Genomic DNA, 123,002 nt, shown 5'->3' with positions numbered 1-123,002 from the left:
ATTTGGGAGACACAGCAAAAATTCATCCCTAGGAAGAAGCATACTAAAGGGAGGACGAGGCAACCATGGCTGACAAGGGAAGTCAGGGACAGCATAAAAGCTAAAGAGAAAGCATACAATGCGGCGAAGAGCAGTGGGAAACCAGGGGATTGGGAAGCCTACAAAGACCAACAGAGGACAACTAAAAAAAGAAATAAGGAGGGAGAAGATTAAATATGAGGGTAAACTAGCCAGTAATATAAAAGAAGATTGCAAGAGTTTTTTTTAGATATATAAAGGGTAAGAGAGAGGCAAAAGTGGACATTGGGCCACTGGAAAATGATGCTGGAGAAGTAGTAGTGGGGAACAAAGAAATGGCAGAGGAACTGAATAGGTACTTTGCGTCAGTCTTCACGGTGGAAGACACGAGTAACATCCCCAAAGTTCAAGAGAGTCAGGGGGCAGAGGTGAGTATGATGGCAATTACCAAGGAGAAGGTGCTAGGAAAACTGAACGGTCTGAAGGTGGATAAATCACCTGGACCAAATGGATTACACCCCAGAATTCTGAAGGAGATAGCTGAAGAGATAGTGGAGGCGTTAGTGGTGATCTTTCAGGAATCACTGGAGTCCGGGAGGGTCCCAGAGGACTGGAAAATCGTTAATGTAACCCCCATGTTTAAGAAGGGAGTGAGGCAAAAGATGAGAAATTACAGGCCGATTAGCCTGACCTCGGTCGTTGGTAAGATTTTAGAGTCCATTATTAAGGATGAGATTTCAGAATACTTGGAAGTGCATGGTAAAATCGGGCAAAGTCAGCATGGTTTCATCAAGGGGAGGTCATGCCTGACAAATCTGTTGGAATTCTTTGAGGAGGTAACAAGCAGGTTAGACAAAGGAGAGCCAATGGATGTTATCTGCTTGTGCTTCCAGAAGGCCTATGACAAGGTGCCGCACAGGAGGCTGCTCAGCAAGATAAGAGCCCATGGTGTTAGAGGCAAGGTACTAGCATGGATAGAAGATTGGCTGTCTGGCAGGAGGCAGAGAGTGGGAATAAGGAGGTCTTTCTCAGGATGGCGGCCGGTGACTAGTGGAGTTCCGCAGGGGTCAGTGTTGGGACCACAACTTTTCACTTTATACATTAATGATCTAGATGAAGGAACTGAGGGCATTCTGGCTAAGTTTGCAGATGATACAAAGATAGGTGGAGGGACAGGTAGTATTGAGGAGGCGGGGAGGCTGCAAAAGGACTTTAACAGGTTAGGAGAATGGGCAAAGAAGTGGCAGATGGAATACAACGTGGGCAAGTGTGAGGTCATACACTTTGGTAGGAAGAATAGAGGCGTAGACTATTTTCTAAATGAGGAGAGAATTCAGAAATCTGGAGTGCAAAGGGACTTGGGAGTCCTAGTCCAGGATTCTCTTAAGGTTAACTTGTAGGTTGAGTCGGCAGTTAGGAAGGCAAATGCAATGTTGGCATTTATTTCGAGAGGACTAGAATATAAAAGCAGGGATGTGCTGCTGAGGCTTTATAAGGCTCTGGTCAGACCACATTTAGAATATTGTGAACAATTTTGGGCCCTGTATCTTAGGAACAATGTGCTGGCCCTGGAGACGGTTCAGAGGAGGTTCACTAGAATGATCCCAGAAATGAAAGGCTTAACATATGAGGAACGTTTGAGGACTCTGGGTCTTTACTCGATGGAGTTTAGAAGGATGAGGGGGGATCTGATTGAAACTTACAGAATACTGAAAGGCCTGGATAGAGTGGACATGGGGAAGATGTTGCCATTAGTAGGAGAGACTAGGACCCGAGGCCACAGCCTCAGAGTAAAGGGAAGACCTTTTAGAACAGAGATGAGGAGAAACTTCTTTAGCCAGAGAGTGGTGAATCTATGGAATTTATTGCCACAGAAGGATATGGAGGCTAGGTCATTGAGTGTATTTAAGACCAAGATAGATAGGTTCTTGATTGGTAAGGGGATCAAAGGTTATGGGGAGAAGGCGGGAGAATGGTATTGAGAAACATATAGGCTGTGATTGAATGGCGGAGCAGACTCGATGGGCCGAAAGGCTTAATTTCTGCTCCTATGTCTTATGGTCTAAACCCATGCATCTGGAATCTGCCAGTTGTCCCTAATCAGGTGGCAAATTTAAGATTACGCCAGCAGACACATTGCTGCACCAAATGGGGTGGGGACTTGGAAGTAGTCCTGGCGCTCAAAACTTTACCAAGTACAGAAGATTCCAGCCAATGAATCCTTCAGTGAATCTGGATAAATGCACCTGAAATTTAGTTGGAATCCTACAAGCCAGGAAAGTGGACCTGTGCCACCTGTATTATCTTAGTGGAACCTTGGCTGCAAAGAGATCTTGCCTAACTTCCCCCTCAGAGGGTAGCTCATTAGTACCAACAGTACATGTTAGGACTGTTACTCGGTGGTAAGCAAGTGCTAGGAACCTCTTACAAGCAACACGGCTCATCATAGATGTGTGGTTGCAATGTCATCATTCTACTGACTATAGCATGAATGATGTGCCTCACTGAATGGTGATTCTGCTGATTGGAACCTAGAACTTCAGCAGCAGTGGCTGACCTCTCAGTGACCCAATTACAATGGCCATCAAACCTAGGACATATAGCTGTCTCCTAACTGCCCACTGAATAATGTCTTACAACAACGGATTGATTTGTAGAGTATATGTGGCATGCTTTACAGTTGAATATCCTATCACTCACTGTATTTAGATTCATATTTGTAGCTCCCAATGGCTCAGTAAATGAATGTCCTGCATAGCATGACACACACCAGAAGGTTCAGGGTTCACTAATTCAGTCAGGACAAAATAGAAACTATATGCATGGCCTTGGTGCCCTGGTCTAAGAAAACAAGGAGAGGGTGATTGTGGGTGGAGTTGGGGTTGTTGGAATTGATCTTCTGCCCCTGAGTGCAATGCAGTGATCCTGGTTGGAAAGAAGTAGACATGGGAATATTTGGGGAGGACAGACTCAAGATTGGTTATAATGTTCCAATGCTCAAATAACCTGAGCACACTCACTTTAGGTCTATGAATGAGGAATGTCCGCTTGGTTAAGATACAAGAAAGCTGGCAGTTACTATGGAGCTGTAGCCTAATGTCATTTAGAGCCTCAGATGAGTAGTGAAAACATTTGAGGAACCTTTCTTTTTTTAGAAAGAATATGGCCACCAAGATGAAAAATTTGGATGGCCAGGGAACCCCAGCCTTCCATGAATTACTGCTTCATGGGATGAACAGATGCTTGGAAAAGATACCAACAAGAGTTCCTGTTCATGCAGTACTGTCCCAGCAGAAATCAATTACTTCAGAAGATGAGGAGGAGAGAAAAAAGTCTTGTTTAGACATCTGAAGATGTTGCATAACAAAGTAAATAATTCATGTTAGGAATAGTTGTTGTATTCCATGCAGTGCCATATGTAGCAGATATACTAGCCCTTGTATTTGATGGGGATTTGCACAAAGCTGATGATCTGGTGTTTCGCTTCAGGATCATGCGAACATTATGTAAAAACTGTGCCAGTCTTTCTCACCACCTCTCTTACTAGGAGAATATAACGGAAGAAAACCCTTCAGCAGTAATCTATCACACATTCTACAAGTTCCCTGATAAAACTATGTGGACTTACTGTTTTAATAATGTACTTTCATTTGGCATCGGATGCTGGGATAGCTGTACACCCATAATGTGAGCAAACCATTGATAAATCTTGCTACCAGGAAGGCCATGAACAAAGGGAATAATAAAGAGAAAGACAAAGAAAAGTATAAAAGAGCAAAGGAAAGGTTAAAAACTTTGCAGGAGAGAAATGACCATTAATCAGTTGAATCTCCCCTGCAGCCTGTGTGTGTGATGGATACAGCAGCTACTTTTTAACCACAAAAGCACTAGCTTCAGTCTAATATCTGAAAGTCTGCACCTCAGGTTTGTTCAATGTTGACAGCTCTGATATGTGTGTGTTTTTCCCTCGGTGTAGAGAAATAAATTTAAATAAAGGGTCATGCTTAAGTGACACTGAGAAGATATCCTCCGCAGCTTTATCGGAAATAGAAATGGAAGATCAAATAATCTCAGGCTTTCCTTTACATATCACTTAGTTGCCCCTGGTAATGTTTCCTTGCACATGGTACCTATCACTCACCTAAATGCTATCCTCAGATTTAATTACAGTCTGTCACCAAAGAACTCTGGCATTTTCAGACAGGGGCAATTCCTTTTATATGCCACAGTTTTCTATTGCACCCATGACCTTTCAAAACAACATGACATTACTACACCGCTGGAAAATTATATTTTTTCACACCTTTAGTTTTTAAGCCCAAAGTAGCTGATGTACAAGTAGGCTCACATTAACTTCTTCTGTGCCATGATGAAGTGCAATTTTGTGAGTTACAACTTGCATGCTTAAAATCTGCCTGCTGGGCAATAACGAATGAATTTAAATCAAAGATCCTGAGTCAAAGTCAGATTTGACAAAATGTCTAAAACTTTGCTTTTTAACCAGTCCCTCAGGATATTGTGGTAGTCAGGTCTTCTTAAATAATATGCATGCTCTGACCTCTCATAGAATTCAAAGTTAGTCACATAGTCCACGCAGCTGTTCGATTTATTTGGCTCACCAACCTGTACTTTAAATAGTCTGGCCAGGCTGCCTCCGCTCATAACTTCACCAACTCTACCGTGAAAGAGAAAGAAATTCAGCCACAATGTCGGATCAGTCGCCTTTCGATACCGATGTCCAAACAATGACCCGATTTGTCATGGAACAAGGAAGGAAAGCCAAAGGGACGGGGGAATTCACTCAGCTCCTAAATTCCCTGTTAACTGCAATCAAGGCTATCTCCTGCGCAGTGAGAAAAGCAGGCCTGGCCCATTTGTGAGTCCATGACCTTTATTAGCTTCACAAATGCTGTGTGCCGCAAAGTAAGCAATTGCATGCAATTTGTTTTATGCAAGATTGGAGAGTGGGTTTTGCTTTACAAATGGATAAAACTTATTTTAACAAGCTTTCTAGCATTTCTTTATTATTCATGACATTTGAGTTTATTTGAAATTCTCCTTGAAGTTTTTTGAGTTAAAAATCTTAACCACAAATTTCTACTGTGTAATGTGTTGTGTATCAACCTGAAATTTTCCATGCAGGCCCCCCACAAAAAGTCAGCTCATTTAAGTTACTGGGCTTGTGCATCTATGCAGAAAAGTTTAAAGGGAATGCATACTTCAGCAAATTGCTTGGGCACGCCAAAATATATTAGAGGGTATATTGATAATATGTAGGTTTCTACTGACCTATAGTAATCCTATTAAAAATAGAAACTTTGAATATGCTTTGAACAAACGTGCTCTCTTCACCAACACAAACTTTTTGCCCTGGCTGCTTGCCCACGTACCTTCCACCCATTCCTTAGATAATAAATGCAAAGATCTCCTGCACGTTATTCTATTTAAGCTTGAAGTCATTTGTACTGCTGGATCTGCCTCAACTGGCCTCTCCTACCCAACTTTACTTTTGTTCTGCAGCTTCTCCCTTTAGCCCTCAACAGACTGGATGGAATTTTAATGCTCCCCCTTGGAAGAGAGTTGAGAGGTGTTTGGGGGGGCATGTATCATCGGGCAGGAAGGTGCAGGGTGGAAACCCCATCACTTTCCTGACCACCCCACCCTGATTAAGTGTGGGGTGGGAAGGGTTGAGGACGGCCTTCATGGCCGGACGCCAATCTATCCAAGCCACTGAATATATTTAAGAAGGAAATAGACAGATTTCAGATCTCTAAAGGTGTCAGGGAGTATGGGGAGAGAGCGGGAATATGGTGTTGAGATAGAGGATCAGCCATGATCATATTGAATGGTGGGGCAGGTTCGAAGGGCCAAATGTCCTACTCCTGCTCCTGTTTTCTATGTTTCTAAATACTTTATGTGAACGCTTAAAGGACCACATCCTGCAGCTGTTGGTATTGAACTAGCAGTGGACGGGGGTCACAGAATGTGGACAGCCCGCCCGCCTGCATGCAGCCTGGTGGGGGTATCCTTCCTACTTGGACAGCCCGTGCCCAACGAAGAGACCTGTCAACAGCAAGGGCAACCTCCACCTGCCCTAAATATTGACACCCCTTTCTCACTCCACAGGGCTTCTGTGACTGGCCTCGGTGAGCCTCCATCACCCATCTTCACTCCAGGGATGATCCTGCAACCAGGAGCTCCTGCAGTACTGGTAGTGGCCACCGCTCCCATTTCACATTCCCATCAGCTCCTTTTTGAACTCCACTGGCTCCATGTACTCTCGTAATTTGAAGCAAGATCTTTGTCTTGCTTATTTCAAACCTATTGCCACTTTGCTCAACTGTACTTCAATGATCCTGTTTGTCAATACCTCCACACTAGCATTGTACAATAGACCAAATTATGCTCCACCATCAATGATTTATCTTTCAGTTGCTATGTCCCTGTCCTCTGGTAGCCTCTTACAGTCACTAAGCATCACTGCCCGCTCCATGCTTTCATAAACTTAATCTCAACCTTTCTATTTGATGCTGTCATTGGACTTTCCCCACTTTCCCCCTTATTTTTCTTGCTTAGTCTTCATCTTTAAGTACTTTGGGGTTTTATTTCCCTCCAGAGAATGCTATAGAAATGTAAGTTGTTGTGAGCACAGAATACCTTCCACTCTGGTAGCTGTATCTCACAGTTGGTCCTATTAGCAGAAAAAAATGCAAATTTACTTTTGGTTTTAGTGTGAATTGTTATTGTAATGTAAGGTAGCAAAAGTGAATTTTCCATTTTAAGGCACTATCACTGTGATTTGTCATCTTAGCTAGTTCTGTATCAACTACATATTAATTGCAGAAAGTGAAGTATATCTTGGCTGCTCTATGATTAGTAATTTACAGGAGTTTTACTGAGTTGTTCTGCCAAGTTTAGCTAAGCTTATTAAGTTTTTGGAAATCTTGGTGTTGACCTTGTTTTGAATTTACTCAGCTCCTCTGAACCTTGTTTGTAGGGTCTCGTACCTGTGGGAGCTTTTATAACTGTCAAGACTTAGAGTATTTTTTTGTCAGGGATTAGGGCCCATGGTGGAATTTAATTAATTCATCCCTCAACCCTGGGACACGGAAACTATCAAAATGTTTGTCAAGCTGTTTGTGGTAATATGGTACAGAGTGCATTTGTGATGTGTGCGTATGAAGCACCAGGCATGGAAAAGTACAATATTACCTTGACACACTTAAAGTACGGGTCCATTATTCCAAGCAAACTGCATCCTGCCAAAGTTTGCTTGTTGGCATCCTGCTTGCTGCTCAGCATAGATGACACATTAATTTATCTGACTACTAAGATGTTGGCTGGGATTTTCCGTGCCTGCCAGCGTCGGGTGCGTTCGATGGCGTGAGTGGACAATATGGTGCGATTGGTTTCACAATGGCTTTAAACCAATTTGCAATCGTCCACTCAGCCCGTTGATAGCAGGCCGCGTTTCCCACCATTGGGCGTCGGGAACCTCATTGTAATACATCAGCGTATCATTATAAGGCCAGCCCGCCAGACTCATCCCCACCTGGATTGATGCTGGATTGTCCGCCAGCATCAGCAGGAAAACACACCGACGTGTTGCACAACAGCACATAAGCGACGTGCACCTGGCGGGCTGCACTTCATTCGGGACTTCAAGGTTTGTTTGCCTACCTTGCTTCAGTCAGCACTCGCAGTCATCAGTGCCAGGCTTCACAGACAGCACCGCATCACTTTCAGAGGACTCACGGGTAGGTCTCTACTTACCAGATCAGCCATATGTGGATGGCTTTTCAATGGCTGCAGGGGAAGGGGGAGAAGTGGCTTCAGGCGAGGGAAGAGGCTGCAGGATGAGGGCTGTACCGGGGAAGGAGGGTAACCCAGGGTGTGTGTGGGGGCACATATTAATCTGTGCAAGTGGCCTCAAGATGGTGAGGGCTGAGGAGGCAGTCTCCAGAGGAGATGAGGCCAGGTGGACATGTGAGGGTATGTGTGTGAGAATGGGTGGTGATGTCAGTGAATGTGTGATGGGCTTGAGTGTGTTAGTTTAGAGTGATGAGATGGTTGCCTTAACCTGGCTGCACGGATGAGATCATTCATCCTCTATGTGCATTGGATGGCCAACCTCTTCTGTGCAGCATTGGCCCTGACCACCACTGCCATCACCTGCCATGCTCGATTGGTGATGCCACTGCATGTTCTGCGGCCAGAGTGGGGGTAGAGGACATCGCAGCGGGCCTCCACAGCGTCCAAATGGCATTCCAGTGATGCATCAATAAACCTGGGGACTGCAGTCTTTTTGTCTTTCGTGGATGTCTTCCCTGCAGTAGTCATGGGCTGGAAGCACTGAGATATGTAAGCGTGACTGGACTTTAAACATGGCGCCAGGCATGATGAAGTGGCAAGATGATGGTGGGCGGGCAAATGAGAGCCCGCCCACCATCAAAATGATACATTTCCCAGGAATGCATAAATAATGTGGCAGGTTCAGGACGATACGGCGTGAAAAGCCGCCATCGCTGCCGGCAGGTAAAACCTCATTTTACCCACTCACTACTGCAATTACTGCAAATCTGGGATGATTCCACCCGTTGTCTTTCTAATTCCCGCTCCTTGTCAGTGAGGCTCCTTTCCTTCCTACCCTCGATCCAAATACCTTCCACTCTGGCAGTTGTTTCTCACAGTTGGTTCTATTTGCAGAAAAAATGCAAATTTACACTTGGTTTTAGTGTGAATGCAATCACTGATTCAGCTCCCCGCCATGTGCATGTTAATGCACACATAGAAAAAGCTAATAGCAAAAAGAGCATTAAAAAAAACAAGTAATAAAGAAAAAACAACAAAACCTAAACGAAATGGATAGCAGAAATGATCTGAAAAGTGATCGACAATAAAAGATAAATGAGCAGGAAAAGTGTCACTCAGAAAATTTGCTTAGCCATCCAGCAGATGGCAGCAATGTGCAATTAAATTACTGAAACAAAAACTAAAATACTTGGAAAAACTCAGCAGGTCTGACAGCATCTGTGGAGAGGAACACAGTTAACGTTTCGAGTCCGTATGACTCTTCAACAGAACTAAGGAAAAATAGAAAAGAGGTGAAATATAAGCTGGTTTAAGAGGGAGTGGGACAGGTAGAGCTGGATAGAGGGCCAGTGATAGGAGAAAATTGCCAAAAGATGTCATAGACAAAAGGATAAAGAGGTGTTGACGGTGGTGATATTAGCTAAGAAATGTGCTAATGGTGACATTAAGGGTAGAAAGCAGGACGAGCAAGGTACAGATAGCCCTAGTGAGGGTGGGGTGGGGGGAAGGGATCGAAATAGGCTAAAAGGTAGAGATAAAACAATGGATGGAAATACATTTAAAAATAATGGAAATAGGTGGGAAAAGAAAAACCTATATAAATTATTGGAAAAAGGGGGATCGGAAAGGGGGTGGGGATGGAGGAGAGAGTTCATGATCTAACATTGTTGAACTCAATATTCAGACCGGAAGGCTGTAAAGTGCCTAGTCGGAAGATGAGGTGCTGTTCCTCCAGTTTGCGATGAGTTTCACTGGAACATTGCAGCAGACCAAGGACGGACATGTGGGCATGAGAGCAGGGTGGTGTGTTGAAATGGCAAGCGACAAGGAGGTCTGGGTCATGCTTGTGGACAGACCGAAGGTGTTCCGCAAAGCGGTCACCTGGTCTGTGTTTGGTCTCTCCAATGCAGAGGAGACTGCATTGGGAGCAGCAAATGCAGTAGACTAAATTGAGGGAAGTGCAAGTGAAATACTGCTTCACTTGAAAGGAGTGTTTGGGCCCTTGGACGGTGAGGAGGGGGGAAGTAAAGGGGCAGGTGTTGCACCTTCTGCGGTTGCATGGGAAGGTGCCGTGGGAGGGGGTTGAGGTGTAGGGGGTAATTAAATTACTGAAGTTTGAAATCTGTTTTACTCCAGAGAAAGACCAACTGCCCTTGCCCCTCCCTATCTCTGTAATCTCCTCCTGCTACACAAACCTTCAAGATATCCACATTGCCCTAATTTTGGCCTCTTCTGCATTCCCAATTATAATTGCTACACCATTAGTGGCCATGCCTTCAGTTGCTTTGGCCCAAGCTTTGGAATCCCTACCCTCTCTCCGCCTCTCTACCTTGCTTTCTTCCTTTAAGACACTCCTTAAAACCTTCCTCTTTGGCCAAGCTTTTGGTCATCTGACCTATCTCCTTGTGTGGCTTGGTGCCATGCTTTGCTTCATAGTGCTCTTGTGAACCACTTTGGGACTTTTCTTTACATTAAAGGCACTATATGGATAAAAGTTGTATCTGTAGAAAGTGGAATAAGTTTTCTTCATGCATTGCCCAATGTGATGTTGTGTTATACAAACTAGGAAGGCCCCGGGGGTTCAATAACTTACTTCTGTTGAATAGTGGTTCTCAGTGGTGGGATTGCAGAAACTGACTTCAGTTGTCTGGTCTGGGAATCAGCCAGGGTTCCTGAGTGTGATGAGAATCACCTGTTAGGAAACATTTGTCTGTGGCAGTGGGCTGAGGATAGAATCAGGTTTGACTATTACGCTTCCAGTGGTGAGATAACCATGTGCCTCCCAGGAATAAAACTGTAGTTCCTGTTGACCGAGTGGATTTCAGCCAGGGTAAAGGTGCTACAATTGGCCACAGCAACCTCAGGTAGGAAGGGAAGAAAATCACCCACCATTCCTCCTCCTGATGTTAAATCCATGCACCTTTAGGGATTAACTGTAAGGTCCAACTGTCACACAACTTACCAAAGCTTACTCACTGTAATACCCACATATCAAGGATAACATTTGGGTAGGCAATCAGCTAGTTTCTTGTGCCCATGGAGCCAGGTGCAGCATTAATTACAGGAGAGATGGGGATAAAATTGGCAGGGAATAAGTTTTCCTGTCCTAGACCTTGAGCTGAGGTGAATTTGGACCCAGCCAATTAAGAGGCAGCAAGAGGTGATTATCACATCAGAGTTCTGGAGGAAACCCCTCTTCCAAGGTGATCTCTGACCAACAGTTTTGAAGCATAAAACGATGTAATAACGAAGCTTTGATTATTGGGAAATGTTAGGAGTGATATTTATAAAGCTGGCTGCAAGCATTTTTAATTGGTGAAGTTTCAAAATGTGATACTTTAGAGCAGATCACATTTTAAAACTGAATTGAATAAGCCTCACTCTAGGTGATAATGCAGACAAAAGAGGCACTGTTATGTGTACAGACTTCAATTTTAACATATTAATTTTAGGGCAATTCAGCAGAATGATATCCTCTTTAATGAAATTCACCTTCAAATTAATGAGTTAGAATACTAGTTCTTAAGCCATTCTCATATTTTTAAATAGGGAGACTTCTTTAAAAAGAAATGAGAACACAGGTAACAAAGAAAATGGAATCAAGTAGAATAAATGCTACTGTCAGGTTTTCTATGGTGTTGTTTGCAGTGATGTGAAGAATATGTTGCTTTATGCAATTTAATGACAAAAGCTGCAAGACTACAAGACTTTTAATTTAATATAGATATAGAACGCTTTCTTTAATTCACTAACTCCCACTTGCTCAGTACTGTTGAGCTATCACGCTAAGTCCCTCCTAACAATGAAATCTCCCTGACTAAAACCATATTTATTTACCACAACAAATTTAACATTTTAATGTAAAGATTTTGTTATAAATCTTTGGTTACTGTTCACAAAGGTTATTTCCAAATACATGTGGAATCCAAGCAGCCAAATCTTCATTAAACAACGGAGGATAACTTTATACCAGCCATTCAAATCTGCACCATTATGTCGATCAATGAGCTGAGTCACTGAGGAGACCAGTGGAAGGCTCCCAGCTTCTAAACTTCTCACCAATTACTGAACAAGTGGGAATTAGTGAGTTGTAGCAAGTTTTCCATTTTTAATAATACATTCAAAATCTAATAATCATGCATTTTTGCCACGTAAAGCAGCAGACCCTCTGTATCATTGTAAACAACTTAAAAACTTTGCAGAAGAGGGAGAAGTGAGAACTATCGCTGTAAAGAAAAATTTTGGAGGAGAGTTTGAACCATAAATCATGGCCATTTAAAAGGGCTGTGTGGTCAAACTACAAAATAGCTCCTAACTCAATGGTTAAAATCTAGTGTTATGCTATGTATTTAAGTGGATTATTTTTGATAAATGCTCAGATGTTATTTTTTTCAGGTATGGACTTGCAGGGACTGTGAATGTGACTGGAGATGAAGTCAAGAAATTGGATGTCCTGTCTAACGACCTCATGATTAATCTGCTAAAATCATCCTACGGCACTTCTGTGCTAGTGACAGAGGAGAATAAAGAAGCTATAATTGTGGAGCCTGAGAAAAGTGTGAGTGTGTAACAAACGTGACCCATGGGTGGCTCCAAAATGCACTCCCTGTGGGCCTCTGCTGGCTCTGTCAATATCCATGATGATGATGATTACTTATAAACATAAATTATGAATTATGGGGTTAGTGTTAGTGGCTGAGGTACCTCGCCAGTAATGCAAAGGTGAAAACATAATCCTACAATGTCTAGGAGCATGAAGTGCTGGACAAACACAAATCAGCATCTGTAAAATAATTTAGTTGAATCAATAGTTTGGGTATAACACTTGATTAAAACACACATTCTATTTGTAAAGATCTATTTGTGAGGCAATTTCTCTAAAAAGACAGATTCAGGATGCAGCAGATTTATTGCATGGATTGTATGGGTGGGGGAGGGGTGAGTCAGGAATGACGGGGGTGGGGGGGGTGGAGAGAGGGTGAGGTTGCACATGGTGGCTGTTGTTTAGCAGTACTGAGGGTGGCAGGAGTGTGAAGACCCTCCTCTTGATTTAACAGGCTATGCTCCTGGAGCAGGCTTTCCTCTTGCTAGGATCAGTGCGAATGGCCTCAATCTTATCAGGATCAGAATCCCTATTTTTGACAAAGATTAGAAAAAAAAAATCCACACCTACCTCTGATCCTTTTGGCCAATTTTCCAATGGAGGATCCTTCCAAACTGACTCAGCGCAGGGAATCTCGGCGACATCAGTTAGGGGAATCTGTGCTGAAGCCAAGTCCCTTTTTTGCAGAACTAGCTACCATATTCTGCTAAGTAAAGAGTTTAAATGTTCCAAAGTTTCTTTGAAGAACTTTGGAGAGAAAGTAAGTGGGTAGGGAGATAAAGTGGGTAAGGGGGTAGGGTGGGTGAGGGGTAAGGCTGGCAGCTGGGTAGGGTGGTGAGGTTGGGTCAGGTCAGGACACGGGGGAGTCAGGAGGCCAGGGGAGAGTCGGGTGGTGAGGTCAGGTCAGATGGGGTCAGAGGGAGTAGGGGGGTGTCAAGTGTGAGTTGGGGATCTGGGAGGTATCAGGTGGTAAGGTCGGGTGAGAGGGAGTCAGGGGTTAAGGGGTGCAGTCGGGGGGCAGGGTGGGAGTCAGGTAGTGAGGTTGGGTCAGGAGGGAGTCAGGGGGGTCAGATGTCAGGGGTATAGTCAGGGTTTGAGGGGGTGAGTCAGATGGTGAGGTCGGGTCAGTGGAGTTGGGGGTCACTGGGGGAGTTGTGGTTGAGGAGAGGGTGTGGGGTGGAACAGTTGTGTAGTTACCCAGGAGTTAGACTAGGGTTTTTCTGTCTAGCATTTCCTGGGTAGCTATCCAGGTAAGTCAGTTGTAACCGGCTCTAACTCAGAGTTAGAAACTTTTTTGGAGTGTTCCAGGGAGCAGGGGAATAGCCCATTGGATGTTCAAACTTCCCGGGCAATTCCCACAGAGTCAGTACGTTGGGACTTCCAACGGGTCCCATAGCGCATCTTGGGGTATACGTTTACATGGAGACCAGAAGATTTGGGCCTTTAAATCAGAGTAGGTAAGTTCTGGGTAAACATCCGAAGCTTACCCGCAGAGAGGTTTCGGCAGGACTATCAGTGCGCACTCCCACAGAGACATTTCTGGCCAATCTGAAATTTGGGTTTCCAGTGTAAGTCAGCTGCCCAGAACTTCCGATTCTGTTGCGGCCCTCGACAGCAGCAAATGTGTCAGCGTTTGGGGCTAGTGGGATGGAAAATCTGGCCCGTTATATATATATTTTTAATTTTTATATGCATTGCAAAGAAGAAGGAAAATTCCCCATAATTCCCTGTCATTAATTAATCATTAGTTTCATCTGTCACAAGTGTGAGGGGAAATAGAACATTACAATCCAGCAATAAATTACTCCTTCTGCATGGGCTGTAATGTCTTTCAAAGTGCCTAACATTAGAAGAATAAAACAACGGACACCATTAAGCTGGAGGGTCAAAAATGTAGAGGAGTAGGGAGGGGAAAGCCAAAGGCATGGTTGAAAAGAAGGATTTTCAATGGCTTTTTAAACGGATTTTACATACACATAGATATTAGCCAGTTTAATTTATATTTGTTTCTTTTCAGGGTAAATATGTGGTTTGTTTTGATCCATTGGACGGTTCTTCTAACATCGACTGCTTGGTGTCTATCGGAACTATTTTTGGCATTTTCAGGAACGTAAGTGTTCCTCTTTATTATAGGAAATTAAATCCGGTTCATTTAGTGACCTGCAGCTGGAACAGATCAAGATTGTGATTTAATTATAATTGTTTTACTTTTTAAAAACAACTAGAGGGTATATATCTTCTCTTTCCTTTTTGGATTAGTGTTCTCGTTCTCAACCTCCACCAATGCCACTCTCTAACACGGGAGTGGTCTGTACTGATTCCCTTCTCTTAACCCCCATCCCCTGTCTTACAGCACCTCCCTACTGTAACTAGTTCAGATTTCTAACACTGAGGAAATAAATTATCAGTGAGACCCTTATCTGGCCACTGTAAGATGAAATATGTTCATATGCTAGTGCCCTTCACTGAGTTTCCCCGAGAAGAACTTCCTCCATTTTCGTCTCCCCTTATCCATTCTCTTTCAAAAGCTGAGGTATAATTTCAGAGTTTATTGACTGACCTGAAGCTGAGGCCTGGATTTTTCGCCCCCACTCACGACAGGATTGGAAAATCTCGCAAGAAGGTCACATTTCCCAGCGACATAAATCCAGGGCATGATTGTCCCCTCCCCCCCGTCAAAGCGGGCTGCGTTTCCCGCCGTCAAATGTTGGGAACTTAATTGTAGTAAATTTGCATCTAATTATTATAGCCACACGCCAGAACCATCATGTCAAATTTAAATCCCACATCGTCGTGATCTCTCGACAGAGTGATTTAGAACTGCCTTTAAAAGGCGTGAACCTGGCCTCAACTTTTGAGGTGAGTGCACACAACTTTGCGCAGCACTTGTGATAATCCCAGCGGCTCCACAGATTCACAGGAGGGGCACAGGCAAGACTCCTTGGTGGCTTCTTCATGGCTGGCTTGTGGTGCTGGGGCAAGGGTGACAGTGCAAAGGGAGAAGGGGGAGAATGCAAACTCGGGGTAAGGGTGACAATGTTGGGGGGTGGTCACAGCAGCACGGACAGAAGTTTGAGCACAAAAACATGAAAGGGTGGGATGGGAGTAGCAAACGGCTGGGCTAATGGCAGAACATATCAAAGATGAGCACTCCATTGCAGCTGAGAGGGTTTAGCTTTGACCTCAATTGATATGCTTGGAATCAGCCTAATCAAGCAATTGTGCCTACTCGAGCAGCATTAATTCCTCACAGTGCCAATGGTTGCTCCTCTACTGTTAACCTCTCACGTGCACACTTCAAACTCGAATGAGTGCTGTGGTGCTGCAGAAACATTGCGCGACTGGACAAACCTGAGGATCCAGTTGGGAAAGTTGGCCATCGAACACTGAGGGAAGGCTGCACTCCTAGTCCCTTGCATTATGTTTCAGTTGACATTGAAAAGTTATCCTCATAGTACAAGCAAACCATGGAGTCCAGGTTAGGAAAATGCCCGCGCCTGTGATGAGAGTTCAGGATGCAATCGAGTGGCTGAAGCTGCGTCACTCGGTCATGTGGTGTAGGGTGGTGCTGGGTGTGGGCATGGTGAGCCATCAGGCGCATTAAACACTGGGCATCCATCTGGTGGCCTGGACTCTCCGGCATGCGTTAAGGGACCTTGAGAGGCAGCCGCAGGTGAAGACTGGACCAAGAGTGGTCGTTAGAAGACAATTGCTGACCCTTGCTTCTCTCTCTCTTTGATACTGCAGAGAGGAGACCATCAGGAGCATGGAGTCTGGTGATCTTGCTGTTTGCCTGATTGCATATAGACAGGAGAGAAGAAGTAGAAGAATGCGCTGGAGACGCTTGGCTCGCTGAAGGGAGGAGCAGAACCCTGGGGCAGGATTTTATGTTCCATGGGTGGGCGCATGTCCAAACCGATCGGGTGTAAAATAATGCTCAATGACATTGTGCGAGCATCCCGATGTTATCGCACACTTTCGCGATATTTAGGTTGACGGGCGTGTGCGAGAGTTGGTAGCGCGCCCGCCGACAATCAAGAAGCCTATTAAGGCCCTTAGTCAATTAATTTAAACATATTTTTCGCTGCCCATCCAACCTCACGGTTGGCGGGCAGTTAATTGGCCAGGCGGCCTTTTGATTTTTTAGTAAACCTGATCCATGGTCAGGATGAGGTTTCCACAATTAAATAAAAAATAAATATACATTTTTGGGCAGAGTTTTTATTCTGTTCATGTAATTGTGAGTGAGTCCCAAGTGGGGACAGTTTTTTCAGATTTAAAAAATATTTATTTTTGATTTTAAACTTCTTCATCCCCCTGAGGCAGCTCTCTGCCTTCAGGGAGCTTTCAGTGTGCGCTCCCCCACACATGCACAGGCTTTTGCGCTCGCACTCCTCCCGCCCCCACCCCAGCAGCACCTTTCAGTGTACCTTTCAACCTGGCTGTTAATTGGCCAGCCAGCGTGAAATCGCGGTCAGGGGCCAATCACGGACAGTGGACCGTTTCCCGGCCGTCCCCGGGCCCACCTGCCCGACAACCTGAAAATTCTGCCCCTGAAATTGAAGGGACGACATGGCCCCCTCTGCACGCAGAGGATGAACCCCACAGAGCCGTTGTTTGTAGGTGCATCACTAGACCCAGGGTCTACAGACGGCGGATGTGCTACCTGCAGAGGAGCGAGAGCCAATGCCGCCAATGCCTGCGCATGTCAAGGGAACTGGTCACACGCATATGCCACCTTCTGAGGGATTTGGCGCCATGGCAGCTAAAGTTACCACTGCACACAATTTCTACGGCAGTGGTTCCTTCCAGGGCTCCACTGGGAACTTTTGCGGGATCTCACAAGCCTCCACCCACAAATATATCCAGGAGGTCACAGGCACCCTTTTTGCCAAGGCCCGCACGTTTGTCAATTTGGACAGGGATCAGGCAAGCCAGGAAGCAAGAGTGCTGGGATTTGCTCAGATTTCCGGATTCCCACAGGTGTAGGGTGTCATTGACTGCACCCATATGGTTATTAAATCTCCATGGCAACAAGCAGTCCAGTATGTGAACCACAAAGGCTTCCACTCTCTCAATGTTCAGCTGGTCTGCGACCATAGCAAACGGATCATGCAAATGTGTGCAAGAAAACCCAGAAGCGTCTACGACTCGTACATCCTCAGCAGGTCTCAGATCCCTGACATCTTCTAGGAAGCATACAGGATGCAGGGTTGGCTCCTCAGGGCTTATGCCGCAACCCAGAATTTGGTTGAGCACACCATTGGCATCCTGAAAATGAAGTTCTGGCTTCCTGCTCAGGTCTGGCGGAGCACTGCAGTACACTCCCCAGAGGGTGGCATAAGCGTAGTGGCTTGCTGCGTGATACACAACCTGGAGGTGCAAAGTGGGGGAGGAGCTGGATGATGAGGAGATGCAAGAGCTGCATGTCTCCTCCGATGAGGAGGAAGTCAAAGGGGTTGAGGGTGATGAGGTCCTGGAAGGCGAGGGTGCAGGCGATGAGGCCATTGCATTGGCCAGACAAGGCAGGCATTGTCGTGAGGCCTTCATTGCCACAAAGTTCCAGGAGGATGATGATGAGATGCACTGAGGAAATTTCTGAGATCTCCATATTGCATCTGGGAATGTCTGACGCCTGTCTGGCTGAGGGCAGCACACATATGCTCTGTGAAGAGGCTCATATCAGCAAGACACTGCTGAGATACAGTGGCCACATGGACTTTAAGACAACTTGGTTCTTTGGCAGGCTTCATCACCTGTTCCCTTCAGCACCACACCTTCACCTGTCAGGAATGGTGTCGAGGTGGGGGGGGCTGCCTCACCTCTAAGATGCTGAGGGAACACAGAGAACATCATGGAACCCAGTGACACATGGGTATGAGATTTGTGCAGCAAACACAAGCCACATGGAGGTGCACGCAACACTAACTCGGACAGTGACTTTGAAGCCGGACAATCACTGTGCTAAGAAGGTTACACACTGCACAGTGGAAAGGCCCTGTCAGCGACAGTAACCTTTGTTTTGTGCGGGAAACAAGATTTCACATCTGATTGACACAAACACTGCTCAACATAACCAGGAGCCATGGACAAGGAGACATTATTGGGAGTGTATTTACAATGGTCAACATTAAGTACAAGTGATTCATGCCTGTGCCTACATTGTGCTACTAAATTTTCTTGACCTTTCTAACCCTGCCGCTACATCTTAGTGCTCCCCCAACATCCACAGTGGAGGTGGCCTGCTGACTGCTACGTCTGGTTGTCTGTGATGACCCTGACAGGTGTCCTCTGGAGGACAGAGACCTGGAGGGCCCCGGCCTGCTTCCAGTGTCCTGCTGGGTGGCAGTGGCACCCTCCTCTGCCTGTGGAGCTGGAGCTGCTGGGGTCACAGGAAGAGGGGATTCAGATGGACTGGACACTCCCGGAGTCACCTGGATGGATGGCATCGGGATGTGCACCTGCTGATCCTCCTCCCTATGGGTGCCTGAGAGACCCTGGCTGTCTCCTTGAGAGGAAGGGGCAGCTGGAGTGAGCTCTAGATTCCTCGCCTCCCCCCTCCCCCGCCCCTTGCATTGACACTGATGGATGCCTGCAAGTGTCTCAGCAATGGAATGCAGCTCCTGCAGCAGTGCAGGACCAATGTCATGGACCAAAATCTCCATGGCAGCCGCCATCCTACAAGTGTTGACCTTGATGCTTTGACATGCCGGTGCTATTACCTCATGGACTCCTCCATTGTGCCTTGCAGTATGAGGAGTGCAGTGGACATTCTTTCCTGATGTTCCTGAGCTTATCTTTGCAGCTCCAGCAACTGAGGTATGACCGAGCACAAAGGCTCCTCATCTGACTGGGACTCAGCAAATTTCTGGCCTCCAGCAGTCCTCCAAGTGCCAGAAACCTGGGAAGTCTCCTGCCTCCACCTGCTGTGGATCAGACAGTGCGATGTGCTCACCAGATTGTGATCCTGAGCCTACTCTAGAACCAAATCCCACCGAGGTGTGTGTCTCTGCGCTGGTGGAGAGTGTGGGTGAGCACTGTGACGGGTCTTCAATTAGGACGTCATTAGATTCCTCTTCCGAGGTTTCTTGGAGGCTTGAATCAAGGGCCTGGCACGTGGACCCCCTCAGCTGCTTCCTAGATGTGCCTGTGAAAGCAGGGAGAGATAATTAGTGCACGGCAGGGGATTGCAGAACAGGGGAAGTGACTCACAGCATGGTTGTCTGATGGATGTTGCACTGCTGGATCTTCACTTGGTAGAGCGCCGCTGACCTCACCGTCAGCACAGGAACGGTCCAGATCGTCGTCAGTCAGCTGGATGGTTCTATTTTTAATGTCTGTGAGGACCTCGATGTTGGGCATTCCTCCATCAGTCTGTGACATCTCCCTTTTGTTGTGTGCCATCTTGTCTTGCATGAATAAGGATGGAGAAAGTATAAGCAGGACGCCTGCCAGGCCAGATGATAAGGATGTCTGGTATGTGTGGGTGGTGAGTGGTGCCACGGATGGAATGAGGGCACTATCCGCAGGGCAGATCAAGGTGCATGTGAGAGAGTGAATGGTGATGTCCATTGAACTGGCAGTGAGTGAGATCCCTTTGGATGTGTATTGGGTTTTTGAGTGTGTGAGTTGAGAGTGATGAGAAGAGTGACTTACCCTGGAACGGAGGAGATCATTCCTCCTCTTTTGGCACTGGGTGGCTGTCCTCTTTTGCAGGGTATTGGCGCTGACCACCGCTGCCACCGCCTCCCATGCTGGACTGGTGACCTTGCTTGCTCGCCTTCGCCCAAGGAGGGTAGAGGACTTTGCAGCGGTCCTCCACTGCATCCAGTAGGCATTCAAGGGAGGTGTCGCTAAATTTGGGGGCAGCACATTTTCTCTTTTTGGCAACCATGACTTTGCAGCAGCTTTTGTTCCCTTAGTGAGTGCTAGCTCTGCGTAGGGGTGCCCTTTATATATGGCGCCCAGTTTACTGAAAGCCTGTGATGACAGTGGGGCGGGCAAATCAGAGGTTGCCCCACCATCGATCCGATGTGAAACCTGTGCCTCTGCTTTTTTGAAACAAAGTGCAGCACAATACAACAGAAAAAGCCGCCATTGCCGTCAACAGGTCAAACACCACTTTCCCTGCCTGATATCAGACTTTGCTGATTTTTGGGATGATTCTGCCCTGATTGAACAGGAGAGGATTAGATCTGACCCCCAATCATATAATCACCAGATTTTCAAACGCATTGCTAAGTCTGCACATACTAACCAATGAAGTTTTAATATAAACTCCTCTGATGGCTCAAGGTTGTTCAGAGAAGGTTTACTAGACTAATACCAGGAATGGGTGGGTTGTCTTATGAGGAAAGGTTGGACAGGTTAGGCTCATATCCACTGGAGTTTATAAGAGATGACTTGATTGAAACCTTTGAGATCCTGAGAGAACTTTCCAGGGTGGATGTGGAGAGGATGTTTCCTCTTGTGGGAGAATCTAGCACTAGGGGTCACTGTTTAAAAATAAGGGGTCACTCATTTAAGAAAGATAAGGAGAAATTTTTTTCCCCAGAGGGTAGTGAGTCTTTGGAACTCTCTTCCTCAAAAGGCGGTGAAGGTGGAGTCTTTGAGTATTTTTAAAGCAGAGCTAGATAGATTCTTGATTAACAAGGGGATAAATGGTGATCGAGGGTGGGCAGGAATATGGGGTTGAGGTTAGAATCAGATCAACCATGATTGTCTTCAATGGCAGAGCAGGCTGGAGGGGCAGAGTGGGCTACTCCTGTTCCTAATTCATATGTTCGTATGTATGTTTGTATAAAGCCAGACCAGAAAGTTTCAGATTTAATTCCTGGTTATATTCTTCTGAACTTTGGTCCAGTTCGCAGGCCACAGTTTCGAGAATAGATTTCATTTTGAAAATAAATACTACATGGTACAATATATTAAATGTAGTTTATACCCATGTTACAAGGATCTTTTTTTAAAAAATGGCTCTGAAATGACTAGCCAATTGAAATTTAGAGTGCAGTACATGTAGTGTGGCACTAAATACGAATACATTTTATGAGCGAAAGTTCTATCAGGCACTTATTTCTTTCAAGGCTTGACAGTTATTTCAACTTTTGCAGTTAGACTTTCACCATACACTGTTTTGCTGAAGTCACTGCATATTTTCTGGCATGGAGCTCAACCCATGGTTTAGCAAAGAGTTTGTGCTCTTGTTTTGTGCTTGATCCATTTATTATATTAAGCTGCATGAGGCTATGCTTCATGTCATTCATGAATATCAATGGTCCCAAAAAATGTTTCAACCATCGTGGGATCAGCACAAATGTCACTAAGGGTAAAATTTTTAGCTCAGCAAACAGGCGCACGCCCAACCCGCTCGAGCGTAAAATGACACGCATTAGAGTCGGGCGAGCATCCCGACATCAAGCGCAGTCGCGCGATATTTCGTTTGGCGGGGCTGCGCTGAAGTTGGCAGCGCGCCCGCCGACAATTAAAAGGCCTGTTAAGGCCATTAAATAATCAATTAAGTTGAAATTTTCACTGCCCGTTCTACCTTACGGTTCGGGGAGGCTAAAAGACAAAGCAGCCTTTGGACCTTTTAGGAAACCTCATCTACGGGCAAGATGAGATTTCCTAAAGCAAATAAAACTTAAATAAAAATTTTAAAACTTAATTAATAACATGTCCCTGCTCATGTGACAGAGTTACATGAGGGGACATGTTTCATTACGTTTTTATTTTCTTTTTTTTTATATAATACTCCATCTCCCTGAGGCAGCTCTGTGCCTCAGAGAGATTATGAAGTGCGCATTCATGCGCATGCACAAAGGTCGCGCTCACCCAGCACGCACTCCTCCCCCTGCCCCCCCCCCCCCCCCCACCACCCCATCCCCCACACAGGCAGTGCTGAGCGCTGCCACTTGCGTATCACATTGGGCGGGCCTTAGTTGACCCACCAGTGTGAAATTGCCTTCCGGCCCCGATCGCAGGCAGTGGTCAACCAAGTCCGTCTGACACGGGTGAAATTCTGCCCTAAGTTTCTAATTGCTGCAGGGCCACTGATATTTGTTCATGTATATGGGATAGAATTTTGTCACTAAAAAATACCTCAAGAGATATCAGGGTGGAAATAGTTTTGTGCAGCCCATGTAAAATAGAGAGACCACTTCCCAAGCAATGGAGGAACAAGCAGATTATTTTTACAAGAATAAAGCACATAAGCTATTTGGCACAGATTTTTCTGAAGACGTATTTTAAAATTAAGTAATCACACACATGCCTATCATGATTTGGGAAGTTTGACTATTTGATAGAAGGAATTTTGTACAAAGATGTTATTATTAAGTTAAATTTAACTTAAGTGATGGCGATGTCAAATTTGATCTCATTGCTTCTGAGTTACAAAAGGGAAAATCTGCTGGAAAGAACGAACTATTAGATGATGTTTATGAGTGACCACAAGTTGGTTCTTTAAAGCCTTATTAAAATAACAGTTGCTTTTCAGATAAGTTAGGAGTAAATACTCTGAAACTGTGCTCCTGGCATGGAGCCTTGTTTACTGGGAGCTCACATCAAAATCTGAATGTACACCCAACATCCATTATAAGATTACCTATGCTATTTTTGTGTTGTGTATATTTGAAAAAGTTATTCCATTTTAAATGGAGTTTTTGGCACTGTGGTGGCTATTTGAGTAAGATATAGAGAAACTGATTGATTTGATTTTGGCGCATGATGCAGGAACAGAAGTGACTCTTATGGTCCTTAAATGGTAGAACCGAGAGGTCCCAAGAAATAATCATTCATTTTATCAGTGCAGTTTTAAGCAATGCTGTGGAGCTCTCTGATGGGTGTGAAGGTACGTGCATTTATAACTGGAAGAATTTGTGTATAATTACACAATATTATGATTGCTTGAGACTCAATACATTTGCCTGTTACTCACTGCTTTGTAAAGTTCTTCGTGACTGAACAAAGGATTATAATGCCAAAATGAAACATCGTTTCACAAGAACCTAAGCACAATAATATTAATTATTGATTTAAAAGCAGTGGACTGCATCCAGTGTTTCATTACTTTAAGCAGGAATAAAAAGGCACTAAAATCCAATCTAAGAAACTGTAATAGTAGCAAAAGTAGAAATGAAACCCCACCCATAACTGCTATAAATAAACATATAACATTGTTTATCTAAAAAAAAGCATTCCCATGCTTCAGTTCTTACCAGCTAAGTAAACTGTAAATTTCCCTGCTTCAACTGTTCTTTTGCACAACAGCTTTCCAGTTTTTTCCTCTGCCTTTTTTAAGCTACCGACAAATGTTGGGTACAGTCGACAGCTGTAACCCTCCACTATCTTGTGCAAATGACCATGCCTAATGTGTGAATTGAGATAGTGAGCGTTTGGCTAGTTTAAAAAAAGAATGAAGAAGAGCTTACAGTTCTTTCACTGCCTCAGGGCATTGAAAATTCCTCTGCAGCCAACTGAGTGCTTTTGAAATGTATTCACTGTTATAAAATAGGAAATGTGGCAGCCAATCTGCAAACAGCAAGCTCCCACAAATAGCAACATAATAATGACTAGATCAGCTTTTGGGTGTTGGTTGAGGGATAAATATTGGCCAGGACACTGGGGTGATTTCCCTTGCTCTTCTTAGAAACAGTGCCTTGGGATCTTTTACATTGACTTAAGGAAGTAGGCAGGGCCTTGATTTAATGCCTCATCAACGACAATAATCTGTTTGGATGAAAGTTCATCGCAGATGAGCCCACTCTTGGCCTGGTCTGTTACCCACACACATGGGCTGGATTTTCCACTCCCCCATTGGTGGGTTTGATAGTGGGGTGGGAGCTCAAAAAAACCCAGCAGGCAACCTGGCTACTGCCTACCCACCCAGCCCTGACCTGTCTGAAATTTTACAGGGGGTGGGGGAGGTGTCAGGCATCCCGCCCACCTTTGGGCCCATGGAGACCTTATAAGTGGCAACCACCACTGGCATTTTATCTGCAGCAGTGGGGAGGCCCATGCCTTGCGGAAAGCCCGGCAGCTTTAGCTGTGTGGGCAGGGCTATGACCTCCTTTGCTTGATCAGGTTATTGCCCCCTTTAACCCACCCTCCCTAACCTCTTGAACCCAACCCCCCACCTCCTTCAACTCCCTCGTCGAGATCCCCGACCCTGGACTTACCTGGGCTCCTCTGCATGATAGGACTGTCCATAAACCCAGCAGTGGCCACCGCGTCTATCTAGTGCAGCAGGGGCAACAGAACTGTTGGCCACCTGATTGTCCAGCAGCTCTCTAGGGCGGGACTTCCAAGTTGGGGTTGAAGTCCCACTTTAAAGCAACGAACATTGCTCCCAGTGTTCAATTGCTGCAGGATCGTGGGCTCCACCTAACTTTTTGGCCAGAGGTTGGGCACCACAGTACCCTATAAAATCCAGCCCATGGATTTTCCAGATGAGGACATTGAATAAAAATCAGGAATTAAATCCCTAAGAAACAAGTATAAAATACAAGAACAGAAAATATTGGAAACACTCAGGAGATCAGGCAGCAGTTGTGGAGAGAAAGTAGGAGTTAATGTTTCAGGTCGATGATCTTTAATCAGAATTGATCAGCAAAGTCGCTGCCTGATTTTCCCTTCTAGGCCCAGTGATGCTGAGGCCAGATGTTGCTCAACTTCTGACAGCCTAGCTGAGATCACCTGACAAATTGGGGATCAGACCTGAGACTTTCTGATATTACACTGGGGCATGATTTTATTCGCTAACCCACATTGGAGAGATTTGGGTTTTAATTTGATCGTTGGGATTTGTTCTGAATATTCTATGCAAAACGCCAGTGAGCTCAGTGTCCCTTCTGCATGTTTATTTCGAATACCACCATAGAAAAGATAATGTCAGCAAAACTCACTCACAATAAGGCAAACTGAGACATTATTAAATTACTTAAAAGAAATTCATTGCAAAAGATTTATTTTTCACATATTTTTGTTTCTCTTGATCTGGTTAAATAAAGCCCTCTTGTGTTCTGGGCCACTTAGTATATGAACAGAAGTCAGTCCTGCTCTTTATAATTAGTTTTAAGAAAAGTGCTGCAGTTCTTTTTATATAAGTAGAAAATCTGTTTAGTCAGACAAGCCTTTCTCAGTGTCCTGCTTTCCTCTCCTTTCCCATTATAAATGCATCATCAGGTGAACAACTAATCTATGTAGGCCAGGAGGGTCTACAGTGTGCGCTGAGTTCAGTTATTTTTATATTGCTGCACTGTTATGTTGGTGCCATCATTTCAAAAATCATGGGTCTTATGTAGTTGGTGGCAATCCAAAGATAAACTTTTTTTGAGCTCGACCCTCCCAGCTGCTGGCCTCAGCGAATTGAGTTTGAGAGCAATCTCACTGGGGCATGCATCCTGTGGCCATATACTTTTGGGTAGGCAAATTCTGTTAAAGTTTTGCTTTGGCAATCTTCCCAAGACCTGAAAGCCTTTTCCTTTTATGCTCTGATGGGCATGGGAAATTGCACTCACTTGTTTTTTTTTGTAAAAATATACTTTATTCATAAAATATCTTCAATCACATTCCAAACCATTTCAAAAACAACATTACAAGGGTACAATCCAGGTTACACTTTTACAAGATGTATCACCAGGTGCATCAGTACAAACAATATTACAATCATTTACAGCCTTTCATTTTGATCTGTACAGCCCGAGGGGCTCTAAACAGTTCCCAGTCTCTCGGTGCGCTGTGGTAGAAAGGTCTTAGACAGCGACCCTTCCCCATTGCGCCTTTGCGGCAGCTGCCCCAAGCTTTAGTGCGTCCCTCAGCACGTAGTCCTGGACTTTGGATTGTGCCAGTCCGCAACAATCGGTCGGGGACAACTCTTTGTGCTGGAAGACCAACAAGTTTCGGGCAGACCAAAGCGCGTCTTTCACCGAGTTGATGATCCTCCAGCTGCAGTTGATGTTTGTCTCGGTGTGTGTCCCTGGGAACAGCCCGTAGAGCACAGAGTCCTGTGTCACAGAACTGCTCGGGATGAACCTCGACAGCAACCACTGCATCTCTCTCCAGACTTTCTTTGCAAAGGCACAATCCACAAGGAGGTGAACAACGGTCTCTTCCCCACCACAGCCACCTCGAGGGCAACGTGCAGAGGGGGTGAGCCTCCTGGCGTGTAGGAAGGATCTGACGGGGAGGGCCTTTCTCACCACCAGCCAAGCTACGTCTTGGTGCTTGTTGGAAAGTTCTGGCGATGAGGCATTCTGCCAAATGACTTTGACAGTCTGCTCGGGGAACCATCCCACAGGGTCCACCCTCTCCTTTTCCCTCAGGGCCTCTAGGACGTTACGTGTTGACCACTGCCTGATGGACTTGTGGTCAAAGGTGTTTTTCTGCATAAATTTTTCCACCAGGGACAGGTGGTACGGCACGGTCCAACTACTTGGAGCGTTCCGCGGCAGCGTGGCCAGACCCATCCTTCGCAACACCGGGGACAGGTAGAACCTCAGCACGTAGTGACACTTGGTGTTTGCGTACTGAGGGTCTACGCACCGCTTGATGCAGCCACACACAAAGGTGGCCATCAGTATGAGGGCGATGTTGGGCACGTTTTTTCCCCCTTTATCTAGAGGCTTGTACATCGCGTCCCTGCGGACACGATCCATTTTCGACCTCCAGATAAAGCGGAAGATGGCTCGAGTGATCGCCATCGCGCAGGAGTGTGGAATGGGCCAGACCTGCGCCACGTACAGCAACAGCGAGAGTACCTCACACCTGATGACCAGGTTCTTACCCGCAATGGAGAGGGAGCGTCGCTCCCACATGCCCAGTTTCCTTTTCACCGTAGCCACTCGCTCCTTCCAGTTTCTAACGCATGCCCCGGTCCCTCCGAACCATATCCCCAGCACCTTCAGGCCGTCAGCCCTGACAGTGAAGGGGACAAAGGATCGGTCAGCCCAGTTCCCAAAGAACATGGAAATTGCACTCACTTGTTCCACCACTGCAATCCAGACATTCCGGAGACTGACCCTGACAGGGGGAAACCCCTCCGCTTTGACCTCTTTTGCTGCAACTCCTAAGCATCTTCAAATGGGGCAGCATTCTGTCCCTTCATTAGTCAATGGATGAATGCTGTTCCACAGGACACCTCCCCTTTAACTGAGGGCAGCAGTCCCGCAGGCGGAGCTGCTCCTGTGAACTCCCTCTGCCTGAGGCAACTGTGTGGAGAGTACGTGAGGTTAATAACATGGTCTCATGCACTCAAACAAGATCAAGTTTCCAGATAATATGCTGAGGCCCACAATATATTTTTCTCACTTTTGATTTCTTGTGATTTTTTTTCTGTCAGCCCTACACATTAATCAAGGTAATTATGAAGTAAACAGCTGCAGGGAAGTGAAAAATATTGGAATGGATTGGTAACAATCATTTTGATAAGCAGTGGGTTTTGGGTTTTGCCTTCGTAGCAGGCCAGGCAGCATTTATAGAGAGAAAAACAGAGTTAACATTTTGAGTGAAGCATGATTCTTTTTCGGAACTGAAGAGTCATTTTGGACTCAAAACGTTAACTCTGTTTCTCTCTCCACAGATGCTGCCAGACAGGCTGCATTTTCCAGCACTTTCTGTTTTTATTTCAGGTTTCTGGCATCTGCAGAATTGTGCTTTTATTACACCTTTCTTCTTCTTACATGAGGAAGATGGTCCCTATGGACCTCTCGGAGTGTGTTGGGTCTTGGTTAGTTCAGAGTTGTGAACTCACCAGGATTAGTTTAGTTTATAGAAGATTAGGTGTTCTCAAATGTATACACAAAACCAAAGCCCAAGTTCTGATTAATAAACTAACCGGAATATAAACATATGAATGAGACTGGACGTCTGAAACTCATCTTGATTCTTAGCTTGTGTTTGACACTGTGACCATTTTACTTGGTGCCGTGTACCTCCTAACAGTTTTGTCCTGCAATATATAATATTTACACTTTAATAGACATTTCAGAGCCATGTTTAAAGCCGCAAGGTTTAGGCAATGTGTTTTACTGCTAACTTAATTCAAATGTTTAGAACTTCTGTTTTGTCACGCAAATGGATCTACATTTCATTCACTCATATATGCACATGCAGTGATGTGAAGGGAGATCACAATGTTCAAACAGCTTCATCTATTGATGAATATTTACCAGACAGTATCATCCAGAAGCTAAAAGGAAAACAAGCTTGTTCCGACATTACTCATCTGCTGTAGTAATTCCATGAGTGACAGAAATAAACCAAGTAATGCCTGCATAAACCAAAAATAAACCAATCTAGTCCAAAACTTAAATGAGGTGAAAACATAACTGCGGCCTTTTGTGTGAGAGAGTAATGGAATTCCATTGTTCTGTTACCCATGATGATGTTTTCAGCTGGGCAATGTTCGCTTGGCTAGATTTTTATTTTATTTCTTTCCTTACTATTTTCCACATGATAGCTTTTCCTTATGCAAGATTTCCCTTGATTCATACCAACCTAACTGAGAGCTTGAGCTGTAGCCTCTTCCCAAAGTTGCTTTTTAAAATTTATTTGTTCATGGGATGTGAACTTTGCTGGCTAGACCAACATCTATTGCCCATCCCTAATTGCACTTGAGAAGGTGGTGGTGAGCTGCCACCTTGAACTGCTGCAATGTATGTGGTGCACTACACCTACAGTGCGGTTAGGGAGGGAATGCCAGGATTTTAAAGGAGCAGTGACATAGGACAGAATTTTCCCGTCGGCGATTTGGGGGCGGGGCCCGCTCACCAACGGGGAAATGACGCGGGATGACATCGGGAGGAACCCACAACGTCATCCCGGTCCCTTTAAATTTTTAGGAAACTCTTTCGAGTTACCAACAGTCACAGATTGCAACTCTTTCGAGTACAATCACAGTTCTTGGTTTCCGGGAGTGGGACATGAACCCACAACCCTCTGATTCAAAGGCAAGGGTGCTATGAACTGAGCCACAGCTGACACCTCCTAAATTTTTTGGAAGGCGGACGGACAGCGAAATCAGCTGTCCGCCCACCGACCTGTCAATGGCCAATTGAGGCCATTGACAGGCTAATTAAGATCATTAAAGACCTGCCCGTCCAACCTCAAGGCTGACGGGCAGGCCAGGAGCCCCAATGAGCTTCTGATAAAACATGAAACCTCATCCAGTGGTGGGATGAGGTTTCATGTCCGTTTTTAAAAAGTGTAATAAAGTTTATGTCATTTTTATTAAAATGTCCCATCTCGTGTGACATTGTCACATGAGGGGGACATGTTAATAATATTTTTATTTTTCTGTTTTTTAACTTTTGTGCACTGTCAGTAATCTCCCTGAGACAGCACTTAGGGAGCAGAGCGTACTTTGACAGCTGGGGATTCCCTACCGCCCCCCGCCCCGGCATAGGAAGAGCATAGCGCTTCCTGTCGGGTAGGCTGCTGGGCGGGCCTTAGTTGGCCCGCTTACTCAAAATGGCTGCGGGCCCCGTTTTGGCGGCAGGGGTCAGCTGTCCACCCACCGTTGAGCCAGTGGGGCCCGCATGCCCACCAAGGGCAAAATTCTGTCCATAGTATCAAGTCAGGATGTGCATGGAGGGGAGCTTTCAGGTGGTGGTGTTCCCATTCATCTGCTGCCTTTGTCCTTCTAGGTGGTAGAGTTTGCTAGTTTGGAAGGTGTTGTCGAAGGTACCTTAATGAGTTGCTGCAGTGCATCTTGTAGCTGGTACACACTGCTGCCACTGTGCATCGGTGGTGGAGGGAGTGAATGTTTAAGGTGGTGGAGGATGCCAATCAAGTCGGCTGCTTTGTCCTAGATAATGTTGAGCTTCTTGAGTGTTGTTGGAGCTGCACTCATCCAGGCAAGTTGGATAAGTCCAGCAGTTGGATAAGTGTTCATAAAAAAGCCCAGATTTTGTGAGTATTTATGGCAAAATTGTCATTCCTCCAAAGAAACTGACAGCAACTTCTGGAGTCCACACATGCACAGTTAAACATAGAGATCCAGATGTTGTTGTCAGTGATTCCACGCTTCTCCAGAGGGAGAGCTGTTGAAGTACCCCCTCCCCCCAGACTGCAATCAATTAGGGATTACTGAACTGATGAGAACTTCGACAGTGAGTGCCATTGTTTCACTGCTGACCTCAAAACCTAGTTCAATGTTTGCCAAATCACATATTTGTAACAAGCAACCATAGCATCTCATCAATTTTATCTGGTGAGTAACTAAACATTAAAAGCTGGAAAGGAATTTGGTTCAATCCTAGAGCTCTGTAGAGTTGGCCGATTTCACTATTTTTTGGCCTCAGCACCCCTCGTTTCATGAGGGGAAGAAATCATCCAGGGTTCCTGTCAACAATGATCAGAAACTCTGCTTTAGAATGCACTTCTGTGAATTTTGGTGGGAATTGGATTGTCTTGTAAAGCCCCTCACTTCCCCAAATAGTCTACTGGCAAGAAGATAACAGCCCCATTTGGTGAGGCACCAGAGGGCGGTGTTTACGAAACTGTAATCCAGCAAGCCATTGTCTTCAGGGGAGTGGTAAACACATGACAGGAGGAGAAAAAATGATGAGGAAAGAGCTCTGAGTCAGCACAAGCTAATGACAGGAAGCAGCAGTCAAGGTCAGAACAACTGGATGACTTCAACATGGACAATCAGCTGTGCACTTTGGCTGAACATTTCTATTGCTTTATAATCATATGAGGGCTGATGTAAGCTGTGTCATTAGAGGGAGGAAGTTTGCAGAAGTTAGGCACAGTAGATGAGAGAATATGGTAGGATTAATGTTGCCTTATGCCACTTCTGCAAGTCCCTTACCAACTGATTGAAGAATGGCAATAGCAGAAGCCTGAAAGCTGGTTTGCTTCTGTCTTCTCACCATGGGAGAAGTTGTGGCTTGAATTTTACCTTTGGCGGGCGCGCGCAATTGGTAGGTCTGGGAGCAGTCGGGAAACATACCACCGACCGTGATCGGCCCCCGGCTGCAATTTCATGCTGGCTGGCCAATTAAAGGCCAGCTAGCATGAAACGTGCGCTGAAATGCTCAGCTCTGCCGGGGATGGGGCAGGAAGAGGGAGGGCGACGTTTCACCATGGACGCGGGTGAGCGCTGCAAGAAAGCTCCCTGAAGGCAGACAGCTGCCTCAGGGAGCTGCAGACCTGAAAATGCCCAAATAAAAGTTTCAAAAGCTGAAAAAAAGTGTCCATCACAATCACAATCACAATCAATCACCTGAAAATATGACTGATAAAAAGGCTGCCCACAGATATTTATTTTTATTTTATTTCATAATGGAAATTTCATCCCGCCCTCGGATGAGATTTGATGAAAAAATTGGCCAATTCGCCTGTCCACCAACCGTAAGGTTGGACAGGCCACAAAATCGGAGACAGTTGCACCGTTAATGTGCTTGATTGGCCTCTTAATTGTCAGTGGGCGCACTTCTGACTTTTTTGCACGCTGGCCGAGCGAACTATCGCACGAGTGCACGATGGCATGGGACGCTCGCCTGTCATCTTCTCGCGCAATTTAATGCCTGATCGGGTCGGGCACACGCCCACCCACAGGGTGTAAAATTCTGCCCTTTGTTCGAAATGGCAAATCCTAAACAGATAAAAAGCTTAAAGAAATGGTATACAATTATAAAATCCAGAAGAATTTATCAGTGGACTCCTGAAGTTAGTGCCTTTCCCCCAAATAGGGCCTCATGGAAAAGACTGTCCTGTAGTGACACTCAGTGAAATAGTTTTGGGTTCTGAAAGGGATGTGGAACTGTACAGGACATCATAAGGTTTGGTTCAATGCGAACACAATAATACAGTAAAAACAGCAGACCCTAATGAAAAGACTTGCTGCAAAATCAGCAAGAATATAATGAGGGCAGCAAAGATCTGCAAACATGGAAGACTGCGGAGATCAGCAAAAATGTAAGATTGAGTAAAGATCAAGGACTAAGAATTAAATCTCGGATTTAGCCGAGTGAACAGAAGTCCGTTTCCAATATTTATTTAAAATAATAATACATGATAAAGTAAATGAATTTACAATTCATTCAATGTAATCCATGTGCAGATCTATGTTATGATTCCTCCAATCAGCTTTCTCCCCTGCTACAGCACCAAAACAGCTCTTGTCAAAGTCACTGTTATGGCACACCATGTTATGGTAAATGCTGAGTTGGTTAAATCCCAAAGGGAAACTTGAAACAACTTGTTTTGCAATTTGTATAAATTTTGAGATGTGTGTCTCGAATTCAGTTGTAATAAGACCACCAATTCTTATAGGTTTTTACAAAACTAGATTAAACATTTATCAACAATAAAAATTATTGTTAAGAACATACGTATGTCTACAAATTACTGTTGTAATAACTTCTAAATCCCCTACTTAATCTGACTCCCAGTTACATTTTCATTAAAGCAACAGTAAGATACATGGGCCTGAATTTTTCCTGTGTTGGGTGGGCTCGGCAGGAGTGGGCGGGGGTGGTCGCTGAGCCAAGTGCCGCCCGCGATTGGCTCTGCACTGCCATTTTACGCGGGCGGGCCAATTAAGGTCCGCCCAGCATAATATGCAAGCGGTAGCGCTCAGCGCTACCTGTGCAGGCAGGGGGAGGAGGGAGAGTCGGTGTCAGCGTGCATGTGCGCGAAAGAGCGCTTCAATCTCCCTGAGGCACAAAGCGATTTAAAAATTTTTTTTACAAACATTAAAAATTTAATGAAACTTGTTCCCTCGTGTGACTATGTCACATGAGACCGGACATGTTTTTATTTTTCATCTAAACTTTTTATTTAAGTAGTAAAAGCTTTAGGAAACCTCATCCCACTCGTGCTGAGGTTTCCAAAAAAACATAAAGGCTGCTTGGCCTTTTTGCCTGCCAACCGTAAGGTTGGACGGGCAGCGTAAACTTTACATTAATTGCTTTGTTAATGGCCTTAATAGGCCTATAAATTATCGGTGGGCGTGCAGCCTTCTCCGGCGCGCGCCCGCCGAATGAAACATCACGAGACAGTGCAATGACATTGGGACGCATGCCCAACATCATCATACGTTATTTTACACGCCGGCATGAAAAATCCTGGCCACAAATTTTAAAAGACCCAGGCAAGGTGACACACAATACCCTGAACCAGTCGAATTCAAAGTGAGTTTTCTTAACTTTAGTTCTTTGCAGAGAGTAGCTTGCGGCATAGATGCTGAAGGCTTTTCACACTTGTTAGATCTTAAAAATGTCGACCCTTACACACAGACTTCGCTCCTTTTTACATATTTTCCCCTTTGAATGCAAATTCCCATTGTTTCATTATGTTTTTGGACTTTCTGACAATAAAATTTTCTCATAGCCCTAAGTTTTACCAGTAATCTTTAGGAAAAATAAACACAATGGGCAGAATTTTCTGCCTGCCGGGCAGGTGGGCCCGACCCAATCTCCGGCGGGCGGGGAGCTGATCCCCGCTGGAGAAGCGGGCCCCACTGCCATTTTACATGGACGGGCCAATTAAGGCCCAGCCCAGCGTGACGCCCGGTGGGAAGCGCTATGCGCTTCCTGTGTGGGCGGGGGGATTCCCCAAAAGCGAGAGTGCGCTCTTTCGCGCATGCGCACAGAAGAGTGCACATTTCCCTGAGGCTAAGTGCTGCCTCAGGGAGATCGCTTCCATATTGAAAAGTATTAAAAATAGAAAAAAAAAATTCCCTAAAATGTCCCCCCCATGTGACATGTTCAGAATTTACATAATAACTTTATTAAAATTTTTGAAATCCTGTATGAAACCTCATCCCGCCGCTGGATGAGGTTTCATGTTTTATCTATTTGCCGCCAGGGCTCCTGGCCTGCCCGCCAACCTTAAGGTTGGACGGGCAGGTCCTTTAATTGTATAAATGATCCCGTCAATGGCCTCAATTGGCCATTGACAGGTCGGCGGGCCTGCAGCTGATTTTGCTGTGCCCCCACCTTCCTGAAAATTTAAATGGGGCGGGATGACATCATTCCACGTCATTTTACGTGTCAGTGAGCAGGCCCCGCCCCCTGCTCGCCGACAGCAAAATCCTGCCCAATGTGTCTAAACATCACCACCTCCTTTGAAAACAATTTAGTCTAGTTTATTTAAAAATGCAAATGTACTTTTACACCTTACTTTCTAAACTTACCCCTTGTCTACCATGTTTACATCAAAGTCTTCAAACCAGCTGCCTTTAATCCAATTAAGGCTCACACAGACACACAGAGACACATATAGGCACAGATACTACTATTTTACGATAAATTCCAATAACGTTATGAGAATTATTATATCTTCCTGATAGTCAAAGATGACTATGTAACTGTGACAAAGGTAAACTTTACTTCCTTGCACTTCTGGACCTGTTTGCAGCCTTTGATAGGGTTGATCATACCATCCTCCTCTAGCAGCTCTCCACTGTTGTCCAGCTTGGTGGGGCTGCTCTCACCTGGTTCCATTCTTGTATATCTAATTGTAACGAGAGAATCACTTGCGATACCTTCTCTTCCTGCTCTCTCACTGTTATCTTTGGTGCCCACCAAGGGTCGATCCTTGGTGCCTCCTATTTCTCATCTACTGCTGCCCTCTGGCGACATTATCTAAAGACACAACATCAGTTTTCACATGTACACAGAGCACACCCACCGGTACTTCATCACCACTTCTCTTGACTCCTCCACTGTTGCTAAATCATCAGATTGCTTATCTGACTCCAGTACTGGATTACCTGAAATTCCCTCCAATTAAATATGGGTAAGACTGAAGCCATTGTTTTTAGATCCACTCCAAACTCTGTTCCCTAGCTACCAACTTTATTATCCCTCTCCCTGGCAATAGTTTGAAATTAAGACAGTCTGTTTTCAACCTTGGTGTCACATTTGATCCCAAGATGAGCTTCTGACCTCATAATTGTGCCATCACTATGACTAGCTATTTCCATCTTCATAACATCCCTGACTTTGCCCCCGTCTCAGCTCATCTGCTGCTGAAACCCTTGCTCCTGTCTTCATTACTTCTAGACTTGACTATTCCAATGTACACCTGACTGGTCTCCCACCTTCTACCCTCTGTAAACTTGAGCTCATCCAAACCTCTGATGCCTGTGTCTTAACTTGCACCAGGTCCCATTCCCCTGTCACCCCTGTGCTTGCTGACCTCCAGAGGCTCCCAGTCATGCAACCTTTTGATTTTAAAATTCTTTGTCTTCAAATCCTCCATGGCCTCACCCATCCTGATCTCTGTCATCTCCTCCAGCCTCATAAGCCTCTAAGATATCTGCGTTCCTCTAAATCTGGTCTTTTGTGCATCCCCAATTTTAATTTCTCCAGCATTGGTGGCCATGCCTTCAGTTGCCTAGGCCCCAAGCCCTGGAATTCCCTCCATACACCCCTTTACCTCACTCTCCTCCTTTAAGACAGTCCTTAAAACTTACCTCCTTGACTAAGTTTCCAGTCATCTGACCTAATATCTCCTTATGAGGCTAAGTGTCATACTTTGTTTTCTAATACTCCTGTGAAGCAACTTGCTGTTGTCATTTCAGCAAGCAAAAATAAGAAGTATTCATCATTTACCGAGCCAGAAAATTCCACTGTGTGGAACCAGAGTCTGTTAAACAATAGTTTTACCTCAACTCCTTAATTCCTTAAAAGTGGTTCACCGCAGTGGATGAAATAAACATTCCCTGAGTCCTTGCCTTGCGCAACTTTCCTTTAAAACCCTTAAACAGGAGAAGGGAGGTCTTGTGGCACAGTGGTAACTTCCCTACCTCTGGGTTTGAATCCCACTCCAGGAGCTAATGGCATGATGGCCATGGAAGGTGTGTTTATAATATGGCAAAACAGGTTGATTATCCTTCCAATACACCTGATATAGTGGTATACTTTTTTTTTGAAAAATATACTTTATTCATAAAATATCTGGAAGAACATTACAAAACATTTCCAAATCGCCATCACAAAATGTACAATCAGATTCAATTTTTGCACATGGATCATGAGGTGCTTCAATACAATCAATGAATATTACAGGCATTTCAATATGGTCATTACAGACAGTCAGACAGTGCAATGGTATTGGAGTTATCAACATACATCATGTTGCACTCTGAGGTGCTTCAATACAATTATAATACAATTAGTATTCACTACATACAATCATTGTGAGCCGTACAGCCCGAGGGGTCCATACAATTCCCATCCCCCTGGTGCACTATGGCAGAAAGGTCTTAGACAGTGACCTTTCCCCATTGCGCCTTTACGGCGGCTGTTTTTTTTTTGTAAAAATATACTTTATTCATAAAAAATCTTCAATCACATTCAAAACCATTTCAAAAACAACATTACAAGGGTACAATCCAGGTTAAACTTTTACAAAATGTATCACCAGGTGCATCAGTACAGACAATATTACAATCATTTACAGCCTTTCATTTTGATCTGTACAGCCCGAGGGGCTCTAAACAGTTCCCAGTCTCTCGGTGCGCTGTGGTAGAAAGGTCTTAGACAGCGACCCTTCCCCATTGCGCCTTTGCGGCAGCTGCCCCAAGCTTTAGTGCGTCCCTCAGCACGTAGTCCTGGACTTTGGATTGTGCCAGTCCGCAACAATCGGTCGGGGACAACTCTTTGTGCTGGAAGACCAACAAGTTTCGGGCAGACCAAAGCGCGTCTTTCACCGAGTTGATGATCCTCCAGCTGCAGTTGATGTTTGTCTCGGTGTGTGTCCCTGGGAACAGCCCGTAGAGCACAGAGTCCTGTGTCACAGAACTGCTCGGGATGAACCTCGACAGCAACCACTGCATCTCTCTCCAGACTTTCTTTGCAAAGGCACAATCCACAAGGAGGTGAACAACGGTCTCTTCCCCACCACAGCCACCTCGAGGGCAACGTGCAGAGGGGGTGAGCCTCCTGGCGTGTAGGAAGGATCTGACGGGGAGGGCCTTTCTCACCACCAGCCAAGCTACGTCTTGGTGCTTGTTGGAAAGTTCTGGCGATGAGGCATTCTGCCAAATGACTTTGACAGTCTGCTCGGGGAACCATCCCACAGGGTCCACCCTCTCCTTTTCCCTCAGGGCCTCTAGGACGTTACGTGTTGACCACTGCCTGATGGACTTGTGGTCAAAGGTGTTTTTCTGCATAAATTTTTCCACCAGGGACAGGTGGTACGGCACGGTCCAACTACTTGGAGCGTTCCGCGGCAGCGTGGCCAGACCCATCCTTCGCAACACCGGGGACAGGTAGAACCTCAGCACGTAGTGACACTTGGTGTTTGCGTACTGAGGGTCTACGCACCGCTTGATGCAGCCACACACAAAGGTGGCCATCAGTATGAGGGCGATGTTGGGCACGTTTTTTCCCCCTTTATCTAGAGGCTTGTACATCGCGTCCCTGCAGACACGATCCATTTTCGACCTCCAGATAAAGCGGAAGATGGCTCGAGTGATCGCCATCGCGCAGGAGTGTGGAATGGGCCAGACCTGCGCCACGTACAGCAACAGCGAGAGTACCTCACACCTGATGACCAGGTTCTTACCCGCAATGGAGAGGGAGCGTCGCTCCCACATGCCCAGTTTCCTTTTCACCGTAGCCACTCGCTCCTTCCAGTTTCTAACGCATGCCCCGGTCCCTCCGAACCATATCCCCAGCACCTTCAGGCTGTCAGCCCTGACAGTGAAGGGGACAAAGGATCGGTCAGCCCAGTTCCCAAAGAACATGGCCTCGCTCTTCCCACGATTTACCTTGGCTCCCGAGGCCAGTTCGAACTGGTCGCAGACGTGCATCAGTCTGCGCACCGACAGCGGATCCGAGCAGAAAACGGCGACGTCGTCCATGTACAGGGAGGCTTTTACCTGAGTGCCTCCACTGCCTGGGATCGTCACTCCTCTTATGCCCGGATCCTTCCTGATGGACTCGGCAAAGGGTTCTATGCAGCACACGAAAAGGACAGGCGAGAGAGGACAGCCCTGCCTGACTCCAGATTTAATCGGAAAGCTATCTGTTTCCCACCCATTGATTGAGACTGCGCTACTGATGTTAGTGTAGAGCAGTTGGATCCAATTTCGAATTCCCTCCCCAAAGCCCATTTTGGAGAGCACATCCCCCATGTAGGTGTGCGATATTCTGTCAAAGGCCTTCTCCTGATCCAAGCTGATGAGGCAGGTATCCACACCCCTGTCCTGTACATAGGCAATCGTATCCCTGAGCAGCGCCAGGCTGTCAGAGATCTTCCTGCCTGGCACAGAGCAGGTCTGGTCAGGGTGAATCACCAATTCCAGAGCGGATTTGACCCGGTTGGCGATGACCTTGGACAGAATCTTATAGTCCACATTCAACAGTGAAATGGGTCGCCAATTTCTAATTTCCTCCCTTTCCCCCTTGTGCTTGTAGATGAGGGTGATGATGCCTTTCCTCATGGATTCTGACATGCTGCCGGCCAGGAGCATACTCTCGTACACTTCTAGCAGGTCTGGGCCGATCAAGTCCCACAGAGCCGAATACAACTCCGCCGGCAGGCCGTCGCTTCCGGGGGTTTTACTCTTCTCGAAGGACTCGAGGGCCTTAGTCAGTTCGTCAGGAGTTAGCGGTTTGTCTAGGCTCTCCCGCGTACTGTGGTCTAAGACCTCCGTGATAGAGGACAGGAAGGACTGGGAGGCCGTGCTGTCCGTGGGCTTCACGTCATACAGTCCGGCATAAAAGGATTTGCTGATCCTCAGAATGTCGGACCGTGATGACTTTACTGAGCCGTCTTCTTCCTTCAGGCTGCTGATCACAGAGCGTTCTCTGTGTACCTTTTGGAAGAAGAAACGTGAGCACGTCTCATCCTGCTCCACGGAGCGGACTCTGGAACGGAAGATGATCTTGGAGGCCTCCGAGGCAAAGTGCGAGGCTTGCTGGCCCTTCACCTCTTGGAGCTCCTCCTTGACATCGACCCCCATCGACTGCAGCCGGAGCAGATTCTGCATCTTTTCCTGGAGTCGGGACATTTCCCTCTGTTCCTTTCTAGCTTTCTGGGTGCCTTTGCGGATGAAAAACCTCTTGATGCTTCCCTTGATCACTTCCCACCAGTGTGTCAGGGACTCAAAGAGGGGTTTCACGGTTCTCCACGGCGGCTGTTGCCATACTGCAGAAGGCAATGGCAAGCCACTGCAGTACTTTGCCAAGCATAATCATGGACCAACCTAACGGAAGTCCATGTTTAGGGCATGGTACCCGGAGGAGGAGGAGGAAAAAAGGAGAAAGGAATCAACCAGAATGGGCAATTGTTTCAACTCTTTCAGTACATGTATGGAACTTCAAATGACAAAATTCAGAGAATCTCTGAGGAAGTTTGGAGAACTGGCACAAATTTCCTCTGTTAAATCAACATGAAATCACAACAAACTGGGTGGGCAGGGACTGAAGTTGGAGTGATCCCAATTATTCTGGGTCCCTGCTCCTTCTCACCTATCAAAATTTCTATTTATTATGGGGAGTAGGATAGGATAACAATATGCAGATAAAGAAAATACATCACCCTCCCAAACAATGCTGGGGGAAATAGCTGTTTATTTGTCCATGGTTTCCATTGTTGCTCAGGGCCTTGGGGGCAAGGATATGTAAAATTTTGAAGGTTTTATTTCCTCCAGCAGTTGATTGTAAAGTGAGTGATTGCACAATGGATCCTGGTCTATTAAAAAATAAGACACTTCATAAAAATCCTCAGCTGGACAAAGTATCCACTTGCACTATGGGAAAGAGCCAGTGAGCATTCTACTCGCATCTGAGCTTGATGTTCCTGCCACGCCCTGAATGATACAGACAGTTGTCTGAAATATGTAAATAGCCCTGATCCCTGAAAACGTGACTGGGTTAAGGAGCAACTTGTGAATGGATGAATATCCCATCTGCTGACCAGAGGAAAGTTAAGGCCAGAAATTCAGGATATACTTCCGAATCTCTCTTTTTAATACAGTAGCTGGACAATGTTGGCATGGCCTCACTGTTAATACAAAAATGACACAGAAAGGCAAATAATTCTGTGTAAGAATTATTAGTCATGATTACTCAGTCACTGCACCTCATCCTTAGTTAATTGGTTTTCTGGAAAATGATCACTTGTAGAGTCAATAGATTACACTGTAACTGACCATTGTTTTGCCTTTGATAGGATGCTGGCGAGCAGCCTACTGAAAATCTTGCTCTTCGACCAGGGAGAGAATTGGTAGCTGCTGGGTATGCACTCTATGGCAGCGCTACTCTAGTAGCGCTCTCCACGGGACAAGGTGTCAACTTCTTCATGTTGGACCCAGTAAGTAGCTGATATTACCCATAGAATTATTACCATTTCTGATCTGATGCACTACCTGCAAGTACTTGTGCCAGTAGAATGATCCAAAATGAAATATTGCACCATAATTGTCTTTGCATCATTCTGAGAATGGGGTTTAGGGTAAGTATTGTCATGACCAGCCCCTGGTCGAGGTTCCCCCAATTTGTTATGACCCTGGATGAGGTACCCCAAATTGTTATGCTTCTGAGTGAGGAGGAATGAACTGGCTCCCTTTCTTTATTCAGCCCCCTCTGTTGGCCGCAGCAAGGTTAATTTAAAAAAAGATCCCTTCTCTCATGGATGACCTTTCCCAGTCCAAATGTATTTATGTTTTAAAAGGAGCCAATTTAACCAGGCTGTCTTCAACACCTGCCCCTTCACTTCCCCTCTCCTCACCGTCCAAGGGCCCAAACACTCCTTTCAAGTGAAGCAGCATTTCACTTGCACTTCCCCCAATTTAGTCTACTGCATTCGCTGCTCCCAATGCGGTTTCCTCTACATTGGAGAGACCAAACGCAGACTGGGTGACCGCTTTGCAGGACACCTTCGGTCTGTCTGGAAGCATTACCCAGACCTCCCTGTCGCTTGCCATTTCAACACTCCACCCTGCTCTCATGCCCACATGTCCATCCTTGGCCTGCTGCATTGTTCTAGTGAAGCTCAACGCAAACTGGAGGAACAGCACCTCGTCTTCCGACTAGGCACTTTACAGCCTTCCGGACTGAATATTGAGTTCAACAATTTTAGATCATGAATTCTCTCCTCCATCCCCACCCCCTTTCCGATCCCCCCTTTTTCTTTCCAATAATTTATATAGATTTTTCTTTTCCCACCTATTTCCATTATTTTTAAATGTATTTCCATCCATTGTTTTATCTCTACCTTTAACCTTTTTTGATTCCTTCACCCCACCCCACCCCCTCTAGGGCTATCTGTACCTTGTCCTGCTTTCTACCCTTAATTAGCACATTCCTTAGATAATATCACCACCTTCAACACCTCTTTATCCTTTTGTTTGTGACATCTTTTGGTTATCTCCACCTATCATTGGCTCTACTTGTCCCTCCCCCCCCCCCCCCCCCCCACCCCCCCGTCTCCCCCCCCCCCACCCCCCGCCCACCTTTAAACCAGCTTATATTTCACCTCTCTTCTATTTTTACTTATTTCTGTTGAAGGGTCATTTGGACTCGAAAAGTTAACTGTGTTCCTCTCCGCAGATGCTGCCATTCTTGCTGAGTTTTTCCAGGTATTTTTGTTTTTGTTTTGGATTTCCAGCATCCGCAGTTTTTTGCTTTTATCTTAGTGTTTAATTGACTGCCACTACTCTTCAAGGAATGCCTACCTTGAAGAAGTATTGCTCTTCTCTCCGACAGGATTTTCGTATCTCTCTTTTGCCTTGTTCACCTTCATTGCTTTCCATTTCTCTCCTGGTGTTTGACAAGATGTTTACTGAAACCCGCTTTCACAACCATATTTCCTTCCTCAGTAACTGTCTCCATCTCCAACTTACCCCACGTGGATTTCAACTGAAGTTCCATCCCTCATGTTTCGAGCCCACCCAGGATTACAGGTATCTCCGGGACATACAATGCTCCTCGGACTGCTGTTCTCGTCGCATTCTGAGATCCACACTCAGTGCCATGCGCCGCCATATGAACACACTCGACCTCTCCCTCCAGCAACACCGCCGCACCCTTTCTCGAAGCTGCGCGTGCCCCCAGTTTCATTTTATTCTTCATCTCATTTGACGCCTCAACAAGAAACTTTGTCTCTTTCTTTCAGGTGCAAAGGAACGCAAGCTCCAACAACTCATCGACACCAACACCCATCCAGGACCCTCCACCCCTGCCTGTCCCTCTGTCCCCATCCCGTCTTCCAATCCCAGCCCCAGCCGTATATTCACCATACACCCTAACCTTCCCCTCTCCGACGCTGAACGTTCAGTGCTCAGCAAAGGACTTAGTTTCATACCCTTACGCCCTCATCTCAATGAATTTCGGGCTCAGCACGATGCTGAACTCTTCTTCCGCTGCCGTCGTCTCCATGCTCACTTCTTTGGGCAGGAGTCCTCTCCCCGTTTAACGGATCCTTTTACCCCCCTCCAATATTCTCCCTCCACCTGGACCCCTCCCTCTGGATTCTTACCTTCTCTTGATCTTTTCATTGAGAACTGTCAGCATGACATTTGTCGTCTCAATTTCTCTGCTCCTCTCACCCACTCTAACCTGTCTCTCTCTGAACTTGCTGCACTCCGTTCTCTCAGGTCCAACCCTGACATTGTCATCAAACCCGCTGACAAGGGTGGTGCTGTTGTTTGTTGTCTGGCGCACTGACCTCTACCTCGCAGAGGCTGAGGGTCAACTCGCAGACACTTCCTCCTTCCTCCCCCTGGACCATGACCCCACCACTGAATATCAAGCCATTGTTTCCAGGACTGTTACTTACCTCATCTCCTCTGGAGATCTTCCTTCCACAGCTTCCAATCTGATAGTCTCCCAACCTCGGACAGCCCGCTTCGACCTCCTACCCAAAATCCACAAACAGAACTGTCCCGGCTGACTGATCGTGTCAGCCTGTTCCTGCCCCACGTAACTCATTTCTTGCTATCTTGACTCCATTCTCTCTCCCCTTGTCCAGTCCCTTCCCACCTACATCCGTGATTCCTCTGACACCTTACATCATATCAACAATTTCCAGTTCCCTGGCCCCAACAGCCTCCTCTTCACCATAGACGTCCAATCCCTCTACACCTCCATCCCCCACCGGGATGGTCAGATGTCTCTCCGCTTCTTCCTCGAACAGAGGCCCGAACAATTCCCGTCCACCACTACTCTCCTCCGTCTGGCTGAACTTGTTCTCACACTGAACAATTTCTCCTTAAATTCCTCTCACTTCCTCCAAATAAAAGGTGTGGCTATGGGTACCCGCTATGCCTGTCTCTTTATGGGGTATGTGGAAAATTCCTTGTTCCAGTCCTACTCCGGCCCCCTCCCACAACTCTTTCTCCGGTACATCGATAATTACTTCGGTGCTGCTTCATGCGCTTGTCTGGACCTGGAAAAATTTATTAATTTTGCTTCCAATTTCCACCCCTCCATCATTTTCACATGGTCCATCTCTGACACTTCCCTTCCCTTCCTTGACCTCTCTGTCTCAATTTCTGGTGATAGACTGTCCACCAATATCCATTACAAGCCACCGACTCGCACAACTACCTCGACTACGGCTCCTCACACCCCGCTTCCTGTAAGGACTCCATCCCATTCTCTCAGTTCCTTCGCCTCCATCACATCTGTTCTGATGATGCCGCTTTCAAAAACGGTTCCTCTGACATGTCTTCCTTCTTCCTTAACCGAGGTTTTCCACCCACGGTGGTTGACAGGGCCCTCAACCGTGTCCGGCCCATCTCCCGTGCATCCGCCCTCACACCTTCCTCTCCCTCCCAGAAACATGATAGGGTCCTCCTTGTCCTCACTTATCACCCCACCAGCCTCCGCATTCAAAGGATCATCCTCCGCCATTTCCTCCAACTCCAGCATGATGCCACCACCAAATACATCTTCCCTTCACCCCCCCCTGGCGGAATTCCACAGGGATCGTTCCCTCCAGGACACCCTGGTCCACTCCTCCATCACCCCCTACACCTCAACCCCCTCCCATGGCACCTTCCCATGCAACCGCAGAAGGTGCAACACCTGCCCCTTCACTTCCTCTCTCCTCACCGTCCAAGGACCCAAACACTCCTTTCATGTGAAGCAGCATTTCACTTGCACTTCCCTCAATTTAGTCTACTGCATTCGTTGCTCCCAATGCGGTTTCCTCCACATTGGAGAGACCAAACGCAGACTGGGTGACCGCTTTGCGGAACACCTTCGGTCTGTCCGCAAGCATGACCCAGACCTCCCTGTCGCTTGCCATTTCAACACTCCACCCTGCTCTCATGCCCACATGTCCGTCCTTGGCCTGCTGCATTGTTCTAGTGAAGCTCAAAGCAAACTGGAGAAACAGCACCTCATCTTCCGACTAGGCACGTTACAGCCTTCCGGACTGAATATTGAGTTCAACAGTTTTAGATCATGAACTCTCTCCTCCATCCCCATCCCCTTTCCAAACCCCCCCTTTTTTTTCCAATAATTTGTATAGATTTTTCTTTTCCCACCTATTTCCATTATTTTTAAATGTATTTCCATCCATTGTTTTATCTCTACCTTTTAGCCTTTTTTGATTCCTTCACCCCACCCCACCCCCACTAGGCTATCTGTACCTTGTCCTGCTTTCTACCCTTAATTAGCACATTCCTCAGATAATATCACCACGTTCAACACCTCTTTATCCTTTTGTCTGTGACATCTTTTGGTTATCTCCACCTATCACTGGCTCTACTTGTCCCACCACCACCCCCCCACCCCCACCCCACCCCACCACCCCCCTTTAAGCCAGTTTATATTTCGCCTCTCTTATATTTTTACTTATTTCTGTTGAAGGGTCATTCGGACTCGAAACGTTAACTGTGTTCCTCTCTGCAGATGCTGCCATTCTTGCTGAGTTTTTCCAGGTATTTTTGTTTTTGTTTTGGATTTCCAGCATCCGCAGTTGTTTGCTTTTGTCTTCAACAGGAGGTGGTTTCAACTGAGCTAGTAATCCTTTTCCATTATCTCCACAACCACAGGAGATTACAGCTCAGTTTGCATTGTATCTTTTCCTTTGAAGTACCTCTGTCAGAAGTAGACCTTGTCACACCTTTTTAGGTGTGACATTCCGTTCTCTGGACTAGTTTGTCAAGTAATCTACATAGGAATTTTCCAGCAAGTGGCTACTTTATAGTCTCAGCCAACTTTTGCTTGTAGGTCTTTTTTAAAAAAACACACCTTACTTAAAATTTCAATATGTTCATAAGTAATTTGGAGATAGGATCCGTGGTTATGACAGTATATATGAATGTAAGTTATTTGTGTGATTAAGACTTCAGCTTAGGTCATAACAGAACTTTAAGAACAAATTTAATGGAAGAATATAGCCTTTTTGTGAGGTGGGGGAGGATGCTGGTGGCATGGGGCCACTAGAAGCATGAAATAACACTTGGACCTTAAATCATCCATTCAACCATTAACTGAAACAGTACCAACAAAATAAGGCATTCTTGGTTAAACCAGGATTTCTTTTTTCTGTTTCATTCCCTTTTAAAGAAGCAAATGCGATATGAGAAAAGCAAGAGGTTAAAGTCTGGAATGCACTGCCTGAGAGTGTGGTGGAGGCAGGTTCAATTGAAGCATTCAGAAGGGAATTAGATTGTAATCTGAAAAGGAAGAATGCTCAGCATTACGGGAAGAAGGCGGGAGAATGGCCTTGCTCCTTCAGAGAACCGGTGTAGACATGATGGGCTGAATGACCTCCTTCTCCACTTTAACAATTTTGTGATTCTGTGGACTCTAACATGCTTCCCTTGCTGATTCCCCCACCATGCACTTTCTGCTGCCAAAAATACAGCCTGCATTGCTATTACCTGGCCACCAGCAGGCACATAAGAAGGTACTAGGAAACCTCCAGCTGATTTTCTCTCTTCTGTATGGGTGGAGTTGAGCATGTGACTGGATGCAAACTATCGCCTCCCCAGATAATTGATTGAGATTGGGAACACATTAGAGTGCTTGTCGTGGGATACACTGGCATAACGTTATTCTGTTTAGGCACTATGCCTCCTTCTCTGTGTTTCTTAAGTTTATTAGGGTGGACCAAAACCCTCACTGAGTATTCATTTGCCATTATTTCTAAACTACTTACAGCATACTTCTTATTGAAATAGACTGCAGTGAGATTATTGGGAATGGTGGGGGAAGGGTGCCTGGTATCATGTGGAAAACCCTGAAGTCAAGGTTTCCTTGAATGCTGTGGTGTTTTGTGAGTCTGACATCAATGATGGTTCCTTGCTAAGGAGTCACCCTTAAAACTCAGCTCAGAGTTAAATTTATAATCATACATAAATGTGAGGCATGCAGTCTCATTATAATATTTAAATTGCCGACCTGCTTCCTGGGAATGGGTTAGCTGCCTGCCCATTCACCAAACACCAACCAGTCTCTGTTAAACCAGAAGTGGTTGGGTTTATGTTGGGATTTTGGATCTTCCATCCAATCCAAAACTGTCTGTTTTTGAGTTAAATTTCCCCCATACATATCCCCTTGCCCCACACTTCCCACACTCACTATCTCCTTGGGCAAATAGCCAAAACTCATTGTGAAAGGCTCAAACATGAACAGTGAGCATTTGACAAGGCACCAGACGATGCAGGTGCCCAAGGAATGGTATTACAATAAGAAGTCAACACCTCTGGGAAAGAAAAGGGAAAATAAGTGAGATAAAGAGTATTAAATTTTAATAAATACTTCGCACTCTGTAAATATGTGGTTTTCTTTTTCAGCATTCTGACACCACACCTTCATTATCATCTCTTATTCTTGATATTGCATATCTTTTCAAACTGAATCCTAGAAATAATAGTTATTAAAATATATAAATTATTTAAAGTAATTAGAATTTGTTGATTTTCATGTGACAATTATTAGTTCTCTAAACTGTAAAATGAAGTGCTTTTCAGATTAATTACAGTTACTTAAATCCAAATTAACAACAGAAACCTTAATCATAGCAAATACCACAAGCTCAAGGACTAACGTTCTAATAATCTATAATTTATATTGCTTGACCACTGTTATGATTCTCTTCCTTTATTTAGGCTTTAGGTGAATTTATTCTTGTGGAAAAGGATGTGAAAATAAAGAAGAAGGGAAGTATATACAGTCTGAATGAGGGTTATGCCAAATACTTCGATCCTGCACTCACAGAATATATCCAAAAGAAAAAATTCCCTGAGGTATGAACTTCTTGTTACATAATATTTTATTATAACAAAATTTCAGTAATTTTATCAAAATGCAAGCCTGGGCAGTGATTTGCATCAACAGTCACTGCCCTGGGCAAAGGATTTTTTAAAAAAAAATCATTCATGGGATGCAGGCATCACTGGCTCAGCCAGCATTTATTGCCCATAAGCATTTAAGAATTAACCACATTGCTGTGGGCTTGGAGTCACATGTAGGCCAGACCAGGAAAGAATGGCAGATTTCAGGTCATTAGTGAACCAGGTGGGTTTTTATGACAATCAGCAATGGTTTCATAGTCATCATTAGACTTTTAATTCCAGATTTTTATTAGATTCAAATTCCACCATCTGCCATGGTGTGATTTGAACCTGGGTCCCCAGAGTATTACCCCTGGGTTTTCAGGTCCAGTGACAATACCATATGCCACCGCATCCCCTCAGTGTCTCATAGCCCTCAGGATGTGTCATGTAAGTTTGAAAACAACTCTATGCGAGTCAGGTATATCATGGTTAGATTCAGAGATTCCCTTTATTCTGAAAGGAAAAATACTACAAGGTTGACTTTCACCTTTAGTACTCCCAACATATAGCTTGGCGTGTCAGGTGTGCATATTGGGAACATGCGTACACACCCCACAATTTTCTGTCATCAATGATAAATCCCAGTATGTGCTGCCAGTGTACAAAGCTCTGTGTTCGGAAAGCTAAGGGGAAAATTTATCTCCCTGGTGCCAAATCGAGGGCATTAATATACAATTGTCAGAACTCACTGGGGATAGTGCACTGTAATCTCAAGCCGCACTGCTCCCCGAGCCGCAACAAATGTGAAAAGTTTGACCAAATCACCAGATTGCCCCAATTCTGCCTCACTATTTAATTTAGGTTAACAGAATATGAGCACCAGGTTTGTAAACTTAATAAGTAAGTAACTGTTTATTGAAAAACTGTCGTTAACCAGTGGTAAAAGAAAGAAATATGAACTGCTAATTTCTAACTCTATAACCTAAACTCTACCTCTTCTGAAATCCCTATACACACATATACAAGGCACATAAAACACACAAAAATATGGATTTTAAGGGTGGGATAAAACAGTTCAATAGCACCAATGTCAGAGTAGAGGATTTGATGGGTTGATTTCGATCGATGTCTTCCAAATTTCTTTCTGTTCTTGTTGATGACACAAGGTGGTCTTCCAGCACGTTCAGTATTTAGTTCATTGGTTGAGCTCTTGCCTTTCAATGTCTCTAACAGTGATTTTCCCCTTTGCCTCTCGACGGGGGGTTTTCAGAGAGAGAGCAAGTTATAGAAATATGAGGAGGGAAAAACCCAGCTAGCTATTATTGTAGGATTACTGGAATCTTACACACTAAGGAGAGAGAGGTTTTAGGTCTTTTTCCTTTCAATCTAGGAGCTATTCTGGTGCACTGCTCTCACACAAACCCTGGTCACCTGGTCAGATGCCAATTAAAACATTGTAGCCAGGCAGCTCCCTTGGTCCAGGACTCCTTTCCACCACCAACCTGTCTTTCATGGCACACTCTGTTGCAGGACTGCAACATTGTATATATCGCTCATCCTGTTCCAGTGGACATGTCCTACAAACTGCAGCCATTGTAATTTTAATCCACAATCCAATGGAAAATAAAAAGATATGTTCTTTACAACTGTGCAACAGAAATAAAAACATGTGTTCTTTACATGCCTCCACCCTTAAAAAAGATGAAACGCCATTTCAAAAATGTATTCCATCACAAGGTATGTGACACATGGACAACAAAACATGAGACTTACTTCCATTCATCCTTCCTCCACCTTATACAGTCTTATACAATCTTCAGCATTTCTTACCCCTTTAACTTATTTTAGTGTTTTACACCCAGGACAATGCCTCCGCGATTACATTGGGCAGAATTTTTCCGTCGGCGAGCTGGGAGCGGGGCCCACTTGTTGACGCAAAAATGACGCGGGATGACGTCGGGGGGAACCCCTGACATCATCCTGCCCCATTTAAATATTCAGGAAGGCGGGCGGACAGCGAAATCAGCTGTCTGCCCGCTGACCTGTCAATGGCCAATTGAGGCCATTGACAGGATAATTAAGCCATATAGAGGCCCTGCCCATCCAACCTTAAGGCTGGCGGGCAGGCCAGGAGCCCCAGCGGGCTTCTGAAAAAACACGAAACCTCATCCACCGGCGGGATGAGGTTTCATGTCTGTTTTAAAAAACTTTAATAAAGTTTATGTGATATTTATTAACATGTCCCATCCCGTGTGACATTGTCACATGAGGGGGATATGTTAATAATTTTTTAATTTTTCTATTTTTCAACTTTCAAAAACTGTCAGCGCTCTCCCTGAGGCAGCACTTAGTCTCAGGGAGATGTGTGCTCTTTCGCGCGCATGCGTGCGAAAGACCGCACTCTGACAGTTGGGGAATCCCTCCCCCCCCCCCCCGCACAGGAAGCGCAAAAGCGCTCGCCATCGGGCGACCTGCCCACTCAAAATGGCGGTGGGGCCCGTTTCGGCGGCGGCGATTGGCTACCTGCCCACCGCCGAGCTGGTGAGGCCCACCCGCCCATCAAGGGCAAAATTCTGCCCATTATCTTCGCTGGCAATATGAACAATCTTTACATTGAATGGTTGAAACAATAGACTCCATCTAAACAGTCTCGCATTTCGAGTTTTTAAACTTCTCAATGAACGCCAGTGGATTGTGGTCAATGTAGATTAGTGTTTCTTTGTTATTGTGTCAGACATAAACGTCAAATGTTGAAGAGACAACAACAATGCTAGAGTTTCTTTTTCTACTGTAGAGTACTTCCTCTGATATTGATTTAGTTTCTTCTAAAAGTACCCCACCGATTTCTCTAGCCCTAATTTATCGTCTTGTCACAGGACTGCACCTACCCCCAAGTCACTAGCATCAATTGCCATTTTAAAAGGTTTGGTAAAGCCAGGGACGGCCAACACTGGTTCATTTATTAAGATTGCCTTCAGCTTATCAAAGGCTGCTTGACATTCTGCTGACCATAATACTTCTGCCTGTTTTCTTAACAAATTGGTGAGAGGTACAGCTATTGTGCTGATGTTAGGCACAAACTTCCTATTAAACCCACACATTCCCAAAAATCTCAGGATTTCTCATTTAGTTTTAGGAATGGGAAATTCTATTAGAGTGTCCACATTTGCTGTTCTTGGCAACACTTGTCCTTGTCCTACGATGTGACCTAGGTAAGTTACTCTTGCTTTTGCAAATTCGCTTTTGGCCAGGCTTATGACTAAGACAGCCAACTGCAATTGCTTAAATAAGCCCTCTAATTGCTTTACATGTTCTTCCTATGTGTTACTATATATTAGACATCATCTAGATTAACCACACAGTTAGGCACTTCGGCTATGACTTGATTCATAAGTCTCTGGAATGTAGCTGGAGTTTTTTTAAACCCAAAAGGCATGACTAGACATTGATACAATCCACTTGGTGTAACAGAGGTGAATATTTCTCTAGCCCTTGATGTTAATGGCACTTGCCAGTACTCCTTCAATAGATCAATTTTAGAAAGAAATGAGGCACTGCCAACCCTACCCATACAATCTTCTAACTGAGGAATTGGGTACGAATCTGTCCTCATTACTACATTCATTTTCCTGTAGTCTATACAAAATCTAGTAGATCCATCCAGCTTAGGAACCAATGCTATTGGTGAACTCCAGCCACTTTAGCTAGACTCAATCAATTGATTGTCCAGCATATACTCGACCTCTGTTTCTAACGGAGCTTGTTATTCTGGGCTCAACCAATAATGATGTTGTTTTATTGGCACTGAGACTCCTACGTCCACATCATGTTTAGCTAACATAGTACATCCAGGTGTATCCCTACAAAGTCCCTTATACTTCCTAGGTAACCCCATTAGATCTTCCCTTGGTCCTTCTCCTAAATATGAAAACACAGTGTCTAACAGTCCCAGTATTGTCATATTGGCTAGTCGGATTGTAGGAGATTCACTTTGGGCACTGACTGACTACTTCTCCTTCTACCTTGCCCTTATCGTCCCTGTCATCCTCCACTACTCCTACCACCTGGCACACTTGCTCTGTTTTATCATCTTCTCTGGAAATTTTAGACATGAATTTAGAACCTTTGTTAGATTGTATGGTTGGTTATTATGTCAGATGGTAGGCTATTATGAGTGAAAAATTGAGTTAACTTTTCCATGACCACCTTAGCTGTAATCGTCCTTAAAGGAATAGTTTCTGAAAATTGGGTTGTCATATCCATGATTGTAAGGATATACTGATGTCCTGCTTTCGTTTTGGGCAATGGTCCTACATAAGCTACTAATACCCGATTGAATGGTTCTTCAAAAGCTGGCATGGGTATTAAAGATGTTGGTTTGATTACATATTGATGTTTACCTACTACCTGATATGTATGACACGTTTTACAAAATTGCATTACATCCTTATATGAATTCTTGGCCAGGTAAAATGTCTGTTTATCGATGCTTGGGCTTTCCATATTCCTACATGTCCTGCCATAAGGATTTCATGTGCTACCTGCAATATCGCCTTATGATATTTGGGCGGTACGACTATCTGATGAACAGCCGTCCATTCCTCACCCTCAGGTCTGTGAGGGTGTCTCCACTTCCTTATTAGACCTCCATTTTTAAGGTAATAGCATTCCAGAACTCCTTCAGCCTCAGCTTCAGTGTGAGCTGACTGTGCTAACTTGTTTAACTCTGGATCTGCTTTCTGAGCCTCAATTAATGAAGACATGCCAAACACTTCCTTTGAATTATTCTCATACTTAAAGGAAGTTTCAGCTACTCTAGCATCTGCTTGTGGTATTACTTTGACCTTTGGTGATGGACTTTGTTTAGCCATTGCTCTGGTCACCACACACAATGGAAAAATACCAGGAACTTGTTCTTGTAACTGCTCTGCCTATTTAGCCTCTCTCAGACTTTCGCCGTAATTATGGGTGAAGTCATAACCTTCACTTCTGCCAAATGATTCCCCCGGAGGAAATCAACTCCATCCATGGATAATTTCTTAACCACTCCTACGACCACTATTCCAGACAACAAATCACACTCCAGCTGCACTTTGTACAATGGAACCAGGATATAGTCTTGACTTATCTCGTTTACCAATACTTAAGCTTTCATTGAACCCTTTGGAGGGAAAACTAGGTCCTTCTCCAGCAAGAGAGTTTGAGTAGCTCCTGTGTCCCTTAATATAGTTATGGTTTTGGCTGCATCATTTGATGAAAAAGGGCTTATCTTTCCTTTAGATAAAAACCCTTTAAATCTCTCATTTACCCTATTCACTTCACCTGCATTCACTGCAGTGTTTACCTCCAGACCTTCATTTGTAGTAAAAGCTACAATTTGATCCGTGGCATTTTGTTTTCGAGTTCCCTTTTCGGACTCACTCTTACGAACTCCAATAAGTCCCCAGGGCTTCCCTCGCAATTTCCAGCATTCTGAACGAATGAGTCCCACTTTATTACAATGGAAACACTTAGGTCTTCGCGTTTCACCTCCACTCCCAGTACCTTCCTTCCTGATCCAAGGAGGAGATCTCAAGGTATTCCCAGCTATCCATTCTTTACCCTGGCTACTTGCCTTTCTTTCACTCCCCCTTTCTATCCTTTTCAAATTCATGGGGGTGATGGAAAAAAGATTTAGTTTTATGGATCAGCTTATAATCGTCAGCCATTACTGCTGTCTGCCTAGCAGTTGCAACACTTTGGTCTTCAACATGGGTTCTTATTACAGAAGGTAGGGAGTTTTTAAATTCATCCTAGAGAATGGTCCCTCTGAGAACTTCATAGGTAGTTTCAACTCCTAATGCTCAAATCCACCTGTCAAAACCACTTTGCTTAATCCTTTCAAATTCAATGTAAGTTTGCCCAGGCTGTTTCGTTAAATTTCAAAACTTTTGTCTGTATGCCTCAGGCACCAACTCATATGCTCTCAAGATGGCCTTTTTCACCACATCATAATCCCTAGAAACCATCTCTGATAGTGAAGCATAAATTTCCTGTGCTTTACCTGTCAAATTGTTCTGTATGGGCAATGTCCAGTTTTCCTTTGGCCAGTTAATCTGTTTAGCTATCTTCTCAAATGAAATAAGAATGCTTCAGCATCCCTTTCCTCAAATTTTGGAAGAGTTTGCACAAATTTAAACATCTCCCCACTGGGTTCTGATCTGGAAATAAGTCCTGCTTCACTTACTGGTGTCTCTTTTTTAACTGTCAACATTTTAAGCTGGAATTCTCTCTCTTTCCTCCTTTCCTAACTTCGCCATTTCTAAGTCCCTTTGAAATGTCCTTTCTCTTTCCTTTTCTTTTTCCTTCTCTGCACTTTTATTTTCTGCTGCATTTTTTTAAATTTGCAACTAAATTTGAGCCCACTCCAATGAACCACTCCTTGGAGAACTCGGTCTCTCGGGTATTCCTACCAATTTCAAATGCTGTGTTATCTCTTTGATTATCTCTGCCTTCCCAGCTTTGGCAGGCAACCCTACTCTTAATTTATTTACCAAATCGATTAACCTGACTTTTGGGATCCCTTGTAAAATCGTCAGGGATATCTATTCCATTTGCAGGAAAGCTTTAGCAGTTTCCAGTGCCATCTTATTTTTGACAGTACAAGCCTGGTGTTTCCTTTCAGCTTTTATTACTTACTAAATCTACTCCCAAATTGTCATCGTCTTTTGTTCCAAAATATCCCAGATGAGCCCCCAAACTTTGTCACAACTCACTGGGGATAGTGCACTGTGATAACAAGCCGCGCTGTTCCCCAACCCATGACAAGCCGAGGTGGTCTTCCAGCACTTTCAGTATTTAGTTCACTGGTTGAGCGCTTGCCTTTCAATGTCTTTAACAGTGATTTTCCCCTTTGCCTCTCGACAGGAGGTTTTCAGAGAGAGAGCAAGTTATAGAGATATGAGGAGGGAAAAACCCAGCTAGCTATTACTGTAGGATTACTGGAATCTTACACACAAAGGAGAGAGAGGTTTTAGGTCTTTTTCCTTTCAGACTAGGAGCCATTCTGGAGCACTACTCTCACACAAACCCTGGTCACCTGATCAGACGCCAATTAAAACATTGTAGCCAGGCAGCTCCCTTGGTCCAGTATTCCTTTCCAGCACCATCCTGTCTTTCATGACACACTGTGTTGCAGGACTGCAACATTGTATATATATCTCATCCTGTTCCGGCAGACATGTCCTTCAAACTGCAGGCATTGTAATTTTAATCCACAGTCCAACAGAAAATAAAAATATATATTCTTTACATAATGCAGTCCATGCCTTTTTATATGGGACCTTGCAACCTTCTAGAGAGGACATTCTTTTAATTGAATTTGAACCCAGGTAGCAGAGGCCGAAGCCCGGAACTGGATTTTCATGGAGTTGGGCCAACTCTAGAGGCCTTTAAAAATGGTGGGCGGGGCCAGGATGCAGAAGTCCCATGCCCCATGTCCGGCAGATTCCATTCTTGTGGGCAGGAGTGAGGGGGCAGGGCATGAATCACACAGGCAGGAAACCCGAACTCGGCAGGACCATTTGAAATTAGTGCTGAGTTGAATGAGATGCATTTTCACTGTTCCAAGGGCCTTAACCAAACCCATAGTGTGTGAGTCATGAATTGATGGAGGAGATGTAAACCCTCTTGAAGGCGGATAAGGTCTGTTTATGTGTCGCGATCTGAAGGTATTTAAATCCCAGCCCTTCAAACATGAAAAACAAACTTTCACCTGTCAGTTAGAGAAAAGAAACAATCACCTGCTGTTGGAGTGCATTGTCTGACAGGTTACCTGGTGGAGCTTAGAAAAAAACATTATCGTCTGTTACTGCAGTTTCAATAGACTTTATTGTTGACATCTCCCAAGGGATGTTAGTACAGCCGAGCCCATTATGAATGCTTTGCTGAGTTTCAAGCTCCAAAACCATATTTTGATTGACATTTTAAGAGGCTATTAAAAGATTATCTATCCCTGATGTACTTAACGAATAGAAGTTTATTGTTTTTATAACAGATTGACTACTTGAGGAGATTTAAAATCTTTGAATGGGTTTTATGAATGAGAGTTTTGTTTTCAGTATTTAGTGAGAGCTCTCTTAGATTGTTAAAAGTTAATATATTTTTTCATTTCCATATGGCTTCTGAGGTATTCACACAGTGGATACTGAGTGACTGGCTATAGAGGTGACTTGGGTGGTATGAGGTGGCATGCAAGTGGCATGCAGGTATGAGGTGGCATGGGGGTGGGTGGGGATGAGGGCTAGAGGGCCTAACAGTGTTTTATAAAACTGGGCTGAAGTCTCAGTGAACTGAGGCAGATCTTCCAAACAGCCTGTCTCGACACTCACCCGCCTCTGTGGGCACCTCTGAACTGCCTCCGGAGATGGCAAGCTCAATGAGATCACGCCCCTGCCCCCACCCCCCAGAGTGAAAATCATGCCTGTGGGAGTTGTTTCCGGGCAACTGTGGGACAAGGGCAGCAACTGACCTCTGCATTGAAGAGCTCGAATGGAGTTAGAAACAGAATGGCCACTATTACTGCTATCATTTACTATCCCTCATTTGCTTCAACTTCTGCCCTATCAAATTTAACTTAAAATAATTTCATTGCTTGAGGGTGAAGTGATGAATGTGTGATGGGGTTAGCACCATATTGTCTCAATACACAGTCAGAGTTGTTGAGCTGACCAGAGAAACCTCACAGGGAATGACTCCTGCTCTACTAACTGGTAATTCCACCAAAATGTGAGGAACTGTATTATGTTCTTATACATATCTGTATGTGTAAGAACTGCATAATTATGCATTGTACTTTGAACTGAGAAAGCATGTCAATTCCTGTACAACTGAACCCTTAAAAAATTATTAAAAGCTCTATGCAGGTGACAACTTGCTGAGTGCTGGCCGCATGGGGAAATTCACTTCCTGAGGTGGTCTCTGTGTTAACTTCACATTACAGGTGTAGGTAACTTTAGACATGTAATAACTCTTGTTATCTAGTCATTCTGCCCGTGTAATGTCCACAAATATGAAGGATCTGCTTTTTTTTGTGTTGTTTGTTGGGGAGATGTATTGGCCAGAACATTAGAAAATCTCCCTGCCCTTCCTCTTAAAATGTCCTGAAATCTTGACCATCCATTGCACAGGTATTTCCATTTAATATCTCATGATGCAGGTGACAACTCTAAGAACACAATCCAATCCTCAGTACTGCACTGGAGTGCCAGCCTAGATTATGCATCAAATGCTATTATGAACTTCCTTCTAACCCATAGACAAGAATGCTCCCAAATGAGCTAAGAGGCCACATTTTCCTCAATTAGTCTGAGCAACAATCTAATCCTGCTGCCTCTCCTTTAAGGCAACTTGGGAACAAACAAACTTTGAGAGCACCAGCAGAACATTTGGTTAACACTCTGCTTATAGTACCTAATGACCTTTGATCAATTTGGATGTACAACCAGTTTATTTGGGGCAGTTGACTGATATGATGCAGCAGCATTCATCAGTTGTTTGACTGGGTACATGTCAGGTTAGATGGGTGTTCGATATGTTTTGCATCATAAATGAAGCCAGTGTTGTGACAAATATTTTTTCTCTTTCACCAATTCTCACCTCTTTGGAAGAAGACCTTGACTCTAACATCAAAGTATGACGCCACAGGTGCTGGTCGTCCTCTGATATCTTACTCTGGTCACAATTAGTCATGTGCGAGCGCCAATGAATGCACGTCTATGGTGGGCATCACCATTGACCCTGATCCACTACTCACTTAGTATCCACACAGGAGCACTTCCAGGAGTAGAGGGTCAATGCTTTATTATGAAAGAATCTTGGACAGTATTACCCTCTCTTACTCTGGAGTGCTGCAAACAATTACTACCACCCTGCTTGAGATCAGATAAGGCAGCATAGAGAGTACATGTGTCACCTCTCCTGTAAAATAATATCTTGGAGCACTTTACAAAGGAAGAGGTAAACACTGAATAGGGAAGGGAGGAAGATTAGGAGGAGAAGCCTGATACACAGTTGAGGAGATGTATTTGTTGAAGAAAGGGAGAGTGACAACAGGGCAAAGTGGCTTTAGGAGAGAATATAAAAGTGCAGAGGGGGAAATGGCTGAAGGAACAGTTCCTGGTGTTAGCACAGAATGAGCAGTGAACCAGAGGAATGCATATACCAGATGGCATTTGAGCTGACGAAGATTTCTCAGTTAGGGTGAAATGGAGCTATACAGGGTGAAAAAACAAGGAAGAGGAACTTGAAATGTATTTGCTGGGCATGGAGAGCTTGGCAAAGACTAGGTTAATGGGTATACAGAACTGCCTACAGTAGAGGACTTGGTTTCACAGAGTTCTACATTTACTGATGTTTGCGATGGGTGGAGATTGAAGGTCATTAATATTCAAGACTTGGATTAGATTTCCAGTATCAGTCTGAAAGGAGTAGGGAAACTAGCTAATGTGCAGAAGTAGAAGGATGTAGTGTTGGTCAGAAACTGGATGTGGGGGGTTAAATATGTCAGCTCAGGGCAAACCAAATCCTCGGTGTGTCCATGCTTCTGTTATGGGTCACTTTCCCATGCTATTGAGTTCCAAAATATCCAAAATTGAATAGGTACTCACCTCTGAACAATGGAAAAAAATCATCAGGTTGATACTTGGAAGAGAGCCTCAGGTACATTTTGCTTGGTCAGTCAAGCAGGGGCACCGTTAAGATTGTGCAACTTGTGCATTTGTATGAGGCCCTGAGTGGATCCAGTGAAAGGATAGCTGATTCCTGACCAAGCATTGATTCATCCTGCAAATGATGCTTGCTGTTGACCAATATGAAGGAAATGTGCTACCTAAGGTTAAATATCAAGATGTTTATAAAGAATAAATTTGCAATTTTGCCATACATATAAGAAATATTTCCCCATGCAGCAACATTCATAGCACCTACATGTGACAAAAATCATCCTGCTGCCTTGTCATGAGGAATGCAAGAGAGCCAGACAGAGAGCATTATATAGGACGAGGAGAGGGAGAGAAAGCATCAGTGATTCAGATCACTTCTTCGATATTTTTGAATGATAACAGATTGAAGAGAGAGTCTTAGGCGTGGAATTTAACCTGGAGGTGAGCTCCATGTGGGGGAGTACAACAAGGGGAGGTGGGGTTTGGGAAACCCAGAAGAAAGGGATGCATAAATGCTGTGCAGTTTTTCATTGTGGGTTCTTTTAAATTTTTTTCAGGGAACCTGGTTGACAGGTTGGAGGTCTTTTGGGTGAGAAACTCACAAGGCCACAGTATATGAGAGCCGATTAGTGAGAGATCATTGGGGGTGGAGGGGAATTCCCAATCGAAGGAGGGACCCCAATCCCTGGAGTGGTCCTCAAATCATGGGGCCATGTACCAATCGAGTGGTGTTCCAAATTGTAGAAAAGGGATCCAGATCAGGTGTTTCCGATAGTGGTCAGGGATGGAAAATATGGTCAGGGTGGGGAGCAGGTGGTGTTCGGGAGCAATGCACCCTCATTTTTTTTGTAGTACACAGCCAATTTGTTTAAGTAACCAAGTCCTTTCATTTTTTTGCATGGCCGTGCATGTGTGGTAACTTAAAGGGGTCAACTTGTGCTTGGCCAGCAGGGGGTCATTCTGTTGTGCGACTGTGCAGCTTAGAAGGAACACTGGTTGGGGAGCGGCTGTCCAATTGTGGTTGATGGGGATTGGTCTAATAATGGGGGCAGGACAGATGGATCACAGTGGGGGAGTGTTACTGGTTGTTAATGTGGAAGCTTGTTAATATGGAAGAAGCACCACTGCTCTTCCTCACCCACAAACAGTGCTGTAAAGGCACTTATCATATAGATTCAGCTGTTCTTGCCTCCTTTAGACTGTTGCAATTCCCGGGGCCTGGAAAACTTGACCAAAATAAATTAAAAATAGAATGACTGTAAAATGAAAGCAAGTAGCCTCATTATAATATTAAATTGACCAACTTGTTTCCCGCGAGTGAATTTGTCACCCGCTTTTCATCCCACTCTCATTAATAGGAACAGCAACTTGCATCTATATCTCACATTTATCATAGTGAAATGTGCCAAAGGGCTTCCCAGGTGTATTATAATAGAAAATTAGACTCTGAGCCATAGAAGAAGGTATTAGGATAGGTGATCAAAATTGGCCAAAGAGGTAAATTTTTAAGGGGAGTCTGACAGGAGAAAAGAGGAGAATGTTTACTGAGGGAATTCCAGAGCTTAAGGCCTGGCTGCTGAAGGCACAGCCGCCAATGCTGGAGAAATTAAAATTGAGGATGTTGAAGGCCGTGGAGGGATTGAAAACAATGGTGAGAATTTAAAACTTGAAGTCTTGCTTAACTGGGAACTAATGTAAGTCAGCAAGCATAGGGGTGATAGGTGAACTGGATTGGTATGAGTTAGGACACTGGCAGCAAAGTTGAGCTCAGGTTTACTGAGGGCAAAATGTGAGAGACCACCCAGGAGTGCATTGAATAAGGGTTTTCGCAGCAGGTGAGCTGAGGCAGGGGTGGAATGTTATGGAAGTTGAAAAAGCAGTCTTAGAGATGGCACGGACATATGGTTGGAAGCTCATATCGGGGTCAAATATGACACCAAGGTTGCAAGCAGTCTAATTCAACCTCACAGACAGTTGCCGGGGAGTGGGACAAAATCAATGGCTAGGGGATGGAGTTCGTGGCAGGGTCTTCTCAATATTTGGTTGGAGGAAATTTCTGCTCATCCAGCATTGGATGTTGGATAAACAATAATAATTTAGGAACAGTGGAGAGCTCAAGAGAGGTGGTGGATGCTGTCGGCATACATGTGGAAATTGTCATACTGTCTTCAGGTGATGTTGCCGAGCGGCAGGATGTGGATGTGAAATAGGAGGGAGCCAAGGATAGATCTATTGCTCCTTAGGCAGCACCTTCCAAACCCACGACTGCTACCATCTAGAAGGACAAGGGCATTGGCACACCATGAGAACACCACCACCTGGAAGTTCCCCTCCAAGCCACTCACCATCCTGACTTGGAAATATATCGCCGTTGCTTCACTGTCGCTGGATCAAAATCCTGGAACTCCCTCCCTAACGGCACTGTGGGTGTACCTACACCAAAGGGCCTGTAGCGGTTCAAGAAGGCAGCTCATTACTACCTTCTCTAGAGTAATTAGGGATGGTCAATAAATGCTGGCTTAGCTAGTGATGCCCACATCCTGTAAGTGAATTTAAAAAAACCAGGGACACCTGAGGAAATGGTGCAGGAGTGGAAAAAGAAAAAGGAAGCCATTGCAAATAGTTCTCTGGCTGCCTTTAGAGCTATAAGAATGGAATCGGCTGAGTGCAGTTTCACTGAGCTGGATGCCGGTGGAGAGATGTTGGAGGAGCATGGTGTAGTCAAATTTGTCGAAAGCTATAGACAAATCGAGAAAGGCGAGGAAGGATATATCATTGTCACAGTCATGTTGGATCCCATTTGTGGCTTTGATAAGAGCTTTTTCGGTACTGTGGTTCTAAAGCATTTGGCAAAATTTCATGTAAAGAAATAATACGGTTTTTAATCTCAGGTATCACATGAAAATTCCAACACATCTCAGGTCACTTCAGAAGATGGATAATGCTAAGCATTTTTACACGTTTATAATAACCAAACAACTGAACAGGTTTATTCATGAACAGAATTATTGTCATAAACAAGTAGTAATGTTGAAATCATTCCATTAATAGGACACTGTGGTCAGGTGACTAAATTCATTACAGCTGCTCCTACATCACCGTCATAAGTTTGCCTGAAGTGTAATGGAAATCCAATTTACATATGTAAAAGCAGTTTCCACCGCACTTCTGGTGAAGTGTCAGTAACAGAACTGGAGCAGCTCTGAGGAAATTACTGGCCTGAACCTCTGTGAAATACTGGTGAGGCCCTCAACTGAAATATTGTGGCAACAATACTGAGGACTAGTGCTTGCTGCACCCCTGGCCAAGTTGTTTCAGTACAACTGCAACACTGGTATCTACCCAGCAATGTGGAAAATTGCCCAGGTATGTCCTGTGCACAAAAAGCAGGACAAATCCAACCTAACCAATTACCGCCCCATCAGTCTAATCTCGATCATCAGCAAAGTGATAGAAGGGGTCATCAACAGTGCTATCCAGAGGCACCTGCTTAGCAATAACCTGCTCAATGATGCTCAGTTTGGGTTCTGCCTGGGTTACTCAGCTCCTGACCTCATTACAGCCTTGGTTCAAACATAGGCAAAAGAGCTGAACTCCAGAGGTGAGGTGAGAGTGACTACCCTTGACTCAAGGCAGCATTTGTTTCAGTTTACATTGTTGAGCTTGCAAAGACTGTCCTTGTCCCAGTCCAGGGAGGGGGACGGCATATCAGTCCCATCTCAGTCGTGCCGAGCATGTTGTGCACAGGATGTTGTTGTAACATCATTCGCCTCGGTCCGTGAGGTTTCTGGCATCGTACTGGGCCGTGGATGGCACACTCAGTCAGGGGAGGCATCTGCAACCTACAGAAGGCATTGTGGGGGTATCCAAGAGTGTGTGGGGGGTATATGTTTAATTGAGCAAGTGGCCTCAAAATGGGGAGGGGTGAGGTCCACATGGGGCATAGGCACATCCACCTCAAAATATTCAGGGGCTAACAAATGGATATCCACCACATTCACGATGAGATCAAGGAATACAGAAGGTGAAGGGGTTGGGGGAGGAGATTGAAAGATCGATAAGGGAGGAAAACCTGAACATTAAGCTCCTCCGGGATGATGGGAGGGGCTTCCATACTCACGCAAGGAGGGTCCAAGCTGGTCTGGCAGTGAGAGCTCAGCACCACTATCTTCCAACCTGCAGTGATGGCGCAGTACAAACTTAAAATGAGGGGAAGCTCTGCTGTTGAGGGATTTGCAGGTGGATTGGAGGGCATGTGCATGCACTGGGGTGGGGAGGCTGATTAAAGGGGCATCCAACTGAATTCTGCATTCCCAAACGAGGAGAGAGGCACGGCTGAGAGATGTTAGGAGACTTTCAATGATAATGCAGGGAATCAGGAAAGTGAAACAATGATGCGCGTTCGTGCAAGACTAATCTTGTGAAGTGGCACTAATCGATCTCCTTGTTTTAAACCCCTGTTTGCAGCATGAAGATTTCCCAGAATGATCATGCATTCCAGAGCAATTGGGCAACTGGAACAAGCTCCAGAAGCATGTTAGAATCATGGTGCTGGACTGCTCACAGAAGAGAAGACTCAGGCCCCCTTCAAATAATCTCATTTCTTGACTAAACATTTACTCTCATGTTTATTCCAGAGAGTGTAGTATGAGAGTGCAGTGAATGAGGCTCCCAGCGCCTGGCCAAAGCAATGTCATAGCAGTTGGTCATGTTGGTGGGGGCGGAGTAGCACCTTGATAAGCACTCCGTACTGGCCATCATTTCAGGGGCGAGTAGTTGCCGACACTGGAACAAAGCCCTTGAACCTACATTCAGTGACTAGTCATTGACAGAACAAGAACCTTTGCAGGCTGATGCTGAATCTTGTGTGTTTCTCTTGATGCCACAGAGGGGAGACCATCAGGAAGATGGAGCCTGGATTTATTGCTGCTGCATAATCACATACAGGCAGGAGAGACGAAGGAGAAGATTGTGATGGAGGTGCCTGTCTCGCCAAAGGGAGGAGCAAAACCCTCAATACCAAGGGCCAGCAGGGCCTCCTTCGGACACAGTGCGTAGGCGGCTCACAAGACTGACAGCGTACAGAGCCTACGTGTCTTATCTGCAGATGAGCAAGAACCAATGTCACCAACGCCTCCGCATGTCCAGGGATCTGGTGGCCCATATTTGCCACATTCTCCAGGAATTGGTGCCACAGGGACTGGGAGGGCATCCATTGCCAGTGGCTGTGAAGTAACGGCTGCACTCAACTCCTGCGCCAGTGGCTCCTTCCAGTGCTCCACTGGGAACCTCTGCAGGATCTCCCAAGCATCCACCCATTCATGAGATCACAGACGCTCTTGTTGCCAAGGCCGGCAATTACATCAACTTTGACAGAGATCAAGCAAGCCAGGATGCCAGAGCACTGGGCTTTGCTAAAATTGCCAGGTTCCCACAGGTGCCATCAACTATATTCATGTAGCTGTAAAAGCACCCTGGCAACAGGCGCTCCAATACATAAACAGGAAAGGCTACCACTCGTTCAATGTACAGCTGGTCTGCAACCACAAGGAACTGATCATGCAGGTTTATGCTAGATACCCAGGAAGCGTTCATGACTCATACATTTTGAGTAGATTGCAGATTCCGGGTATCTTCCAGGAACCACACAGGATCCAGGGCTGGCTCCTCAGTGACAAGGGATAACCACAAAGGAAGTGGCTGATGATGCACATGCAGTGGCCACAAAATCCTGCAGAGAGAAGGTACAATGAGGCTCATGTCACTAGCCGAACATTGGTGGAGCACACCATAGGGATCTTCAAGATGCAATTCCGATGCCTTGACAGATGTGGTGGAGCTCTCCAGTACACTCCCCAGAGGGTCTCATGGATCATCATGGCTTGATGCTCACTGCACAACCTGGCGCTGCAAAGCGGGGAGGACTTGTCAGATGCCAACATGGAAGAGCTGCATGTCTCCTCCGATGAGGAGGACATTGAAGAGGATGAAGGTGTTAAGTTGGAGGAAGCCGAGGCTACAGTGGAAGAGGCCTTAGCACGGACCAGATGTGACAGGCGTGCACGTGAGGCCCTCATTGCCACCAGGTTCCATGGAGAGGATGACGAGTTGCAGTGAGTACTCTCTCGGACAAGTGACCTCCATCATAGGCCAACATTAACACCAGTATCGCTATTCCTCTCATTTCAACCATGCACTTCAATATGAGAGGGAATAGTTACACATCAGGCTCACATTGTCCTGATACTTTGAAGGATGAAGAAGATTCGGGAGCATGTGTCCTTGCTGAGATGAGGTGCTAACTGGAGAAGGGAGTACCAGCATCAGACATCAGAAGATGCTGCCTCTTCAAGCATCTCCAGCATCCCAGTCGCAGCTGCAGCCTACAAGAGCCAGGAGTTGTTCCACTATCCTCAGTGGGCTCTTAGCTGTGAGCCTTTAATCTGACAAAGCTCCTCAAGGAAATCCATCCCCTGCAGTGGGACAGCGCATCCTATGTAACAATGATGGTGAAACTGATTGGTGACACTTTGACCAAGGCAGCCGAGAACGTTCTGCAGGTCTGCATCTATTTTGTGATGACTCAATCCTCTGTGTTGGCTTCTTCTCTATCACATTAACATCCGGCACTCTCAGTTAGTGATGCTGGCTCGCTTTTTTCCTCACCTTACTAGGCATGTGGAACACCTGAGGATGACGACGTTCAACCACATGTGTGCCAGACATTAAAATGGCTCCTCTTTAAGGCACACATTGTATCCTGATGGCCAGCCCTGGCCCTTGTGAACTCAAAATGCTCAGACACCATCAAGGTGATGAGCTGTTGTAAATAAAAAGCAGACTTCAGATTCAGTACATCCTCACTCCTATCCCATTGCTCCCCTCAACATTGTCATGCACTTCCAGAGCATGTTCAAAGGCTCTGTTGACTGCCAAAAATCTCCATTTGTAATTAGCATCACACATCTTGGCGGGGGGCTTGTAAGTTCACAGTTTGATTGACAGTACCAAGTGGTTAGAACCATAGAATCATAGAAAAGTTACAGCACAGAAGGAGGCCTTTCAGCTCATCTTGTCCATGCCAGCCCGAGGACACCCAGGTGCCCTTTCTAATCCCACCTTCCTGCACCCAACCCATAGCCCTGCAGCTTACAGCGCTTAAGGTGCAGATCCAGGTACTTTTTAAAAGAGTTTAGAGTTTCTGCCTCTACCACCAATTTAGGCAGCGAATTCCAGACACCCACTACCCTCTGCATAAAAAAGTTCTTCCTCATGTCCCCCCTACACCTTCTGCCACTTATCTTGAATCTATGTCTCCTGGTTCTAGAATTCTCCACCAAGGGAAACAATTTTATCCTGTCCACTCTATCTATTCCCCTCATAAATTTGTACACCTCAATCAAGTCACCTCTCAGCCTTCTTTGTTCTCAGGAAAATAACCCCAACCTATCCAATCTCTCCTCGTAGCTACACTTTTCTAACCCTGGCAACATTCTTGTAAACCTCCTCTGCACTCTCACCAGAGCTATTACGTCCTTCCTGTAATGTGGTGACCAGAACTGCATACAATACTCCAGTTGTGGCCTCACCAGTGTTTTATACAATTCCATCACTGTATCCTTACTTTTATATTCTATACCTCTGCCAATGAAGGACAGCATTCCATATGCCTTCTTTACAACCTTGTCTACTTGAACTGCTGCCTTCAGGGACCTGTGTACTTGTACGCCAAGATCTCTCCCTTCATCTACACCTCTTAGTATATTCCCATTTATTGTGTAATCCCTGTAACTGTTTGACCTCCTTAAATGTATGACCTCACACTTCTCTATGTTAAAATCCATCTGCCACGTTACTGCCCACTCTGCCAACCCATCTATATCATTTTGGAGATTATGGCTATCCTCTACACTATTCACTGCTCGGCCAATCTTTGTGTCATCTGCAAATTTCCCAATCGTGCCCCCCACGTTCACATCCAAATCATTAATAAAAAACACAAACAGCAAGGGTCCCAACACCGAGCCCTGTGGAACACCACTTGAGACAACTTTCCATTCGCAAGGGCATCCATCGACCATTACCCTTTGTTTCCTGTTACAAAGCCAACCTTTTATCCAGTTTGCCACATTACCCTGAATCCCATGGGCTTTTACTTTCCTGACCAATCTACTATGTGGAACCTTGTCACATGCCTTGCTAAAATCCATGTACACAACATCCATTGCACTACCTTCATCAACCCTTCTTGTCACTTCCTCAAAGAATTCAATCAAATTTGTGAGACAAGACCTTCCTTTAACAAATCCATGCTGACCATCCCTGACTAGTCCATGCCTTTCCACATGACAGTTAATCCTATCTCTCAGGATTGATTCTGTTAATTTGCTCACCACCATTATAAGGCTAACTGGCCTATAATTGTTTGGCATTTCCTTTGATCCCATTTTAAACAATGGAACTACGTTTGCATTTCTCCAGTCCTCCGGTATCTCCCCTGTATCTAGTGAAGATTGGAAAATCATCCTCAGAGCATCTGCTGTCTCCTCCCTGACTTCCTTCAGCAGCCTCAGAAACAATCCACCTGGCCCTGGTGACTTATCAACTTTCAAGGATTTCAACCCTTCGAGTACTTCCTCTCTCTTTATGACTATCCTGTCCAATATCTCGCAGTGTTCCTCCTGGACTACTATATCTACATCCTCCCTTTCCTTTGTAAACACGGAGACAAGATATTCATTTAAAACCCTTCCCACAGCCTCTGCATCTACACATAAGTTTCCATCTTCATCTCTGATAGGTCCCACTTTTTCCTTAACTAACCTTTTAGCATTAATGTATTGGTAAAACATCTTTGGGTTATCTTTAACTTTACTTGCTAATCTTTCTTCGTGCCCTCTCTTTGATTTCCTTATTTCCTTTTTTACTTCGTCCCTGCACTTCCTATATTCGTCTAGGCTATCTGCAGTGCTTAGTTCTTTGTGCCTGTCGTACGCTTTCTTTTTCTGTTTGATCTTCCCCTGTATTCCTCTAGACAACCAGGGAGGTCTAGATTTGGCAGTACCACTCTTAGTTTTGCAGGGGACATGTCTACTTTGTACAATTAGGATCTCGCTTTTTAGTGCTTCCCACTGGTTTTCCACTGTTTTATCCTTCAGCAGTGCTGTCCAGTCCATCACAGCCAAGTCCCATCTCATTTCTGTAAAATTTGCCTTCCCCCAGTTCAAGATGTTTACTCCTGCCTTATCTCTGTCCTTTTCTATGGTAATGCTAAATCTAACTGAATTGTGATCACTGCCCCCGATATGGTCACCAACTGTCACTTCACCCACTTGCCTTTCTTTGTTCCCCAAGACTAGGTCTAGAATTGCATCTACTCTTGTTGGGTTTGTCACTAATTGGTTGAAAAAATTTTCCTGGACACTCTGCATGAATTTTTCTCCCTCAGTGCCCTTTATATTGTTTGAATCCCAGTTGATATTAGGATAGTTGCCTCCTACTATTATTGCCCTCTTGTTCTTACAAGCAGAAATTTGCCTTCATATTTGTTCTTCTATCTCCCTTTCACTATTTGGGGATCTGTAGTATGCTCCCAGTAGTGTGACTGCCCCTTTTTTTATTTCTAAGCTCAATCCATAAAGCCTCATTTGTTGACCCATTTAATATATCATCCCTTCTCACAACTGGAATTGATTCTTTAACCATTAGTTCTACCCCCCTCCTTTTTTATCTCCTACTCTATCGTGTCTGAAGACTCTATAACCAGGGATATTTAGCTGCCAGTTTTGTCCCTCCTTTAGCCAAGTCTCCGTTATAGCAATGACATCCTGCTGCCATGTGTCTACCTGTGCCCTTAACTCATCTACATTGTTTGTAATACTCCTTGCATTGAAGTATAAACAGTTTAACCCCGTCAATTTCCCTTGCTGGACACTTTGTAAACTTTGCTTCTCCTGTAACTCCATGTCTATCACACCGTCCCTAGCTAATGTTCTACCTCCATTTTTCTGACCTGAAACTGACCTATCTGATCCTACTCCTGGGATCCCATCCCCCTGCCACACTAGTTTAAATACTCCCCAACAGAACTAGCAAAAGCCCCCACAAGGACACTGGTCCCAGCTCTGCCTGGGTGCAGCCCATCCGGTTTGTACAGGTCCCACCTTCCCCAGAACCAGTCCCAGTGCCTCAAGAATCTGAATCCCTCCCGGCTACACCATCTCTCCAGACACGTGTTCATTTGGTCTATCCTCTTATTCCTGCTCTCACTAGCACGTGGAACTGGGAGTAAACCTGAGATTACTACATTTGAGGTCCTGCATTTTAATTTATCTCCTAACTTCCTGTACTGAGCTTGCAGCTCCTCATCCCTTAGTTTTCCTATGTTGTTGGTACCAACTGGCTGTTTACTTTCCCTCCCCAGAATGTCCTGCAGCCACTCCGTGACATCCTGGACCCTGGCACCAGGGAGGCAACATACCATCCTTGATTCACGTTTGCGGCCACAGAAACGTCTGGTTATAAAGGGATGAGCTGTCGATCAAACTGTAAACTTACAAGCCCCCCTCTGGGATAATGACAGGTTGTGGAAGGCATCAAGCAGCACTAATACTATATGGATAACTGTCAAACTTACATCAACAAACATTTGTTGAAATTGTAAGCACTGATTTTTTTCAGGCTTTTTTTCAAAATTTAAAAAGCAGGGGATTTAAAGTGACTTGACAGCTTGACAATTCCACAGACCTTATCCACATTTTACGCACATTCATGTCTCCTATTAAAATTCCAAAAGGGTAACTGACATCTCCAAAAGGGTACCTCACTTCTCTGAAAGATTCTGGCAGATTTAGACTTTTTCATCAAATTCGTAATTCCCATGAGTCGTGTTTCAGAAACTTCAATGCCAAAAATTGCTTCTGCATCAAGTCAGCTGCACTTTAAATGTGCTGCTGCCTCTGTGAAGTGTGGACTTGTTAAAAATGCCCCGTCCCCATTCCTCCCATCAGAGAAAATGATGGATGCCGGGTTCGAAGGCTTGACTTCCAGAATCGGGGCTCTGACACTCTTTTAGCTAAGGTGCGGAGCCCTTCCGCTTCTGCAAAATATCGGGCCAAAGTGTCTAGTATTGGGCATTCAGTCACAACCTTCAGAGGCAGGAGTGATATCACTGATTTATGTGGATGTTAGTGAGGCAATAAATTGACCAGGCTCAAGGTGACGCACACATTTGCAAGCTTACTAACTCTCACTATCTCGGTTCATATGCCAGTAGCTATTAAACCGTGCCCCCAGCAAGAGTCAGTGCCTTCATAAGAGATGGGTAGAAAAGCAAAATAAATGGCCTTTATAACTATGAGACTCTATGCCAACCAACAATTGTGACAATCTCTCAGGCTAAGTGTCATTTCCCTAAAGGCACTTTTATATTTGGTACTTCTGTAATTCAAATACTCTATGCAGTAACATACAGTCAGTGTGCTGGCATGTATTTTAATTGCTGATACCCACTGTACTGGCTCTCGTATTCAACTCGGATTCTTATACTCATGAATGCTCATGTACTGCCATCTGTATATAACCCCTTAGATGTATCAGTTATTAATGCCTTTTGCTATAGGCTATTCTTGAGTATCTAAGTCTTTAAATGTTGACCTGTTCTTTGAAACTAATGTGTGCAGTCCCACTATACAGGGCAATTCTCTCTCATGTATTTGTAATTGTTGTCATCTGTTTCAGTAGAGATATTGAACACTTCTTTTAATGCATAATTCTGGTTTTCTGAAATTTCAAGGATGTATTATAATAGTTTTTTCTTTCTCTTTCTTTCTTTAGTTATGATATGTGTCTTGTCCTTGCCACCCCTTCCCAAATGTCTCCAAGTCTTGTTCCAGTCCTACAGCTCAGTGCTTGGTTTGTTTTGTTAGACTGGTGGTAGCTGGATAATTGAATAGAGACTGTGATGACTGAGAAGGAAGTGCAGCATGATAATAACAAATGACAGTCTAAGCTGGTACCATTTGATCTGTGGAAGAGCAGACTGCAGAAGATGAGTGAATCCTTGATTGTCCCTATGCAATATGATCCATAATCCGGTGAAAGTGGACATAAAATGGAGATTTGTTCTGCCAAGCTTTCATAAAAAAGAGAAACAGAAACTGCCAAACATTTTCACTGAATATCTGTTCTCCACTCTCAATTACAAAATGCTGGTATTTCATGTGGTTGGGCTACTTGCAAAAGGGTGTTGATAATCTGTTGCCTGTCACATATCCTGTGTATTATCGTCCACTCACATAGGGCATAAAGCTGAATGTAGTGTCATGAAAATATAATAATTTTATAAGGTTATTGGTATTTATTGTAAAGTTGGAAAATAGTGGGGTCTGGATAGTGTGTGTGTGTCTGTGTGTGTGTTTGGGACTTAATTGAATAAAAAAAACAGCTGGCCTGAAGGCTTTGATGTGTCAGAAGAAAAGCTAGGTTTGAAATGTTAAATAAGTAAACAAGGCCACAGTTTTAGAATGTGAGGTGTAAAAGGAAAATTTGCATTTTGAAATAAACCAGAGTAGTCATGAATTTCAAAGAGAGACACTTAGCCAGAATAAGTCAAACAGTGCGTTTATTCTTCCCAAAGCTTACTGATAAAATTGGTACTATGAAAGAGTTTTATTATTTGAAAGGTAAAGTCCAAAGACATATTGAAACAATAGGATTTACATTAAAAAGGAAGAAACATGTATAAAGGAGATAAGGTTATGTGTAGGGAAAGAAGGCATTCTAAGATCTAACAAGTATGAAAAGCCTCCAGCCTCTATGTACCAAGTTGCTGCCTGTAAGAACCGAAGCTAAGAGAATTCACTGAATATCCCTGTCCAGGGTATTGTGTGCTTTGCCTAGGTCTGTTAAAATCTATTTTGTTTTTACTGTTACCTTAACGGAGGTGTAACTGGGAGTCAGTTTAATTAAGGAAGCTAGTAGTTATCATAGTAGTAATTTGTAGACCTATGTATGTGCTTAAAATTATTTCTTTCACTAATATATGTTTAATTTAGTTTTATAAAGACCTCTAAGTTGGTGGACTCATTACTACTGAATTCAAGGCACACATCCTGAAATCAAAATACAAATTGAAAAACAGTTGTGGTAGTTGTTTCAAGTTTCCCTCTGGGAATTGAGCAGCTCAGCATTTACCATCTGCTGTGCCATAACAGTAGTTGTTTGCATTCCACAGTTTAGATGTCTAATACTGTTGTTATGGAATGCACTACCTAAAGGGGTAGTGGGAACACATGCACTAGTAAATTTCAAAAGGGATTTGGATATATAATTGAAAAGGAAAAATCTCTAGGACTATGGAGAAATAGTACAACGTTGGACTGATTGCATAACTCTTTCAAAAAGCCAGAACAGGCATGATGGGCCAAATGCTCTCTTTCTATACTGTATGATTCTAAAAATCAATTTCCAGAGCATATTTGTCCATATGTGTACCATTGGGACAATGGCACTATAGATATGGGTTTCCTGGATTACACCCCCACCACCACTGTGCTCCAGTTAAGTTAAATCCAAATATGTGAGGTGCAGTAGTTGTCTGTGTTAACAGATGAAGCAGAAGTGAGGAATTTGTGAGCTTCAAGGAGTCTGCATGTTTTGCATATTATTTTTTGTTGTGTAGAAATATTCTTTCAATACAGGTCAGTCCACCTGAAGATTTCTTTGCCCTCATAATTCTGTTCAATTGTAATAAAATGCAGGCTATTGGTAAGATGAAGAACTTGAGAGGGAAGTGGATTATTTCTGTCTTATCTGCTTGTCCCCCAGTTTTTGACTGAACAACACAGGTTGAACATTACATCTAAGAGACTGCAAAGTTTCCTGCTGGTTCAGCTACTTACACTGATTTTACACCAGTTTTACACCAATACCTAGATCAATAGGTATGTAAAGGAAATTTCTCTGTCTCTCTCTCTCTCTCCATTAGTGGTGCTACACTTTTTAAAAGACCAATATAAATCACATTGAGGAAATTCCAGGTCTCAATGTTTAGGTTCATAATTTGGATGAGGTACTGAAGAGGATTCAGCACCTACAAAATTGGTTCCTGAAAAGTTATCGCCTTTTGGTGAAAATTGGGAGGGATTTACAGGATAGAAACTTACTTAAGTGGAATTTACAGTGCATTTCACTATTTTATTTTTTTTCATTTTTAACCAGCTGCATAAATCTACATTATCTGTTCTCTGTGCAGGATGGTTCTGCTCCATACAGTTCGAGATATGTAGGCTCTATGGTGGCAGATGTTCATCGTACATTGAAATACGGAGGAATCTTCATGTATCCTGCCAACAAAAAAAGTCCAAAAGGAAAGGTATGTTTTCACCTGTTCTAATTGCACATTCTCATGTCTGTGCTTTATTTGACTTGTAAAAACTTAGTAGTTATTGCATCATAAGTAAGAAGAAATCTGCCTTTTCATGTTTGTTTGTGTGGTGAAGGGCTTCCAATTGATAAATGCAGTGTGTTACTGAGGCCTAGGAATTAGGAAGATAGTTTCAATTACTGGTCTGTGCTGAGTTATTTGAACTTAAACAGGGCATCATCACTGTCAAGTAAGTTATCAGAAGCAGGAATCCTGGCTGAAATTTCCCTTCCACGACCAGGATACTGTGGCCAATTATACTATCCCTACTGCTGCCTCAGCCAACTCGGCACAGACCATGAACCATTCTGTGTGGTTCCTTACCACACCAGATGGTGTGTTCACCCACGGAGCAGCTAATGCTTTAGTTATACTGTTGTTATACTGCTCAACACAGTAATTTATTCCAAACTGCCAACTGCATCAATGACCTTGTTGGCAGATCCATATTATAAACCAGTGCCGCTGCTACCATCGCCTCAGCAATGGAGAACTATTTCTGGAAGCAGTGATGGAGGAAATATTGTGATTGCAACAGTCGGTTGTCAGTTGTTGCTGATGTTATTTCAGAGCCAGTACAGCCTGCCACTGATAGTAGCTCTGACTATGCTGCTGTAATATAAGTGAGCTGTGCACACTACATAAGGAAGCCAAAAACAGCTAGAGAAGGTGGTTTTTCTGAGGTTTCGGTGGAGGCAGCAGTGCAAGAAAAATCACATCAAGGTAGCAGTTTCTGAAGTTACAAGCTTGAATTAATAATATTGTGCTACTGTCAAAAACAAGGCTGTTGTTGATTTTGGGTACTGTGGTATAAATGTAGATAGTTTTTTTGTTAGGTAATGGTATCAAGGAATGTTAAACTGAGGTGAGCAAATGAAATTGATGTATAGATCTGATTTACTCTAATCGAATGGCAGAGCAGGCTTGATAAACTGAATGGCCTGTCCTGTTCCTATGTTCCCAGGTAGCATGACTATGTTGCTACTTATCAGGAGTAACCTGTCCCTCATATTATCTACTGGTTGACCTGAATGATGTGCCTCCAGCTTGCTGCCAGTTATCACAAGTATTGATGTCAGTATTCTGGTAACTATTTTAATAATTATTTAAAATATTTTTTTTAACCACAGCTTCGTCTTCTGTATGAATGCAACCCAATGGCCTTCATAATGGAACAGGCTGGTGGAAAAGCCACTACAGGAACCCAGCCAGTACTTGATGTGAAGCCAGAATACATTCATCAGCGTGTTCCACTCATTATGGGATCACCTGATGATGTTGATGAATTCCTTTCCTTTGTAAAGAAACATTAAGCTAGTGCGTGACCTCTCAAACCCCCTATAACATGCAAACCTAATTACTGTACAAGAAACAATATTAACGGATAGGTGTATGGGATTTAAATGAAGAGACTGTGCTCAGCACAAGATTGTAAACTGTATGAAAACTCCATTTGAAGTAGATGTCAAAGCATATTATTAATTCATTGTTGTTTGGTTCGATTCTGCATTTTGTTTTCTTAATTCTCAGTTTTCTAGTGACTCATGAAAATAGAAAATTAGAGAATCATCAGGTATTTGCTTCTAAAGTTATTTCACTATCTCCTCGTACACATGTTTCAGTAAAATGAGTTAAGACTTACATTAATATCGTTTTTACTAGTGACAAGCGTTTAAAAAATTGGGGCTTGAAATTGGTCTCCAGCAGTCAGGCAAAAGGAACAAAAACAAATTCATTTGGATGGAGAATATCAGGCAGGGTGGAAAGCCAGCTGCCAGTTCACCATCATCTCCTTAGTGCTTCTGTCAAACGCCAGTTTCACCCTTATTCAAGCTGGAATTATGCCATTTCAAAAAATAAATGCAAATCCTTTACAACTAACAGAGCAGTTTAAAAGTCTCTCCTCACAATCCATTAAAACACAAATATGTAGTGAATTGCATGAAGAAATTGTCCCCTAGAATAGTTGACAGAATAAATAATTTCACAATACATTTTGTTTAAACTACTGCAGCGGTGTACAGTTTTCTTGCATAATCGTGAGCTTCGCGAAAGGCTACCTAACCCCTCACAAGTAACCATCCTAAATTTAGTCAAATCAATAGAATGCTAATAACTGGCTTCAAGATTAAAAGACTTAGGTGGACAAGGAAGTCCATAATTCCGATCTTAGCATATCATCTAGAATGCATACCTCAATACCCAACCATTTTTACGACATCTTTATGTCAGTACAGCTTCTCCAAAGGACAAATATCTGGTTTTCCTACCACCAGCTGCGCTTATAAATACAAATGTTCTGTTTTTGAGTGACAGCAAAGGGCCATCTTTTTCTTGGGTTTTATAAACTGCCCGCAGATTCATTAACTGATCATGCAGAGCTGTATCTGCCATAATTGCTACCAATAAAGCTAACCAAGTAAAAACACTTAGGTTGAAACAGAATATCATAATTATATCAGTACACTATGTTCATGTGCAGAAATTGGACCTTCATATTTCCAATCAATAATCTGTAAGTCTACAGTATTTTTAAACATACTTTATTCATAAAATTTGGGAACATCACATAACAGTTCAAATTTAACATTACTTAAAGAGCAGTATTTTCTTTCAATACAGTAGGTGACAATCTGAGGTGCCTCACCACCTTTACAAGTCAAATTCTCATATCAAATATTCTCTGGTTCATGTAGCCTGAGGGCTTTACATGGATTCCAGCTCCTCAGTATACTATAGTACGAGGACATTAGACTGTGGCTCTTCCCGATTGAGCCTTTGCAGTGGCTGGTCTGAACTTTAATGCATCCCTTAGCACATAGTTCTGGACCTTGGAATATACCACTCAGCAACACTTGGTCATGGACAGCTCCTTGCACTGGAAGGCCAAAAGGTTTGGGTAGACTCATTGAGTCAATGGTCCTCCAGCTGCAGTTGATGTTTGTTTCCTTGTGCATCCCTGGGAACAGCCCAGAGAACACAGAGTTCTACATTATGGAGCTTCTTGTGATAAACCTCAACAAAACTCAGTGCATCTCTTTCCAGACCTGCTTTGCAAAGGCATGTTGCTGAAGGTCTCTTCCCCTCCACAGCACCTTAAGGGCAGTATACTGTGGCACTCAGACGCCAGCTATGCAGGAAGGATCTGACGGAGAGGGCCCTTCTCACTACCAGCTAAACTACATCTTGGTGCTTGTTTGAAAGTTCTGGAGATGAGGCATTCAGCCAAACGACTTTGACTGATCAGGAAACCTCTGACAGGATCCACCATCTCCTGCCCTTGTGTGGTCACTAGGAAGTTATGTTTGGACTACAACTCAGGGACTTATGGTCAAAGGTGTTTTTTCTGCACAAACTTCACCATGATGGACAGGTGGCAAGGCACTTTCCAACTAACTGGAACATTCTGCAGCAACGTGGCCAGACCCATCGTTTGCAACACAGAGGACAGATAGATAATCAGCATGCGGTGATACTCAGTGTTTGTGTATTGAGGGTCCATGCACAGCTTGATACTGCCACACACAAAGGTAGCCATCAGGATGAGGGTAACATTGAACACATTTTCTGCCTTTATCTGCACTTGTACACGGTGTTCCTGTGGACATAGTTCATTTTTGATCTCCAGTAAAGTGGAAGATGGCTTTGGTGACCACGGGTGGTGCAGGAATAGGGGATGGGTCAGACCTGCACCAGCAATACCAAGAGCACTTTGCATTTGATAAACAGATTCTTACCCACAATGGAGATGGTCTGTCACTCTGGCATGCTCAGTTTCTTTTTGACCTTGGATTTGTGCTCCTTTCAGTTTTTTGGCATGTCCCCAACACCTGCAGGTAATTCTGACCTGTTGCGAAAGGGACAAAGAATAGGTCGGCTCAGTTCCCAAAGAACATGGCCTTGTTCTTGCTGCGATTTACTTTGGTTCCCAAGGCCAGTTGGTCACAGATGTTCATCAGTCCATGAAACAACAGCGGATCAGAGAAGAAAATGGAGGCACTGTCCATGGACAAGGAGACTACACCCTGACTGCCTCTACTGCCTGGTTTCATCACCCATCTTGTGCTCGCATCCTTCTGGATGGACTTGGCCAAAGGTTTGTTACAGCACATGAACAAGGCAGAGGAGAGAGGACAGCCTTGCCTGACTCCAGAGTACAGTGGTAAATGGAATAAAATAAACAGGAGAAAATGGCATATAGAGATCATTATAGCATTACAGTGCTGAAGCCACACAGCAAAGTAAAAGCAGCTTTAAGGTTTTGGCCTTTGCAACTAGCAGGGAGTTTGAACTTGTGAACCCTATTCTACTTCGATAGCAGAGCTTTTGTGGAACGGGAAGGAAGAATGAAAAGATAACAGGTAGGAAAGGAAAGGAACTCAAGGGGTCCAATGTTGACCATTTCAAGCCCTCAGAATGTCCCAAAGAATTACTCTAAGGTTCTTTTCAAGGCTGAAGGGCCCAGCTTTCTCCAAACTTTTATCATAATTAAATCATCTGACTCCAGGAATCAGTCTCATGTCTCTTCTATGAAAGGACCTGAAACTTTCCTTTGTGTTTCAGTAACCAAACCTGGACAGAGTACACACTGTGCCTTCTGACTGAGCAAACAGTGTTTCAGTATGTCACCTTCAGAATTATACTTACCGATTTATAAAACCAGGTCTTTTTGTTTAGAATGAAGATTGCAGTTTGATATGATACTGGCTGCATCCAGTGATTAAGGTGCTTAGAACAAGGGAAAACAAGGGAAAGTTCTTAAGACTGTTGTGAGGGTGTAGAATTCACTTTCAAGCTTAGCGGTTGAGGCAGAATCTATGCCAACATTGAAAATAAGACTGGATAGGTGAATAATTGGGATAAAGGGATTTGGAAATAGAGTGGGTAAATGAGGTTAGGCCTATTTGTTCTTGTAGAAAGTAAGCATCAAGAAAAAGTGATTGGACCGCATGGCCTGTTTCTGATCTGTAACATCTCTGTATAATGCAGCTATTTTCTCCAAGCAGCAAGCCATGTTACCCACAGAACTGCCAAGGGGATGGATGCCTCGCTGTATGTTTGCAAACATGTAAATAAGAAATTAATCTGTGAACACATGATGATCTGGATGAAATACACTATACCATTTGCTACTGATATTGTCAGCTGCTCAGTTAGGGGGCATGCTCCATATTACACTTCACCATGCAGCAGCAAAATCAAACCGTAACTGTATATTCATTCTGCTATTAAGTTTAGTGCAAGTAGCCACAAACTATGAGACCCACCCAGCACAACAAACTAATGTGCCAAACAAGATGTTATAGACTTTTGTAAAAGATGTTACAACCCTTTCTTCCCTTCCCAACCACACATAATCAAACCTCAAAATACCTAAAATATTGAAGGGTTTCAAAACAATATTGTGAAGCTTTCTGTGCTCCTTTTATGTTCCAGAACCATTGCAAATAGAATCAGTTTGGTGATACCTTGACACGTTTATCTATCCATAGCCAGAGAATCACCGTCAATGGCTTCTTTTACCATTCCTACACCTCTGGAGTCTCCCAAGGATTTATCCTTGGCCCCTGTCCTATTACTCACTTACATGCTACTTGTCAGCAGCATCATCGACAAACAAAGCTTCAAGCTCTGTATGTGTGCTGATGCTATTCACATCCACACAACCACCTCTCTTGACCCCTCCACTGCCTTGGATTTGTCATGCTTATTCAATACTGCATGCCAGTCAAGGAGTAGAAGTTTCCTCCAGCTAAACATTGAGAAGACCAAAGCCATTACACCTTCATTCCTGCCATAAAGCTCTGTTCCCTAGCCACTTGACTTTCCACATGCACTCTGAGGCTGAACCAGACTGTTTGCAAATTTGGCATTGTATTAACCGTGACTTGAACTTTCAATCACACATCTTCTTCATCACCAAGATCACCTAATTTCATCTTGATAACATTGCCCATCTCCTCCCCAGCATCAGCTCTTATGCTTCTGAAACCCTCATTCATGTTTTTGTTACTGGTCCAGTCTCGAATCCTCCAATATAGGCCAGCTTCCCACCTTGTACCCTCTGTAAACTTGAGCTCCCCAAAAACTCTGCAGCCTGCATCCTAACTTGCACCAAATCCCTTTCACCTCTAAGCTCATTAATCTACATTGACTCCTGCTCCTACAAAGCTTCAATTTTATAATTCTCATTTTCAAATTCCTTCAAGGCTTTGCCACTCCCTATCCAGGTGAACTCCTCTAGCCCTACAAACTTCTGAAATCTCTATACTCCTCCAAAACTGACCTCCATGCATGATTTTTATTGTTCCACCATTGGCGGATGTGACTTCAGCTGCTTCAGGCCCTTTAGACAGAGTTAAAGGCTAGAGGCCGAGAGGAGGTTTGTTTAGATGAGCAAACTGAAAGGTAGCAAACGGCAAAGTCAACAACAAGTTGCATTTTTATGTACTTGTGCTTATACAATGTAGTAAAACATCCAAAGGTGCTTTACATTAATTGTAATTAGACAGAATTTGACATTTGAAAAAGCACAATTTGTGACTTGTCTATTCCCCAGTGGCTAAGGGGGTATTATACAAACCAATCAGAAATTATCAATATTGTTGATTTGGATGGGGTTAGCCAGTAAAACAAAATTCAGCTAGTGTGGTCAATTGCAGCTACTTCTTCAGGTAGGACTTGTCACCTCGGGAGACAGCATTACTCCACTTACTGAAGTACAGGTTGCAGTAAACCCATAAACACAGAGCACATCAATGGAACTGTTGGTTTTGACAATTTACTCCTCTATTAATTTCATAATACTGGAATCAAAGATTCATACAACACAGGCCATTCAGCCTATGCTGGCTCTTTGGAAAAGCTATCCAATGAATCCTAAACACCTGTTTTTTCCCCCATTGATTACTTGAAAAATAATTTATAGAGCAATGAAATCTCTTCTGAAACTTCTATTGAATCCTTTCTGATGGTTCATTCCAGAGGTGAGGTGAGACAGACTGCCCTTGACATCAAGGCCACATTTGACCGAATACGGCATCAAGGTGCCCTAATAAAACTGGAGTCAATGGGAATCAGGGAGAAAACTCTGTTGATTGGAATCATACTTAACACAAAGGAAGATGGTTGCGGTTATTGGAGATCAGTCATCTCTGTCCCAGGCCATCACTGCAGGAGTTCCTCAGGGTAGTGTCCTACGCACAACCCTCTTCAGCTGCTTCATCAATGACCTTCCCTCCATCATAAGGTCAGAAGTGGGAATGTTCGCAGATGATTGCACAATCTTCAGCACCATTCACAACTCCTCAGATACTGAAACAGTCCACATCCAAATGCAGCAAGACCTTGAGCTGACAAGTGGGAAGTAACACTGGTGCCACACAAGTGGCGGATTTATTCCCACATCATTCAGCTGAAAGTATTTTGTGCAGTAAACCGCTGGAAGTGCAAGGTGATAACAGTGTGTGGTGGGCAGTGAGCATCTGGAACCTGGGTGAATGACAGGGTCAACAGTTTACCTTTAAATCTCATTTAGTTAGAGATAGACTAAGAAACAGAAAAATGACAGAAGCGAATAGAGTAATTTAGAGTCAAATCAGATGAAGAAATAAACAAAGGAAAAGGAAGTAACATTCGCACCACATAAGTGCCAGGCAATGATCATCTCCAACAAGTGAGTTTAGCCATCACCCCTTCACATTCAAAGGCATTACCGTCGCTGAATCCCCCAATATCAACATCCTGGGGGGGGGGTTACCATTCACCAGAAACAGAACTAGACTAGCCATATAAATACTGTGCAGGTCAGAGGCTAGGAATCCTGTAGCAAGTAACACATCTCCTGACTTCCCAAAGCCTGTCCATCATCTCCAAGACAAGTCAGCAGCATGATAGAATACTCTCCACTTGCCTGGATGAGTGCAGGTCCAACACTCAAGAAACTTGACACCATCCACCACAAAGCAGCCCGCTTGATTGGCACCCCATCCACAAACATTCACTCCCTCCTCCACCACCACACTAGAGGCAGCAGTATCATCTACGAGATGCACTGCAGGTATTCACCAAAGCTTCTTAGGCAGCGCCTTCCAAACCCATGACCACTGCCATCTAGAAGGACAAGGGCAGCAAATGGAACACCACCACCTGGAAATGCCCCTCCAAACCACTCACCATCCTGACTTGGAAATATATCACCGTTCCCTCACTATTACTGGGTCAAACTCCTGGAACTCCCTTCCTGACAGCATTGTGGGTGTACCTACACCACATAGACTGCAGCTGTTCAAGAAGGCAGCTCACCACCACCTTCTCAAAGGCAACTAGGGATGGGCAATAAATGCTGGCCTAGCCAGCGAAACCCACATTCCATGAATGAACAAAAAAAAGTTTTGTAAAAATGTTTCCCAACATCACCTCTGGTTATTTTGCCAATCATCTTAAATCTGTGTCTTCAGGTTACTCACCCCTCCGGAAGGTGTTGTGGTAAAAATGAGTGCTCTCGAACCTGAGATTCGAGCACTTGCATAGGAGAGAGAGAACCTCAGCCAGTCAAGGACCCTCTCTCCCAGCTACAGGGCTTACAGCACATATTAATTGTCCTCATCTTCCTACTTTTCATTATAGCGTTTTTCATTAATTTAACTAACCATACACTATTCCATCAGATGTTCCTGTTATCTCATGCCTCAGCCTTTGGTATGGTCTTCAGCTCCCTCTCATCTTCTGTATAACAATGAATAGGCTACTGCTTACACATGTATATATTATATATGTATATGGCTAACTACCAAGCCAGTATTCCCATAGTCACTTTGGTCAAGTATCCTATCATGCCTAGAAAAGAGCTCTCATGATTACATTTGTCTATTCTAAAGCTATTAATGCACTACTAAAATCTACTAGTAGGGGCAGATCAAGTGGACAAATGGAAAGGTTTCAAATTCATTGAAGGAAATCATAGCCTTGGGGAAGGTCAGGCATGGCCAATAAGCTGAGACACACTGCAGTGGTAGGTGGAAGACATTAAATGGAAGTCACTTAGATTTTCAAAAGGCTTTCGAGAGCTTTAGCAAGTTAGGACTAAGAATTGAAGACAACTTCCTAGGCAAACTAAGAAATTCTAGAACAAAAAAATCAAATTAGAAATAAATCTGTGCAAGTCCAGATAAAGATTCTCCACAAAAGTAGTTGTGTTGCCAATGTAGTTCTATAGCTAGGAGCAAGTAGAAGCGTTAGCATACAGTGCCAGCAGCTCATTTAACACTTCAAGTATCGCTCCTTAAATGAAAGGCTTTTTGGCCATGGGAGCACATCAGCGTGAAGTGATTACTTTTCTACCAAAATGTGAGAAATGATATGACCTAATAAGGCAGTACACGAACATTTTTTGCAAGTGGCAGGACAAGTTAAGAAAGCCATTTAAAAAATACAACTGGAACTTTTTCTTCAAAAAAAAGTTGAGATGGAAACAGATTTAATAGTAACAGTCAAAAGATAACTGGAGAAATACTTGAAGGGAAGAAAATACAGAGGTATGGAGGAAAACAGCAGGGGAGTTGGATAGCTCTAGCAGAGCCAACAAAGCACATTAGATCAATGGCCTCCTGCGTGGCATCAAGCCCAGCAGGGATCAAACACCTGTCAAGGGTTGTACCCTTGTTTGATTTCTCCCCTTTCCAAGGCAGGAGGCCTGAAGTTACATTTCCGGATCTACAGGACTCAATAACCCTTAACCAATAAAGAATTCCATCTTTATACCAGTTTGGAAGCTCATTTTACACACGATGCAAGACAGAAGACCTGGACTAGATGCAACAAAGCTGGTTTGGAGAACAAAGATTTGCAAACCTGTGACAATCGTTCATGCACAGGAACTGTTTTGTTGCAGATCAAAAATCCCACTGGTTATATTTATTACTCCATAAGCATGAACAGTACATTTGATTCATGAAATGATACAATGATACTCAAAAAGGTGTAGATTTAGAAGCAAGTATTTGTGATAACAAAAAATGGAACATAAAAGTGACATTTTATTGTGCTTTGCTCAGCAATTAGTTTAAAACCAAGTAAAGCACGACACACAGTAAGTGGAACCATTTATTATTGTAGAAAAAAAATCAATTGACAGTACTTCATAAAAGAGCTTATTTAAAAAAGTCTATTGTTACATGTATTGTTTAAAATACTAGTTCATAGCTAACAATATTTATGATGTTGATTCAAACAAAATAACATCTCTATCTAGTTAGAACTACTGACCATTCAAACCAGTCTTACTTCAATTATGGTTTTGCTAATTTGATAATAGAGCCCCAACAGCAATACCAGAACAGCTTCTAATATAAGAAACTCAAGTCCTGTGGGGAAATAACACAATATCTCCATGTCCAGAGGCAGCTTGCAGGCCATAGTATCTTGGTACACATTTCAAATTATAATTTGAATAAGGCAATTGAATACTTATACTAGAGGGTAGCTGGCTGCTGTGGCAATCCCACAGTTATTGTGTCTATCTCTGGCCATCAATACGTATCCTTGATCACCCCACTGGTCACTCCAGCTAAGAAAAAGGAAAAGGAATATTAAAAATGATTCCCACAATAGACAAGTTAAACTTGAAGCTTATTGGATAAGTGTACCTGTTTTTAACGATCCAATATTTCTTTCCATCTACATCTTCCTTTTCAAAGCCATATCCTACTGCTAATACACCATGGTCCAGATCTGTGGAGCTACAGTCAGCTTCATAGTAGATACCTTTCAATAAAACAAATATTTGGATTTGATAATTTCCACATCAAGAAAAGCCCTGCTCACTCCCAACCAAAAACTGCCCAAGGTATTTTATCAACTCAGGTGAGCTTTATTTTTAGCTTTGAATTTGATCTACTTCCTTCCCAAAAACCTTTGGGCAACAAACATCTAAAACATGCATTATACAACAACTTTCTTTTTGGCCAGTTGGGAAACAGGGGCAGAAATCCACCATCTTCTGTTTGGAATCCACGTCAAACCAAGGAAAGAAAGTTTAGAATATCTGTTGCTAGAGTATGCATGCTCCCTCCCCACAGTATGCCAGCCCCAAATCTAGGATATGTAACAAAGGTACAGGTAGACAGACTAACTAAACACCTGTAAGCTTCTCCCATCGGTGTGTCCATCCTAGACCAATTTTTACCCATTTGGGAACTGACCAGGAGCCAGGTCAGAAGAATCACAAATGTCCCTTCAGAAAACAGTAGTTCAAATACAATAATCAGCAATAACTTACTCTCACACTATACCCCATAGAATGGGAGAGATCAAAAACTTCAGATGCAGCCTATTTGGTAGCAAAGACAAACACAGAAAATACCGGAAATACAGAGAAATGCTGCCAGACCGTGTGTATGTACACACGCAAGAGCGAGCAAGCACTCTCTCCTTAGATGTGCCAGGCCTGTGTATTTCCAGCATTTTGTTTTTATTTCAGAGTGCCAGCATCTGCAGTATCTTTTTTTTTTAAGATAGGTAACAAACCCTGGATGCATATGTCTTCCAGTAGTCATATCATCTACAAGTGACAAGTATTCAATAGATTCTTACCGGAGTCATAGAATTGGAATGACTGGTGACTAGCATCAATGGCCACAGAAACTGGTCCAACAGAAGCAATAGCTTTCATCATGGCTCTCTCTTTACCACTGGGAATATCTACAAACCCAGTATCATTAGCAGAATTGTACATGGGATCATAGTGACAAGGATGATCATCCTGAAATAGAAAAACAAACAGATCGTTCAGTAATTCAAATGACAATTGTTTACAATGAGGGAAAAACACCCCACTGGACCCAGCCATTACTTTGGAAAAGTTCTCCATCTCCTATAGAAAAGGACTGTTACTTGGCCATCATGCTGTCACATACCTAGTCTGAATTGTAGAAGATATAGGGCTGGTCCCAGCCACATTCAGCTAGGGAGCAGGCCTCAACAACTTCAGTTATAGATTAGAAATAAGAGGGGAAGTCAAGCAAGCATTCCAGTACTGCCTGGAAGAGCATGGGTCTGAACCAGTTCAATAGTGGAGTTGATACCAGGAACAGGGCAAGGAATAAGAGATTTTAGAATTCACTTGGGATACCTAACCACAGATAAGGAACTGTACCAAGAAAGTTCACTTCGGCAGCCACAAGTGAATCAGAGTAGAGATCTAATTATCCATAGGTCATTGTTACATAAAAAGGAAGTTAGTACACTTGATTTACAACACTTTGCTAGGTCAAATTGTTAGTAAGTAGATGCACAACTGGTCTTCAGAGATATAAAGCAAAGCTTGCTGAATAAGCAACAGAAAAAAAAAATTATTAGGAGGGCTCACAATAGCTCTCTGGTCAAATGCAAAACATGAATTCGGGTAATTGGCATAAAAGCACTCCCAGGGAGTAAGCCTGCTGAGCTCCAATTCTGCAGAATAGAGGTGAAATTGTAATCTGCATCATGTAATGAAAGTGACAAATAGACTCTCTTATCCATAACTGATAGTTAATTATTATGCAGGCACCCTATTAAAAAGCCACAACACAAAAAACAACAACATCTGTATTCATTCTCAAATGATGAAGTGCCAGCACTGATAGAAATGAGAAAGAAAAATAGAATTACATTTTTGGTAATCACTGATTTGCATACCGCAGCAGAAGTCTGCTGCTATAGTTCAAGTGCTTTAAAACAAGTACCCTTTATCACAAGGTGTATACAAGAATTTCAGCAAGAGCCAACACCACATCTCTCCACCTTTATAGCAGCATTAATAAATACCATTTAAACTAAAAGGAGTTTCCTGGTTTAGTGACCATCCCAATATTCACAGACTCAATACAGTCGAGTACACTTGCAGAGAACTGGCACAGACACAATGGGTTGAATGGTTACAACACAGGAGGCCACTCTACGATCATACTTAAAATGAATAACTGATAAAAGAAAACACTTAGTGGCAAGATAATAAAAAAAATCAGCTTCCACAAATCCTTTTTCAAATGATAGATTTCAACATGGTGGGGACAGATAAATCAACTGCAAATGTCTGGATTTATTCCTTTAGATATATTTCAGAGTCATTGTCACCTCATCAGGTTTAAGGACTAAAAAAGTACTTTTAGGGAATGAATGTGGTGAGAACTTTAGTTTAGAAATCACCTCATTGGGTGCTGGTGCTTATTATCTGTTTTTGTTCTGCATTGCAAGGCATGTTCAGAGAAGATCAAGTTCTTATTAAAATGTTTTGTTGCGCTGCAGTCATCTACTTTGTAAAGAAGCATATGACAAATGAGTTATTCACAACTGCAATCCTTTTTATGGTACTGTGATCGCAATTCAATTTGCATTCCCCCATTAGCTACTTAGTTAAAAATAGAACAGATAAGGAATAAAACATACTTGGCAAGAATCATTAATTTGTATGAGTGTGCAAAATGGTTAAACAAATGTCATGCCACCTCCCAAATCTGTACCCATCTTCCCCTGCAATCCATGTTTGAACCCCTCCAAAAATCCAGTTTCCAGCCCTGCCAAAACTCAAAATGACATCCTATAAAATTATAACAAAATTTAAAAAAAAAACTTTCCCTCCTCATCCATCTCAACCTGACCCAGTGATTACAGGTTAAGCAAAATCTTAATTTTAAAATCCTTCCTGGGCCTCACTCCTCCAGCCTCACATCCTTCTGCACTATCTGCACTCTAATTCTGGCCTCTAATGCATTCCCAATTTTAACTGCTCCACCATTGGTGGCCATGCCTCCATTTGCCTAGGACCCTATCTCTGGAGTATATGCTTTACCTCCTATAAGAGGCTTCTTAAAACGTACCTGTTTGACCAAGCTTCTGGTATCTGACAATATTTGATGTGGCTTGTCATCATACTTGGTTCATAATGCTCCTTTGAAGCACCCAGGGATGTTTCATTAAGTTAAAAGGTGCTTTGTAAATACAAGTTATTGTTGTAGTAATGAGGGAGTGGGGCAAGGAGCAGAACAAAGATAAAAATGCAGCAAATAATAAAAACAGAATCTGGAAATAAATTGGTGAATTGCAAGTTTTAAATTACCGTTCCAAGATAAGGGTAGGCTTCCTCAGAGTCAATTCCGCCATTATCTTGCACATACTGGAATGCCTGATCCATCAGTCCACCATTACATCCTTCATTTCCCTCAGGTTTAGAACAGTCTACGAGATTCTGCTCACTGAGCGAGACCAGCTTGCCGGTCTTTCTAAAATGCTGACCTTCAAGGGCTCCAGTGGTACTAAATGCCCAACATGAGCCACATTGTCCCTGTAAAAATAGAGAATCAATTATATTGCTTTCAGTTTATAGAAATAATTGTATTTGGGTGCATTATTCCTTATTATGTACCTGGTCTTTAACTGGTGTGACATATCCATGTTCACGCCAATCTACCTTCCTGGGCACCTCTAGAAAATTGGGCTCCAAAAAAAGAGAACCTTGAGCTTTCTTCACAGTTCGTTTCAACTTATATCCATTCATAACTTGTCTAAATTCTTCATTTGTCTACAAATACAAAATGTGTTAATTAGCTCAAGAAATTTCATATGAACACAAGTCAGCAGTATTATTTGCGAAAGTATCACATGCACCATTAGTTCCTAAAGTGGGTTTATTTAACAGACTTTTAAAGAGACACCACTTAAAAAAATGGATCCAAGACTTAGAAGTCTTTACAAATCATTGAACTCTACACAGCAATGCTTCCAGTTCAAAGATTGTTACAGAATAAATGCTGTTAGAAGTAACAATAATTTGTTAATTCTAATAAAGCTAAAGCTTTATTATACAGTAACCATCCGGTTTATTTTCACATGCATAAGTGAACATTTCTAACAGAACATCTAACTACCCACCATGTCTCCAAAGTGGTTCATTCCCATTTTGAATGAATGCTTTCCAAGAGAGTGTTCCAAGTTGTGAAGTTCAATTTTTCGAAGGTTCTTTTCCCAAACCATTCGCCTCCAGACTTCTTCTTTCTGAAGGAAGACAGTTTTAAAACAAATTTCCACAAACAACTTTTTTTTTTAAATTTAGCGCCTTTATCGTCATAAAGCATCATAAGGTGCTTCACAGGAATAAAGCAAAGTTTCACACCATGTTACATAAGGAAATATTAGGGTAGATGGACAAAAATTTGGTCAAAGTAGGTTTAAAGAAGAATCTTAAAGGAGGAAAGCGAGGTAGCAGCACAGAGAGATACAAGGAGGGAGTTCCAGAGCTTAAGACATAGGCAGTTGAAGGCACAGCCAATGAGGCAGTTGAAGGTGCAGCCAAAGGAGTTACTAAAATCAGGACACTCATGAGGTCAGAATTAGATGAGTGCAAATATAAGCATTGTGGAGTTGGGGAAGATTAAAAAAGATAGGGAGGCACAAGGCCATGGAGGGATTTGAAAACAAGAGTTAAAAGATTGCTTGATCAGGAGCCTATGTAGATAAGCAAACACAGGTAGGACAGGAGATGCAAGTAATAACAGGCAGCAGAATTTTGGATGATCACAAATTTATGGAAGGTAGAATATGGGAGACTGGTCAAATGTTGAAATGTCAAGCCTAGAAGTAAAAAAGGTACAGATGAGATTACAATAGATGAGCTGAAGTAGGGGTGGAATTGACCGATGTTAAAGGTGGAAGAGAGAGTCTTAGTGACGGTGCAGACATAGTCATAAGATCATTTCGGGGTCACAAAGGCGAACGCAGGCTGGTTCAACCGTAGATAGTTGCAGAGGGATGGAGTCAGCAGCTAGGGAACAGAGATTGTAGCAGGGACCGAAAACAATGGCTTCAGGTTTCCCCATACAGTAGTTAATCAGAGGATCTTTCTGCTTATCCATTATTGGATGTTGGACAAGCAGTCAGCCAACATAGGAACAGTGGGACGTTGAGACAGCAGCTGGTAACATAATGGTGCATCCTTTAGCATACATGTGGAAAAGATTTTTTTTTTTTGTTCATTTACAGTATGTGGGCTTGCCTGGCTAGGCAAGCATTTATTGCCCATCACTAATTGCCCTCAAGAAGGTGATGGGGAGCTGCCTTCTTGAACCACTGCTGTCTCTGTGGTGTAGGTACACTGCGTTAGGAAGGGAGTTCCAGGATTTTGACCCAGTGACAGTGAAGGAACAGTGATATATTTCCAAGTCAGGATGGTGAGTGGCTTGGAGGGGAACTTCCAGTTGGTGGGGTTCTCAAGTATTTGCTGCACTTGTCCTTCTAGGTAGTGGTCATGGGTTTGGACTGTGCTAAGGAACCTTGGTAAGTTTCTGCAGCGCATCTTGTACATGGTACACACTTCTGTCACTGCGTCGGTGGTGGAGGAAGTGAATGTTTGTAGACTGGGTACTAATCAAGTGGCTTTGTCCTGGATGGTGTCAATGAGCGTTGTGGGAGCTGCACTCATCCAGGCAAGTGGAGAGTATTCTATCACACTCCTGACTTGTGCCTTGTAGATGGTGGACAGGCTTTGGGGAGTCAAAAGATCAATTACTCACCACAGGATTCCTAGCCTCTGACCTGCTCTTGTAGCCACTGTATTTATATGACTAGCCCCCCAGTCCAGTTTCTGGTCAATGGTAACCTCGAGGATATTGGTAGTGAGGGATTCAAGGGGTGAGTTAGATTCTCTTTTTGGAGATGGTCATTGCTTGGTACTTGTGTGGCTCAAATGTTACTTGCTACTTGTCAGGCCAAGCCTGAATATTGTCCAGATCTTGCTGCATTTGGACATGGACTGCTTCAGTATCTGAGGAGTTGCGAATGGTGAACATTCATCAGCGAACATCCCCACTTTTGACTTGATGAAGGAAGGTCATTGATGACGAAGCAGTTGAAGATGGTTGGGCAGAGGACACTACCTTGAAGAACTACCGCAGTGATGGCCTGGAACTGATATGATTGAAATTTAACAACCACAACCATCTTTCTTTGTGCTAGGTATGATTCCAACCAGTGGGGAGTTTTCCCCTAATTCTATTGACTCCAGTCTTACTTAGGTTCCTTGATGCCACACTCATGTTAAATGCTGCCTTGATGTCAAGGGCAGTCACTCACCTCAGGAGTTCAGCTCTTTTGTCCATGTTTGAACCAAGGTTGTAATGAGGTCAGAAGCTGAGTGACCCTGGCGGAATCCAAGCTAATCAAGTTATTGCTAAGCAAATGCCTCTTGATAGCACTGTTGACGACCCCTTCCATCACTTTACTGATGATGGAGAGCAGATTGATAGAATGGTAATTGACTGGGTTGGATTTGTCCTGCTTTGTGTGTACAGGACATATCTGGGCAATTTTCCACATTCCATTAAATGCTAGTGTTGTAACTGTACTGGAACACAAGTCTTCAGTATTATTGCTGGAATATTGTCAGGACCCAGAGTCTTGGCAGTATCCAATGCCTTCAGCAGTTTCTCGATATCACATGGAGTGAATCGAATTGGCTGAAGACTGGCACCTGTGATGCTGGGGACCTCTGGAGGACACAGTGCTGGATAATCCACTCAGCACTTCTGGCTGAAGATTGTTGCGAATGCTTCAGCCTTATCTTTTGCACTGATGTGCTGGGCTCCTCCATCACTGAGGATGGAGATATCTGTGGAGCCTGGTTCTCCAGTGAGTTGTTTAATTCACGACTGGATGTGGCTGGACTGCAGAGCTTAGATCTGATCTGTTATTTGTTGAATCGTTTAGCTTTGTCTACCACTTGCTACTTATGCTGTGTTTTTTTGATGATCCCATCAAGGATAGATCCTTGGGGAACACCAGGGATAATGATTCAGGAGTAGGAACAGAAGTTATTACAGATGATTCTGATTACAATTAGATAACTGAGAATGGAACAAGGCGAGAGCAGTCCCATCCAGCTGGACAGCAATGGATAGACAGGTGCTGGGAGGGGGGTGTGGACAACCATGTCAAAGGCTGCAGACAGAGAGAATAACAAGGAGAGATAGTTTACCTTTGTCACACTCATAGGATGTCATTTGCAACTGACATATGTGGAAACTCATCCAACAAGTATGAAATGAGACAACAATTTATCATAACCACATTACCTGCTCATAGCCCTTGCGATGCCAATTCTTCCACTGCTTCCAGGGCTCATCCAATTCAGGATCTAATCCTGGGGCTGCAAAGGCTCCAACCAGGCAGAAAGAAATTACCTGTACACAGAAAATCTTCATCCTATGGAACACGAGGGACAAAGTTCAATTCATCCATGATTTAGACTTATGTGATCAGTTCACAAATTTACATTTTTCTCTCCTCCACCCCTCCCATACAGAACTTTGTACTGCTGAAAAAGAAAGGCAGGCATTTAAAATTGGTTAATGGACCGATAAGAATCCGGGAAGATTTATTCATCCAGTAGATAATAAAGAAAACTGCCACGTTGTAGTCAGGGAATTCAATCAGTTAAATTTTCACTATAATTAGGTAAACTAGTTGCGGGGTAAGGCTTCTCATTCCCGGATTGTACAAGAAAACATTCCATGAGTCAAGAACTCGTCATATGGAAGCTATTCCAGGAAAATGAAGGGGCAGCATTGCGTTAGGATTGCTGGAAATCTGCCCCAAATCCAATCGATCAGACTATTACCAAATCATAAATACTGAACGGGCACTTCGAGGGACGGGGCTGCAAAACGTTCGATTAAATTCGTTCAGGTAAGAACAGACCGAAGCATTTCTAGCAAAATGTTTTGTTTGGCAACAGTTTTATCATAACAGTGGCCCAACAATTTCAGCTCTTCAAAAACAAGGGATTTTAAAACATCCGTAAATAGCTATTTCATGTCAATGCAATAAAAAAATGACTTTCCTCACCTTCCTTTGGAAGCCGTTTGAAGACAGTAATGTAAAGACAATTGTACAGCAGCAGTTTGAGGATGAGAAGGGCTCCTTTCCCCTGGTACTCGATCTGCTCACCAGTTTTTAGCTGTTCCAGGACCACCTTCTAAATTACTCATGAGCGCTCCTCCTCCGGAGTACGTCACCTCCACACTGATACATTTTCAATGCTGATTGGTTGGTGTATGCGAGCATGTGACACCACACCCAGTCACGAGACGCAGAGTTCACATGACAATACTGATCTGATCATCTTAATAGGGAGCAATGTTTGTTCCGAAGTGGAGAAACAGTGTGAATGAAGCCTGTCTGCTGATTAAGCATAAACCGTAGATTCAATTAATTAGTAACTCAGATTGTTTTAACCATGCACTTTTTTTCCACTTTCCTACCGATCAGGATGTAGGGGTATGGTACATGCAACATGCCGGTAGTTCATTGCGTGAGCAAAGCAGATAACATTGCTGAGAAATTTAAACAGCCACTTTTTCCTGTCGTTGTGTTACCACGTAAACTCTTCAACAGTTCACTAGGCAGCAATCAGCTACAGAAAGCCTGTTTTTTTCCTCTTTGTTAAAAGCAAAAAACTGTGGATGCTGGAAATCCAAAACAAAAATAAAAATACCTGGAAAAACTCAGCAGGTCTGACAGCGTCTGCTGAAAGGAATACAGTTAACGTTTCGAGTCCGTATGACTCTTCAACAGAACTAAGGAAAAATAGAAGAGAGGTGAAATATAAGCTGGTTTAAGAGGGAGTGGGACAGGTAGAGCTGGATAGAGGGCCAGTGATAGGTGGAGATTGCCAAAAGATGTCATAGACAAAAGGACAGAGGTGTTGACGGTGGTGATACTAGCTAAGAAATGTGCTAATAGGTGACATTAAGGGTAGAAAGCAGGACGAGCAAGGTACAGATAGCCCTAGTGGGGGTGTGGTGGGGGGAAGGGATCGAAATAGGCTAAAAGGTAGAGATAAAACAATGGATGGAAATACATTTAAAAATAATGGAAATAGGTGGGAAAAGAAAAATCTATATAAATTATTGGAAAAAAGGGGGATCGGAAAGGGGGTGGGGATGGAGGAGAGAGTTCACGATCTAAAGTTGTTGAACTCAATATTCAGTCCGGAAGGCTGTAAAGTACCTAGTCAGAAGATGAGGTGCTGTTCCTCCAGTTTGTGTTGAGCTTCACTGGAACATTGCAGCAAGCCAAGGATGGACATGTGGGCATGAGAGCAGGGTGGTGTGTTGAAATGGCAAGTGACAGGTCTGGGTCATGCTTGCGGACAGACCAAAGGTGTTCCGCAAAGCGGTCACCCAGTCTGCGTTTGGTCTCTCCAATGTAGAGGAAACTGCATTGGGAGCAGCGAATGCAGTAGACTAAATTGAGGGAAGTGCAAGTGAAATGCTGCTTCACCTGAAAGGAGTGTTTGGGCCCTTGGACGGTGAGGAGAGGGGAAGTAAAGGGGCAGGTGTTGCACCTTCTGCGGTTGCATGGGAAGGTGCCGTGGGAGGTGGTTGAGGTGTAGGGGGTGATGGAGGAGTGGACCAGGGTGTCCCAGAGGGAACAATCCCTGCGGAATGCCGCCGGGGGGGTGAAGGGAAGATGTGTTTGATGGTGGCATCATGCTGGAGTTGGCGGAAATGGCGGAGGATGATCCTTTGAATGCGGAGGCTGGTGGGGTGATAAGTGAGGGCAAGGGGGACCCTATCATGGTTCTGAGAGGGAGAGGAAGGTGTGAAGGCAGATGAACGGGAGATGGGCCGGACACGGTTGAGGGGCCTGTCAACCACCGTGGGTGGAAAACCTCGGTTAAGGAAGAAGGAAGACATGTCAGAGGAACTGTTTTTGAAAGTGACATCATCAGAACAGATGCGACAGAGGCAAAGGAACTTAGAAAGTTCCAGCATAACCTCCCTGCTCTTGTATTCTATGCCTCGGATAATAAAGACAAGTATACCATATGCCTCTTAACCACCTTATCTACTTCCCTGCTACCTTTAGGGGTCTGTGAATATATGCACACCAAGGTCTCTCTGACCTTCAGTACTTTCCAGGGTCCTACCATTCATAATGTAATCCCTTGCCTTATTAGCCCTCCCCAAGTGCATTACCTCACACTTTTCCGGGTTGAATTCTATTTGCCATTGCTCTGCGCACCTGAGCAGTTCATTGATATCCTCCTGCAGTTTACAGCTATCCTTCTCACTATTTACCACCCTAACAATTTTTGTGTCATCCGCGAACTTCTTTATCATATCCCCTACATTTAAGTCCAAATCATTTATGTACACCACAAACAGCAAGGGCCCCAGCACCGAGCTCTGTAGAACCCCACTGGAAACAGACTTCCAGTCGCAGAAACATCCCTCTACCATCACCCACTGCTTCCTGCCTCTCAGTGAATTTTGGATCCAACGTGCCACTTTGCCTTGGATCCCATGGGCTCTTACTTTTTTGAGCAGTCTGCCATGAGAGACCTTGTCAAAAGCCTTGCTAAAGTCCATATATACCACATCAAATGCATCACCCTCATCAACACTCCGGTTACCTCAAAAAATCCGATCAAATTTGTCAAACACAACCTTCCCTTAACAAATCCATGCTGACTATCCCTGATTAATCCATGTGTCTCTCCAAGTGCAAATATACTCTGTCCCTGAATTCTTTCTAGTAACTTCCCCACAAAAGAGGTTAGACTGACTGGCCTGTAATTTCCTGGTCTATCCCTTCCTCCCTTTTTTAATAATGGGACAATGTTAACAGTCCTCCAGTCCTCTGGCACCTCCCCTGTGGCCAGAGAGGATTTGAAAATTACTGCCAGGGCCACTGATATCTCTTCCCTTGCCTCCCTCAACAGCCTGGGATACATCTCATCCAGGCCTGTGGATTTATCCACTTTTAAGGCCACTAAACCCACTAGTACCTCCTTAGTGTGTACCATCTACAAGATGCACTGCAGAAACTCACCAAGGCTCCTTAGGTAGCACCTTCCAAACCCACAACCACTACCATCTAGAAGGACAAGGGCAGCAGATACATGGGAGCATCACCACCTTGAAGTTCCCCTCCAAGCCACTCACCATCCTGACTTGGTATATATCGCCATTCCTTCAGTGTCGCTGAGTCAATATCCTGGCTTTCCCTCCCTAACAGCATTGTGGTTGTACCTACACCACAGGGACTGCAGCGGTTCAAGAAGGCAGCTCCCCACCACCTTCTCGAGGGCAGTTAGGGATGGGCAATAAATCCTGGCCTAGCCAGCGACTCCCATATCCCATAAATGAATAAAAAATTCATGGTATGCATCAATGAGTTAGACTTAATTATAAGGGTATAATTAAGAAGTTTGCAGTTAATATGAAAATTGCCCATAATAGTTGATGCTGAAAAAGAAAGCTGTAGACTACAGGAGGATATCAATGGACTAGTTGAAAAGTAGCAAGTAGAATTCAATTGGGAGAAGTGTGAGGTAATGCATTTGGGGAGGAAAAACAAGACATGGGAATACACAATAAATGATAGGATTCTAAGAAGTGTAGAGGGACCTTGGAATGTATGTCTGCAGATTGCTGAAGGTATCAGGACTGGTAGATAAAGCGTTCAAGGAAGCATATGGGATACTTTCCTTTATTGGCCAAGGCCTAGATTATAAGAGCAAGATGGCTATGTTAGAACAATATAAAATATTAGTTGGACCACAGCTAGAATACCATATACAGTTCTAGTCATTGCAGTGCAGAAGGATATGATCATACTAGAAAGGGTATCTAAAAGAATTATGAGGCTTTGGCAGGAATGGAGAATTTTAGCTATGAGGAATGATTGGATAGGCTGGAGCAATCTCCTTTGGAAGACAGGAGTCTGAGGGAAGATTTAGTTATGAGTGGCCTAGATAGAGTTGATAGGAAGGACCTACTTAGGTTTGAACAAGGGGAGTTGAGCAATAATTCTTTCACCCAGTGGGAAGTGGGGGTCTGAAACAGTGGAAGGTTCAAGAGAGTTGATGGTGAGGATATGGGTGTCATCAGTGTACATGTTGAAAGTGACGTGTTTACAGATGATGTCACCAAGGGGCAGCATGTAGAATGGGCCAAGGATAACTTGAGGTAAAGAAGTGGGAATGGACAGAAAAACCATTGGTGGCAGGCGAGGTTGGTGGTGGGCGGGTGGTGGTGGGAAGGGCACCCCACTCCGGATGGCTTTGATCAGGTAACACTTTGAATACCGCATCCAGTTCCATTCACTGATAAACAAGAAAGATGTTCAAGTACTGGAGCCAGTGCAAATAAGGGCCATGAGGTTGACCCTGTGTGTCAGGGTCCTGTCTAATGAAGAAAGATTGAAGAAACCAGGAGCATTCAACCTGGAAAGGGGGCATCTGAGAGTTCATCTTATAAGGTACATAAATAAGATAGCAAATCATAAGGAAAAGATAAATCCAGTGTGGGAGTAGGTCAAGGAGACCTAGATTCAAAGATAACTAGATCTGATGTTAGAAAGTTCGTCTAGGCAGAGCACCCTGGAATCATTCAATGTAGCAATGGTGGAGGATTGGGTTATTCTGAATGGATGAATTAAGATAGGCCAAATGGCTTTCCTTATCTGTAAATATGTGATCCTGTGAGGTGGTGACATGAAACAATCCAAAGGCGGTTTGATGTGATCAAACTGACTTGTAGACCATCTAGAATACCTAACACAACTTAGTAATGTTTACCAAGTAATAATGTGTGTCTTATTCTCACAAAATAACAATATATTAAAAGTGTGTGTAATATCCAAGACATGTTTTGTAGATGTTAAGTTAGACATTTATTATGTTTAAAATTTTATTTATAGTTTAGTTTAGATAAAAACAAAGTCTGCTGTACTTGTTTTTAACTATACATTTGTATGAACGATTGGCATTTTGGGCATCAATTTCCAAAGAGATTCTCCTGTTCTTCCACTGTAAGTTCAATGGAAACCCGGATACACCATTTTTCCAAAGTTAATATAGTTCTTTGACCAAAGTTATGGTGAGTTGTGACAAAATAACATTGCCCGAAAATGATGTAAGATTGCATTAGCTAAATAGTATCTGCTATAATTCAAACAGGGAAATTGAAATTTAAACAAGGATAAGGAAAGGCTTTTTTAAAAACTCAGCCATGGCGTGGGCTAAGTTCTTAACATGAGCTGGCACTGCAGCTGATAGGTCACATGCTTCTTTCTAATTCAGTCAGCAGTAAATAACTGTAAATGTTGCCAAGAAAAGACTGTTCATGTGTTTCTTAACAGGGCTATTGAACAAGCAGCAACTTAGTAACATTACACAATATTTTGGGTTGTTTCATTCTAAAACTGGCAGATCAAATCAGTTTCTATCAGTGATAACAGTGAAGAAAAATTAATCATATATACCCGTGTAAAAGTTGAATTTTTCAGACCAATTTTTAGGCTGAATGTCAGGGGGCTGACTTTTACACAGGTCATGTTTTAGAGCGAAGGACATGCGTGCTTGATTTGGGCCCAAAAAACGACTATTGCAATGGAATAAAGTAAAAACTGACAACACTGAATAATCCATATTAATTCTCTAACATTTATTTATTTTCTAACATTACAAAATATATACATTTCATCCAACACAATATACCATACTTTCCTTAAGTTTGCTTAAGTTACCGGTACTACCAATGATGATGATGAAGATGAGGAAGATCCATATGATGATGATATACAACCAGGCTATTAAAGAATTATTTGGTGATTCAGATGGTGATAAGAGTGATTTTGAAGGATTTCAATGTGAAGTGTTGTAGTTAATTCAAATAGTGGAAGGTATGGCATATTGTGTTGGATGAAATGTACACATTTCACATACTGTCAACTCTCAGAAAAAAAAATTCTCCTCATCTCCCATCTTAAACAGTAAACCTCTTATTCTTAAACTGTGTCCTTGGTCCTAGTCTCTCCCACAGTGGAAACATCCTCACGGTATCTACCCTATCAAGTCCCCTGAGTTTCAATAAGATCACCTCTCATTCTTCTAAACTCCAATGGGTATAGGCCCAACCTGTCCAGCCTTTCTTCATAAAATAAGTCCATCAGCCCAGGAATGAGTAGGGTGAACCTCCTCTGAACTGCTTTGGTATCTCATATTACAGTCCAAATTGTTGATAACATGGGATTTGAACATGTCGCAGATGAACAAAAGTTTTTCTTTGCTTAGTCATCCTGGTCTCAAATTCTACACTGCTTTGATCCATTTCTTGCGACTGCCTTCGGCCTTTCTCATGAACATCGATGACAAAGTCTTTATGACATTTTTCTTTGGGGAATGCTTTGCACTTGAATATCACCATCAGCTTTAATTTTGTGCCGTCTGTCATAGAAGATGGAACTATGTTTTCATAGTTGTCTTTACAAGGATGGGTTTTTCACCAGTCTTGCTAATGGTCTTGCTTGCTGGCATGTTGAAGTTCATCAGTGTTTCATTCTTATTTCCTATCGATACACAGGCTAGTCAATACGCATTCTTCTCTCAAAGTCGGATGACAAAACAATAGAATTTGATGATTTTGTCAAGTTCAGGTGGCAGACGCTGTGAAATTTTTATTTTCTGATGGAATACTAAATTGTCTTTTCATGAACCTTGTGCACCACCTGTCACTGTCCGTGAATTCTGAAATACCATCTTTCTTCACTTCTCTGAGGGCATAGAGTTCGATGGCTCCATGGGTGATAATATGACCATTTTGCTGATGCTCATTAACCCATTCTGCCACTTTTTTCTCCAGTTTAAATTGAGCTGTGTAGTTGTTAATTTTTTCTCAGAGACATCTTGATATATCATGTGGTACAAATTAGTCGTCAATTGGCTGCATGGGAGATTGCTGCAAGAATTGGTAGTGAGAAACTGCAATGTTCAGTGTTATCTTACGATATTTTATATATCATTTATTTAGATTTGCGATGTTTCAATTTAACGTGTTATTTTATTTACTTGCTCTGTCCACACCCAATTTTCTCTGTCCTGTCCTGAAGATACTGAATCTTATTGAAGGTTCCACAGGTTCCGGCATTACTGCAAAAACTCATATGGCTAGTGTTCATGGGTTTGTGCAGACGACTCACAAACTATTTACCTATGGAGATCATCACAGCTTAAACTGATCCCATTTACACCACAGACTCACCAGATAACAGTCTACCACCCCACAACCCCCAAAGTACAGAAAACAATTCTCTTGCCCCTACTGGTATCTCAGCTAAGTCTTACTAATTCTGAACAGACCATAGATTGAACTTGGGATCTACCTGGTCTGTATAGCTAGATTGTTTATATGTTAATTATATATTCATCTAGAAATCAGCTTGCGCCTTTCAGCTCAACAAAAGGGAACTTCAAAAAGAACAAGGCTTTTGCTAAATTCCCAATGCATTAAAGCACTGCATATTGAATATGGGGATATAAATTTGAATCCTAGTTAATGCTGATTTATATGCCTAAAATTCCTCTCATGGGCAAGTTCCTCAACTAAATCAGATAATCTGTTGCAGCACTGGACAGAAGGGAAGTAAGATATTTGAGGGAATTAGAAATGAACAATTGAGTGATCAGCCTTTCTCTTCTGAAGATAATGATATATGTCGGGGTGTTCTTCCACCACAAAGTACATTTCTCAAATGGCCATTCTTCTTGTGTTGACAGGCTGCTCCCAATAGGGAAGATCACACCTTAACCCATTGCTTTCTTCAGCTTGTCCAGACATCTACATCTTTCCGAAAGAGACATTGGAAAATAATCTGAAGGAGGAATTCTGGCTGTTTGTTTTTCTTCTCTAGACTGCAGACATTGAGACCAATTGTAATTACTCCAGTACCACCGTGGTCAGGGTGAACTATCTCAGTAGAGGCGAGGTGAACTTGATAGCTTTTCCTCACAGATCTGCACTGCAGGAACTCACCAAAGCTCCTTAGACAGCAGCTTCTAAACCCCTGACCACTACCATCTAGAAGGACAAGCGCAGCAGACACCACCGCCTGGAAGTTCCCCCTCAAGCCAATCACCATCCTGACTTGGAAATATATCACTGTTCCCCTTCACTGTGGCTGGGTCAAAATCCTGGAGCTCCCTCCCTAACAGCACTGTGGGTGTACCTACACCACATGGACTGCAACAGTTCAAGAAGGCAGCTCACCACCACCTTCTCAAGTGCAATTAGGGATGGGCAATAAATGCTGGCTTAGCTAGTGACACTCACATCCCGTAAATGAATTAAAAAATCAGTGTTTCCATTTCAACAAATATGTTAGGAACTTATACAGTACTGGTTCCCCTCCCCCACCAAAATGATAGGTTTTAAACCCATTTAGCTTAACTATAATAATGGAAATACTCAGCAGGTCTGACAACAATTGTGGAATGAAAAACCGCTAGCATTTCAGGTCATCAAAGAGCATTGATCTGAAAGGTTAAGTCTTTTTCTGTCTCCACAGATGCTGCCAGATCTGCTGAGTATTTCCAGCATTTTGCTGTTTTTAATTTCAGAATTTCAGCAGTATTTTACTCTTGAATTAGCTAAACTACAACGTCTACTTCACTTACCGTATGTTAAAATTGTGAATTTTGCTGTGGTGCTTTTTTTGTGGGGAGGGCATGTTGTTGGTGTCCTCTCTTGGTGGAAGGGATCATTCAGAATATTTACAATTTCATGCTCAGCTTCAGTTTCAAACCTGTTTGCATTTTCTAATATCTGACTTCTCTGATAGCCCTTTTCTTATGGTAACATTGAAGTAATTCTTACTATTTTGTTTTGCATTTGTAGCTGTGGTTTTTTTGAAGGCTTCACTTTGCACCCCTGAGCACCTTTTTCATGTTACTGCATGGTTCTATATTCATAGCAATAAATCTTTCTCCTTTTTTCTCCAAGATTTATATAAGTAATTTTCCCTTTTTATTTCATTTTTAATTTGTGAGTCTAATTAGGATCATGCGTCTTTATTCTGAGCTTGCTGACCTTTTTGTCCAACGTGCCCAGAGTCCTTTTAAAGATGTCGCATTAAAAGCATGTCATTTTAAAATTCTAATCCTTGACTGTGGCCTCACCCCTTCCTATCTCCGTAATCTCCTCAATTCTACAACGCTCCAAGACCTCTGCAATTCTTCATTTATGGCCTTTTGTACATTCTAGATTTTAATCAGTCCACACACTGGAGGCTGAGCCTTCATTTACCCATCTAAGCTCTGGAATTCCCTCCCTAAGCCTCTTTCTTCTGATGGCCGGGATTTTCCGGCTCTACCCACCACTGGGATCTTCTGGTCCCGCTGAAAGTCAGTGGACATTTGGCTGGTCCGCCGCATCCCCCTCAGCGAGTCCTGCCATGGTGGGGGCTGGAAAATCCCGGCCCAAGTTTTAAGGTTGGTCTCTTTGACCAAGTTTTTGGTCATCTGTCCTAACATCTCTTTTTGGCTCAAGTATCTCTTGTTTAACAATCGGTCCTATGAAGTGCCTAGATGTTTTGCCCCATTAAAGGTCCTATTGTAAATGCAAGTTGTTGTTGTTTACTGAAGTAATGTTGAATATCCTTTCTCCACTTTTGTCCCTCATTTGTGCGTCACATTGAGAGATTTTGCTATGTTAAGGGCATTATGCAACACCCATTGTATGCAGAGAATGAGAACGTTTAATGTGACAAAATATGTCAAGTTGCTTCACAGTTCAGGGTTAGAATTAAGCACTGGTGTGAAGGGAATTAATGTAGGTAGCTGAAACATTGTTGAAGAGGTAGGTTTTAAAGAACCAGGGTAGAGGGATTGGGTAGAGAATTCCAGATTGTGAGGCGAGATGAGTGGAGGCTTTGATAGAAATACAACACAGAAATACCCTGCCCATGTCTACCCTCCATTCGAACAAATGGTTCTAATTGTTAAAATTGTGTAAATGAGAAGAAAGGCTGGAAAAGGTTTCAGAGATAGGGTGGACCAAGAAGATAGAGGGTTTTGTGGACAAGGAGTAAGATTTTGAAGTAGATGCGCCAAGGAATGGTGGGGGGGGTGGGAATTAGAAGTTGGTAAGGACACTGGTGATAGATGATTGAGACTATGTGTAGGATAGGCGGCATGCATAAATTGTTAATTTATATTATGTGGAACTAAGAAGCATTGGGGTATTAAAGCATAGAGATGACAAAGACTTGAACAAGGGTTTCAATGGCTGGGAGTAGGCGGTTTATTGGGGTAGGGTGAAGTGAGGTAGTGATGGAAAATTCAACTGGGTTTATTACACTTCAAATTTTACAGCAATCTGGCCTCAGTGCAGTGTTTATCAACAAACAAATTGTTGTTAGCAACTTGTGTGGTTTCTTCTACTCTGAGAATTTTCAAGTTCAAATGAGCAGAGTTAAAAGCTGTTTGGAGTAGCACATGAACAGTTTAAGATTCAAGGATTTCTTCACCATCCCTTCCCCTCGCCATCTACCTTGTTTCACAATCAAACAGCCATACACAGCAACAAGTTACTGATACTGGCAACAGCACTGTTGATGCCAAGATTGAAACAAAGTTCAAGAGCTAATGTTTATTGACGGTTCATTCGAGATTGCATCCTTGTGCTCATGTTACTCATAAACTAATTGGTAATTTTAAAAGCAGTGCACAAAACTTTGAAGGTGGTAGCACTAGTTGAGAAAGCTGTTTGAAAAAAAGATGGGATCCTTGACTTTATAAATAAATGTATAGGACTGGATTTTCCAAAGTTCGCCAGCACTGACATCAGGAGCATTTTGGATCCCGACTCTGGGGGTTGTAGTGCACTGAACGTCAGCATTTTGCAGAAGGCAACTAATTACAGGGTGGACCGCCATGATATCTGTCCATTTACAGAGAGCAGGCGGCAAACTGGAGGTGGAAGATGGAAGTGTTGGGCCCCATTAAAAGGGCGCCTGTCCGGATTCAAAGTGCAAGCAGCCAAAGAGAGTCAGCTCTGAGGGAACAGGCTTCCAGAGCAGTAACATAACAGTATGTTAAGGGCAAGGTAGCCCCTTGGTTTAGTGATACATCCCTGTTGGTAATTCTAGAGGGGATTCGAGCCAGTAGGAACATTTTGTTTCTGGACAGCAGCAGGAGGAGGCCTAAACAAAGGATGCATGGCTAGCGGTCATCAGAATGGGCAGCAGCTGCAATATGGTTAGCAGGACTTAGGTCCAGTGCAGGGAGCACTGCAATGACCTTCTGCGTTCTGGTGTTAGTGTGAAGTAAAGCCATGTTGTCAGCCATGTTTGCCATGTCAGCCATCTCTTAAAGAGATGGAATGCCTCTGAGCAGGAGGGCCTCAAGGCAGGCATTATATAGGTACACTGAGGAAATGTGTCCCAGTGCCAACCTGCGCTTGAGGAAGCAGGGATGAAAGCTAGGTAAGCTTGGAAGGATGGCAATGTAAGCCCTGGGTCACTGCAATGATAGGATCTTCACTTCTGATTGTACAGTATGATGGGCAAATGGAAAGGTTAATTGTAGCTGAGCTCCTCATCCTCACATTGCAGGAGAAACAAACACACAGTGCCCATGAGAGGAGGCATTCAGGGGGTGGCTATTCTGGCAACATTGACTGGAACGGAGCAGGAGGAACTTGACATTGGAAGGATGGCAGCAGTCGGCAACGGCAAGATTGGTGTGAGACAAAGAGAGGATGAAAGTTTATTGAATTATCCATGAATTTGCCTTGGAGCAGCTTCCAATTCTGTGAAGTCATTTCCAGTAGATGCCACTTGATATGCTGACAGGTGTCTGGTGATGTATCTGTTGAGACAAAGGAGGGCAAGTAACTATTATTATCTCTCTTACACAGGGCTGAAGTCAGAGGATCAACAGCAGCTGATTGTGGAGGTACCGGCTCCCTCTGAAAATGACTTGCATTCTTGTACACTGAGAAACCACCATCACATCAATCGCATTCTCCACTAGGGCAGATACACACACCTTGATGGAGCCTCCATGTAGAACATGTGACAAAAGATGAGTATCACATCAGGTGAGCAGGAGCAGGTGATGGAGGCAGAGGCTGCTGAGGGCAGACTCCATTGAAGGATAGAGGGCAGCTCCCATCATGCTGAACCAGCTCCTCCATTGAAAGAGTGGCCACCCTCATGGAGAGTCAAGTGCAGGAGTCCACTGAGTGGATGCAGGAGCACCAGAGAGTGATGACCAGATTGTATGATGCCATTCAATTGCAGTGATGATGTATGGAAGCATGCACACCCAGCATGATGGTCTCCCGCACCAGGTAAGTGTAGACGTGCAGCTGGGTCATGAAAGGGCTAAGGCAGGAAGGGATAATGTTGATGGCATGCAAGCAGCTGCTCATTCCCTCTATTTCAGACACACGATAAGGTTCATGTCATCATGACAGAGGCTGTCACTGCCCAAATGCAGGTGCAGCCTCTCATGGCATCCTCATGCACACCACAATGCTGAGGAAGGGTTACAGGGGCATCTCAGTGACTGGGACAGTCTGTCTCCGCATCTACTCCAGTAACAGTGGGAGAGCATCATATAGCAGCTCTCGCAAGAGGCAGCACACTGGATTTCACCTGGGTGCATATTACAAATCTGTTGTTCAAGGCAAGCACTTTAATGTGAATAGAATGAGTTAAAAAGTTACATTTATCATATCATTTGTTTCAGGAAACTCCAGTTTTGTCACTATGGCCTATCGTGTGTGAGGTCAAAGAAAGCCAGTGCCTATGCGCTCTCAGAAAGGAAATTGTGTTTGATAAATTTTTTAAAATGTAACTAATAGGGTAGATAAATGGGGAATCAGTATATACAGTATACTTCCAAAACTCATTCATAAAGGTGCCACACAGAAGGTTAACAGACAGAAAGTACTCCGTAGGGATAAATAGGGCATTTTCAAGTTGGCAAGTCAAGTATATCCTTCCTTAGATATGGAGACCAAGACTGTGCACAGTACTCCAGATGTAGTCACACCAAAGCCTGATGCCATTGTAGTTAGACCTCCTTGTTCTTGTACTTCTATACCTTGCAATAAAGAGCATCATGCCATTTGCCTTCCTAATTGATTGCTGTACCTACATGCTAACAAAAACAGAATTACCTGGAAAAACTCAGCAGGTCTGGCAGCATCGGCGGAGAAGAAAAGCCGATGTTGCCAGACCTGCTGAGTTTTTCCAGATAATTCTGTTTTTGTTTTGGATTTCCAGCATCCGCAGTAGTTTTTTGTTTTTACCTACATGCTAACATTCTGTTCTGAAGAAGTCATATTCGACTTGAAACATTAACTCTGTTTCTCTCTCCACAGATGCTGCCAGACTTGCTGAGTATTTCCAGCACTTTCTGTTTTTATTGCTAATTTTCTGTGTTCCTTGTCCGAGTATACCCAAGCCTCTCTGAACATCAACAGGTAAAGGATTCACGCTTTTTAAAAGTATTCTGCTTTTCTATTCTTGCTACCAAAGTGAATATCCTCACACTCCCCCACATTATACTTGTTGCTCACTCACTTAACCAATCTAAGGGCAGAACTTTACACGGGCAGGATTTTATAGTCCTGCCAAAGTCAATGGACTTTTAAATGGTTCACCGCATTTATGGCCCTGCCCCCGCCACAACGGGGTGTACAATTCCACCCTATGTCTCTTTGCAGCCTGTTTGTGTCCTCCTTGCAGCTTTATATCAGCAGCAAACTTAGAGACAATTTTTTTTGATCTCTTCATGTAAGCCATTAATATAGATTGAAAAATAGTTGAAGTCCTTCCTTGTGGCACTGTAAAGGTTCACAAGATTTCCTGGGATGAGAGGCTTGTCCTATGAAGAGAAGCTGAGTAAATTGGTCCATACTCTCTGGAGTTAAGAAGAATAAGATACAATTCCATTGAAACATACAAGATTTGAAGAGGCTTGACAGAGTAGACACTGAGAGGTTGCATTCTCTGGCTGGGGAATTGAGAACATAAGGGAACAGCCACAGGATAAGTGGTCAATCATTTAGGAATAAGATAAGGACAAATTATTTCGCACAGAGGCTTGTAAATCTTTGAAATTATCTATCCCAGAGGGTTGTGGATGTTTCATCATTGAATAGATTCAAGGCTGGGATAGTTAGATTTTTGATCTTTCAGGGAATCACGAGATATGGGGAGCTGGCAGGAAAATGGAGTTGTGGTAGAAAATTAGCCATGATGAAACTGAATGATGCAGCAGGCTCGAGGGGCTCCTGCTTCTATTTCTTATGTTCTTAAGACTCACTGCATCATGAGTACTAAAGCCCATGAGAAGTGGATCTGTTTTTGTACTTTGGGTAGGGGTCACTATGGATGAACTGGCGATCCTGATTAAATTCTTCCATTGCAGGATCTGCCACACTCAGGAGAAGTGTTCCTGGATCAGGGTATCCCAACTTTTCCTACCATCCTGGTCAGTTGTGTTGCATGAGTCCAATCTCTGTTTGGCCCTGTGTGCTTCTTGAGATTCTCTTCCTTTGATGAGGAGACACACTCTTCCCCATGGACTTCCTCTAGTTCCACTCCTCTCTGGATGACCATGTTGTGCAGAGTGCAGCACACCATAATAATACAGGAAACCCTTGAGGGAGTGTACTGAAGAGTGCGCTCATCAGTTAAGGCACTGGAACCACATGTTTAGGAGGCCTTTGGCTGGCTCAATGGTGATCCATGTACTGAGATAGCAGCGTTGTATCACACCCTATATCTGAGGGAATCCTGCAATAGAAGCAAACCCAGTGGCCCTCTGTGTCTGACTGGCTGTCTGTGCTGAAGGCAACAAGGTCAGATGCCCTCAGAGAAAATGCATCCATCACCCGAGATAAACAGTCGTGGGCTGCCGATGGCAAGATCTCACAGAAAAGAGCCTGAAGCTAGAAAGTTCACAGACACTGTCAGCTTGACAGTTAAACACAAGGTATCCCCCTGCGCCTTGTGGCATAAGATTGTCCTTCAGGAATGCGCAGAACTCAACCACCTTCTGCCTCGATAGGTCAAAATTTCAGCAGGATTGCTGCTCTGCCATGCTCAGGAAGTTGATCCTCTGATGGTACACACAATTCTGTGGGTATCACCTTTTGGCCCCTCCTGCCCCGCAACCAGCACCTCTGCATCCATGTGCACCATGTGACGACCTATGTTGTTGGGGTCGTTTCTCCTCCCCACTGCTTCAGCCCAACTCTAAGTAGATGGCCCCCATTATCATGCAGAATCTCAGACACTAGGACCTCAACTGCCAACTTTCCCCAGCTGCACATTTCTCTAGGACCCAACCTCTCAGTTAGCACTAGCAATCCTACAGCTCTGCTTAAACCATGGCCAGTCAATGGCTGTACATGAGTTCCCAGTTGCTGATATCCCTTTTATACAGAGTTTTTAATGGCTGCCTTGTCAGTCAATAGGTTTCTACTTTGCAGCCACCTCATTTGCTTGGATGAGCTGCTGAAACATGGCGCTTATGAGCCTCTTATAAAATTGCTATCCTACCTGCAAGTACCCCTTAATTTCCTGATTAATTACCCTAGTTGCCTTGCTGCCGCCACCATGGGGTGGCCATTCTTCCGAGAAGCCACCTCTGGAAAAATTGCGGAGAAGCAGTTACATGTCAGGTAACATACACAATGCACTGCAGTGCAAAATTGCTGGCTCACCTGCCCTCAAACACACCTCCACCTCCATTGAAAAACCCAGCCCAAAGAGTACAGAAGCAGGGAAGTTATGATAAACTTTTACAAATCACTGGTTAGGCTGCAACTAGAACGTGTTCAACTCTGAGCACCATGTTTTGGACGGTATGTTATGGCCTTAGAGAGAGTAGAGAAGAAATTTACACAGAATCACAGTGCAGAAGAGGCCCTTCAGCCCATAGAGTCTGCACTGACACGTGAGAAACACCTGACCAACCTACCTAATCCCATTTACCAGCACTCGGCCCATAGCCTTGAATGTTATGACGTGCCAAGTGCTCATCCAGGTACTTTTTAAAGGATGTGAGGCAACCTGCCTCCACCACCCTCTCAGACAGTGCATTCCAGACTGTCACCATCCTCTGGGTAAAAAGGTTTTTCCTCACATCCCCCCTAAACCTCCTGCCCCTCACCTTGAGTTTTACTAGAGGGATATTGGGGAAGAAGCAGTTCAGTTAAGAAGAGAGACTGTAGAAGCTGAGGTTGTTCTCCTTATAGCAGAGAAGGTTAACAAGAGATTTGATAGAGCTGTGTGAAACCCTAAATGATTTTGAAAGAGCAAAGAAAGTAAATAGAGTTTGGGAAGCGTGTCCTCCGCAGTCACTGTCGCCGAGTGAAAAAAAAGAGTGACATCACAGGAAAACCGTAAGTTCATTGGCTGGTAAGTAACTGCTAGTTTGAACTACCTATTCTAAATTGATTTCAGATTAAAGGTGACTACTGGGGCCCAGGATTGGAGGCCTAACACGTCAGTTTCAATGCTGGAGAGAGAGCGAGTTCCAGTTGATTTTAAAAAGTGTATTTTGAATCTCTATTCTAACTTGCTTTCAGATTAAAGGTAAATTGGAGAAATATTTTACAGATTGATAAACTAAAGACCAGTAGGAAATTTAAAAACAAATTGAAAAACTAATTAAATAAAATAGAGATGCAGGGCCAGGCGATGTGTTGTAGCTGCATGACGTGGGAGCTGGTGGACCCCATTGTGGTTCCTGGTGACCACATCTGTAGCAAATGTTGGTTGCTCGAAGAACTCCGGCTCAGAGTTGATGAGCCGGAGTCTGAGCTTCGGACACTGCGACACATCAGGGAGGGGGGGAGTTACCTGGATGCTGTGTTTCAGGAGACAGTCACACCCCTTAGATTAACTACCTTAAATTCGGGCAAAGGTCAGGGACAGGAGGGTGTGACTATGAGTGAGGCAGATAGAAGGATCCAGGAAGTAGCACTGCAGGAGCCTCAGCCCTTGCCTTTATCCAACAGGTTCAAGATTCTTGCTCCCTGTGTGGATGAGAGCAGGGACTGCAGGGAGGATGAGCAAACTGACCATAGCAGCGTGGTACAGGGAGCCATTAAAGTGGGAGGAGAAAAGAGAAATGTAGTTGTAATTGGGGATAGTATAGTTAGGGGAATAGATACTGTTCTCTGTAGCCAGGATCGAGAGTCCCAAAGGCTGTGTTGCCTTCCTGGTGCCAGGGTTAAGGATATCTCATCTGGGCTGCAGAGGAACTTGGAGTGGGAGGGGAAAAATCCAGTTGTCGTGGTACACATAGGTACCAATGATATAGGTAGAATGAGGAAAGAGGTTCTGCTGAGGGAAAACGAGCAACTCGGGGCTAAATTAAAAGGCAGAACCAAAAAGGTAATAATCTCCGGATTACTATCTGAGCCACGAGCTAATTGGCACAGGGTCAATAAGATTAAAGAGGTAAACGCGTGGTTCAAAGATTGGCGTGGGAGAAATGGGTTCGAATTCATGGGACATTGGCACCAGTACTGGGGAAAGAGGGAACTATTCCGTTCGGACAGGCTCCACTTGAATCATGCTGGGACCAGTGTCCTGGCAAATTGCATAACTAGGGTTGTAGATAGGGCTTGAAACTAAATAGTTGGGGTGGGGCGGGGGGGGGGGGGGGGTTGCGGTTCAGTTGCATGGGAATATAAAAAATCAAAGTTTAAGGAGAGGGTAAGAGTGCAGGTTAGTGCTGAGGCTGATTGTTACCAAAAAGTGAAAGGAAGAGACAATGTGTGAACACCATATTGCAGCAAAGAATCATATAACAGTAGGGAAAATTGACAATAGGGCAAATTTAAAGGCTTTGTATCTGAATGCATGCAGCATTTGGAATAAAACTAATGAGTTAACAGCGCAAATAGAGATAAATAGGTATGATTTGGTGGCAATTACTGAGATGTGGTTACAGGGAGAACAGGTTTGGGAGTTGAATATCCAAGGGTACTCAGTGTTTTGGAAGGATAGGCAGGAAGGAAATGGAGGTGGTGTAGCTTCATTAGTAAAGAAAGAGATCAGTGCTATAGTGAGGAATGATATAGGCACTGGAGAGCAAGAGGTAGAGTCAGCCTGGGTAGAAATAAGAAATAGCAAGGGAAAGAAGTCCCTGGTGGGAGTAATCTATAGGTCCCCAAACAATAGTTCAGCAGTAGGGCACAGTATAAACCAGGAAATACTGGGAGCATTTAAGAAAGGCACGGCAATAATCATGGGTGATTTTAATATGCATATATATGCATATATATATATGCTGAACAAATCAAATTGGCAAGGGTAGCCTCCAGGGAGAGTTCATAGTGTGTATTAGAGATTGTTTCTTGGAGCAATATGTTATGGAACCAACCGGGGAGCAGGCTATTCTGGATTTGGTTTTGTGTAATGGGATGGGATTAATTAATGATCTCATAGTAAAGGATCCTCTAGGGAAGAGTGATCATAGCATGCTAGAATTTCAAGTTCAGTTTGAAAGCGAGAAACTTGAGTCCCACACTAGTGTTCTGAAGTTAAACAAAGCTAACTACATAGGCATGAGGGCAAATTTGGCCCTAGTGGACTGGGCAGGAAGACTAAAGGGTAGGACAGTTGAAGAACAGTGGCAGATATTTAAGGAGATATTCAATTCCTCCCAAGTAAAATATATTCCAAAGAGGAAGAAAGATGGTAAGAGGGGGAAAAAGCATCCATGGACAAGCAAGGAAGTTAAAAATAACATAAAGGCAAAACCTAAGGCATACCAAATTGCAAAAGTCAGTGGCAGGCTGGAAGATTGGGAACTTTTTAAAGATCAACAAAGGGTTACTAAAAATAAATAAAAAGAGCAAAGGTAAATTATGAAAGAAAACTAGCGCAAAATGTAAAAACTGATAGCATAAGCTTCTACAAGTATATAAAAGGAAAGAGAGTAGCTAAAGTGAATGTTGATCCCTTGGAGGATGAGACTGGGGAGTTAATAGTGGGGAACGCAGAAATGGCAGGGATGCTTAATCAATATTTTGCCTCAGTTTTCATGGTGGAGGACACTAGTACCACCCCAATAGTAACAGGTAGTGCAGAGGTTATAGAGAAGGAGGAACTTAGAACAATCACCATCGCTGGAGAAAAAGTACTGAGCAAACTATTGGGATTAAAGGGTGACAAGTCCCCAGGACCTGATGGCCTACATCCCAGAGGCTTAAAGGAACTGGCAGCAGAGATAGTGGATGCATTAGCTATAATATTCCAAAATTTCCTGGATTTTGGAAAGGTTCCAGTGGATTGGAAAAATGCTAATATAATCCCCTTATTCAAAAAGTGGGGGGGAGGCAGAAAGTAGGAAACTATAGACCAGTTAATTTAAAGTCTGTTGTTGGGAAATTTTTGGAATCCATTATTAAGGAAATAGTAATGGGGCATTTGGAAAGTCAAAATGCAATCCTTCAGAGTCAGCATGGTTTTTATGAAGAGTAAATCGTGTTTGACTAATTTGCTAGAGTTCTTTGAAGATATGACAATCAAAGTGGATAATGGGGATCCTGTAGATGTTGTATATCTGGACTTCCAGAAGGCTTTTGATAAGGTGCCGCACAAAAGATTAATACACAAGATAAGATCACACGGACTTAGGGGTAATATATTAGCTTGGATAGGGGATTGGCTAACCAACAGAAAGCAGAGAGTTGGGTTAAATGGGTCTTTTTCTGGATGGCAAGCTGTAACTAGTGGTGTGCCACAGGGTTCGGTCCTTGGGCTCCAACTATTTGCAATCTGTATTAATGACTTGGATTCAGGGATAGAAGATCCTATAGCTAAATTTAGCTAATGACACCAAAATAGGTGGGAAAGTAAGTTGCAATGAAGAAATAAGAAATTTACAAATGGATATGGACAGGTTAGGTGAATGGGCCAAAATTTAGCAGATGGAGTTTAACGTGGATAAGTGTGAGGTTATCCATTTTGGTCGGAAGAACAAAAAGGCGACTTATTATTTAAATGGAGAGAAACTTCAAAATGCTTCAGTGCAGAGGGATCTGGGTGTCCTCGTGCATGAACCGTTGAAAGCTAGTATGCAGGTACAGCAAGTAATAAGGAAGGCAAATGGAATTTTGGCATTTATTGCCAAAGAAATAGAGTATAAAAATAGGGAAGTGTTGTTGCAACTGTACAAGGCATTGGTGTGACCGCACCTGGAGTACTGTACACAGTTTTGGTGCCCTTGAGGAAGGATGTAGTTGCATTGGAGGCAGTTCAGAGGAGGTTCACTAGATCGATTCCAGAGATGTGGGGCTTGTCTTATGAGGAGAGATTGAGTAGTTTAGGTCTATACTTGCTCGAGTTCAAAAGGATGAGAGGAGATCTAACAGGTATATAAGATGCTAAAGGGGATAGACAAAGTAGATGTGGAGCAGATGTTTCCCCTTGTGGGGCATTCTAGAACGACAGGCCATAGTTTTAGGCTAAGGGGTGGTAGATTTAAATCAGAGATAGGGAGGAGTTACTTTTCTCAAAGGGTCGTGAATCTGTGGAATTCACTACCTCAGGGTGCAGTGGATGCCGGGACGCTGACTAAATTTAAGGAGGAGATAGACAGATTTTTAATTAGTAATGGATTGAAAGGTTATGGGGAGAGGGCAGGAAATTGGAGTTGAGGCCGAAATGAGATCAACCATGATCATATTGAATGGTGGGACAGGCTCGAGGGGCTGAATTGCTTATTCCTGCTCCTAGTTCTTACGTTCTTATAACAAGAAACTGTTTCCAGTGGCAGAAGGGTCAGTTACCAGAGGACACAAATTTAAGGTTATTGACAAAAAAACCAGAGGTGACACGAGGAAAAGTAAATTTGTGATCTGGAATGTAATGCCTGTAAGGGTGATGGAAACCAGATTCAATTGTAACTTTCAAAGGGAATTGGATAAATACTTGACGGGAAAAAAATTACAGGGCTGTAGGGAAATTGCAGGGATGTGGGATTAATTGGACAGAAGGACTTGCAGTTAGTTATACAGGACATCCAAAGCACCTTACAGCCAATGGAGAACTGTAGTCACCATTGTAACGTAGGAAATGTGGCAGCCAATTTGCACTCAAAGCTCCCACAAACAGCAATGTGATAATAACCAGATAATCTGTTTTTGTGATGTTGATTGAGAGATAAATATTGGCCAGGATACCAGAAATAACTTCTTTGCTTTGCTTTGAAATAGTGTTATGGGATCTTTAACGTCCACCTGAGAGGGCACCTTGGTTTAACATCTCATCTGAAAGACTGCACCTCTGACGGTGCAGCACTCCCTTCATACTACACTGGTTGTCTACCTTGAATTTTGTGCTCTCAAGCCCTGAAGTGGAACCTGAACCCATTACCTGAATTTATATTATGCCTTTAATATAGTAACACATCACAAGGCACTTCATAGGAGTACTATCAAACAAAATTTGACATTAAGCCACATAAAGAGATATTAGGACAGGTTGGCTTTGAGAAGCATCATAAAGGAGGAGAGAGAGGCAGAGAGGTTGAGGGAGGGAATTCCAGGACTTAGGCCCTAGGTAGCTGAAGGCACAGATGCCAAGGGTGGAGTGATGAAAACTGGAATAACTCATCAATACCCACTGTCCAGGCTCACAAAACCAATGACTACTTGGTTAACATAGAATAAGATGACCATGGAACCAGCCCCAGGAAGATTCATCATCCTTGAGGGTAGGTTGTGGGAAACTGTAAGCTTTCAATGTATGTTATATTTCAAAAAATTTATAACTTCTATTTTGTGCTGTAGCATAGGTCAGAGGCTGGGTATTCTGCGGAAAGTAACTTACTTCCCAGCTCCCTAAAGCCTGTCCAACACCTACAAGGCCCAAGTCAGAGTGTGTTGGCATACTCTCCACTTGCCTGGTTAGTGCAGCTCCAACAATACTCAAGAAGCTCGATACTATCCAAGGCAGTGCAGCTGCTTGATTGGCACCTCATCCACATTAACATTCACTCCCCCCACTACCAACACACCGCCACAGCAGCGTGCACCACCTACAAGATGCACTGCAGCAACTCACCAAGCTTTCTTTGACGGTACCTTCCAAACCCACAACCTTCAGCACCTAAAAGAACAAGGGCAGCAGGCATATATGGGAATACCACCACCTCCAAGTTCCCCTCCACATCACTCACCATCTTGCCTTGGAAATATATTGCCCACTCTATGTCGCTGGGTCAAAATCTTGGAACTCCCTGTGGATGTACCAGCTTTACACTGACTGCAACATTCACGAAGGCAGTTCATCATCACCACTTTTTCAATTATGAATGGGCATTAAATGTTGGTTTTGCCAGCTATGCCCACATCCTATGAATGAATTTTTAAAATTGTAAAACAGATGAGAGTGTATCAGTAGCCTGTTGTATATCCTGATTTTTTTCCCCATCAACTTTAATGAAAATAACACTCAGGCAGAAAATAAAAGGAATGATGACATACAACTTGTTGACCCATTCATCACCAGTGCCATATCTGGCTGTAAGACAAGCATGCATTATTGGGTTCCACTTGCCTCTGCCAAAATCATTCGCTACCCAAGGATCATCATGAAGAGTAACCATAACTCCATTTTCTCCAATATCACTCTTCTTTTCCCCTTCCACCCTTACCAACAAATGCAAAGAGCTGATGTATTTCTTTACCATTAAAATCAAGACAATCCATTCAGTTGCCTCTGTTGCTTTTCCCCCTTGATCACAAGGTCAAACCTCTCATGAGACTGCTCCTTGCCCTAATCCTGTATCTTTCTCTAATTTCTTTCTCATCTTCCCTCGTATTCATTCTGAGCTGATCTTGTCCAAGAGACCCACCTCCTGTTCACTTGACCTCATTCCAGTATCTAACTTTGCTTCCTGGCTCCAATGCGAACTGATTATTACTGAACTATTACTATCAAAACTTCCATCATCATGCCCTCTTTAAAGAAAATATCCGCTCTTGAACCTACTGTTGTTGCAAACTACTGTGTCTATTCCAACCTCTCTTTCCTCTCCAAAGTCCATGAACATGCTCTTTCCTCCCACATCCATGCCCATCTTTTCCACATCTCCATACTTGAATCTTCAAATCCAAGTTCTGTTCATCACAGCACTGAAAATAGCCTTAATCAAAGTCACAAATGGCATGCTCTATGACTGTGACCATGGTCCATTTTCCCTCCTCAATCTTTTTGTCTTTGACACAGTGGGACACACTATTCTCCTTCAATGACTCTCCTCACTATCCAACTCAGTGGGACTATCCTTGCTCAGTTTCATTTTTACCTATCAAATTGTAGTCAAGGCAACCCAGGAATTAGCTTCTCTTCTGTGCCCACATTTTCACCACTGGTGTTTCTCAGGATTTAGCCTTGCCCTATCCTTTTCCTCATATGTGCTGCCCTTTGGTGACATCACCCAAAGGTATAGGGTCAGTTTCTACATGTGTGCTGACAATACTCTGTTCCATCTCCTTCCGTGACCAATCTCTAGCCTCTGTGCTGTCAGACTTGTCAGATATGTATTTTTGCAAATTCTTTCATTTAAGCATTGGGAAGACAAAAATTATTATCTTTGGTCACCACCACAATTCTCCTTAACTTTGCTACTGATTTGATCTCCTCACCCACCCATTGTCTCAGACCGACACATGGCTGGCAAACGTAATTGGCCTATTTGACCCTGAGCTAAGCTTCTGACCCCATATCCTCTTCATCACAAAGAATTCCTGCTCTCACTACATCTCAGTCCATAGGCCATTGAAATTCTTATCCACACATGTCATCTCCAGTCTCACCTACTTATCATTCTGTTGGATAACCTTCCATCCTGAAAAGTCTGCAAACTTGAGCTCATCCAAAACTCTGCTGCCCACATCAAATTCTGCTCCCCATCAATCTTGTCCTTTGACCTACAGTTTCAATTTAAAATCCTCATTTCATGTTTAAATCCTTTCATGGCCTCATCCTTCCCAATCCCTATAACTCCCTCCAGCCCTACAATCCATCCCTTGAACTTTGTATTCCCCTGAAGCGGGTCTCCCTTCATTCACCAACAACAAATACTGACATTTATATAGCACTTTTAACTTAGTGAAACATCCCAAGGGACTTTATTCCAAAACTCTTGGGGCCGATTCTGTTTCGGTATTCAGATATTTTCGGTTTTCGGATCTACCATGTAAACAGTAGGCCTAGGCCTACCCACATTACAATAGTCTAATTCTAGGCTAGATATAGTCTACAAATACTAGGTTGTTTCTTCCATTTGCCAACCCTCATACACCCTACTTCTTAACTGTTAATACTTATTACACCTGTAATATAATACTACATTGCTTTATTAACACACAAAGTAACTGCATAGCTGTTCAAAAAAAGTCTGGTTTTTGGGCGTTTGGGTTTCTGATGTATGGATAAAGGATATTCGACCTGTTGTAGTACTGCTAACACTCGTATTCCCTCCATAACCAATAGTAATAAAATAACTCTCTGATAGTCTATATATACTGGAAATAATACTTGTAACTTGTAATCCAATAACCTACGATAGTCACCCTCTAACCATAGCCAGAAACCCCTTGCATTGCACATGATATGGTCTACCATATGAACTAGGACCATATGAACTTCAGCCCCTTACCGTATGTTTTAATAAGATCACCTCTCGTTCTTCTAAACTCTAATGGATACAAGCAGCCTGTCCAATCTTTCTTCATGAAATAACCCAACCCCCCACCCCACATGTCAGGTATCAATCAAGTGAATCTTCTCTGGACTGCTTCTAACACATTTATATCCTTTCTTAAATAAGGAGACAAAAACTGTATACAGACCTTCAGCTGTGGCCTCACCAATGCCTTGTACAATTGCAGAAAAACTTATGTACTTTTATATTCCATTCCCCTTGTGATAAACAACAACATTCCATTTGCCTTCTTAATCACTTGCTGTACCTGAAGGCTAACTTTTTTGTGATTCTTGTACCAGGACACACAAAACCTTTGGTACCTCAGAGATCTGCAATCGTCTCCATTTAAATAGTATGCTGCTTTTCTATTCATCCTGCCAAAGTAGACAAGTTCTTATTTTTCCCATGTTATACTCCATCTGCCAAATTTTTGTCCACTCACTTAACCTATCTATATTCCTTTGCAGGCTCATTATGTCCTCTTCACAACTTATTTTCGTACCGATGTATTACTGAAAAAAGAGGCATGTCTAAGCTTTCCTTTTGCCTTCCTAATCACTTGCTGTACCTGCAGGCTAACTTTTTTTGTGATTCATGTACCAGGATTCACACATCCTTTGGCTAAACAAAATAAGTGACAGCCATTTGTTGACATTCCTCAGGGCAATGCCTTGACCAATCAGGGTCAAGCTGCCTAGTTTAAATTTCAAACAATGCTTGGCAGTTAACTGTCAATCACCATCAGTGATGGCATTCTCCATAGCAATGCCACTTACCAACCAATCAGTGCTCTTTTCACATACAATATAAATTGTTGTTTTCCCCCTTATATTGGTATTCTTGCAAGTGCCCTGATGAGTACAAGATAAAAAGCTTAGACATGTCTCTATTTTTCAGCAATACTCAAGTTCTCTAATACCAAATAACTATTTCCTCCTATCTTTGTGTCATCAACAAATTTAGCAACCGGACACGTATGACTCCCCTGTCAATACCACTTTTAAGTGACTGGATGGATCTTCCTATCTCCTGGGACTCTGGTTTGAACACAGGATACATGTAACAACTCTGAACTGTGAACCTCAGTCAGAGCTGATCTGTACTAGGATTTCACAAATCGAAACGCATCTGACCTGAACCAAACCGAGCAATGGCACAAAAGTCAACAGGCTTGGTATTTAGGACACTTCTCACAGGACGTATCAGCTCAGCACCAACATTTCTAAATCACTCCCTGAGCTCAGACTTAGTAAAGTAAGGTTTTCATAGAATGATAGAAATTACATCACAGGTGGATGCCCTCCCCTGTAACCCCATTCCCTTAGACCATCTTTTTATACACTTTTTCATTCCCTTTTAAATGATGTTCGAGTTTATGCTTCAATGGCCATAATAGAAACATCTCATGGTCTAGTCGCTTTCATACAATAAAACCTTTTTTTCTTCCAGTGAGAATTCTCTATTTCTGATGCCTTGTTTCTCAGTTGTTCACCAGTTGATGCAATCTTTCACTAATTACCCATAATAAAGTCCAGGAGATAGTTAGTGCCAGGGACATCTGCTGTGGTAAAAATTTAAAGAGCAAAATTCTTTGGGGCTGGGAGCAACAGTGTCCTGGAGATTCATGACTCATCCCAATAGACTGACAATCTGGGAGGGTTGGCAACTGGGATAATGTCAAGGAAAAAAACACCGTCAGGTGATATTTGCTGCTGCCCGATTTACAATATGGCACCACTACTAAGCTTATGGGTGCTTGTGGTGACAGTGCAGTAATCTGCAGTGATATTGCCACCAACACACATGCAGTGTAGGGTTGCCAACCCTCCAGGATTGGCCTGGAATCTTCAGGAATTTAAGGCCAAACTCCAGGAGACTGTGTGCAATCAGAAAAATCATCAGTTATTAAAAAAGATTGGTTTTTTTGGTCAATTTCTTTGAACATTTCTCTTTACTATATCTAAAAATATTGAAATTGGGAAAAAAAGGCATTCTCTCTCCCCTTGTCCAGTCCCTTCCCACCTACATCTGTGATTCCTCTGATACCCTACATCATATCAACAATTTCCAGTTCCCTGGCCCCAACCGCTTCCTCTTCACCATGGACGTCCAATCCCTCTATACCTCCATCCCCCACAGGGATGGTCTGAGGGCTCTCCGCTTCTTCCTCGAATAGAGGCCCATACAATCCCCATCCACCACTACTCTTCTCCGTCTGGCTGAACTTGTTCTCTCACTGAACAATTTCTCCTTAAACTCGTCTCAATTCCTCCAAATAAAAGGTGTGGCTATGGGTACCCGCCTGGGCCCCAGTTATGCCTGTCTCTTTATGGGGTATGTGGAACATTCCTTGTCCCAGTCCTACTCCGGCCCCCTCCCACAACTCTTTCTCCGGTACATCGTTGACTGCTTCGGTGCTGCTTCATGCTCTCGTCTGGACCTGGAAAAATTTATTAATTTTGTTTCCAATTTCTACCCCTCCATCATTTTCACATGATTCATCTCTGACACTTCCCCTTCCTTGACCTCTATGTCTCAATTTCGGGTGATAGACTGTCCACCAATATCCATTACAAGCCTACTGACTCCCACAGCTACCTTGGCTACAGCTCCTCACACCCCACTTCCTGTAAGGACTCCATCCCATTCTCTCAGTTCCTTCGCCTTCATCGCATCTGTTCTGATGATGCCACTTTCAAAAACAGTTCCTCTGACATGTCTTCCTTCTTCCTTAACCGAGGTTTTCTACCCACCGTGGTTGACAGGGCCCTCAACCGTGTCCGGCAAAACTCCCGCGCATCCGCCCTCACACCTTCCTCTCCCTCCCAGAACCATGATAGGGTCCCCCTTGCCCTCACTTATCACCCCACCAGCCTCCGCATTCAAAGGATCATCCTCCGCCATTTCCTCCAACTCCAGCATGCTGCCACCACCAAACACATCTTCCCTTCACCCCCCTGGCGGCATTCCGCAGGGATCGTTCCCTCTGGGACACCCTGGTCCACTCCTCCATCACCCCCTACACCTCAACCACCTCCCACGGCACCTTCCCATGCAACCGCAGAAGGTGCAACACCTGCCCCTTTACTTCCCCCCTCCTCACCGTCCAAACACTCCTTTCATGTGAAGCAGCATTTCACTTGCACTTCCCTCAATTTAGTCTACTGCATTCGCTGCTCTCAATGCGGTTTCCTCTACATTGGAGAGACCAAATGCAGACTGGGTGACCGCTTTGCAGAACACCTTCGGTCTGTCCGCAAGCATGACCCAGAACTCCCTGTTGCTTGCCATTTCAACACACCACCCTGCTCTCATGCCCACATGTCTGTCCTTGGCCTGCTGCAATGTTCCAGTGAAGCTCAACGCAAACTGGAGGAACAGTACCTCATCTTCTGACTAGGCACTTTACAGCCTTCCGGACTGAATATTGAGTTCAACAATTTCAGATCATGAACTCTCTCCTCCATCCCCACCGCCTTTCTTCCAATAATTTATATATATTTTTCTTTTCCCACCTATTTCCATTATTTTTAAATGTATTTCCATCCATTGTTTTATCTCTACCTTTTAGCCTATTTTGATCCCTTCCCCCCCACCACACCCCCACTAGGGCTATCTGTACCTTGCTCGTCCTGCTTTCTACCCTTAATGTCACCTATTAGCACATTTCTTAGCTAATATCACCACCATCAACACCTCTTTGTCCTTTTGTCCATGACAGCTTTTAGCAATCTCCACCCATCACTGGCCCTCTATCCAGCTCTACCTGTCCCACTCCCTCTTAAACCAGTTTATATTTCACCTCTCTTCTATTTTTCCTTAGTTCTGTTGAAGAGTCGAAAGAGTCGGACTTGAAACGTTAACTGTATTCCTCTCCGCAGATGCTGTCAGACCTGCTGTCAGACCTGCTGAGTTTTTCCAGGTATTTTTATTTTTGTTTTGGAAAAAAAAGCCTGTTTGGCTGATGGTCAAGCACTATCCAATGGGGTAATGAGTCTTTGATTTCCAATTGGCGTAGGAAGACGGTGCATCACGAGAATAGATGACTTATAGTGAGAGTGTGGGGACAAGTCATATGATGAAACCTTGAGGAATACATTTAATTACATTTGGCAACCCTAACTTCAAAGATATTAATAAAAAGCAAGAAAAAACTTGCAAATGCTGGAACTCAGAAAAAGAAAAAGCTGAGAGCACTCAACATGTCAGTTAGCTCCTGTGCAAGTGAAAGGTTAACATTTTGGCTGCGCTCTTTTTTGTTTCAGAGATGCCTAATTTCTTTTGAATACTGATTGTATTATTGCCTAAATAAAAGACATCAGGTAGCTCATTGTGTGTACTGTCTGCTCACTCTATTGAAATTGTTTAATCATCAATTAGCACAGGAGATTGGGATCATTGGCACCTGAGACATTTGATGGCCTTAGGGTATCTCCACATTGTCTTAAGGAAAAACACTTTGTTCCAATTAAAGTGTTTTTGTGAAAAACTTTTTTTCATTTGTTTGCCAAGTAGCACAGAGCTTGATGATGTAAATCAGGTTAAACCACATTCGTAGCTACTTATATCGTTAAAAAGATATTTGACCATTTTAAATCAATTCACCAGAAAGAGCACTCCCACTTCCCCCATTGCTATAGTTAACTGATTGCTAAATTATTCCAGGGTTTTCATTTTGTTTTTATATATTAAATTCAGGCCCTGGGAGTCTAGCATTTATGTGCTCATTCCTGGTATTTTATGTTGTCAAATGCTCCAGATTAGAAGATATCTAGGTCTAAAATGGCATCTGAATTCAAAACACTATGAAATTGGTTACATGTAATTTGTGTAATGTATCCATGGTAAAAGTATTATTTGTAGACATGCCAATTTTATTGCAGGAGGTACGATTTCTCAGTAAAAGTAAGCCTTGCTCATGATCTTGCGAGAGGGCACAGAAATATTGGGATCTTCAGAGGCATTCCAAATGAATCTTTTGTCAGTTGCTATTTCCTATTCCTTGTGGATTGTGGAGTTGAACTGCCATTGTTAGTTGACTGCAGGATGCAAAGCTTGCAAATATAGACTTGATGTATTGGCCCAAGCCTCAGCTACGGGTGATTAGTGCAGGTTCCCATTGTTACTAACAGCCAGAGTTTCAATGTAACCTGTAGTAGGATGAATGGCTGCCAGAGACCCAAGCACAGGCTGGGACTGTCTTGGCACATACTGTCCAAGGCATAGTTGGCCCAGGACATATTCGCAGATCCGCTGACTCCAGTGAAATCTCTGCACCTTTACACTGGGTAATAATTGAAATGCTAACAAGTCAGAACGACTCTCTCCACATTTTCCAGCATTTTCCTTTTGATAGCTGCTGACATTTGCTTGGCGTGCTGGTTGGACTGGGTTGCTGGCCCTCTGTCTATTGATCAGTAACTTGGTTACACAGAGCAACTGCTTGAAGCTCCAAAGCTGCCACTGGCTATTTTTGATATTACACTCAGCTTGACCGGTTCCTATAATAACACATCACTTTTGAAGAGGTATACTGCTATATTAAAAGGCACATGACACATTAATCGTATACACAATTGCAGCATTCCTACACCCTTTTGCATAAAATATGTCTAATATGACAGCGCATGTTACATTCACATTAAGTGAAAGCATATATTGTATACCAAATTTTATGCTAGACTGATTTATAATCATTTATGATGAAATTCATTTAATTTCCACTTCTATCATTTAAAATGGTAAAATATTGAATATGATTTTTCTTTCAAAATATTAATCTAAACACAAGGAAAATAATATTTGTGCCTGGATGACTAACTGATAGAAACAAAACTGGCACAACCATGCTCTATCTGCTTATATGCCTTTCATTAGAATTTTTAAAATTCATTCATGGGATGTGGGCTTCGCTGGCTGGGCCAGCATTTATTGCCCATTCCTAGTTGCCCTTGAGGTGGAGGTGGTGAGCTGCCTTCTTGAACCACTGTAGTCCATGTGGTGTAGGTACACCCACAGTGCTGTTAGGGAGGGAGTTCCAGGATTTTGACCTAGCGACAGTGAAAGAACAGCGATATATTTCCAAGTCAGGATGGTGAGTGGCTTGGAGGGTAACTTCAAGGTGGTAGTGTTCCCATGCATCTGCTGCACATGTCCTTCTAGATGGCAGTGGTCATGGGTTTGGAAGGTGTTGTCTAAGGAGCCTTGGTGAATTCCTGCAATGCATCTTGTAGATAGTACACACTGCTGTCACTGTGCGTCAGTGGCGGAGGAATTAATGTTTGTGGATGGGGTGCCAATCAAGCGGCTGCTTTGTCCAGGATGGTGTCAAGCTTCTTGAGTGTTGTGGGAGCTGCACTCATCCAGGCAAGTGGGGAATATTCCATCACACTCCTGACTTGCGCCTTGCTTTGGGCAATCTTTGGGGAGTCAAGAGATGAGATACTCGTCGCACGATTCGTAGCCTCTGACCTGCTCTTGTAGCCACAGTATTTATATGGCTAGTCCAGTTCAGCTTCTGGTCAATGGTAACCTCCAGGATGTTGATAGTGGGGGATTCAGTGATGGTAATGCTATTGACAAGGGGCGATGATTAGATTCTCTCTTGTTGGAGATGGTCATTGCCTGGCACTTGTGTGGCAAGAAATGTTACTTGCCACTTGTCAGCCCAAGCC

At 43.6% G+C, this 123,002-nt stretch overlaps 2 protein-coding genes across 2 annotated transcripts; one reads left to right on the top strand and one right to left on the bottom strand.

Moving 5' to 3' along the window:
- The first annotated feature begins 4,655 nt into the window (after positions 1-4,655).
- LOC144696670 (fructose-1,6-bisphosphatase isozyme 2-like) lies at positions 4,656-74,399 on the top strand. Its single transcript, XM_078568245.1, has 7 exons — positions 4,656-4,894; positions 12,226-12,388; positions 14,451-14,543; positions 40,571-40,711; positions 47,466-47,603; positions 72,588-72,707; positions 73,889-74,399. The coding sequence occupies exons 1-7, from the start codon at positions 4,725-4,727 to the stop codon at positions 74,069-74,071; spliced, it is 1,008 nt and encodes a 335-aa protein (XP_078424371.1). The 5' UTR covers positions 4,656-4,724; the 3' UTR covers positions 74,072-74,399.
- Positions 74,400-82,849: 8,450 nt separating this feature from the next.
- On the bottom strand, positions 82,850-91,792 carry ctsla (cathepsin La). Its single transcript, XM_078568232.1, has 8 exons — positions 91,635-91,792; positions 90,863-90,992; positions 87,669-87,791; positions 87,163-87,318; positions 86,857-87,081; positions 84,351-84,519; positions 83,405-83,522; positions 82,850-83,325 (listed from the first exon to the last, which is right to left on the bottom strand). The coding sequence occupies exons 2-8, from the start codon at positions 90,989-90,991 to the stop codon at positions 83,226-83,228; spliced, it is 1,020 nt and encodes a 339-aa protein (XP_078424358.1). The 5' UTR covers position 90,992; positions 91,635-91,792; the 3' UTR covers positions 82,850-83,225.
- Between the last annotated feature and the right edge of the window lie 31,210 nt (positions 91,793-123,002).

This window comes from Cetorhinus maximus, chromosome 2 (assembly GCF_964194155.1).
Source record: "Cetorhinus maximus chromosome 2, sCetMax3.hap1.1, whole genome shotgun sequence".
In the NCBI taxonomy this organism is placed as follows: domain Eukaryota; kingdom Metazoa; phylum Chordata; class Chondrichthyes; order Lamniformes; family Cetorhinidae; genus Cetorhinus; species Cetorhinus maximus.
The sequence above is the reverse complement of the archived record's forward strand: the minus strand, read 5'-3'. Positions and strand labels throughout refer to the sequence as shown.

Coding starts and splice junctions, on each gene's coding strand:
- ctsla (XM_078568232.1), bottom strand. CDS start 90,991: ATGAAGATTTTCTGTGTACAGGTAATTTCTTTCTGCCTGGTTGGAGCC. Junction 87,082..87,162: donor TCACACCAGTTAAAGACCAG/GTACATAATAAG, acceptor CTATTTTTACAG/GGACAATGTGGCTCATGTTG. Junction 83,523..84,350: donor ATTCCAATTCTATGACTCCG/GTAAGAATCTAT, acceptor TTTTATTGAAAG/GTATCTACTATGAAGCTGAC.
- LOC144696670 (XM_078568245.1), top strand. CDS start 4,725: ATGTCGGATCAGTCGCCTTTCGATACCGATGTCCAAACAATGACCCGA. Junction 12,389..14,450: donor TTGTGGAGCCTGAGAAAAGT/GTGAGTGTGTAA, acceptor GTTTCTTTTCAG/GGTAAATATGTGGTTTGTTT. Junction 14,544..40,570: donor TTTTTGGCATTTTCAGGAAC/GTAAGTGTTCCT, acceptor TGCCTTTGATAG/GATGCTGGCGAGCAGCCTAC.